A 144,179-nucleotide genomic window follows, 5' to 3' on the forward strand; every position below is an offset into this window, starting at 1 on the left:
GAGAGGGTAAAAGCATAGCATAGCCATGTACAGTACAGTTCAGCAAGTGGTGGGAAAGGGAAGTGAGGGTGAGGAGTAGTGGTTGAGGGTGACGAGGATGGAAAGGATGGGAGAGGGTAAATCATAGCATAGCCATGTATACTATAGTATAAAAAGGGGCGTTAACGGGAACTGAGGGTGAGAAGGAGGGAAGGAGGGAGGGTATAACATATAGCGGAGGCGAGGGGGGAGGCGGGCGAGTTGGAGTTTAGAGACATGCAGGTGGTGAAGTGGAGGGCAGAAGGTGGTGAACGGAGGAGGAGCAGCGGTGCAGGTAGTAGGGCGGAGTCAGGCGTGGGAAGCTGCTATACTCGGCGACAGCTTATCTTGACAGTGGAGCGAACGCTACGGAGGCGGGGCTTCCCCACATTCGTGTTGCTCCGCAAGTAGTACGACAGCTTGCGGCTGATTTCGGTTTTGCTCGCTCGCATCGTTAACGCGTCTAGAAAATTATTTACACAAAAAATGTGAATGGGAGAAACATTTCGATTGTTCAGCGTACACTTTATTGTCATATTACGAGCATATTTTTCTTGGAGAACTAAACAGCGCCTTTGCGGCCGCACACTGACCCACTTCGTCGTAGACGCCATGTTTACTTTGGAAAGCTGGCGTGCTGGAAAGGTGGTGCTGTCTAAGAAATGGAAGGAAAAGGAAGGCATTCTTTCAAAGTGAACAATAACTGTATTTTGCCTACGACTTCCCCTAACTGTTTTTCATAATAAATAAAGCAGCATTTATTTCAGCAAGGCAAATGAGAAAATTATCAGTAAACTTAAGTACTATTTTTTGGCGCGTTAGCAAGCATGCGCTTCGGTTCTGTAGCTTCCACAGTGCTGTCAAGAAAAGTTGTCGCCGAGTATAGTATAGTAGATGCGTGGAGGACGAAGGGGTGTGAAAGGAAAATGAGGGGAGAAGTGATGAGAGAGCGAGGAGGATGGAAAGGAGGAAGGAAGAGGGTAAAACATAGCGTAGCCATGCATAGTATAGTATAGCAATGGAGTGGGAAAGGGAAGTGAGTGTGAGGAGGAGAGAAAGCAGGTGGAGAGGGTAAAGCATAGCATAGCCACGTATGGTATATATTGCAAGGGGTGGTAAAGGGAAGGGAGGGTGAGGAGGAGAGAAAGTGGAGGAAGGGTATAGCACAGTATAGCGGAGGCGAATGGAGGAGGGCGGCGAGTTGGATGTTGGAGACATGCCGATAGTCAAGCGGAAAGGAGGCTTCTTCAGTGCTAAACCATGCCCCTGTTCGCATAGCTTTGCATCACTTTGCATTTCATCGCTGAGGCTTCCCCTCAGCTCCGCTGTACAATGACCTTTACGACGTTAAGTCAGTTAATGCCACGCATAAATTGGAGAGTTACGTGAAATCGGTTCTGTAAGAGTTAGCTGCTAGCCAGTGCTGGGCAGTATCGAAGATACATGTATCTTCGATACCATCTTAGATACTCTTTGGGTATCTTGTGTCTGTATCGCGATACTTCTCGCAAAACATGTATCTGTATCTGTATTTCCGATACTTTGAAGAATGTATCGTGTATCTTAAGATACAAGATACTGCGATCGCCCCAAAATCACTACAAGGGACTCAGACGTATCTACTCCCTCCCCCATAAGAAGCTCACAAAGGAGGAAGCTACCAGCTGGCGCTTAATCCAGACCGGAACGTATCCGAACTTACATTTTCTCAACAAAATGCACCCAACAGAATACCCTGCGCGCTGCCCATGGTGCTCTGAGAAACCCACATTAATACACATTACATGGACTTGCCGGGCCATCCCCGGCCTGCCCCCCATTGACCAAGCTAGTGTGGAGCGGAGGGAGGAGTTGCTGGCCAGCGATAACCTTGATAATCAGATCAGTTTGATCGACAGGGCACGCAGGGCGGCAACTGCCTGTGGCGTCCTGGACTGAGGGCAGCCAGCACTGCTAGATGGTACTTGCGGACCAAGCATCACAAACCCCTTTCTGTTAATAAATATTTTTCCTCCTCCCTCCACCGTGCGAAGCAATAAACGTTGGCTGAGCTTCGCTTCTCAAGCTGATACTGCTGCCACTAAGTCACCGGAATAAAACTATAGGCAGTGACATTATTTGATATTTCCGCAAGAGTTTTCCAGCGAGGATAGGCGATAAGCTCTGAGCGTCCCTGTATGTTGGCTGAGCCGAGTTACGAGATGGCACTCGTGACGTCTCGACAGACGAGCGCACGAGCATCTGCGCCCAGTCGAATTTTTGTTTAACCGTTTTTTTTTTTTAGTTTTGTCAGTGTCATGGCCACTTGGCACTTAGCCACTCTCCTGTACCGCGTACTACAATGCGTACAGCGCCTTTCGCACACATGCTGATGACGCTGTATAGTCATTATCGAAGTTCCATTTGTGTGGTGCTTCGTTACGAAGTCTGAAGAATGCAAGAATGGCGGGTTGCTTTGCATCTCATATGGCTTTCGCACATCGGCGATTTGAAAGATCTCGTGGATATAAGTTTGCATTACATGCGATGAGATTGACTAATATGCAAATAAGATTCAAACAGCTATAGTACCGACGGTACTGTATGTAACAGAACAAGCATTTACCTAACAGACGTTATCTTGGCGTACGTTTTTTTTTTACTTGATTCAAAAAGTTTTTAAAATCAAAATTTGATTTTTAGCAGACGTTCTTTCTTAGCTGTCCATTCCATACATTACCTATCTTTCTATTCTTTTTTTTTTCTGCCGGTCTGCTTACTGCTACATGCCTTTAACGTGCTGCCAAGGTAAGCTCTCTGCTTTATTTCCAGTTTTGACTGCCTGCGTCATTATTGCTACTGTTTACATATTTATATTCCACTTGAATTTACTGCTATGTAATGGTGATGTTGAGAACAAATATATAACAATCTGGGCGCGCCTTGAGTATACAGTAACGATAATTCTGCTTACTGCTAAGTAAAAGAGCAAAATTGAGTTGGGATTACAATAACGTAAATTACTAGGCGCCATATTAAGTACGTTCGCAAAGGTATTCGAGAAACACTGTTATACCAAATGCTCCGTTTTTCTCATGAGCGTCCCAAAGAGTCGTTTTACGCCATTATTCATAGGCACTGAATTTAATTGTCGTAGCTATGAGGGGTTACCCGCCACGGTTGTCTAGTGGTTAAGGTGCTTGACTGCTGGCCCGAAGGTCCCGGTAGCCGGATTTCGATGAAGGGAAAATGGTAAAGACCCGTGTGCTTATATGTAGGTTTTAGAATCCCAGGTGGCCAAAATTTCCGGAGCCCTCCATACAGCGTCTTTCATAATCATATCGCGGTATTTCGACGTAAAACGCAACAATTATTATTAGCTCTTGGTGGTGCTTCGTGTATCGCGTTTCCGTACTTACTCGCTGTGTTTGATACGGAACCGCTTTTCTATTTTACTTAGATATATTTGTTTTCGTTGTTTAGGCTTCCCTGAATTTTTTTTACTGTTGCTAATCACCAGGTAATCGGATCTAGTATAAGTGGCAATAGTGTGAATAGCGGCGGTGTCCTGCGGCACTTTGCACAACTGTAAAATACGTCTGAAGCGTTTCTGGGCTGCACATGTTCTCGGCGTACACCTGTCCGCGGTGATCCGTTACTGCGAAAACCGTAATATGTTTACCGGCAAAGTAGAACTCCACATCGGTATTTGCGCCATCGTGCGAAGGCTTCTTATTGAAGTTCATGTGGTTAGTTGACAACCCGTTTACTGGTCAACAAGCGGAGCAGCAACTCCCATGAATTACAAAAGCTACAAGCAAGAAGCGCTGTCAGCGAAATATATAAAGAGCAGTCACGTTAAGCAGCTAACACAACGCCAACAAGTTGTTTCTGAATGAAGCAGATATACCTTGAGCAAAAAGTACAAAACTTTTGAGATACTAACAGAGTTTTCGTTCAAGTGAAATACAACTGCTCGCAGTTAATAAATTTGCAAGTGAACATTGATGTGCATAGGCGTTTAATGGTGCATTATATAGATATATAATAACAAATTTAAGAATGTATCGAAGTACCTTAAGATACAATTGGAATGTATCGTATCGGATACAATCAGTGTTGCAGTATCTTGTATCTGTATTTCAAATACTTCTTGCCTGAGTATCTTGTATCGTATCGCGATACAATTTCAAAGTATCTTTGCCCAGCCCTGCTGCTAGCCTTATGTCGTATAGCATTGCAACTTGTAGCTATATCGCATTCATTTCTTCGCCCTTGCCGCGAAACTGGCATTTTTTTCTGACAAGTAACCTGTTATCACTTAATTATAGTTGGTGAATACGCCTGGCCACTCTTTTATATGAGTGGGGAGAGTCAAGGCGCATGGGTTCGCATGATTTTTTTAACTATCGCACGGCGTTTCCTTTATAATTTAGTTGGCAACACACTGGGCGCTTACAACAGCCAGCGACTGCAGTCATGTAGGTCAACGACATTATGCAGACCATTGAAATGACCTCCATGCTCTCCCGCTGGCTTAACTGACGTTCGACGACTATCCACGTGTCTTGCTGTTGTACCAACAACCATTCAGATCTCACGGTCCCCCGGGATCGTTTCGCACACTCGGGTCGCCACGTCTTAATCCAAGCGCCGCTCCCGCTTGACATATGTCTTGGCCTTGGCCTTGCAAGATGCTTCTTGCGCTTTTTAAGCTTCCTAATATTCCGGTGCCTAAAGGCTCCGACATCTGGAGAAAACACTCCTACTTCCATGTCAAGCGTTCGTGAGAGGCGAGAGTCGTCATTCAACCTTTTGGAGCACGAAGCTTTAAAGGGGTCATGAACCACTTTTCCAAGTAATGATCTAATGACCTCAGTATCGGAGTTTACTGCCTCCCGAATCGATTGCCGCAAAAATTTCTCGAATCCGCCAAGAATCAGCGGAGTTACGGGGGTTTGTCGCACGATCCCAGCGCTTTCTCTCTTTTCTCGTGCCGACGAGCGCACTGGAAGCTAGAAAGGGAGGGATGGCACGGGGGAAAGAAGTTACGTCAGCGCGCGTCATGAAACGCGATCGCTCTCCCGCTGTGATTCGCTTACGCGAGTGCGGCTACCGTGTACTAAGGAGTGCCGCGCCGGCAAGTGGCGGCACCCCGCGGCAAGAAGCGCATCTGATCCGAACGCCGCTCTCGATTTACGTCGGCTATCGGCCAATAAGCATGCTATGTCTCTTGCGACGTAAACCGGCAGATCCGCGACGTCAACGTGCAGACGCCCCGCCCACCGACGAGAGTGAGAACCGGCCTCTGTTTGAAAAGAGGGTGTCTGGGGAAACGGCAACTTCGCGCTCCGCTTGTGGCCTTTACGCGGCGCGCACGACTGTAATATTTGGCAGAGCAGTTCATAGCCGTGTCAGCTTTCCGCAGGATGTGTTTTTTCAACAAGCCCAAGGGGTGCTTCATGACCCCTTTAAGAAAATTTCCCCGCGCAGTTTCTCAGAAAGAACGCTTAGCGGTCGAAGAAAATTGCGTCCTGGTCCGGCTTTCGAACCCGGGACCAACGCCTTTCCGGAGCTCGTATTACTATAGCGCAGCTCAGTTTGAGCTTTAAGGAAAGAGACAATAGCAAGGAAGGAAATAACAGGCAACACGGTGATTTCCTTCCTTGCTATTGTCTGCTTCCTTCGGGCTCAAACTGAGCTACGCTATCACAATGCGAGATTATGATGCACCAACTAGCCCAATCAGTAGCACTTGTGAACTTACCGGAGCGATCGCTTTAACATCTGGGCCAGGGGCGTAGCCAGAAATTTTTTTCGGGGGGAGGGGGGGGGGTTCAACCGTACTTAAAGGGACCGACAACTGCCCAGAACATGAAATGAAATGACTCCACTGATTGAAAGATTGTCGTCGCATTGACTCAAACCAACACTTTCTTTCGTGAGAGATGGATTTATATTTTTACTTCTTAAAGGGGCCATAACACGATCGCCCAAAGATTTGTGGTTTTCAACGAAAACTAGAAGTAGAGGGCCTATTATGCCTATAAAGATTTCAAAAGTGGGCCGTAAACGAATATTTCAGTGCAAAACAAGCCCTAGAAGTCGCCGGCTGTAAATGCCGCCTACCGCCGGCGACCGCCATTTTACAATGACGCGTGTGACGTCATGTGCAGCACAAAACGGAGCCGTCGTCTTCTACCAAAGTTTCAGCCGCTGCAAATCGTTCAATTTCAGTGCCAAGCTGAAGGAAGCTAAGATGTTTCGATATCACGAGCAGCTGACCAAGGAACAATATCGTTCGCCGCAATGCAGACGCTTGCACAGCTAGCTGCTTGTTACGTCACGGTTCGCAAGTGCACCAATGTTGCCTGACTGTCTGGCCGCTCGCGTGTTTATAAAAATATTCGATTATAAATTATGTGCTCGACCAAATGCGCTAAAATTCGCCAGTTTATTTGTGAATGCACAACGATTAATCCACACAACACAGATTATGATCGAAAATTGGTTGCCATGGCCCCTTTAATTGAATGTCGCGAAAAATGACCTCTGGCGGCAAAAACATGAATGATCCGATGAAGCCGGTCACGTGACCGTTGATTGCTGTACACGGTCGACGATTTGTTTGTTAGTATTGAAATATTGTTCGTTTCTTTATATTAAAAAGCATTACTCCATAAAAATGTACATATAGGCCTGCGTTAGTAGTATGCATTAAAGTGGCGCTGCCTACGCGTGACGTAATGATTCCATGCTCGTCAGCGCGTCTTGGGCAACTTTTCAGTGTGCTAATGCAACCGTGCACGCAGTTGTCAGGACGTTAGGATTTGGAGCCACATAGTTTTGCTACCTACACTTCGTCTCAGAAATGACGCGGGCTGCTACTCGGCGCGGCCCCGCATATGCGTATAGTGACGTTTTCGATGACTTGGCTTGGCTCGTGCATCGAGAGAGTAACGACGCCGGGACAAGCCACCCATGACACAGGCGCAGGCAACCTTGGACGCATGCGCACAACGCGGTAAAACTACAGGGAAGTAGTATAATGCCACATCATCTCATTGTAACAGCTTGTTATTTTAAAAAGTAGTTGAAAAGCTCTAAATAAAGGTGGTTAAGCATAGCTACAGGAAGTCCTGCGAAAGCAGAACAACGATAGCTTTCACAAATCGCCAGAAGGGCTGGCGGCATCGCTATCAATTCTCAGCGTTGCTGGAGGAAAGCTCCGTCCGTGTTTAGAGCCTTTGAGATCGAAAAATACTGCTTGTAAAATAACTACGTGCTTTTGGGATTAACTACTGCAGCTACAAACACTGCGAAGGGTGAGCTTTCTGTTGCGCCGTAAAGAAATGGGTCGCGAAAAATCAGTTGTCGGTCCCTTTATTCTATGTTCGCGCGTGCGTCTGTATGTGTGCGTGTACGTATGCGCAAGCAAAATTGAAAATTTTCTGGGGGGGGGGGGGGGTTGAAAATCCCCCTTGGTTACCCCACTGATCTGGGCTAACAAGCTTGGAGAGAGAGAGAGAGAAAAAAAAAACTTTTATTTTCGAAACCCAAGTCCGGCTCTGAGCTCTAGGGTGAGGCTTTACTGACCTCCCCTAAGATGGTTAGTATATGGTGAAGGAGAGTTGCCCACAAGGAGGTGGTTTCGCCCAGATTCGCAACCCAGGCCTCCCATGTAAGTAGGCTAGCCGATTGCTAGAAAGGGCAGCTACATTGAAACATGCCCTCCAGGGTGCAGGGGCACCATTAATTGAAGGAATTAGCTGTGTGGTCAGCATTTTGGCACAAGGCGGGGGGGGGGCGGGGGGGGTGTTAATAATTCAGGGGGCGGCCGCCCTTCTCCCCCTCCCCTTCCACCGCCCACAATACGCAACATTGAGTAATGTAAACAAGTTATAATGCGTACCCCCATCACGTCAGGTTTCAACCCACAGATTACCTGAACCTAACCCTCAACAATGGGCGAGACAGTTCTTACGGGCTTCCTCTTTACAATATTACTTCCTCCTGCTCCTCTTACGAGACAACGCCCAATGGTATAATATACTATCACTGCGCGAGTGCATTGCACAAGCATGTTACACCAGCAACGTCTCCCAACACCTCTACACTGTCTGAAAAAACAAATTGTAACCAAAAGCATATATCTTGCCAGTTCCCCTTCCCAGTGGCCTACCCACTTTCCACTTTTTCTTGCTTTTTCGCCTCATGTTAGCGATAATATACGAGACCGGTAGCATAATATGCGCACAGTACACAGTGGAAAAGTCAAATGAAAAATGTATACGTAATATAATTTTGAGCCATTCCACTCTGCGAATGTGGCTGACCAGCGAAGCTGTTTAGCGCACGACGCAGAGGTGACACAGAATTTCGAACCGTAGCCGATGGTACAACCTGTAACTAGATTTGAAACATTTGTCCAGAAACATCCCTCCTGAATTTAGCGCATGCTCCTTTAAATTTTGCCATTTGAGCAGCATGGTATTTGCGTCTTTTTTCCGCATTCTTCGTTTCCCGACATGCGTCGTCTTGTCTGGCTTTCCGCATGCACTTGGCGTTTCGTGCACGATCTTAATTGGTGTTTGCCGCCCGTTTATTCCCTTCATCTTTAGTGGACCGGTGGTGAGTGGTGGGGTTTGCCCAATTATAATAATATCTGGGGTTTAACGTCCCAAAACCACGATATGATTATGAGAGACGCCGTAGTGGAGGGCTCCGGAAATTTCGACCACCTGGGGTTCTTTAACGTGCACCTAAATCTAAGTACACGGGCCTCAAACATTTTCGCCTCCATCGAAAATGCAGCCGCCGCGGCCGGGATTCGATCCCGCGACCTTCGGGTCAGCAGTCGAGCGCCGTAACCACTAGACCACCGTGGCGGGGCATGGGGGTTTGCCCAATTTGCGCGGCGCATACGTTTTTGTAGACGCACAGGAAAAATACATGGAACCCTTCTCATACACAGCTTCGCTGCAAAACTGCCGTATGGATGTCACATTTTACTAAGAGCCTGCGAATCTTAACTTCCATATAGCTCGAGAATATTTTACTTTGCATTGACACATAGCTAACTATGCTAGCTTGGTTTCCCGGGTTTGTAGATAGAAATGTAAGCATGAGCCGATTACATGTTTACAAAGCCATGCACTGGAAACAATTACATATATATTAGGGGTGTGCGAATATTCGAAATTTTCGAATATTCGTCGAATATTACATTCGAAATATTCGTATTCGATTCGAAAATCGTGTATTCGAGAAGTATTCGATAACTTCGAATATTCGAAAAATTCGAATATGCGATTCGATTATCATGCATAAAATAACTCGTCTTCCACATTTCTGACGCGTTCGTATAGCTAAAAACGCTGCCGAGAGGAGCGATAAACATCGTAAGTACACGGAAGCACCATATCTGGCTGCGACGAGCGCCCCAATACGTGTAATTTATTGCTGGTGCATCTCCGACGTGCACCGCTGTTGGCGATCATGTAACCGTACATTTTCAATATTATGCGGCCGTAACGTGCCGCACTACCACTCGTTCACTATGCGGGACAACTTCTGGAGAAAGACAGCGACCCACGTGACTGGTGGCGTACTGTAGGCACCTTCAGATACCCCAGTCTGCAAAGCTTTGCCCCATGTAACTCCCTATACCAGCCACTTCTGTTCCAAGAGAGCGTGCCTTTTCAGTGGCAGGGGGGGGGGGGGGTGTCTCTGTAGAAGGGAGCGCCTGCTGACTGATCATGTGGAGCAACTCATATTTCTTCATGATAACATCTAGTCAAGACTTTCATTGTGCCGTGATATTTGCTTGTGTTGTGATGTGCATTGTGCTAGCCTGGACATTGTGTTCTGGAGATGGCAGTGTATGTTATGTTGCCAGTCAGGCTGTTAATGTGTTTTGTTTTTTTTCATATAGCTACATGTTAATTAAAATATTGTTACTGTGGAGGCATTTTTCCTTTGATATTCGATTCGATATTCCAAGGTGGATATTCGTATTCGATTCGTATTCGAAAAATTTGATATTCGCACACCCCTAATATATATATATATATACTTGCCATCTGCATAACCCTTTTCTATATGTATACTGCAGGACTAAAGTCTCTCTCAACGATCTCCAATTTACCCTGCCTCGTGCGAGCCGATTCCATTTTAATCCTGCGGCCCTAATTTCATCAAGCCTCAAGTCAAGAACTATAGAACTTCCTCTGTGTTTTACTTCTAACGTTCCTGTACAGTTACACCTCGATATAACGAAGTATTTATCTTGTTATAACGTTACGTCCACAGAACACCATGTATCTTGAACTCAATATAATGAACGTTGTTTATTAACAATTTCGATTTAACTTAGTTTCACTGCTGCCGCAAAGGAAGACCGAGACAATAAATTGAAATTTCTGCTCGCGCTAGTGGTCAAATGGTTGAGTTATGCGCAGTTTTAGAGCGCAGTACTTAGGCGCCCGTTTCTGCGTTGAGCGGTGTCGCCATCGTCGGCGTAACCGATAGAGCGAACGAGGACGAAAGAGAGCGAACGCGCGGAGCGCAGCGAGCCGCTGTTTTAGCGTCTGCAATGCCTCGTTGCTGCTCGCGCTTCTTGTGACAGCGCAACGCACGCCTCTTGCGCACGGGCACGAGAAAGTGGGCTGACCTGCGAGGCTTGGGAGAGAGAGAGAGAAAAATACTTTTATTTGTGCAAGAATAGGAGGTCTTCCTCGTAGGGTGGAGCCCTTATTTCAGGGCCCCATTGGCTCGCGCCACTCACGTGCCCGCTGGATCAGCCGACGCTGCTCCTGTGGCTCTGTGCTGGTCAGCGCAGTCTCCCAGGAGGAAAGTGAGGGTGAAGGAATAGAGGAGTAGCCCGGTGGGTGTGGACATTCCCAGGTGCAGTGTTACACTGTGGGCTTCGCTCCACAGTAGGGGCAGTATGAGGGATATTGTGTAGGATGGAAGAAATCAAGTATGAAAAGGCAGGGGAATGAATTAGTCTGAAGTTGCCGCCACGCAACAGCTTCCTCTCGGTTGAATGATTTGTGTGGTGGTGGAAAGTACGCACGGTTTTGTCTGTAATGTTGTAGCGTTTCAGTGTAGTTTAATGGTTCTGTTGGTGCGTCGTCTGGGTTGGACAGCTCTTCCGATGGTGCCCGGTTTGTGAGTTCTCGAGCTACCGCATTAGCGCGTTCACTGCCATGGAGAGAGGCGTGTCAAGGTGTCCAGACGATACGTACCCTGTGTAACAATGTGGGATGTAATGATGTCAGGACACGGTATGTGTATGGTGTGACCATTCCTTTTGCTATGTTCCTGCAGGCGGTTTGTGAATCAGTGACCACGGTGATTGGTTCGTCCGATGCCGGTATTCCTGAAGCACGATGGCAAGGGCGATATTAGCCTTTTCCGCCGTGCCGCTGTCCACAGTGTTAAGCGTAGCTGAAACCCCTACAGAGTCGGTATTGTGCACTACGACCAGACACACGGCCCGTTTCTGTGGATACCGCGGGCCACGTCAGTGTATAGGACTGGTGCGTTAGATGTGCCGTCGCATACGACTCGCATTAGAGCTTGAACTCTTGCCCGTCTCCGGCCTTTATGTCGGTCAGGGTGCATATTGCGGGGAATTGGGGCGACTTAAATTTTGTTTCTAATATCAAGTGACAGATCTTTCGGTTCTTGTTGCAGTTTGTTTGGCATACTGTATCCCAACCGAGATAGAATGAGACAACCCTGTCTGGTCCGGTGGATGCGTTCAATTTGGCTGTTACGATGTCCTTCAACTAGTTCTCGTATGGTGTTGTGAACCCCAAGTCGTAGAAGGAGTTGCGTTGACAGTCCCAGAGCCGCCTTTAGTGCTGTGCGGAGAAGGGGGTCCATCCCGTTCGTCTCGGTTTGAGTAAGGTTATGGTAGGGGAAGTGGTACGGAGACGAAGACGTGCGTTGGTCGAAGGGACACTTTGTGTGTGGAACGCTCTAGCGGACTCTTAGATTTTGCATCTAGTTTTCCGGGCACAAATTCGCCCATAAACAAGTTTTAGAGCGCAGCTCTAGGCGCCCGTTCCTGCGTTGAGCGGCGTAGGCGTCATCGTAACCGGCAGAGCGAACGAAGAGCGAACGAGCGGAGGATGAAAGACGGCGGTACCGAGGAGAGCGCGAGGAGGAGGGAACGACAGCGAGACGACAGGTTCCGCGGCGCCACAGTAGTGCGCGCCGCCGTGCGGTCGCCGATGACGTCATCACTAAGGTATGCGGCGAGGGCGTCCACCGATGCCATATATGGAAATAAAGTGCTGCACGAACGGAGGCCTGCCTGCGGTTGCTGCTGTGGAACGCGCCTACGCGCTGCCTTCCGCGGTCTCCCGGTTAAGGCGCGTTTACACTAGAGTGACACGACACCGATTTCGGTCTGCCGACTGTCGCCGGGAGTGTCTTTTGTCGTGTCGTCGTCCTATGACGCCAACAGTCGGCCGATCGTCTGTGAAAGACGCCGTCCGCGTCTTATCGTGCTCCCAGCCTTTCATCGGCCGATTCTCTTGTCACACAGAAGGCGCGCACAGCAACATCGACTAAACTTGCGCGCTAAAGTTGAAAACGAGGGACCACCTACTGCTTATTTAGGCCGTCCTCCCTCCTCTACCATTGTCCCTCTCGGTGTAGCGGCGCGGCCCCCACCACCCCTTCCGGCGTCGGGGAACGGGGGTGCGGACAGATAAAGGGAAGCAAAGAAAAGACGTCGCAGGGGTGCGTGAGATGCCCATTGTCAAATGCCCGAGGATGTCGAGAGGGATCTCGCCCTTCGACGTTCGAAGTAACGACATGGGCAAATTTTCGCTCGGCCACAGATCTCCCGGCGACCTGCCGACGACCAGTCTCCCGATGCGTTTTGCTGGTGTTTTTGGTCTGTCATCATGTTACACTACTAGGACATGCTGTCTTTGGAGGCGTCGGGGTCGTCGTCGGCCTAGTGTGACCAGACGGTCCCGCGACATCGTCGGCCGACCGTCTGCGTCTGCCTCGTGTCTGCGTCGGTGTCGTGTCGCTCTAGTGTAAACGCGCGTTTAGCGAGGCAGTCGCGCCCCAACTTATAGCGAAATCAAAACACCTAAACAGCTGCGCTCAGAATTCGCGTTAGGCAGTATCGTAATCGTCGGTGAATTTTTTGCATTCCCAGGATTTGGGGACCTTAGTTACTGTATATGCTACCTTTAGGTAGCAGAGTTGCGCATAGGTCCGGCTAGCAACCACAGCTATGCGGTGAAATTGCACTCCGTTTTTGCAGGCGACATGCCTACCGTGTCACCGATAAACATGTCTGTCGTGTCGAAGGCCGGCGATAAACATTGGCTGTCGATGACTAGTGTTAATTCAGTTCACTGCAGCGGTGGCGTCGAGAAATACAAAAATTGGCCCGAGCGTCAGCTTCTTCGCAATGCTTGGTTGCTAGCGGCGTTTGGAAGACAGATGCGCAACTCTGCTACCTAAAGGTAGCATATACAGCAATTCTAGGGGACCTTTGTGCGTGGGGCCATCTCTTGGCGGTAGCAACGGCGTCCTGCCATAACTGAATGGGAAATGGACGAGAAAAAAAAATCATATCTCTTGAAAAAGGCAAGCTATCAAAAACGACTCGGGGTTCTATACAGTCGAGACCTACTGGAACGTTTTGGTAAAATTGCAGTATTGCACTACAAAGCGTGTGGCTTCCCAGGACAATTGAACACCACCCATTAGAAACACATGGGGCGCCATTGTAAAATTTTGAACACTCCGGGAAGTCACGCGGTTTGTGGTGCGACACTGTAATTTTAACAGAACGTTCAAATAAGTCTCTACTGTATTTTTTTTTTCGCCTATTTCCCATTCAGTTACGGCAGGCCACAGCAATCATTGACGAGAGATGGCGGTACGTGCATATGTCCTAATGTCCTCAACTCTAATGTCCTCAATTCCTGGTCATGTTAACTCATTTTTCAAATCATGCGCCGCGCGACAAAGAACAGCCGCCGAAACGGAGCAGCGTCATTTCCGGCAGCGGTTGGGGTGTAGGAGGGATGCTCTCCTCCTCTCTTCCGGAGCTGAGGGTGACGGAGTGCAGGCATGTGAGCACCCTAGCCCGCCTTAGCTGCCCTAGCCCCTAGTGGTTTTGGTGCCCCCTAAACCCCAAGCAGCGCAATTCAGTATTTCGCACCGCCAGTGCATTGCGCCAGGGCCCGATTGCATACTAAAGGAGCCGTCCGCGCTGGTTTTAAGAACGTCTACGTTTCAAGGTCGGCCAGTTCAGCGTGTGCTTAGTCCATTTCATATTTGAGGCGTCGCGTAAAATAACAGAAAAGGCACGTGAGCTAGCTCCACGTATACTTCGTCCACTTCGTCGCTGTGGCGTTCACGTGAGTGAAAAAAACGCCAGGCCTGCGCTGAAACCGGAGCAAGGTCACAGCGAAAGCTGGAAGAGCGGCGTTTCTAGAGCCCGTTGCAAGCTCTCTTGGGGCTACAATACAAGTACACTAGAAAGGTACCCGCTACGCCATAAATCACAATTTTTGTGAAGTTGGGACGCACCTACTAAGCCATTATTCGTCATTCTGCGGAGAAGCGAGGCACCAGCTACACGTCTGTAAGGCATTATGTGCACTTTGTTGACGCGACGACTGATGACGATGAACAATTATGGCTAAGCCCTTTGTAATGGGTTGGAATCTTTAAACGGCCCACCAGTTATGTAATTTGCATTGGGTGACGCCCGGTCGCTATTTCCCTCTCCCGTCATGCTGTATAACATACGTTGACGTGAGAGAGAGACGGGGGGGGGGGGGGGCGAAGAACTTTACTGGGAACCCGAGGAAATGGATCATGCGCTTATGGGCTTCCTTGGCAACCAATACAAGTGCACTTGCGAGGAACCCACTACGCTATAAATCATTGTAATTTTACTGAGACCCCGAGGAAATGGATCATGCGCTTATGGGCTTCCTTGGCAACCAATACAAGTGCACTTGCGAGGAACCCACTACGCTATAAATCATTGTAATTTTTGAGAAGTAGGGCAGCAGGCACTGTGCCATTTTTCGTCATTCTACGGAGAGCGTTGGTACCTGCTGAACGCATGTAGGCATTGTGCGCACTTTGTTGATGCTGTGCCTGATGACGATGAAGAATTATGGCAGAGCCCTTTGTAATGGGTTGGAAGCATTCAACAACCTACTCGTTGCGTAATTTGCATTTTGTGACGCCTGGTTACAGAATTCGCGTTGTGCGACGCTTGGTGCTTATTTTACTCTTCTACCACGCTATATTGCAATGTGGTTCCTTCCTTCCCGACATGAAGCCTGTACAGGACCTTTTTGCAAAGCAGTTTCAAGCACCGGCATGGCTCAGAGGTTGAATACTGGGCTCCCACGCAGAGGACCCAGGTTCGAACCTCGTTCCATCCTGGCATTTTCTTATTTCGTTTTATTTATTTCGAGCGATACTGGTTACGGACACCGGCGGCGGCGGACAACTACGGCGCCAAAAACGGCCGGTGAAATGATCTCCATAACAGCTTTCGCTGTAAAATAAAAAGTCACAGGGCCCCTTATCACCCTCATGCCTTCGCCTGAGATGAGTCGAAGGCGAAAGCCATGCAATGTGACATCATCATCGTATCACCATCTTCGATGATGACGATGATTTTTGGTTTTGGTGCCATTCGTGCTGACGACGACGACTACGTCGACGGTCACTTTTCCCGCTTGATGAGGTATATAAGGATTTCGTTTTCAAAAGGCTCCTGAGCCACTTTCCCAATAATCATCGAAAGACCTCAGTATCGAAGTTCTTTGCCTCACGAATCGATTGCCGCAGGAATTTCTCTAATTCGTCAAAAACGAGTGGAGTTACAGGGATTTGTCGCACACTTCAAGCGCTTTCTCTCTTCTCTCGTCCCGACAAGCGCGTTAGAAGCTACACAGGGATAGATGGCACGGGGGAAAGAAGTTACTTAATAGGGCTTTTGGGGGGCCTAGCTAGTGCATACTGAAAAAAATTACTTAGCGCAAGAAAATTCGGCAGATCCCACGCGTTGTGGGGATCGATTTCATATGCGAAGCAGTCAGCGAGTATACTTCTACGCTGTATTTTATGGCTTTGAGCCAAGCGTTACGATGTGGATCGACATGTTTTTGTAGTAGCTCTGTACACATCGTGGGCTTACCAGGCACGTCGACAACACTGGCGTTTAAAGGGTAACTTATGGTGCGACGTAATGTCAGCCCTCACGTTAGAGTACATGTATACGTCAGTATTATGGAAACTAAGTGCACTTTATGGTGCAATCATGTGAATATCATACGTAACTTTCGTTAATGTATTCCCCCGGGGTCGAGCAATGCTTCAATATAGCTGGCTGAATCATAGGAAAAAGAAAAGTCACAGTTTCGCCGCAAGGGCGAAGCAATGAATGCGATAGCAAGAAATTGGAATGTCACACGAAGAACGAGAAGCAGCTCGATACTTGCAGCGCGCCGCTGAAGCACAAAGAAGGACGCCCGAAAAGAACGCACAGGCGTGCACAGGGCAAGCGTTAACTAACAAGTGTCGCAGTTGTTACGTCTTTGTGCTTGAGCAACGCGCTGCAAGTGTTGACAATGGAGAATCAGGTGTTCTTAGATATTTCTTTTTCTTTTAAACTGCGGCGCGTGGAGTGACCCCCTGCGTTTCCTGCCACACGGGGCGTCTGGTATGCAAGGTGTTCCAGGTGTTCCTTTTTTTTTTTCTTCCACATCACGAGTGGGTACAGAAAAGGGCCACTTTGTCGTGCGCGTTTCAAGGGCAGCTTTCAAATTGAAAGAAATTTAGGAGCGTTGCGTGATAGAAAACACGCTCAAGCTCCTCCGAGATTTGCTTACCGCCAGCAGTAAATGGTGTATATAAACCGCTCGCCGTTATTTCGCCGGCGCACGCATGGGGCATGGTTGAGTTGTCTAATGCAGCGGGCTGGGGAGCGAGGGGTCGATGGTCCCCGGTCGGGTGCTTCGGAATTTTTTCTTCTGCTTTATTTTTTGCTTTAGACGCGACGGTGGGGGGGGGGGGGAATGTCGCTAGAGCAGCAACTTTGAACTTTGATTCTAAGAGCGTGGTCGCGATCGCTGGGGCGCGGGCTATCGGCAGCTATGCGCGGGCGGCTCGTATACCCTTCTACGTGCTGCGCTCTCAACGCGAACAGACTGTGCGGAAAGAGCATCGCCCTGGAGCTGCCGTATTCTATTACACCAGCGTTTTGTAGTTACGCGAGACCGGATCCTTGCTATCGCATTCATTGCTTCACCCTTGCGGTGAAACTGACTTTCTTTAAAAAAAGCAAGCAAAAAATTCGAATTGGAACCCTAGCACTCACAAGCTCGAAAAGGCAGGGCCTTTTTAAGGGTTATTTACCGCAGAGTGATTACAAACCCGAATGTGCTGGTGGAAGGAATTACGTAAAAGCTCTTCTGGATGAAGATCCATAAATAAAGTATATATCTGAGGAAAATTGTCAATGCGTTCCCACCGTCCACGTGCTCTTCCACAGACGCGAAGCACGGAAAATTCGATATTGTTCCATATATCTACTGCTAGTGATCCCCGATTTCATTCCGCGATGTCCAGGAACAGAATATGTGACAGACATTTTAGCGGCACGCGTGTAGTTATTACTGAACATTGCTTTCATTACGTGCCGTGCGACGCTTGAAACGAGCTGCAGCGTTTCTGGAACAGATGACGTCCGCCGATGAATCGCCCTTTCAAGCAGCCGATTGGCCAGACGTCACGAGCCTCTGCGGAGAGCGCATTTTGCTGTCAAGCCGACTTGCAGAACAGAAGCTGCGTCGGCACCATGCATGGCGTAATGGCTTACTCGGCACGCATGCGCGAGCGCTGTTTATTTGGCGGAATAATTCTTGGTCCGTGGCCCCAAAATCAAGCTGCACATGTTTTGACGCGCCTGCAGTGCGACTGCCGGTGATAGACGACCCCAAACCCGAGACTCTGGCGCCGTTTGGCGTAATTTTCGTCGATATTAACAGGATGGCGTAGTGAATACAATTTGGCGCAGGAGTGGAAACACTGAATACAACAAATTGCCGACTCAACAGCTCCTCGATATATCGAGGTTGCACGAGATTAGATAGCAAGCCAATACAGCTCGCACTAATACAATAATGACCCAATGGCTAATTCATTTTTAAATACCCAACTGTAGACACCAGGGCTGAATAAAATATGCATGGACAGAGGCTTACAGAATTTACTGGAGCCATAGTTTCGAATGATATAACAATAGACTGAACAGATCAGGAGAAGATCTTTTGTGAAATAAATGTATGCTTAAGTCACTAAAAATGTTTTGAACTTATCTTTCAGTTCCTGCAAAAAGTAATTTATGTCTCCCCGCCCATACCTTTCTTAGTTTGCTCAGTGAAATTGAACAATATGCATTTTGTATTTCACACAATCCTCTCCAAAACTAGTTTGGAATTATTTGATGATGAATGTCGTATTTATGCTTACTCTTCACTGGACCAGTGAAGAGTAAGCATAAATACGACATTCATCATCAAAAAATTCCAGACAAGTTCCAGGACCTCTGACTAGCCACTAAGGCCATGGGTCCAAATACTACCCTACATTAGATGTGTTGTATGCTACCAAATAAATAAAATTAAATCAAAATAATCTAAAGCAACCCATTATTAGCAGTCATATAACACTTTGTCCCTTCTTAAGGATAATTAAGTATTTAAATTTATTACTGTGACTAAATAAAGAACAGTTCACAGTTTACTGGACAAAAGACAAAATAATTCATTAGTACAAGTGCAGCTCTACTGCAGAAAGCGCCACTAGTCTACACATCGTGCAACTATTTTGTGCTTACCATTTCCTTGCTGTGCACCCACAGGCACTGCTATAGCTTTATTTGCACTTGAAATACGTGGCGCAAGGTTGCAGGTGGATTTGCGGTTATGCCTACTTCCAGTTTCCAGGACAAAGCCACGTCTGCTATTATAAAGAATTTTCTACTTGCAACTGTCAAAGCGTCAAAGGTAAAAAGTTGTGTTATTGAATTGTGCAAGAGTTTTAATTTAGCCAATCTTGCTAAATCAGTTTCCGAATGCAAAAATACTTCCTTGGAAGTCTTTTTCAATGTAAAAACGCACAAAATTGACATGCCGTTTAGGTCAATTGTGACGGAAAATGGTACTTGGCAGTTGCCAGTTGGCGTTCTTTCTGTCCCTTCTTGTTTCCTCTCAGATGCAACCTTGCGCCACGTATTTCAAGTAATGATGCACCATCTAGCCCAACATAACGTACTGTTTATTTGCACGATTGGATGGATCACCAGCTCAGTGCCACTGAATAGTGCAGGACAGAAAATTCTGGATTTAGAAAATTCGTAAACAGAATTTCTGAAAAAAAAAAAATTTATCAACAGTACAATATGCTTGGTGCAGTGTACATCCATCAAAGTTAAAATCATGCTAATTGGCTGTTAACTAAGATTTTAATTACACTTACTAATTACTTTATGGCACATCTTGCCATTGATGAATCGCAGCTGGCAAGTTTGACCATCTCTTTTTTTCTTTGGTTCACCAAAGAGAGAGAGCCATTAAGTGACCTATATGCATTCTTGTAGCGATTCATGAGGAAATTTTTCCCACTCCTCAGAAAGCTGGTTCTCCTCGCCTTGGGGTCATTAGGCTCTGCCCTTTCTTGGTAACAAGACAACACGAACACCAAGATGCCCCCCGTCACTGCATGGCGAACCTGTTCTTGCTCATGAATAAAATTGCAGTCTACTCCCGGTCCTGAAGCTCTCAACACTTGTATTTTTTGCTCCCGCGTGACAGTGGCATAGATTCTGATATATGCACTATCAGACTAGCAGTATAAATGCACCGTTGTTCCAGTTAATTGCACTTTCGCACATTGTAGCACAAAAGCAACTGGAACGGCCATGCAGTTTGTCACGTGCCTTAGGAATGAATATCTCAAAATCTCATTGAAATAAAAAATGACCAACCTATTTTTATTTGTTACTTCGTAATATATATGTGTTCGTGATATAGAAGATTGGCAGCTTCTCGCCAACAACAATGTCAAGGTACACATTTCTCAGATGACAAGAGTGCTGCACGCCATGCCTTTGTTTTATAAACAGCAGCTTCTAGTAGAAGTACAAAAATTGCCAAATGAGCTAGATCCACAATGATAACAGGCTGCAAATATTTATCCACTTTAGAAAGTATGACTGGTAAGCTTCAGAAATTCCATGCACACAAAATGGTGTCCAAGAGGGTCATTTATTGCACAAATTAGCTACTTCATTCTGCCTCTTGAACATAGCAATTGTGATACATGTAGTAGCAAGTTAAAGCTACAGCATGAACCTGCCTTTAAAACTAAAGGGAGAAGCTGCAGCCACTACACAGACCTAATCTCAGATGAAATTCCAGTGACTGTTAGGAAAAGAAATCACTGCCATACGTATTGTCTCATGAGTGTACAGAGTTTCTCTTGTTTTCAATGCTGCTGTAGTGTATTACAGACTCTGTACGGTACCTTGGCAATCCTCGACCCATCATTTTTACAAATACTCAAAATGAGAACATAAGACTTTTAATAGAAACTTTACATCATTTTTGTGGAAATTCCAGAAATGAAACCCATTTCCACAATTTTCCAGAACCTTGGTCTGGAAATTCCAATATTACATATAGTGCAGTTTCATATGTGCCACAACCAATACCGGCCCAGTGCATAACACTGTCAGTAACTAGACAGCACAAAGTTCACCAGCACCCGATGATGAGAATCAGCACAGTAATAACATGTGGCATCAGAGCTTTTGCACACAGTGCCTACAACATATGCCAACAAAACAAAAAGAAACATAAAAGCCTCTTTGTTGCTTTTATTCTTCACATTGCAACCTTGAAAACAGTGTGCTTATAGGGCAACATATAAATGGTGAAAATGATTTGTAGCAAAAAATTTAGAACAACTTTGCTTGAATGCATAGTTACTATGACATGATGAGAAAAATATCAGATTCAAGATGAACTAATATTTGCAAGGATAACTAGCTAGTAAGACTGCCTGATATACTATCATGCAAATGAAAAGCATTGAGCACTGAAGTCCATTCCTATACAAATGCATGTCCTGCTCAAAGTGTGACAGGTCGTTCAAGAAGAAGCACCTAGAGGTCTGCAACGTTCTAAAAAAAAAGTTAACAATGCATTCTGCTGCACCACTAGGTATATATTTTCTCTTTCTGTATTGGCAACACAGTATGTGCCCTCAACATGACATGTTTACCAACTAAATTACTCACAGCAGACTACTGTTTTCCGGGATAACCTCGACATCTTCATCACTCTTCCTCATCAGTAAAAGCTTTTGTGCAGTAAAAACTTTTAATATGAAAACAAGCTGCAACAAGTGCACACCGGAATTGCAAGCACTGAAAGATCTCTTCTCCCAAGCCCAAGATGACGAGGAATCCACAGAAGAATGGAAACAAAAATCAATTGTCTAGTTCTCACATCGCGAAACATTCTAACATAAAGAGTGGCTAAGGTCACCTATAAACATTGTAGATATTTTCAAGTACCATAAATGCTTGCTCCTTTATTATTGTTTCAAAAAAAGTTCCTTTGACACATGACACTCATTTCAGATAAACCAATAAACCTTACAAGACCAGGCATGAACCAGAATGGCTCCAGGTGTCCTGAATTGAATCAGCAAGCCACAAGAAGTAAATGAGTTCCATTTCAGTTTGGGCTTACCAAAGAATTCAACAGTTGCTCCAGTACGACTAAATATGTTAGGAAACGTCCAATAGTACTGTTTGTATGTCGCACATTATGAAAAATAAATTCTACACTGCATCTCAAGAGGTCGACAAAGTGCAGACACCCAACTCAGAGAAACACACCACACTTATGACTACCCCGGCATAGTCACACACTCTTGTTACCGATTCACTCTCGCAAGCAGACCAAAAAGTAGGTCATAAACCACTTGCATCATTCACAAGCAGGACTCTCTGTAAAAACAGCTTCATAAAAGCAACTACAAATATAAAAGCAGCCTATGAAAAAAAAGCTAGAAAAAAATTATAGTAAAAACTCACAGGCATGATTGTTGTGTTGCACTTTTCATTTCGAGGGTTCACAGAAGCGGTACTGGAATTTAGACGCAGCATTCTTTAATAAAAGTGAAAGAAGGCGCTCTTTTGGTTTCTAGTAAAAAGGTAGGAGAAAACGGGAAAACAACAAAGGTGTGGCGGAGGGGCAAGGCATCATAGGCGCAGAAGACTCGAGCAGGAACAATGGTGTGGGGCTATTGCACGAATACCCCTAGCTGTTGGGCGACTTGGAGCAGTGCCTTGAGCCCTGGTAAAAAGCTACTAGTCTCGGAGAAGTTGGACGAAGACACCAGGTAGCTATGAATGCTCAGTGCAGTTGCGTAGTCGTTCTGTTGGATGGCCTGCACAATCTGGTGGAGGCCGTGTGTCGTCGCCGGTGCAAGCTGCATATACAAGACCGGAGGTGTCTTCTTCCAATAGACACATCATCGCAAACACTGGTGTTTTTGTTTCATCACTGTCCACCACCTTGCAGCTAAAGAAACTGTCTTTTAAAAATTACTGCACCCTTTAGCAAGCATCTACAGTGCCCATATTTGTACACCATGCAATGCCACAGCTGGGGCGTCAGCTTATGAAGCAAATCCATATTTAACCCTTTCAGATGCCAAATATGAAGCACTATCCGTAAATACGTCAAATCAATAATTATTTCAAGGCACTCGATATTCTATTGCAACAAAAATAATGTCATAATATGCTAATTTATGCCTGTTATAGTAGTAATGTATTCTAATCAAAGTGTAATTAAATATATTTATTCTTAAGTCATTCATGCTCTGTTTTTACATAAATAAAATCAAATCTAAGGCTAGAAATATAGTGCAAATTCGTTTTCGGTTGCCCATTTTGAACAAAGAAAAATTATACTTTTCATGTGTTTGGCGAAAAGCGGAACGTCAAACGACTCGTCCAACACTGCAGTGCATTTAGCAAAGTGACCATATGCAATAGTACAATGCAAAATGAAGTGAAATGAAGACAAATTTATTAGGCAGGAGCAGGGGCGGATCCAGGTGCAAACTTTGGGGGGGGCAGTTCCTTCATCTGACCGGGGGGAGGGGGGGGAGTGGTAGGGTAGGGATGAGGAGACAGACAGGCATTGCAGGCAGGGGGGGAGGGCTGACACAGGCTTTGGGGGGGGGGGCGATCGCCCCTACCGGCCCCCCTCTGGATCCGCCACTGGGCAGGAGGTTCAACTCATCCAAAGCTCAATGTATCTTGCTCTTTCGTAGCCCCTAGTCGACACAACTAGCAAAAACAAGTGGTGTACACAATTGTGTACACAGCGTCTCAAAGGGTTAAAGGGACACTTAGGCTACACTGACAGAATAATACTTGAGGATGTTTCAAATGTAAAAGAATGCTTTATTAATTCAGATATTGAAGTAAATACTACTGTCTGCTACCTTGTCTTTGTTTAAGTGTTGCGATGGTTGAAGAAGATAAATGTACAATACAATTTGCAACTCCAGCGGGACATTCTAGTATTAACCTGATGATGTAGCACCTCCTCAGTGTAATGCTGTCACTGCTGTCAAAACCCACAATAATGAAATTGTGCAGCAACGAAACTCTCACGCCAATGAAATATTTTTCGGACCCTGGCTAATGCCTATAGGATTCAGTGCATCTTGCATCTCTCAACAATGCAATGTTACTAAACGAGAATCCCGCAACAACGAGAACTGACGGGACATTTCCTCACACATTATCGGCTCACGCAAAGTCAGCACACTCCAAACTGCGCTCAAACCTATTTCAGTGGTGGTCCAGCCAGTTTAGTATTTGGAGCAATTGTTAAAGCAGGAAAAAGGCTGTTTTGGAGCAGAAGGAACTGTGTTTTGGCGCATGTTGGGAGCGGAAAAATTTCGTGTGGAAGCAGGTTTAGAACAAACAAAATGGAATTTACAGTGATGCTACCGAGGACTTCTGATTTGGAGCAATTTTTGGAGCAGCAAAATTTCCATTTTGGAGCACTTTGGAGCAGCAAAATTTTCATCTTGGAGCACTTTGGAGCAGATAATTTTGCATCTGGGAGCACTTTGGAGCAGCGAATTTTACATCCTAGAGTGCAATACAGAAGCATATTGCATTAACATTCAAGCACCTGAGTATTATTATGGGGCTCTTATGAAGGCTAGAAATATTTCGATTCATTGCAAATCTCATGGAAAAAATCAACTCAGGAGCATAGGCGTGCGCACAAGGGGGGCAGGGGGGGCGGCCGCCCCCGCCCCCCAATCACCTTAGAGGGGGGGGGGCGCAAAATCTGCCCCGTACATTGACCCTTGCGATAGCAATTATATGGACACTCTCGGCAGATTTTTGTCGTCGCCGTTGCCGTAATTTTCCGCATAAAGTCCAAGTTAATAACATCACCACGCGCATTCTAGCCGCGGGTAAAAGCTCGCGAGCGCTGGCGACGAACGCGGCTGAAGCGGAGATTAAACTAGCCGGCCGTCTGTCTCCGCCGCACGGACAGCGCATGAGATAACATCTTCCCGCGTGCGGGCCTGCCGTCGATTGCTCATCAAACAGAGAGGAAACGCCCTTCCCGTCTTTCGTAAGAAGTATGAAGGGACGCCAGGGGAGCGGAAGGGGGGGGGGGGGGCGAGCGCATCGTTCGAAGGGCGCAGTCGCTTGCGCGCGCGCTATCTCGAGGCATCAGGAGACGGCTCGTAAACTTGCTGTGTTCTCAACGCTTACTTCGCGTTTAGAGAACTCAGAGCAAGAAAACGCTTCGGTTCCTGGAGGGGCCATATTCGCTTAAACCAGCGTTTTGTCGAGCTCGCGAGATCGGATCCAAAAGAGTTAGCTGAGAGTCTTACTTCGTTACACAAGACAATTTTTTGGTATCGCATTCATTGCTTCGCTCTTAAGCGAAACTGAGTTTTTTTAACCATTAGCTATTGACCCCCGAAAGCGAGGGGCGGACGTGTAACATGGCGTAGCCGCTTCACTGTGGGCCGTCAGCGACGGGCCCGCTACTGACAGCTGCGCATTTGCGGCTGCTCCGACCAGGAGATATGATTTTACTAATGAGATGACATTTTTAAAAAAGCAAGCAAAAAATTCGAATTGGAACCCTAGCACGTGAGCTCGAAAGGGCAGGGCCTTTTAGGGGGTATTTACCGCAGAGTGATTAGAAACTCGGACGCGTGCTGGCGGAAGGGAAAAAGCTGTTCTGGATGAAGATCCATGGATAAAGTATATCTGAGGAAAAGTGTCAACGCGTTTCCACCGTTCGCGTGCTCTTCCATAAACGCGAAGCAAGGAAAATTCGATATTGCCCCATATATCTACTGCGAGCGATCCCAGATTTCATTCCGCGATGTCCGGAAACAGAAGTGACAGACATTTTAGCGGCACTCGTGTAGTTATTACTGAACATATTGCTTTCCTTACGTGCCATGCGACGCTTGAAACGAGCTATCAGCAGCGTTTCTGGAACAGACGACGTCCGCCGATGAATCGCCGTCGCACTTTCTCGCTACCGATAGGCCTAGACGTCACGAGCCTCTGCGGAGAGCGCGTTTTTGCTGTCGAGCCGACTTGCAGAACAGAAGCTGCGTCGGCACCGTGCATGGCATCGTGGCTTACTCGGAACGCACGCGCGAGCGCTATTTATTCAGCGGAATAATTCTTGGTCCACGATTGCGACTTTATTGGCAGCCCCAAGATCGAGCTGCACATGTTCTGACGCGCCGGCGGTGCGATTGCCGGTGAGAGACGACCCCAAACTCGAGACTTTGGCGCAGTTTGGCGCAAATTTCGTCGATATTATCAGGATGGCGCAGTAAATACAATTTGGCGCACTTTGGCGCAGTTGGCGCAGGAGTGGAATCACTGAATTTAGGATCACGTTGGAGCAGCAGAGTCAAACTTTTTGGTGCATATTCTTAGTGTGCAAACAGTACATGCTGCCGTAATGCAAGAAAGGAGACAAGACCAACAATCAGAGAGCTGCCATTAATCAAACCCTTCACACTAAAGAATGTCATATGCTGGCTTCACTGCAATGTACAAGACATGTATTGCTTCGAAGCATTAGATGCAAGGTGAGCATAACCCATATAGTTTCTGCGAGGACAGGCAGGGTGTCGGAACAAAATGTTTTTCGTTTTGGTTTTAGTTTCGTTCCACCGCAAAAAGTTCCGTTTCGTTTCTGTTCCAGCATGGAAAAAAAATGTTCCGTAACGGTTCGTAACAGTTTGTTTTTTTTGTATGCAAAAACTTGAAGTTAAGGTAATCATAAAAAAACATTTGATTTGTGATGTAGTTACTTGCCCACCTCTTAAGAAAGTGGGACAGGGGTAAAACATGTTCTTTCCACGATCTTCAGAGGAGTGAAAAGTAACTGTACCACGAATTCCTACCAACTAGCACAAACCAGTATACCCTTCAAAGTCATAGCATTTATTTTCTCAAAAAACAATTACGATTTTTTTTAGCGGGCTCAATGCTTCGCGTCAAGGGAATGAGTACGATCTCAAAAGCAGCATGTCATTGAGTGTACTCTCTGATGTGCGAGACCGCTGTTCTGATAAAAAAAATCACCAGGCCTGTGCTGAACACACAGCACAGTCACAGCGAAAGCTGGAAGAGCGGCCTTTCTAGAGCCCGTTGTAGACTCTCTTGGGGCAATTAATACAAGTACACATGCAAGGTACCTACTATGCCATAAATCATCGTAATTTTTCTGAAGTAGCGAAGCACCCACTATGCCATTTTTCATCATTCTCCGTAGAATCGTGGTACCCGCTACACATCTGTAAAGCATTATGTGCACTTTGTGCTGTGGCTGATGACGATGAAGAATTATGGCTGAGCCCTTTGTAAAGTGTTGGAAGCATTCAACGACCGACTCGTTGCCCAATTCGCATTGTGTGACGCCAGGTTATTATTTTACTCTTCTGCCACGCTATATTACATATGTTAACATGATTGTTTGCCCAACATGACGCCTGTATAGAGTATTTTTGCGAAGGAATTACAAGCACCATCGTGGCACTGTGGTGGAATACTCGACTGCCACGCAAAGGGCGCGGGTTAAAATCCCATCTAATCCTAGAATATTGTTTCTCATTTCATTTTTTCTTATTTCACGCGATTTTTCTTATTGCCCGCGTGACAGGTGCGCAAAAGTCCACTTGCGTTAATATAACCATCTCTGGTTGCCACTGTTTTAGTTTTTCGCACAATTTCAACATATCTTTGTTTTGGAATTCCTACCTGAGATATGCATAATACTATACCCTGAGATATGCATAATTGCTCACGTTGCATGACCTCAGTTGTTCCAGATTGCCAAATTTTCTCAAGAACCAAAAAATTATTTAAAAAATTTTGGTTCCACTCCAGAACGAAATAATAAAGTTTCGGTTACGTTTTCATTCCGGTCGAAAATATACTAGTTTTTTTTCGTTTTTCGTTTTCGTTCCATTCCAACACACAGGTGACAGATGTAAAAATGTCATTGCAAAGAGAAAAATCAAGTTAACCATAAAACCAGCAGCCTAACCATCAAAAGAAAAGAGAGAGAGAGAAAGAAAAAAGCTGTTGCGAATGAGAACAAGTAAATATTAGGTGCGCGAATAATCGCACAACGCATAGTTGTCGCACTGGAGCAACTGTACATGCAAGCACTGAATGCCGACCATGCATAGTAACCCGCAGACACTATCAGAATGCTTCAGTGTAATACATACATGGGCATTTAGGCTTAGCATTACAATCGGCATACCGAAGAATTATGTGCAGTGCAACTCACATGCATAATTTTTTTTTTGCGAAACATCAAACAAGCTTTTGTATGTCTGATGGCGTACAATGGCGTGAAGACGTCATTTACAGTGTGCGGCGCCAAATGAAGTAGCCACATGGCCAGCATGGCTACATTACAATATGCATAGTGAGTAGCAAAAAAGAAAGAAAGAAGGCTTGCTACGTATTATCGCCTGTTCCTCAAAAAACAAATGAGCTTCTACACAAAATGCCAAACTGTCAACAACAATGGTCAAAGGCACACGCAGCTGAATGTAATAAGAAAAAGTGCCTTGGTGAAAAGAGCGAGATGGGAGGGCATCTGCGGCAATATGGAAAAGGTGTTGGTATCTTTGGTGCCAAACCAAGAATATTGTGACGTAGCAGTTGACACGCCTTTAATACGCCCTGAAGACCGTGGCGAACCGATCACATCCAAGGCACAGAACAATCTCAAGATGAGTCCCCACAAGCAATGATGACGAAAGACCTCATGTGATGATGATCAAGTACAGATGAAGTGCCTGATAAATTACCACAATATTTTGGATCAGAAACACTACACTGTGGTGTAAGCATGCAGAATATTTAGTGAACTTCGACGCAGTTGGTGCAAGCTCCCCTTGAATGCGCAGCAAGGTGCGAATGGCACAGTTGGACCACCACTGCTATTTGCTTCACACTTAAATTGCATAAAAGTGCTACCACACTGCGATGCAGTCTTTCTTTGGAATAGTGGCATGGTGCCGGAAGTAGTTGCACGCGCCGAACAGTCATCCACCATGTTACTTGTTTAGACTGCTTCTTTTTATGCAAGGCCTCATCACCGTTCGCAGTACACATACACACTGCACACACAATATTGTAAGTACTAAGGTACACGAGAACTTAGCCAATAAACTGTGGTGCAAACAATTTGAACACTTGCTCCTTTCTTCAGCGCTGTTTTGTCTTGGCTCTCATTGCGAGCAGTCACACTACTACACTTTACTTCGGCTGCTGCACTTCTATATGCTTGCTCATTGAATGCAGGACTACTATAGAAACCTGTGAAGTTATTTCGACTGTCAAACACGATGACCTCAACATAATTTTATAATATATTTAAATATAATGAAGTTTTTCGTTGCAAGTATGACTTCGTTATATCAAGGCTTGACTGTGTAAGTGAACTTTAATGTCAATAACACAGCTACACCTTCCCACTCCTACTGCCAGAGTAAGATGGTAAAACTTATGTGAATACAAGTAAATAAATATAAAAAGCCTGCAAAAAAAACAATAAAGGGAATTGAAAAGCTGCACTAGCCTTTCAAAAAAAAGAAGGAATAAGAAACAAGAGCAACAGTACTGCACTGCAGCTAAATGTGCTTGCTTTCCAAAAAAACTTTACAATCACCCCAAAATGATGCAAAAGACATTTGTCTCCCACCCCCCCCCCCTTCAATCTCATTCGTTTCTATTCCAAGTACAGTGAGGAGAAAAAAAAAGAGAAACAAGTCAGCGGCACAACTAACTCTGGGCACTAGAATACAGAAGCATTCTTCAGGAAGCAGGCAGTGCACTGTCCAACTTACCGCATTTTCTCGTAACCTGTCATAAAGGTTTTCAAGCTTGCGTGCAACGTCATCCAGCTTCCGCTTGATTTGCTGGCAGAAAAAAAAAAAAAAAAGACATTTCAGTGTTTCAATGTTCTTACTTCGCTCTATTAAATTCTTTTTACAAAGTGCCATTAGACATGATAAACGTGTTGGACAACTATAGCCTCAATCAGCATCAAGGGTTAAGCCCTCTAATAGCACAGCTGTAAAGAAAACTAAAATATGGCAAGATAATAATTGTTTCACTAATTAAGATGGTGACACTGTCAAAAGACACTCTGCTCTTTATACTATTCATAGCTGGAATGATCTGTTTGACAAATGTTCAGGAAACGTGTTCCCAAAATACTTGTAGTGGCAGCAGAAATTTTGGCTGCCATTATAATTTGGTTCTACAAGCTGGTGGTGATGCTGCTATGTGGGTAGGTGTATGTACAGTAGACTCTCAGAAAATGGAAATCTCTTAAACAGAATTGCTACTTGAATGGAACAACTGCCTCTAATATGAACTGTTTTGCACTTGAATTCTGCACCCCTGTTCATCTCTATGTAAATAGAACTCCTGTTAAAGGGACCGACAACTACCCAGAATATGAAATGAGTTGACTCCACTGATGTAAAGATTGTCCGTCGCACTGACTCAAACAAACCCTGTTTTTTTCGTGAGAGATGGATTTATATTTTTATTTCTTAATTGAAAGTCACGAAAAATGACCTGTGGCGCCTCTGGCGGCAAAAACATGAATCATCCGATGAAGACGGCCACGTGACCGTTGATTGCTGTACGCGGTCGATGATTTTTTTGTTAGTATTGAAATATTGTTCGTTTCTTTATATTAAAAGCTATTATTCCATAATAATGTACATATAGGCCTGCGTTAGTAGTATGCATTAAAGTGGCGCTGCCTTCGCGTGACGTAATGATCCGATGCTCGTCAGCGCCTCTTGAGCAACTTTTCAGCGTGCTCATGCAACCGTGCACGCAGTTTGCAGGTCGCTAAGATTTTGGAGCGACATAGTTTTGCTACCTACACTTCATCTCAGAAATGATGCGCGCTGCTACTCGGTGCGGCCGTGCATATGCACAGTTACGTTTTCGTTTACTTGGCTTGGCTCGTGTATTGAGAGAGTAACGATGCCGGGACAAGGCATCCATGACACAGGCGCAGGCAACCTTGGGCGCAGGCGCACACAACCCTGTACAAATACTGGGGAGGTGTAAAAAGCCACACATCTCATTGTAACAGCTTGCTATTTTCAAAAATGGTTGGAAAGCTCAAAATAAAGGTGGTTAAGCATAGTTACAGTAACTCCCGCGAAAGCAGAACAACGACAGCTTTAACAAGAGCTAGCGGCATCGCTATCAATTCTCGGCGTTGCTGGAGCAAGCCTCCATGCGTGTTTGGAGCCTTTCAGATCGAAAAATACTGCTTATAAAATAACTACGTGCTTTTTGGATAAACCACTGCAGCTACAAACGCTAAAAGGGTGAGCTTCCTGTCGCGCCGTAAAAAACTGTGTCGAGAAAAATCAGTTGTCCGTCCCTCTAAGGAACATATTTTCCTGGTCTCTTCAGATTCCATATAAAGAGAGTCTACTACAACTGACAGGTTCAGAATTGGGCTACAAAAAACCAGTCAGCAACAGTATTTACATTTTTGTAAAATATACACAATGCTCTAGACTAAGTTCAACTGCAAGGAAAAAAAGAAAACACTTAATATGATTAATCTCAGCTTTACAACCACAGTAAACAAGCTCTGAGAACATATTTATGATAATGCCATAAAAGCTGGCAGGTATGCAGATGCACAGGACTCTTCCAAGAAAATTTTTGATAGGGTTGTGTTAATATTCGAACTTTCGAATATTTTTCTAATAGTGTTTGCTATTCGATACGCACCGGAATTTTACTATTCGAAATCTTCGAACTTTCGAAAAATAAATAGAACAATTTGATCAGCTGAAAATTAAATCGCAACGCTCTTAAATGATGCGCGTAAGCCCAATTCTCTTCGCGCACTTCGATCTAACGGAAAGGATAACGACCGTCACTGCACCCTGATGCTATTTTAGACAAAATAGCTCGATCAGTGCACACAGACTGGAAATAATGCAGCATAAATGTGCGAAGCGCAGCATGTGCACGCAATGTTACAACATCTTTTAATGTTACAACATCTTTTAAAACTCTGACATGCCCCTATGTTGACGATCAGAAGACAAGAAGACAAGCACAATGAACTTTCACAGAAAGTGAAACTGATTCTGCTGGCAGTTCCTTTCCCTCAGTGATCCAGTTTTTCTGGCTTTATGGTCACTTCTGGATACGCCTCAATCACGTGCCTGTTTGAAGGGCTGTTACCTTGACAAGCTCTCTCTATACAGAGCTGCTTGAGAATGCCTCCGAGCTTGTCATCAAGCTCCGGATATTTTCTCACTTTCAGCCTGTAGAAACATTTCCTGGCCGACATGCAGCTGAAGATTTCCTTCCTTTGTTTGCACCACTCACGCATGCAGGTTCAGGCACTCAAAATAGACGCGACGTAGCTGTCCTCAACGTTCGAAATAACTTTCCCATGATATGAGCTGTCATTATGAAAGGGGTGCGCAATCACTGCCACTTTGCTGGGAAAAAATTTGACGAAAACAGACCGCAATCGAGCCCGAAATGAGCTTGTGCTAGTTTTAAAGTGCGTTCTGGCGATGTCAGTACATCTGCCATTGGCGGTTGGATATTGCTAATGCCATGAATGAAGTCTTGTTTTCGTACTCAATTGACTCGTTTTGCAAGACGTGTTTTCTGAATAATGTCTTGGCGCCACGCAATCAACCTCCAATATAAAATTCATCAGTATAACCCGAAAAACGGCGAAATATCAAATTATCTAGGTCCATGGCAATAATGCACGTTACGTTACCGGCGTTGCTACGCAACAGCTAGCAGCACAGTTTCGCTTTCACGCAGCGGACAGCATGGTGCCGCGAAGCCTACGAGTTACCATGCAAAAGAAATTTTCTTTTTGGTCATACTTTGCACCACATTCTAACGTGAAAGTGTTACTTGGCCAGGTTTGCGAAAGCATGCACTTGTCTGGCGTCCGCAGAAGCCGTGTGAGGAAAACACGTGACATCTCCCACCGGAATAGACGCCGGCGTTAACAACTGCTACAGAAACTACTCGCAGCTGCGGAGTAAGAGAGGAATATCTGCACAGCAGATGAACTCCCAACTCGAAGGCAGCGCGCCCCTATCAGTTGGGCCTCCAAAGAAGTTGAAGGAGGAAGAGAGGCTGAGGAATAGTATTTTCCTCTCACATGTAAAGTGTTGTCAATGCCACTTTGGTTGTACCAAATCATGTAAATAAATACAATTCGGTCTCTGCACTGCCTCATTCTTTATAAGACAACTAGGGAACACCACTTAGCAGAACCCCTCCAAACGCTTTCATGTACCTATGTTATAAGAATATGCTTGGGTTTCCTCTGCAACTTTTATTCTGTAATTACGTTTCGAAGTACGTATTAGAAAAATATTCGAGAAATATTAGAAAAGTAGTCAATTCGATTGGCACTTAAACTTTATTAATCGAATTCGCTTCACACCCGAAATTTTGCTATTCGCACAGCTCTAGTTTTTGACATACTCACTCAGCATGAAAACTATGACTTAGAATAGTTCGGAGAGCAGCGTGAAATCAAGCAGAATAGAGGCACAATTGTGACAGATGGACAGATACAGAATCCTGTTTGTTTATACCCTTCTTGTAGGGCCAACTGCAGACTTCTTTGTTTTCCATAAATCGAAAACACTATAAGGAATGGCTGTGGCCTTATCACACCACACTTGATGGTCTTTGAATAGAAGACGAGAGGCCCATTAGGCACTCTGCACTTATGTCCACTCCCAAAATTTTGCCTCTAAACACACCCAAAACAGTTTCATCATACCTATATATATAGTTTTAATTTTTTTTTTTTTGAAAACCCATACTTCATTAAAATCAAGGCAATAAGCATAGCAATGCTGCCAGTCATGCTGGCAACACTACAATTTCATTTAGGTGTGTTTGCTGTACCCTGGCTGCTGGTTTAATGTAGCGCAATGAGTAGAAGTTGCCATCTTTCGTGAGATTTTTTTGGAACCATGATACTGCATCAAACATCTGGTCCTGCAATCACATGAGCACACTCCACGGTCTTGTGTCCCCGCAAAAATTAATAGCACATGACCAACATCATAATAATAATTGTTGGGGTTAACGTCCCAAAATCATGACATGATTATGAGGGACACCGTAGTGGAGGGCTCTGGAAATTTCGACCACCTGTGGTTCCTTAACGTGCACCGACATCGCACTGTAAAAGGGCGTCTAGCATTTCACCTTCACCAAAATTATTGATGAAGTTCCAGGTTGGGAAAAGGCCCACTGAAGCATTTATCTCACTGTGTCCATGTGGAAGCGCTAAGTTTTATGAAAAATAATGACTTAAAATGAATCGGCAAGACATTACTTTGCTGACTTGATGAAGAGACAAGAAAATGTAATTAACATATTTATGCACGGCCTTCTGCTAGAGAGGCATTCCAAGAGAATGAAATTTAGCTACTGTTACATGAATAGTTGTGGTCATCTTTTTTTTTATTTGAGGACAACATTATCATTACCTGTCGTCTTCACTTGTTAACAAAATAAATAAATGAAGAAAGCATGGCATCTTGTTGTACTTATTGTCTCCTGGCTTTGTTTTTTGTTTTATCTACATGTGTTGCACTTGTGAGTGGTTTATTTCCTACCAATGCTCCACGACAATTTTATGTTTTGGTGTATGTGTATACATGTTATACATAGACACTGATTGAGAACAGAAGTACGCAATATTTCCTCGGGGCATCGGGTGCTATAGCGGCACACATAGGGATAAGGTCTTTTCATTGCTCACAGCAAGGCTTTAATGTTGACACTGAAGATAATGCTACTTTGCTGTGTGAAATAGTAATGTAGTCAGAGCACCAGTTCTACCATGCACATCCTCTTGCTAAAACGAAAGTACAAATCCAGGGAAATGCAAAAATCTCAGATCTTGATGCTACTCACTACACTAAATGATTGCTGGGAGATACTTGATAAATACGAGAAGAGTGCTCCCTATGAAAGCTTTTACTCAAGTGTCTTGAAGAAATTCACAAATTCTTACGCACAGAAAGCAGGGGTGTGTGAATAATAATTTCTGAGAGTGAGTGAATACAAAGCAATTACATGTACAATGCCAAATGTGAATCGAACACTGAATACCATACAAGCTCCCATTATTTTTTATCAAATGCAATCCTTCCTTCTTCAAATTAGCAATTAACTGGCCTTAGAAATCCCAACATGACAAGACAATAGGTTTCCAAAATTTTATAGTGGCATCATAGCAACCCTTTACCCTTGGCAAAGTGACCAACCTATACCACTAATAAGTGTGGTCAGCCCTGTGTCAAATCTAACTTAATATTCTTAAGGAGACCTGTAAGTACTATCAACACCCAGCACTTACAGGATTAACGGCAGCTTGAGCGCAGTTCAACCGTAACTCCTCAAAAACGTCTTGTAAGACCTGGTTCTCCTTGGGAATGGGGCTTTTCTCCTTTGGTGGTGGTGGTGGGACAGCTGGAGATGGTGGTGCTGCTGCCTGTTTCATAGCCAAAAAATGTATGTAGTAAGCTACTTCGTAAGTAATAAAGTAATAAGAGCACACAAGCATGCACGCACTATATTCAGCAGAGTCGTCTTCACTTAATTGTAGACTGAGAGCTGAGATGCCAAGCTTATAATTGCTGCCTCTATTATACTCCGTTTCATACATAGCATGCAACAATGTGGAGGAAGGCATGACTTCCTGTTGTAGCTGCATTCTCACTAAGAACAGGGTTCGTACAGGTTTCAAAGGAGAAAATTCAAAAATATTCAAGGAATTTCAAGGGCCTGTCACACGGTTTTCAAGACTAAAAAACGGCATCCAACTCATGATTTCTTTTTACTATAACAATGTTTCATATTCTGACTAAATTTATTGCACTTATACAGTTGAAGCTCAATTTAACAAACGTTCAAATTACTTTGTTAAATTGGGAAGTTCGTAAAATCGAGAAAGGGGTTTTTCAGCCCTTTGAAACATAAGATTGCAACATACAGACACCCAAAATCTACCATGGCACCGTTTTTGCCCCGCGTGCTCATGTGAAAAGTCTGTATAGGTGTGCTGAACACTGAGCCTTACATATGTGGTCCAGGCAATGCAGGCCAGGTAGACAGTCACGTGAAATATGGCATGCAGCCGAAATGCAAAGACGGGGAGAACGAATGCAGTGATTATGCGAGCAGGGTGAGCAAGAAAGTTGCGACGAGACGATCAGTGTCATCTGTTGCATAAATCATGAAATAACGAAAGCACACACTAGTGTTCCTGTGGGAGCACTGACAGGAACAATAAATCGCCGCCAGCTGTAGTACCACATGGTACGTAACAGCACAACTGTTGAGTCCACTGTTTCGTGCACGTGGGTAGCATGTAGCCTTGTCAAAATAAAATCAAGCCCGTGACTATGAGTGACAGATGTTTTAACGCAATATCATTAGTGCTCGCGCTTGAAGAAAAATGCCATCTGTGTAAAAAATAGAAAAAAAAAAAGTAATGCTTCTTTTTACTTATTTCAGAAAAAAATTCGTTAAATTGGTTTTGGCTCAAAGTTACTTGCATTAGTTCGGGTTCACAACAACGTTGAACCTTGTAAGTACCTGCACGGGAATGCAAATTTCTTCCTTAGAATGGGAACTATGTAAAATCGGGTTTTGTTACATCAAGTTTGAACTAATTTATTATACTATAGAAATGTCTAGCCTTGATGCCATCTAAAGTAGTTCCCAACACAACAAATGCTCAGGACAGGTGCTGAGACTTCCCTAGTGTTAGCAAGGCTTGACATTGTTACAGTGCACTATAGGTTGGCAAAAAATGTGGAGCTCACTCAGACTCACTGATGAAATATATTTTGCCTTTAGGACTCACTTGGACTCACACTCACCAAAATTTCCCTTATTCGGACTCACTCGGACTCACACTCACTGAAATCTTTCTCACCCGGACTCATTTGGACTCAAACTCACCAAAATATTGCGCACTCCAGCTCACTCAGACTCAGGCTCACGGCTCAATCTGAGTCTAAGTGAGTCTGAGCGAGTCGACTCGTGAGTCGATTAGCATACAATCAACTTTTTCGACAATAGTGTCAACGCGCTTTAACATCGATACCTCATACAACTGGTGTTCTAATTGGTGCGTTTCAATCTCATACCTTCAAATACGAGTTGTCAATGGCTACAATGCAGTAAGGGCATTTTTATCAAATGAGATCGACTCACACAGGATATTTTATCAAGAACTTCCCATGAAATATTTTGCCAGAGGGAGGTCAAACTCCCCTACCCTCACTCCCCTCCATTACTCACGCCTCTGATCAATAAAGATTGAGATGACGTATGAACGCTTGTGCTTTGAAGTATGTGTGAGTAGACGCGAGTATACACGTGAGTCATCATGAAGCTGACAGTAATGCTGAAATTGAGTGGATAGGACCATAGGCCGGCAAAAACATGTGGAGCTCACTCAGAGTCACCCATGAAATATATTTTGCCCTTAGGGCTCACTCGGACTCAGACTCTCCAAAATTTTCCTCATTCAGACTCACTCGGACTCAGACTCACTGAAATTTTTGTCAACCGGACTCACTCGGACTCAGACTAATGAAAATATTACTCAGCCTGACTCACTCAGACTCAGAATCACAGCTCGATCCGAGTCTGAGTGAGCCTGAGTAAGTCGACTTATGAAAGAGTTTGCTGACCTATGAAACCACGTGCACCGCTCACTTGACAGGGAAAAAAGCAGCATAAATGCAGGAGACAAGAGTGAAGTCGTAAAGAAATAGAGAGAGAAAGCGAGCTAAGATGACATGGCGGGTGAGGAGTGAAATGAACGATAGGACAAGGCATGAACAAGCAGAATACATGCAAACTCGCACGGTGCATTGTTTCTGAAATGGAAAGTTTGCCGCATCCGACACTAATCTAGAACAGAAAGCAGGTCACACTGTGGGCTTTAGACTGCACTGGTCCCGAAATTCAAGGGTTTTGAAGGACAGAATATAATTCCAGGACCTTCAAGGGTCTTGAAAATCTATTTTCAAATTCAAGGGTTTTCAAGGTTTTCAAGAACCTGTATGAACCCAGTAAGAAATAGTGTGGCCATTTCACGAACGAGTTCGTGAAACTCTTCATGTATTTAGGTAGAGTAACAAATAAAAATGCTCTATACCTTGAAAATTATGGTGTGTAGCTATTAATGCATTGTTTAAAATCACATCATCTTAAGATGGTTTTCTTATTGGTTTTTTCATTTGCAGCCTGCCATGCTGCCTTTTATACAGGCTTGTGCTGGGCTCACCCAAAGATTTTAAACGAAAAGCGAACCACAAAACATGAGGAGTCGTACATTTTGACAACCAATCTACTACTTCTGTAGCTTCCACAGTGTTTGCAGTTGAAACAGAGTATAATCAATTGACACTTTAACTGACAAATTCTACACATGCAACACACGCATGCAAGATGCCATCTATACCACCTAGACAACATGCGTTACTTGGAGCACAAAAATTAGAGTAAAGAGTACATATGGAAGAACTCAAAATTTTACAGGACAAATAGTTCTACAAAAGAAGCGGGGATTTCATATAAGTCTATTTGAAAAAGCACTGCATTATGATAAGCGTAGTCTTACTCTCTCCTATCTATGGTTGTGGTTACACTTGCCCCTTCATTCGAACCACATGCAAATGTCCTTCCTTCAGACATTTGTCTCCAACAAATGTTACACAGTGGCTACCGTTCTGCTAGAAATTTTGCCCTCTGTAGGAGTAACGGTAGTTTTTTTTTTTTTTTTTTTTGCGATAGCAATTATATGGACAGTCTCGACGAGTTTTTGCCGTCGCCGTTGCCGTCATGTCCTTCCGGTATGAAGTCCAAATCGATAAAATCCCCCCCGCGCATCGTATGTTCTACCGCGGCTGAAAGCGCACGAGCGGGGGCGGCAAACGCGGCCGAAGCAGAGATCAAACGAGCCGTCTCGTTTCCGTCGCTCGAAGGGTGCATGCGATAACATCACCCCACCGCTCGGAAGGCGTGCCGCCAAAGCAGACGGGAAACGCCCCACCCATCTTTAACGAGCATGAAAAATGACGCGAGAAGATGCGAGGGGGGGGGGGGAGTGTCGTGCGAGGAGCATGAACTTTGAATATAAGTGCGCGGTCGTGATTGCTGGCGCGCGCACTATCTCGAAAGCCATCACAGCGGGCGGCTCGTATATCCTTCTACGTGCTGCGCTCTCAACACGAAGTGACTATGCGGAGAGCATCGCTCCCTGGAGTGGCCGTATTCTCTTACACCAGCATTTTGTAGTTACGCGAGATCGGATACAAAACAGTTAGCTGCCAGCCTCACTTCGTGTAACACAATTTGTTGCTATCGCATTCATTGCTTTGCCTTTGCGGTGAAACTGTGACTTTTTCTTGTTTTTTTGTTTTTTAACAAAAAAAAGTCTCTTGCTTGCACAGCTTCAAAGTGGCACAAAAGCTCAAAATAATAATTATCCATATGATGCATTTTTATGACTCTTAAATGGTAATGCGCACAAATAATAAAAGAATTATTTGTCGTGTTATGCAATTATAGGTAGAAAAAGGTGTCTTTTCTAACTGAGCTGCTAGGAGAAGATATAACAGCTTTACAACAACGCTGCACCAATTGAGACATACAGTTCAGTGAATTATCTAACGCTATACAAAATTCTAAGGAATGCTATGAGCAATGAAGTTCAACTTTTACACAATTTTTGAAGACCTAACAATATTGTCCCCTATGAGCGTACTTAATTAAGAATAAAAGCATGACCTGAGAAACTATAAAACGTTATGTTCACATCCTCAGGCATGCTTCAAGCAAGCCTTCTGAATGTACTAGCTGCACAAAACTAAACAATGGAAAATGGCGGTGAAACAATCTCCCCCAGACAGATGCTCAAATATTTCAATGCAATGCTTGATGTATTATCAGATTTGGAGGGTGGCCCATGATTACACAAGATTTAATACAGAATGCTTTCGGGGAGTGTGCACTGCCATCGCAGCCAAGATCTGCTTTTTCCACCACTTCATTTTGTGCTTATAGTACAGATCAATCTAAGTCAATACAAATACCGTTTGCTTCCAAAAGTGGAGCAAGTTCAGAATGCACACGTTAGTAGATGAGAGGCAAGCAGATCAGGCACAGGCTTGTTAGTATGGTATGTCCAAACCAGAGTGTATTTGCAAGCCGCTACACACTGTAGTTATGGCAGCTGCGAAAAGGGGTTTGAAAAATGACAAGTGACCAGCCCAGAGCTTGAATGATCTCTACATGACACCACAGAAAAGAACAACAAATATACAAATGAAATAAAAAAACTCCCTTTAATTTACTACGAGGAGAGCCTGGATATTATTTTGTTTTAGCAGAAAGAAGTTGAGTTTCACAGAATTTTTTTTTTTACAAGTGAGCATAGGTTTCTGAAAAGATGCATTTATCAAAGTATTCATCTTAAGGAATGCCTAGAGCAATTTGCATTAGTTATACCTGCCGCTTGGAGGTTCAAATGCTTACATTCCTTTGAATTTGCAAAGGCACATAAAATTTACTTCTTCAATTGCTAAAAACAAATATACAAAGCAAGCACTACATACTGGTACTCAAAAACTTCAAAGCGCTGGACTTGTCATGCATTTTCCCAATCCCCTCACAGCAGCCACTAATATAAAACTCCTCAGTTGCTGACAATGAGGTTTACTTACAGCAGCAAGTGGATTGAGGATTGAAAGGTGAGGAGGAACATCCTTCACCGTCAGAGAAACCAAACAGACAAAAAGAAAAACATAAGCAGACAAGCAAACAGGTAACAGAAACCACCACCAGACGCACAAAAGCACAATGATTTTACACCGTTGCCAGAACAAATAGAAAAGACCAAAAAACCAAAAAATAAATAAACCCTCTCACAGCTAGCAATCTTTGTGGCATAAATGGCTCAGAAGTTAAAGATAAACATGAATGGACACTGAGGAGAAAAAAGATAGTGCAATACAAGCGCAAACAGTCAAAACACGAAAGTTCAACACAGCACAAAAACTGCACAACCTACTACAGTTGAACCTTGACATAATGACCGTGCATCCAGTGAAAAGCTTTACTGAACTAGAAATTTTTTAAAGCTGAGGTTTTTACGTTTCAGCAGTAAAAAATATTTCAAAGATTTCTATAATGACCATGGTGCACAGCATTTTGCTAGTAAGCATTTCTCACCCAACAGAAGACACTAAACTAATAATTAGGCAAGCACTGACATGTGTATTGTATGGAAAGCGATGGTCCCGTGCATATCACACCCGCTGCTTGTACTCGCTGTTACATGGTGCCAAACATACATATGCATCATCATCATCGTCCCCTACAATACTAGGCCGCCATTTCGTTTCATTGCAATAGTGAAGACATACACAAAGTTAAGTTTACCATAATGTCATCTGCGATAACACTTACATGGCACAACTACATAGGGATAATGCATACTCCTCTCATCCTTGCTGAGCCATCTGTAACCTCCATTATACTATATAGTTGGAGTCTCCTGACAGGCCACTTCCAAGTTTGGATGCATATCAGCAGGACCATTAAAGACATGCTCAGTGCGGTTTTGCACCAGTGCAACAGCTGGCGAAGCAGCTTGTTCCCTCCTCTATTCAATGGTCAGTGTTTTTTCACCGCTTGCTAGTAATACTGGCAAGTGAAAGGAATGTGCTTGACTACGTTCTTATCCCCATTTTGCTTGGCACACAGGTTCAAGGTATGCGTGCACATGATGTACAGGGACTTTGTTAAATAAAGTACGAACCACACGTACGCTCGAAGGCTGTGTATGAGCAGATGGTGCAAGTGCATCAAAACACACTGGGTACGCAAGTGTTCGCTGAGATCTTGTGTCGGCCTTGAAACCGCACGCGTCTAGCTGCGCTTGGAGCGCTGCAGATATGCAAGTATGCCATGGCTGTACTCGGTTACCAGCCTAGCCGGCGTATAGAAGCCAATTCAGATTGCTTTTTTTTATTTCCTTTTCGCGCATATTTTACCTCCCTACATACAAGACAAGTATGCTCACAGACATATGAATTCATTTACAAGCGCTATTTATAGACATTTAGCCATATTAAAGCACCGCATGAGATCGATCAGCTCTATTTTGCACAATCCGCTGTGCACATCGTAGCAATGTTCACGACACACTCTAGTATGCACCCATGTTCATCTGACTGTGCTGCGCAGTGCGAAATGGCTTTGTCCAGCACCATCTCGACCAACAGAGTGGCATATGGAAGCAGCACTCTACGAGCTCGCATCGCTACGGATACGACATATGCAGTGGTGCATGACGCAACGTGCGCATAGCAACGATGTGCACTGCACTCGAGTACGCGCTCATGTTTGCTTGGGCATGCGGGCTGTGCTATGTGGTGCGGTATGGCTTTGTCCAAAACCAGCTTGACTGACAGAGAGTGGTCAAGTCTACAGTGAGCATTTTGACGTTCATAAACCACTCAGTACAAAGCAACACCTGCCAATTTCTGCCTGCAGGGAGTCTGCGAGCCGATGCGAGCCGGTGTGCATAGTACTATGTGGTTGGAAACCACCATCCTTAGCAAGTTGCGACCGAGCTACGTGCGCTGATGCGCTCCTTCCCACTTGCACTCAGGTAGCGTTTGTGTGGTTCGGCCTTAAAAACTGCAAAACTCAGAAAAATTTATGGAAAAAGATACAAGGTGTTCAATGGAACTAAGAACAGAAAATTTTAAACTTTCTTTATGCAATATATTAAGCTAAATTGAGGCTCATTATAGAATCAAGGTTCAACGGTATATACAAAAAAGCACTGCACTGCAAGTAGGCCGAAAAAAAAGGTTGAGCTGCTTTCAAGAGCTTTTTTATTTACTGTGTGAGTTTTTCATATTACAAATAGTACTTAACCTCCAGGTAATGTATCAAAGGATCACAAGATAACATGGGATGAACGTTTGGTAGGCAAAAGAGAAAAAGCATTCAGTTATATTATTATTATTTTTACAACAATTACCTAGCTCCACGACAGTCATGATTGCACTCTGGAGGCTCACTCGGTCCTCACATGCCCACTGCATCTAGTGCTCCAATCATGCACTGAATGTTTTTTGCTGCATTAGTTTAATAAAACCCTGCTCTATTCCACACTTAAAACGCATTCACACTTGATAAGCAAAAAGTGGGCGGAAACCATCAGAGTGGGTGTAAAACCGTGTCCGCATACATCGCAGAGACGTTCACATTTGTTCTGCCCCTCCTACATGCCACCGCCACTGCCGCCTTCGCCACTTCTACCTACTCAGTTAACAAAGAAAAAAAAAATGCATGCCACTTTGCCTGTTTCCGGAGCTTTTTATTTCATACCGAATTCAAGTTATGCATGCAGAAAACGAAGATGAAATAGTTTTTGATCTTTTAAAGCTGTTGTTTCAGAAGATACACGAGCAGAATTGCTACATAAGCAGACACGCCGGCAGTGGTGGTGGTGGTAGAATCACCCGGCTGTGCAAAAACGAGATAAGTTGGTGCAAGCTGACTGGCTGCCGCTGCACATTCTGCTGATTCCTGTCTTCTCGGCAATCTTAATCCAAACCAGGCTCCTGAGCAACGCGTCCTTATAGAGATTGCGAGTTTTGTCATGCAGCACAGGTAGTTTGCGATTGCGCCAGTGAGAATCACCGCGGACTCCTTGGCCGTCATTTTGAATTTGCAGCTGGAAGTTTTTATGCTAGTGCAGCCAAAGTACAGCTTCCTGTGAAGCAGAAAGGTGTTCCACTATTGTGTAGAAAAAAAAATCGGTCTCAGGCTGATTCCAGCGGACCGAGGTCACCGCATGGTATTCCGGCCACTTAGGCGGTGAAGCAAATGGATTTCTAGTGAGTTTTGCCACTTTGCCCCCTTCGAGGCCAAGTGTGAATGTGCCTTTATTGCTTCAAGGCTGATGTTGGCAGCCAGCAGCTACAGGCTCCTTATCAACATGCCAATGCCTGAATGAAGGGCCAGCAATGTGACCTTGACACATATCCTTAAAGATTGGAGACTGCAGTTGGCACCATCCTGTACGTTGTACACACTGTTCTGCAAACCTTCAGGTGTGCTTTGCAAACAGTAGCCATATGGTCAGCATGCGTTTTACAATGCAGAGTAGTGCAGGGAAGAAAAACTGCCCACCCATCTTAAATATCATCACGAGAGCGATGGCCTTTGAGAACACAGATAATACGCCAATATGGAGGTGGTGATACTTGGTTAGAAGCATCGTCACACCACCTTCCACCTCCCCCTTCTGTATGCTAAAAGTGTACCGGTGAAAGGAGGGGCGTGGTTTCGCAACACTCTGGAAAAGCTGTTGGGGTTCCTCAAGGAAAGCTTGAGAACCCCTGATATATGCCTCAGGCCACGGTATACACGATAAATGTGAATATCCGCTAAAGCATAACACAAACAATTTATTGAACAATCATGTATCCCAAAAACTACTAGTCAGGAACTATGAAATAGAGAATATCAACCCAGATTTAATGGGAATTCAGCTTTTGTGTCCCACAGGCTTAGTGGCCAACTGGACGTCCAATTCCCTAAAAAGAGCCATTCACTTTAAGAGACACTGCAGCTATCACACGTCTCTGTAAGAATCCCCATCCTCCTTGTATATTTTGTTGCAAACTCAACCAACAACCAGTTTTAAATCAGTCTCTTGATTTTAAATCAGTACCTTCAAGAGACTGCAATAGCAGAGATAAATGCAAGCATTGTAAGTATCCAAAGTGCTTACAGACCTGTTGCGGCAGTGCTTGTGTCCCTGAAGGCAATGGCTGGGAGGCAAACTGAGGCATTGGTGGAGGCACATATCCACCCTGAAAGCTAGGCGGAGCAGCTTCAGGCACAGCTGGTGCTGGGGCACCAACAAGGGGTGTTGTGATGGGGGCTGCCAGGTCAAATGTTGGCACAGATGCACCTTGCGACAGCTGTTAAAGAAAAGGTGACAGAACGACAGGCTGCCAGATTAACATCCACTACAACGCTGGCACTAAAATGTACAAGAATAGAACAAATGCCCTTGTAAAATGCCTGCCATAGACAAAAAGCCAATTAACAACTATACGTACTAAGCACTTACACATATGAAAAGGTAAAGTACTCATTGATTGAAACGAGAGATTTAGGGCTAAGTATTGCACATACTTTCGTTTCTATCATATTCAGTTTGTGTCATATCGCTGCAATTTCAACTCGTAAACTTACGTCAGAACCAACATTACTAGGCTTGTGCGAATAGTAAATTCTAGGTTCGAAGCGAATAGTGATTTAGTCGAATAATTTCGAACTGAATTCGAATAGTATATACAGTAGAACCCCGCTGATACGATTTTGAAGGGACCGTAGGAAATAAACGTAAGAGGCGGGAAACGCAAGAGCTGAAAAACAGGAAAAACGACAAAATATTTAGTGGTACAGAATTTTATTCCAATGCTCACGCGTGAAGAAACCGTCCAACGTTGTCTGGTGCTTTTACTCATGTCCGAGCAGCACAAAAAGTTTTTCGAGCCCCTGCAGTCTCGCATCCTTTTCATAAATCTAGTGCCACCACAGCCGACACCTGACAAGCGATCACTTATGGCGATACCTTCGCGAGATTGTTGCCGGTTGCGTCGGCGTCTCTGAGCGATACTGTAGGACCATTGGCACAGTTTCGGACCACCGTGGCTTGTAGTAAACGGTCAAACGCCTTGCGAAAGTAGAAGTAACCCCGAAAGCGGTCATCGAAGAAAAGGACCCCTGCTTCACCAACTCCTGAATTTAGTCACTGGTGCACACATTGGCGCACTCAGCCACGGTCTAGTCGACGGATAGAAACGCGGAGCTGGGGACGGCGTCATCCACAGAAATGTAATCAATGTATGATTTATTTTTTTTTTAGCACCAACAGCTGTAGGCGTGAAAGAACTAAGCACACGCAATCACGACCAGCGCGGCGAGTCCGACCGCGAACCGTACGCATGACCACGTGAACTCCAACCAGCTCGAACTCCTCCGACAAATAACGATGATGATGAGTCTACACCAACGCGATTGGCAGAAGTAATTGAAGGCCTTGCTTTCGCAAGCAATTACGTCATAGATGCCATTTTTGCAATACAAATCTCAAAGGCTATGCTTTTGTCACAAGTAAATGCCAATCTCGAAGGCCTTGCTTTCGCGAGCAATTACGTCATAGACAGCATTTTTGCAATATGGATCTTGAAGGCTATGCTTGTGTTTGCGTCAGCCAAAAGTACCTGTCGCTTGTGCCTCTCATGCGGCTAATGTTACGGTCAAACCAGGTCAAGCTACGTGAAAAGTCACCATGGCCGCTCTCTTCGGTACTCACTCCGTCGGCTCGGACCGCACTTCGCGACGTATCATATGGGAACGGTGCCACAGTTACGACACAACAGCGGGGTTCCCAATACATTGTGCCCTATGGGAGCTGTGCCGGGACCGGCGGAAAACAACGTAACAGCCGGGAGAACGCATCAGAAAGGAACAACGGGGTTCTGCTGTATCACATATTATAAGGAAAAATGAGCATATTTGTAATGACCCAACTAACCTGCACAATATTTTTTTAACTGAAACAAGGCATGTGCAAATGTCATTAGTTTTGGTTCAAAGGAAGTGGAAGCAACTTTAAATAGTAGCAGGATTTTACGTTCAGTAGAATGCAAGTGATTACCTGTAAAGTATGTTACATTTTAAAATTTGCTATACTTAGAGCATATAAGCGAGTATAACGAGCTTTCAAACTTAAAAAATTATGAATGGATGTGAGGGTAATTTGTTCATTTAATCTTGAAGTGGGGCTTCGGGGCTGTGAAGATTTCCCCTAGATAGATGTACTCATGGTATAGCACCCCTTCACTGCAGTGAAACCATCTTTACAGGGGGTTACATGCGGTTAATATATGTCTATTCGTTCATTTCGAATACTTCAAAATTAAGAATAATCTAAATTTGTTTTGAAGCAAATTCGAATACTATTGTAATATTCGTTCGAATATTCGAACTGCTCGAATATTTGCACCAGCCTAAACATTACCTTTAGTGCCCAGATTCGTAGCGACATGACTAAGTTATGTCGAGCAGTCGCTCATAACAATTGTTATATAAAAAAAAAACTAATACGAGAGGAATGTGTGGCATGGTGCCTCGCCTACTGTAACACGCACGCGCCGCGTAGTGTAAACGACGGACAGCCCAGTGCGCGCTCCCGGTGCGCGGATCGGATTACACCCGGAGAGCAGGCGTGTCCGGGCACCTCTGAAATAAACGCTTTTTGTTACCAGCAAGCAGTGTGGAGAGTCGCATTCTTTCGTGCTCCTCGAGCACACGACATGGTGTCAGAAGTGGGATTCTTCTGCTGTCTTTTCTAGCCTCTGCTCTCGTTGTCCTCAACGGTCTCCAACGACCACGATGACGGACTCGGCTACGGAAGCTACGAACGCCGCGACAGGCTTCTCTTTAAAGCCTCCTCAGTCATTTACGTTTGATCAAGCCTCCGAATGGCCTGGATGGATCCTCGAGTTCGACGACTACCGCTTTGCATCGGGTCTCGTCCATCAAGGGCGTGAAATGCAGGTGCCAACTCTGCTCTACATAATGGGTTGCCAAGAGAGACAAATTTTCAACACGTTCTCGCTCTCCACGGAAGACAGAAAAACTTTGACCTTGTCAAGGCGAAATTTGACTCGCACTTCGTCCAAGCGAGAAACGTCGTGTACAAGTCAGCGTGCTTCAATCGGCGGGAACAAGAGCCCCCCGAGACTGTCGACCAATACGTCACCGCCCTATACAACATGGCAGACGGTGCGACTGCGGTGACTTGCAGGATCGCCTCATCCGCGACCGCTTCGTACTGGAACTCCGCGACAAGAAGCTCTGCGAAGCCCTATAGATGGACGCGAACCTCACACTGGCCATGGCGCTCGCTAAGGCATGCCAAAAGGAGTCTGTGCACAAGCAGCAGCAGCTCCTTCAGGCCTCCGGGGAACCGTCCTCTTTCAAGTCAGAGTACACCGGTCTCGACGCCATCTCCCACAATCGCCGTGGCAAAGGCAAGAACCTACCGCGACCGCATAATGACGCCACGAAATCAAACATTCAATCGTGCGGCGACTGCGGTGGAGCGCCTCATTCTCGTTCTCTGTGCCCAGCAAAGACTGGGAAGTGCTCAAAGTGCAACACAAGGGGACATTTCGCTCGGGTGTGCAGAAAAGTTCCGTCAAGAGACATCTCAACGCTCGAGCAAGGAACCTCAGCGATGTTTCTTGGGGCCGTAAACCAACCAGCCGAAGCTCAGCACGACTCAAGGCTTGTCGAAGTCGACCTGAACGGCTATCCACTGATCGCAAAGATCGACACCGGTGCTCAAGTTTCTGTTGTCCCGGCTACGTTTGCTGGAATTCCTGAACATCTTCAGCCAGCAAGCGAAACCCTCTCAGCACCGAGCGGCAGGGCACTTCAGGTCGTCGGAAAATTTGACGCAACAATCACGTGGAGGTCGCGAAGGTCGAACCAAGTCGTCTACGTTGTGCAGCAGCTGGAACATCCACTCCTTGGATTACCTGCCATCGAAAGCTTGGGACTCGTCAAGTTTCTGTGTGCCACGAAACGCGTAGAGGGTGCACTCATGGGTCTGCAAACTTCCGCCTTCGATGCAGTGAAGAAAGCTCAAAAGGAAGAAGAGGTCTGCCAGCGTCTTCTGTGCTTTTGCCTCATCGGATGGCCGGAAAAACGCAGCGTCCCAGCCCCCCTCTCTCCGTTTTGGCAGTACCGAACAAGTCTGTCGGAAAACGATGGCTACCTGCTGTACAGAACGCGCCTGGTGATTCCTCATTCTCTCAGAAGCCAAATTCTCACTCGCCTACATGAGGGGCACCAAGGCATCGGACGCTGCAGAGCAAGGGCAAAGCAGTCTGTGTGGTGGCCAGGAATGTCATCGGAACTCCAGCGAATGGTTTCTAACTGTGAAACTTGCGCTATAAACCGATCGCAAAGAGCCGAGCCGCTTCTGCCGACAGTTACACCAGAGCTTCCATGGCAGACGGTGGGGATCGACTTATTCCAACTTCGGGGAAAGAACTACCTGATATGTGTGGACTATCGCTCACGGTACCCCGAGATTGCACTCCTTGCTTCCACCTCCACAGACGCAGTCATTAACCACCTAAAAAGCATTTTCGCTCGTCATGGCATCCCTGCGACAGTGGTATCCGACAACGGCCCGCAGTTCTCGAGCTCGGCATTCGCAGAATTCGCTAAAGCATACGGCTTCAACCACACCATGAGCAGCCCTCTTCATTCGCAGGCCAACGGGGAAGCGGAACGCACCATTCAAACAGTGAAACATCTGCTCGAGAAAGCAGACGATCCGTACCTCACCCTACTGGCCTACAGAGACACGCCGGGGCCGACAGGCTTCAGCCCGGCTAAATTGCTCATGGGACGCCAGTTACGCTCTCGAGTTCCTGCATTTCCTGCCCTCCTCGTTCCCGGAAACGTCGACAACAAACAAGTGACGAAAAGGGACCTCGAAGCAAAACAACGCCAGAGGCGAAACTTCAACCGTCGTCATGTGGCTAAGGACCTACCAGCTCTCTCTCCAAACACCCATGTCTGGGTGCGAGACCTCAAATGCGAGGGGGAGATAACACAACAAGCAGACACTCCCCGCTCCTACTGGGTCCAAACAGAGCGCGGACACGTGCGTCGCAACAGAAAGATGCTTGTCCACTTGCCGGCCTCACAGAAGAAAGCGCAACCGCTTCCCTCCTCATTAGTCTTCGACATGACAACGAAGATTTCGAGCCGTCGACAGTCGCGGGACCGCTAGCTGCCCTCTACAATGGAGCTTCGTCTCAGCGAGGTGACCCGCTGCGAACCGACAGCAATAATTTACTGCCCAAGCCAGTCAACGATGCTGCAGCAGAGACATCGAGGGTTCCAGCAACCACCACCCGTTCCGGCCGCAGAGTATTTGTGCCTGAACGTTACGGTGTAGTCACTTAAGAGAGGGAGATGTGGCATGGCGCCTCGCCTACTGTAACACGCACGCGCTGCGTAGTGTAAACGACGGACAGCCCGGCGCGCCCTCCCTGTGTGCGGATCGGATTACACCCCAAGAGCAGGCGCGTCCGGGCGCCTCTGAAATAAACGCTTTTTGTTACCAGCAAGCTGTGTGGAGAGCCTCATTCTTTCGTGCTCCTCGAGCAAACGACAGACTGTACCTGCTCTTAAAAGTGAAATGACTGGCAATTTGTTGGAAGTCCAAGAAAAAAACCTTGAGAAATATATATAGTCACACCTGCCTAAAGAAGTGCAATTATCAAACAGAAAACTGCACGTAAATCTAAAAACGATACTAAAAGACACTTACTGGTTATCACCAGAAAGGGCCATTAAAAGTTGAAAAGCACTCAATAAGCTGTGATCTTGCTATGTTTCAGTTTCAAATAACCATGGCCACCTGACCATCTGAAGCATTATTTATGCAGTCACATCAATGCAATGGAGATTTTATTGCTGAAAGATAACAAATTTGCATCTGTCATTGCACCCTGTGAAGTGTGAATAAGAGCTGGAAAACTTTCTACCTCTGAGTACTGTGCCCCTGATAGCTTGGGCAAGCCTCTACTAATGCCTCTTGCTACAGTTAATCGTAAAATGAAAACCTGGTACCCTGCTTATAAGAGACACCTCCTATAAGGGACAAGAACTGTTCCCCAGTGGGTGTCTCTTAGGGGTTCAGCTGTATGTATAACCAAACATTTTGTTTTCAGTTTTGTGCTCACTCATTGGTACTCATAGCCCCATTTACATTCATGACATATAATACCATGGACTGGTTGCACATTTTTCTCAATAGCTGCCCAACTAAAAGCTTCTGGGACTTTTATTTGTGGTAGTAGGTGATAGCCAAAATGAGTTCTCCCCTAACCGTAGTTGTTGCCACACCACGGCTACACGTCTTCAATCTTCACAAATGAGGTTTCTTTATCCACAGTGATACATCTTCACACACAATTTCCCAAAGAATGCTGGGTTATGTCCTACCTTGGCAGATGGTTTCACAGGAGGAGGGTCATTCCAGCCTGGTGGGGGTGGATTACCCAGCAAATTGGAAGATGGCAATGGAGCTGTGCTAGGTGCTGCAGCTGATGGAGACAGCTGAGAAGACTGGATGGATGCATTGGAAGATACTGCACAAAGAAAAAAAGGGAAAAGAAAAGCCCACAAAATTTTTTGTCTTAACAAGCGAAGGGCCTACAGCCAAAAATGAATTCTTCCCACGGCACGGGGGAAAGAAGTCGCATCATGACATTGAGTGCGTGTGATGAAACATGATCCCGTTGCGATTAGTGTGCGCGAGTGTGGCCAAAACCAGTACACAAGGACAGAAAATACTACAGCAGGCATTACCCAACTAAAGCCTTGAGAGAACTACATCAACCTTCAAGTGTGTACCCCCTTGGCCATTCAACAGATGTCCACATTAATTGTTGGGGTTTAACGTCCCAAAACCATGATTTGATTATGAGGAATGCCGTAGTGGAGGGCTCCGAAAATTTCGACCACCTGGGGTTCTTTAACGTGCACCTAAATCTAAGTGCACAGGCCTCAAGCATTTTAGCCTCCATCGAAAATGTGGCCGCCGCGGCCGATGCTCTGAGGAGTAGGGGTGTGCAAATATTCGAAATTTCGAATATTTTCCGAATAGTGTTTGCTATTCGATCCGCACTGAAATTTTACTATTCGAACTTCCCAAAGACGAATAGAGTCAATGTCTGATTGAAAGTGACCCCTTCAGATTTTCAATATGTTTCACCTCATTACACTCTTGTATTGTGGCAAAGCTGCTATTCAAGCTCCATTACGGTCGAACTTAGCCAAGATACAGTCGTGTGGTTGAAAGTGGTCCTTACATTTTCAATATGTTTCACCTCATCACACCCGCGTATTGCGACAAAGCTGCCTTTTGAGATCCGTTACAGTCACAAATGTATTAACTCAAGAAGACGCTGGTTTCAACATGGAGATGAAAGATGTGACAGAGGTGGGTGCTCAATTAATGCTGTTTTGGACCTAAAATTTGGGCAGTAAGTCCGAAAAATGGGACGCCAAAGCTTTTTAGCATCTAAAATTTCAGATGTTCTTATATATAGATGTTTACGAGACAGATTTGAAACTCCAGGCTTGAAAAGAGCACACCCTTGTCCACCACATCAGTTGGGCTTCCACAGAAGTTGAAAGAGGAGGAGAGGACGAGGAAATGGCATCTTTGCCTATCACGTGTAAAGTGTTGTCGGCAACACTTTGGTTGCAATAAATCATGTACATAAATACAATTCGGCCTTTACATTGCCTCATTCTTGATAAGGCAACTATGAAACACCACCCAGCCAGCGCTTCATCGACCTAGTGAAAAGAAACACTTTCATGTTGCTATCTCATAAGAATATGCTTAGGAATCCTCTCCAACTTTTTTTTCTGCAATTTCGCTTCGAAATGTTAAAAAATATTCCGATGCTGTGAGGGCACCGCTGGCGCCATTTAACTCAGATCTTTAACTCAGATCTTTTGAGACAGCAGAGCATAAAATAAAGCAAGTCTCAATATAAAAATGAACACGCATGCAAAACACTTTACCGCAGATGCATTCAACAGAATGGTGGTGATAGCAGCGCAGCGCGGGGATACAGGAACCGGAATGTAGGATGTCCGCGATGTCGATACGATTTCCCACAGTTGACTCGTGCCTCCAAGATCAGCATTTCCAATCACAAATCTCCGAGGCATAAAGCAGCCATCGAAATAAAGCCTCATAGATCACCAATTACCTTACGTTTTGATCTCTGAGGCCATACTTTGTATGGTACAGGTGCCGGAGGAGATAATGGCTGGCGATTCGGCATGCGCAACAGTCTCGGACAGGGTCCGGATTATCAAATGTAGATCTCACAGCTGTCCAAAATATCGGTCGTCTTTACACATTACTTCTATGGGATCATCGGTGGTGCCGCGCGACTGTCCGAATTACCGAGCATGTACGAATTATCGGTGTCCGATTTATCGGTCAGCGACTGTACTTCTATGTTCGACTGCATGACAAAGAATGTGTCGGGGAGTTTTTCATTGTTTTTGATGAGCTTACCTGCTGATGCACCATAAACATTTGTGTACTGCGGCATCGTGGAGTTCGCTAATGTATAGGTAGAATTTTGATCTCCAAATCTGAAAAGCAGAAGTGTAAAAGCAAAGGAAATATTAAGCACCAGTCAGTATAGCACCAAAATATTGAAACGAAAACTGCAGCCCCTAACCAATTTGTTTCACGCACACAAATGTAGGCTCTTTTTCTAAGCACTAACATTAAGCCAAGTGTTCGGGAGCATACAATCAGACTGTGGCATGGCCTTGGCAGTGTGCTGCGGAGAAGACTCCTGTGCTAGCTGTAACTAATAACCCTGTCACACAGCAAATCTAACCTCATTTACAACGAATGACACTAGTTGAACATATTGTCATTTTATCTGCCTGCTGTCCCACGACGAAAACTAATACTTTAAAATGATGACAATGACCTTAGCCCTCCTGAGCGGTGACTTTTGGAGAAAAATCTACCAAAACTTGCAGGTGACATGTGTGTATCCTTGAAAATAATTTTTTATCACCAAAAAGCTTCTCCAAGAATATAGTCGCAGCTGTTTTACACAATTTGCCACAGCTGCACGACACAAACGAAGTTAAGCTCCATCAAGCCAAGAGCCAAATGAAAACCAACATGACCGACGACATGACGGAGCGTGGAAGCACAACTGACACTCCAGCTGCGGAAATGAGATGGCAGCAGTTACTTCACGTAGTGCCCACCTTGATCCCCCCCAAAAATTTGACAATTACGATACTGCCTAAAGCGAATTCTGAGCACAGCTTCGTGTTGGGGCAAGGCCAACTGTGTTTGAAGTTTTGGCTTTCCGCAAGGTATCGACTACGCCCTAAATCATAATTTTTGTTAAGTAAGGAAGCACCTACTACGCCATTATTCGTCTTTCTGCGGATAAGCGAGGTAACCACTACACATCTGTAAGGTATTATTATGTGAACTTTGTTGATGCTGCATGTGGTTGATGACGAAGAATTATAGCTGAGCACTTTGCAGTGGGTCGGAAGCATTAAAGGGGTCATGAAGCACCCCTTGGGCTTGTTGAAAAAACACATCCTGCGGAAAGCTGACACGGCTATGAACTGCTCAGCCAAATATTGCAGTAGTGTGCGCCGCGTAAAGGCTACAAGCGGAACGCGAAGTTGCTGTTCAAACAGAGGCCGGTTCTCACTCTCGTCGGTGGGCGGGGCGTCTGCACGTTGACGTCGCGGATCTGCCAGTTTACGTCGCAAGAGACATAGCATCCTCATTGGCCGATAGCCGATGTAAATCGAGAGCCGCGTTCGGATCAGATGCGCTTCTTGACCGGCGCCGCCACTTGCCGGTGCCACACTCCTCAGTACACGGTAGCCGCACTCGCGCACGCGAATCACAGCGGGAGAGCGATCACGTTTCATGACGCGCGCTGACGTAACTACTTTCCCCTGTGCCATCCCTCCCTCTGTAGTTTCCAATGCGCTCGTCGGCACGAGAAAAGAGAGAAAGCGCTGAAAGCGTGTGCCAAAGCCCCGTAACTCTGCTCATTCTTGACGGATTCGTGAAATTTTTGCGGCAATCGATTCGGCAGGCAGTAAACTCCGATACTGGGGTCATTAGATCATTACTTGGAAAAGTGGTTCATGACCCCTTTAAACCACACACTCGTTGCGCAATTAGCATTGTGTGACGACTGGTTGTTATCACACTCTTCTGCCACGCTATATTACATATAGGTTAACATGATTCCTTTCCAGACATGACGCCTGTGTGGGGTCTTTTTGCAAATGAGTTTCAAGCACCAGCATAGCTCTATGGTAGAATACTCTACTGCCACGCAGAGGGCCCGGGTTCAAATCCCATTCGATTCTGGCTATTCTTTTCTCATTTTATTTTTTTCATCTCTACCAGTTATGCCACCGACGGCGACCGCAACGACAATGCCGCACAACGTAGGAACGGGCGCCTAAGAGCTGCGCTCTAGCACGGCAATTGGATTTCAATACCTGCAATCCAGGCAACAACAACAGAGCAAAAATCAAACATGGCTGACACACAGCCCGTCCAGCCGCTGTAGTTGAGAGTAGCTTTCTTTTACGAACATTCGCGCGTACTATTACGTCATCATATGCGCAGTTAGTTAAAGGGGTCATGAAGCACCCCTTGGGCTTGTTGAAAAAACACATCCCGTGGAAAGCTGACACGGCTATGAACTGCTCTGCCAAATATTACAGTCGTGCGCGCCGCGTAAGGGCCACAAGCGGAGCGCGAAGTTGCCGTTTCCTCAGGCACCCTCTTTTCAAACAGAGGCCGGTTCTCACTCTCGTCGGTGGGCGGGGCGTCTGCACGTTGACGTCGCGGATCTGCCAGTTTACGTCGCAAGAGACATAGCATGCTTACTGGCCGATAGCCGACGTAAATCGAGAGCGGTGTTTGGATCAGATGCGCTTCTTGCCACGGGGTGCCGCCACTTGCCGGCGCCGCACTCCTCAGTACATGGTAGCCGCACTCGCGCACGCGAATCACAGCGGGAGAGCGATCGCGTTTCATGACGCGCGCTGACGTAACTTCTTTCCCCCGTGCCATCCCTCTTTATGTAGCTTCCAGTGCGCTCGAGAAAGCTTCCAGTGCGCTCGGCACGAGAAAAGAGAGAAAACACTGAGAGCGTGCGCCAAACCCCCGTAACTCCGCTCATTCTTGACGGATTCGAGAAATTTTTGCGGCAATCGATTCGGGAGGCAGTAAACTCGGATACTGAGGTCCTTAAATCATTACTTGGAAAAGTGGTTCATGACCCCTTTAATCTAGTAAAAAATAAGTTATTTACAAATCACAAAAGTTTAGGGATGGGCGAATATTCGGGCATTTGGAATATTCGAACGAATATTACAGTATTTGAATTCGCTTCGATACGAATTTAGATGATTCAAAATTTCTAAGTATACGAAACGAATGAATATATGTATGCATTTGACCGCACATAACCCCCTGTAAAGGTTTCATTGCAGCGTCTGGTTGCTGTGATGTGAAACGACCTATCCAGGGGAAATCTGCACTGCCATGAAGCCACACTTTAAGACTAAATGTACATATTTTTTTTGTTTAAAAGCATGTTATATGGGCTTATATGCGCTAAGTATAGTAATTTTTAAATTGTAACGTATTGCACCACTTATAACTTGCACCCTACTGCTATTCAAACCTTGATACTATTCAAGGCTGCTTCCACTTCATTTCAAACCAAAAAAGTGCCATTCACTCATACCTAGTTCCAATCCTTAAATATATTGTGCAAGGGTCATGACAAAAATGCTCATTTTTCTTAATAATATGCGGCAAATACTATTCGAACTATTCGATTCGAAATTATTCGACCAAATCACTATTCGCTTCGGATTGGCTTCGAACCTCAAATTCACCCTATTCACCCATCCCTACAAAAGTTACATATGCATATGTCAATAGCAATCTCCTTAGGTCCCTGGCATCAAGACAACGCATTCGGTCCGGAATCGAATGCGAATGTCTCGTGAACTCATTCAATGGAAAATGCCATTTTCACCGAATGGCATTAGTTTCCCCGTGTGACAGCAAACAAATTACATTACAAACGAATGACATTCGCTGTAAATGACTTCAGATTTGCCGTGTGACAGGGGTATAAAAACAGAAAGCGACCAGCAAGCAAAAGCATCAGGCAAACTGTACACAAACCTCTTTTTACAAACTTCTGCGCAGAGTAAGATATTTGTTACTGCAGTTGGGTTCTAATAAGTGCAACACATTTATTATTACTATGGCAACCCGCACATTGTGGACAATACCGTCAAAATAGGAGTATACATGGCTATATGATGTTTTACTTAAATAATTATTTAGGAGATAAAATCCACATGTTTCAGTATGAACATGCGCATGTTTCATTGATATGAACACACTAATTGCACACTTTCAGCTGTTTTCCCATTATGCTCGCTTTTACTACTTAGCTTTACAGTAGACTCTTGATAATTCAAACTTTTGGTTAATTCAAACAAATCTTAAATTTTTGGTTGGCTCACTATGTTTTCAATGTATTTTAAAGCTGCTTAATTCAAACTGCCTCACTGCACAAATTCGGTTAATTCAAACTTTTTGCTTGTCCATGTCTGGAAATATCTGCTGCCTTTGTTGCTTCTAGCTGAACATTCACGTTTTTTTGTTACTAACAGGCACAAATAAAGCTGATTGCCTGCCTACAAAATGGCCAAACTAGCCAAACCTTGCACACCAATAATTTCGTGCTGACCGAAAAAAATAAAACTGTACGGTCTGGCCTTGATTTATCGCATGCCAAATGTTTCTTAAAGTAACTTTCTCTGCAGTATGCCATGCGAGAAAGTGTCCTAAGAATTAGAAGGGGCTAGCAACTGCCGTGGGACGCAACACGTTTCGTCCCTTAACTACATACCCGTGCGTGCCTTGTATAATAACAAGTACCAGTATTATCGCTGATGTCTAAAAATTTTACTGGCAATCATGCAGAGCAGTCTATGATGTTGCTGCGGCACTGAGAAACAATAAACATCGCAGTGTTAGTTGGTGTGTTGCCCTGAGTCATACTTACGAGAACTTCTGATAATTCAAACTTCTGATAATTCAAATAAAATCCTGAGGTCCCTGCAAGTTTGAATTATCGAGAGTCTACTGTATTTGGTGTTATTTGGAGGCTTGTGTAAATAAGTATATTTAATTTTTCGAATACCCAATAAGAAATCAAGCTACGTATTTAGTATTTCCTTTGTTATGAATTTCAGCAAGAAGGTTCAGTAAACTAAGGCAATAAAAGGCTTATTTAAATAATAGTATTTGAATCGTTTAATGCTATTCTAACAACTGGGCATCAAGTCAACTGAGACGATTGTAAATAAGAAAGATAGGGAATATGATAGTATTTGTTGCAACGGCACGAGAGTGATGAAATAATGAAACCACACATGTCACCGGCTGTACACAGTACAGAGTAGTGCTCAATGAGGGTGCCAAGTGCAATAGTAGAGCATCTTGCATTGCCTGTGAGATTTAGAAAGTAATATAAACGGCTCTGCCTAGATCAAATTATAGTCTACAGGCTGCCCAAGGAAAGAAATGTTTTCTTGCTGCCTTTGTTACCAGCAGATGGTAAGGCTAACCAAATTGCTAAAATGCAGCTTTTGTTGTCACCCTCATTATCAATAAAGGTGCATTTCATTGTGTACTTATTTGGTGAAATAAACCAAATGGAATAAAATCAAAGCATCAATGCACACTTTGTCAATGGGCTCACCCCTGGTCCTGAGGGTAGTACGCAGGCATTGACTGTGAGTATGGCTGCGGCATATAGTTCTGTGCCTGCGAAGAAGGGTAGGGCATCTGCGATTGTGGTTGATAGTAGCTCTGTCCATAGCCTTGCTGCTGTTCATTGTATACACATGGGTCATGCACACTTGGGTACCGAGACCGTGGACCTGCAAAACATTATGCAAATATGGTGAACAAAGTGTACAGGCATAAAGGTTACACAAATTTTTAGATTACACCATAGCTGTAAACGCGGAATGACACAAGAAATCCACTGAAGGTTTGGCGTACCCACGCTGCCTTCCCATAGTGTGGGTGCCCTCTAAACAACTACTAGTAAATTTTCACATTTTCACACTCAAAAGCGAAGTACCAGACTGAAGCATTGATGACTTCGGGTGAATGAAATGTCTCCCCAGAAAGCAAGCCTCCACGTGAATTTCTGAGCAACAAGCAAAATTATCTGGCTGGTTAAACATGGCGAAACCTCTGCCACTTTTCACCATTACTCGAAAGTCATGCACATGTGTTTGAGCCTTTATTTTTAAGCTGGCACTGCAAAACATTCGAATAAGGTAAGAAACTGCAGACCATGTCGTCATGAACATGAAAGCCAAATATTATTGTGCTGCATCATGCAGGAAGCCTATGAACTCGCACAATAGATTGCTTGCTCTCTCCGGTGGTTTTAACACTAAAGTGTTTTGTACCGGGGTCCACCAAGACTTCAGTGACGTATTTCCGTCACGGAAATGACGTCGAAAAAATTTGCACGATCAGATGGCAAAGAAAAAAAGTTCCGTCAACGGGCATCGAACCCACGACCGCTCGGTCTGCAACAACAGATGCCGGGCACGCTATCCACTGTGCCACGGTCACAGACCCTAGAGGCTTTACAAACGCGCCTTTTATATCTACCACTCTCCCGGTCGGCGGGGTGGTGTTGCCCTCTGGGAGCGGTAAAGTAATTCGTCATTACTGTGGCCTCTGCGATTAGCACCTGCAACGTATTACACGTCCGTCCCATTCAACGCGTTTTCAATAGAAGTTCAATTTTGTCAATGCCTTAACATACCGCCAGGTGGCGATCTTAGCCCAAGCGTCGTAAAAGCGTCGGCCTCGCTCATAGCATCACGCTAATCCAAACCAAAAATAGCTCTGCGACGCGCGCCTGCCTCGCCTGGCTGTAACACCGCGTTCCCCGCTCATGCGCTTGCCCCGAAAAAAAATTGCGGCCGGGCTACCGGAGCGGCACGACGCACTTTGCGTTTCCCTCTAATCCGGCCGTGATGTTCAATCACATTTTAACATGCCGCGGCATGGCGACCAAGTTCTGTGTCCACTATGTGACGCTCTTCTGGCTATCACACCTCGTTCTCCGATGACGCTTTCACTTTTAACTACTACAGCTACCACAAGGGTTTGTTTAATCATGTAACGTGGACGTTAGTCGTCGGGATGGAGATGTACCACCAATCATCAAAGTGGGTGCATCCACGTTAAATGATGCTATAGCTGCCACACATCACTATTACATTGTACAAACTCTTTTATATCAATGTACAGTAAACATTCAGCTACTTCTGTAAGGGCACGCTTTACTTTCGTGTCATTCTGATTCCTATGACGGAGGGATCAACCATCTTTTTGAGGCACTCTCTCCTTTTCTGCCAAATATGTATTGCATCAGCAATGCCATTACAGTCAGCATGACAGCCCACAGACACTAGCATTTTGGTGATGCTGCATGAAAATCTACTGCTTGCAAGTGAGAGCTCCTGCATGCATGCCGACCCTCTCAGATCACGGAAGCAGTAAAGCAATGGTTGTCCCTTCAGACCTAGGGTATCATGCCTACATTTTTGCTCTCAGACAAATTTCTGATGCCAACCTCGAAGCCTTGCCATAACTCAAAGGGTTGCCATAAGTTGCCAAAAGTTTTGCTCAGTATCTCCTTAAAACTGCACGCAATAGAAAATAAAATAATGGACGTAACATTAGGAGACCGGAAGACAACAGAATGGATCAGAGAACTAACCGGGGTAGTCGACATGCTAGTTGGCATTAAAAAAAAATGAACATGGGCGAGCCACCTTATACGCAGGACTTGCAACTGGTGAACAATGAGAACAATGAAATGCGTACCGAGGAATGGGAAATGCAGCCGAGGACGGCAGAGAGTTAGCTAGGCGAGTAATGAAATTAAGAAGTTCACAGAAGCAAAATGGAATCAGCTAGCACAGGATAGGATGAATTGGAGATCGTTGGAAGAGGCCTTCATCCTGCAGTAGACATACCTAGAATAGACTGAAAGGTGACCATGATCGTGAATGAAGGTATGATTGCAAAATTAACAATGGAGTTCTCAAACAATAATTTATCAGCCTTGGATGATTTATCACTTCACTCTATTATCCCTTTATGCATGCACTATCACTACATGAGCTTTGCATTCAACAAATTGCATCAACGACACTTGTTCAGCACTTGGTGGCCCACCTTTGCTGTGCGACATGGATGCCACAGAGTCCACTGGTGGTGGTGGCGTGGGTGCAACTGGAGGTTGGAAGGCCGGCTCTGCATGCTGAGACGCCGATGCCCCATAGCCAGCATATGCTCCGGAATCTCGGCGGCCAAACTGGTTGACCTAACATTTAAAGAAATGGACAACAAGATGTTACAAGTTTTGTCAAAGATTCCCATAATGTTCACAAAAAATGTCCTTGTCCACCACGTCAGTTGGCCTTCAACTTCTGGGGAGGCAGTGTTGCAGCAGCCTGCAACACTGCCTGCACAGATATTGCAACACGTAGCTGCAGTAAGTCCAATGCCGACGTTTTTGGCTTAGCGTCGACATTGTCTTCTGACGATGTCCACGTTGTGGTTTACAGTACCTCGTCGAGGAAATATGAGAGGACGTGTAAGGTGTTGTTGTTGACACCACTTCGGTTTCACTATGTGAATAGACCCAATTTGGCCTCCGCATTATCTACACTCGAACCTCATTATAAAAAAGTCGCATCCGCCACAAAAATAAGTTTTTTATATCCAAAAATTCATTGTAAATGCATATAGGTTACACTGTATCTATGACAAGACTATTCTTCATTTACTTCGTTCTAACCAATAATTCGTTATATCCGTGTTCGTTATATCGAAGTTTGAGTGTATTTATAATGCAACTCAGGTACACCAGTTTGCAGCACCGTCCCATAACACCCAGGTTACAGAAAGGAAACACTTTCATGTTCCCACCTCATAAGAATATGCTCAGGAATCCTCAGCAACTTTTTTCTGTAGTTTCACTTGGAAGTATTCCAAAAGTATTCGAGAAATATTCAAGAAGTATTCAAGAAATATTAGAAAAATATTCAATTTGATTCACACCCAAAATTTTGCCATTTGCACAGGTTCTATGTCTATGATTCTTACATATTTGGACATGAAGGTGCAAACATGGGGCCCCACAAGAAAGTGTTAAATCACAGGCATGGCTCAACATTAACCTGATCCATACATTTTTTTTTTTTTTGCTAACAGACAGAATATGACTGCACAGAAGTAGCCACTAATGTGTGCGGGATTTGCATGCACACACTGCATTGCGATGCCTTCGTGCTGCTCAGTTTGAGCCAAGAAGGATGCTTTCTATTGCAATAGCATGACTTTTGCACTTCAGATATACTAAGCCATAGCATTCCCTCTCATCTTAATCAAGGGATTAATAAAGTAAGACCAGTGAAAACATTGTTCAGTTTGAGTAAAATTTTCACCCTCTTTTTACCCCAGAGACATAAGTCAAGTGTATTGGCTGTGGGTGTGTAGATAGAGCCCATCATACAAAAAGCTACAGTACACGTCAAACTTTAAAAGCCTTAACTTGAAGTGGATGCGCACCACACTTAAATCTATAGGTATCTTACACAAGGTATGGATTTTAAAATACATGTGCCACTATTTTGGTATTAAAGAAATACCTTTGCAAATTGTATATTTAGTACTGCAATTTAGATAACTTTGGTAATAGGGTGTGTTCAGATAAGGACAGACCAAGGGGGGTCCCGACTATTTTTTGTTTTGCACGAAATTTTTATATGAGCTGGGCAAATGTCTCTATAGAAAGGAATGAACCTTCGTTTGCGGAAATTGTCACGGATTTCTAGGAAAAAATTCGCGTTTCACAACAGGTGGAAAAAGGCAATTCTGCAACTTTCAGATTTCAAAACTTTGGAGGCCTATCACTAAAACTTAAACGCATTGTGGACAATCAGTGTTAATTTTTCGTAAATCTTCAGCAATAGTACGATCGGCTACGGAAATTTAAATTTGTGTGACTGGACAGTACATTTTTGAAAAATTGCCAAACTTGATTTTTGAGCGGCTGCCTCTGGCTGACCCCAAATTCAAGGGTCTTTTTTTGCAGTTTTCGCTAAAGCGCTGAAAATATTTCTCACAAGTCTACGAAAGGTTTTTTGCTAATTAAGCAAAAAGTTATGCGACTACACTGCATATTTATTTCGCTATAAATCCCAAAAATGCCATAATTCCAAAACTAGCAAAAATTGCAACATTTTAGGGTTGTTTTAAAAAAAATAATCATTACCAATTTTTATGAAAATGATGAACTATACCCGACCATGACTGCTAAATATTGTGCTGCAAAATATGTTGCATTATTTTGTTTTACGTGAGAAAATTGAGCTTATTTTAATACCCATGTATGGTCTTAACTCACTGTGTGGCGTTCTAATGATAAAATAAATTAATAGACATATTTAGTTCGTAGCTCGCTTTTTGGTTTAATATGACGATGGACCCAGCTTGTGTCTTTTTGACCGTTTGAGTCACAGAAAAGCTGAGCTTGAATTTTCAGAGCTCCTCCGTCTGTATCCATACTACGGCACATCGAGGGCAGCAGGCACGCGAGAGCGCGTACAGCAGACCAGAGCGTAATTGAATGCACCCGCAAGAGAGGGGAAACAAAAGTACGTATAACAGCCAAGCACGCCGAGAACCTGTGACGGAGAACACACGACCATCGTGAAATACGAGACGCACCGCGGTGCGCCTGCAACGGTCGTGGCCCCAGACAGAAGAGAGCGTTCCCCTCACCCCTGAAAGAAGCTTTTTGGGTGTGGCCGTATGTCAGTCTGGATAGTGAACTCGAAGAAAGAAGTCGTGTTGTTTTCTACGTGTGTCAATGATACAGCTTTTTATCACATTGTAGTTACTCTCGTGTCGTCCTCTATTATTATATTAAGTTATCTCGTAAGCAGATAAGATAGAGATTGCGGAGTAAGTAAGAAGCCCACTGCAAGCAGCTCTCTTCACGTAAACCCTGGTGTCAAGACATCAGCTGCGATCCGGCTACTGAACTTTCGTTATTGCACTAAGAACTTCCTTGGACGCTAGCTTCACCCCAAAGTGAGTGTACCTTATACTCACTGTAACCTACTGTGTCACCGAGAGACCGCACTGTGGCACAGTTCTGATGGCGAAGTTTCCTGAACGAAATTGCTGCGCCGACTACTTAAAGAGACACAAGCGGAAGATCAGGTTTCAAAGGAATTTCCGCAGTGTCAAAGACTTGGGAATTGACAATCTAAAGAAAGTGTTGGAACCTGACACAGCGCTCAGAGTGCATGAATCGCACTTTGTGTGCCAGAATTGCTTTAGGAACTTTAAGGAAGACATTGAGCATATGGAAGAGGAATCCAGTCAGTCCAATCAGGGTTTCCAGACTACACAGGAAGTTATGGAGAGCATTAAGGCAGTCGTTGGTGCCCCATCAGCAGTGTCGCCACTAAAGCCTCCTCCGAGTGTAAAGAAAGGGAAGAGACTCTCGTACGCAAAGCGCAAGGCAGATGAAATTACTAGAGCTGCTGTAAGAAACATTCGATGCGGAATTCGCACAGCATACCGCATTAAAGACATTCCATCACAATTCAGTTGCTGCGCCTGTGCCAGCTGGAAGAACAACCTACACACAGCGTACATCAAGTGCACATCTTTTCGAGAGCGCTGCCGTCTGCTATCCTTGATACATCTGAGCCTAACAATAAAAGAGGTGCAACGCTTCATTCCAGAGGCAACGAAGCACGCGATTCTAAAGGCCAGGAAGATAGCTGCAGAACAAGGTGTGTGGAAATTTGCACACTATTGTGCAAATTTCAAACTATGCCTTATTGAGATCAAAAATGCGTCGGGGTCTTTGATGTCGACTGATGATGTGCAGGCGCTCTGTGTGTGCACGCAGCCTAGCACCAAATGCTTAGGCGAGTGCGAACAATGTCCTGTGAAGAATGGTCTCAGCCTGGGAATTCTTGGCATAGCACCGGACGAAGAAATTGTATTTGCTACTTAATTGGGAATCAGGTGAACTAATAAAGAAGACCATGATGCCTCCAGCATTCCTAAAGGAATTTCAAAATGTGACCATGAAATCGATCCCTCATTACTACCTCAGGCGCACGCAAGCAAATGCCATACACGAGGAAAAACAGTGTTGTGAAAAGGGTTCCATTGTTTTCCACTTTGACTTTGCCGAAAATTGGTCCATCGTACTCCCAGACAAAGTGCAATCTTACCATTGGCAAAGTACGCAAGTTAGCATCTTGCGTTGTATCGACAAGAAAGTCGACATGGAACTACGCAATAATTAGCGATGTCGTTTGCCACGACTCTGCACATGCTTGCTCGGCCTTGAGAAAAATCACGGATCACATTGAAGATTATGCTCCAATTTACACGAAACTAACACTTGTGAGTGATGGAGCAGCTGCCCATTTTAAGAACCGCTTCCAACTGCACGAATTGCAATGCAGTCAGCTTCAGACAACCAAGTGGCTTTTTTCGGCAACGGGGCACGGCAAAAATGCCTCCGACGGCGTCGGTGACCTTATGAAACACCAAGCCACACTACATAACATGCGTTCACCCGCCACCGAGGTCATTCAGTGCGCAAGTGATTTCGTTACTATGGTAGCCAGTAAACTTAAAAAGATTTTCTTACTGCATATGAAGAAGAGTGAAGTGGAAGCCTTCAGAGAACTGAAGAAGGAGGAATGGAAACTTGCCCGACGGGTTCAAGGTATTCAGGCAACCCACATGTGCAAACACATGAAATCGGACCAAGGGAATTTCCTGTACATAGCGCGGTGCGCAGACACAGAGTGGAAGGAGTTGTGAATCTGCAGTGTGCAAAATTTGATTGCCCGAATGGATATTACTCATTCTAGGTGACGTGAATAAACTATTTAAAGCGCAACATGAACGTGTGCTTCTTGTAGATTCATAACACCCTCATTCCCACCATCTCAACCCGTTTCTGCGAATGATAAGTTCATCGAAATATTAGGACCGCAACGGTCTTAATATTCCCATACAATGGTAATGCTCGAGCCACCTGTACATTATTGTAACCAACTCTAGTCCATAAATTTCGTTGCTTGATGGAAGAAAATCAGGGTAAGTACGCAGTTGAAGATGGTAACACGAAGACTTTTATTATTAATAAAGTATCGGAAGATATTTTTGCAGGATTTTCATCGAAATATGGCCCTCAAGTAGTCTTAGGGCAAGTTATAATCATTATCCTTAAAGAAAAAAAACGCGAACCTCACATTTCGGGCCCCCTTTCTCTACCACCCAGTAGCGAGCAATTGGGTCTGGGCACACTAACGCAACTATAACATTTTCCCGTACTGTTAGGGAAATACTAGTTAAATCTCTTTTGCGTTAGATACGTGGTATGATGTGAACTAAAATGGTTGACGTGCAGAAAGATTTGCACTCTACACCACGAGCTTTCATTTGTACGCGCTCTCGGGTGCCAGCTGCCTCAATGTACTGGTAGGGACACAGACAGAGGAGCTCTGAAAATTCAAGCTCAGCTTTTCTGTGACTCACAACGGTCAAAAAGGCACAAGCTGGGTCCATCGTCATTATTAAAACCAAAAAAGCGAGCTACGAACTAAACATGTCTATTAAATTTATTGTATCATTAGAACGCCACACATTGATGTTAAGACCATACATGGGTAATAAAATAAGCTCAATTTTCTCACTTAAAGCAAAATAATGCAACATATTTCTGCAGCACAATATTTAGCAATAATGGCCAGGTATAGTTCATCATTTTCATAAAAATCGGTGATGATTATTTTTTTTAAAACGACCCTAAAATGTTGCAATTTTCGCTAGTTTTGGAATTATGGCATTTTTGGGATTTTATAACGAAATGAATATGCAATGTAGTCGCATAACTTTTTGCTTACTTAGCGAAAAACCTTTCGTAGACTTGTGAGAAATATTTTCAGCTTCAGCGCTTTAGCGAAAACTGCGAAAAAAGACCCTTGAATTTGGGGTCAGCCAGAGGCAGCCGCTCAAAAATCAAAGTTTGGCAATTTTTCAAAAATGTACTGTCAGTCACACAAATTTAAATTTCCGTAGGCCGATAGTACTATTGCTGAAAATTTACGAAAAATTAACACCGATGTCCACAATGCGTTAAGTTTTTAGTGATAGGCCTCCAAAGTTGTGAAATCTGAAAGTTGCAGAACTGCCTTTTTCCACCTGTATTGAAACGCGAATTTTTTCCTAGAAATCCGTGATAATTTCCGCAAAACGAAGGTTCATTCCTTTCTATAGAGACATTTTCCCAGCTCATATAAAAATTTCGTGCAAAACAAAAAATAGTCGGGACCCCCCTTGGTCTGTCCTTATCTGAACACACCCAATAGTACTGCTACATACTCTTGAGACACTTTCCAAGATGCTGCAACCACAGCTGGTTACAGTTAGAGAAGTGCAGCGCCCAGCAGTTGAGTAAGTACTTGTCTGATTATATGTTCTGGCATTTTGGAAACATTGTGACATCCTTTCTATGACATCTGTTGTGAAATTGTGTGCAGGCTTGTCGCCATTTATCTTTACGATGAATGAGTGTAAAAGCGTTGTTGGAGGCAGTGAGCTCGGCAAACAATTTGCTCTGCTTTAAATGACAAGAAAAAATGAGGTCCCCCCACACAAGGAGACCACTCTTCTTTCCAGAACTCAGAAGCAAACATCAGTGAGGGTGCAGTCGCACAGGAACAACCACTGTGTTCATCAAGATGTAACATTAATGACATCCATATTGCCTATTGCTCACTGCCTATTGCAGCCTTTTCTCAAGCATATAATAGTTATAAATGTATCCATGCTGTGGTTCCTTGGTTCTTGTTACATGGTTTTGATTTTAGCTTTTGGTGAGGTTGTGGGGTGATCTGCACACCATAAAAGGCAATAGTAATGCAATAATTCCAGGTCAAGTTCCACCTGAAGTTGCTTATCTGCTGCATCTCACGTAGAATTTCGCTATTTAACAATACTGTATATACATGCAGAGGTGCATCAACAGTTTCAGTGGAACTCAAGTGTAGGGTGTTTTGTGGCGCCAACCTTTTTTTTTACTTTATTCAGGTACAGCTGTCCTTCTATAAATAGTATGACCGCATCAAATAATCACACACATCAACCCATGGCATGCAAAAGTGCAAATTAACACAGACTGAGTTCTCGTCTGAATGTGCCTGCTGCTCTATTTTTAATAATATCTGGGGTTTTACGTCCCAAAGGCACGATATGATTATGAGAGACGCCGTAGTGGAGGGCTCCGGAAATTTCGGCCATCTGGTGTTCTTTAACATGAACCTAAATCTAAGTACATGGGCCTCTACCATTTCGCCTCCGTCGAAATGCAACCGCCGCGGCCGGGATCGAACCTGTGACCTTCGGGTTGCTGCTTTATTTTTGTCTTAATTATGATCTCAACAATAATGTATCAATGCTGCAGAATAAACTTGCATAACATGTTCCAGAAAGCAGACAAAAGTTGAACTCATTTTAGTATCCCTTCAATAACAATTTAACATTTCAGTACCCCTTAAAGACCACATTTGGTCCCAGCTGAAGTACTGTTCCTACAACCTGTGTCAACAGCAATATAACAAATCCTACACGCGGTCTAGTTTAACTAAAGATTCCCTGTATGCACATTCTGCATTCAGAGTACAGACAGAGGTTTTAAACTCACAGCTGCTGCAGCTGGAGGAACCTGCTGGCCACCTTGGTAGAAGGACTGGGACTGTGATGACACTGTTGAAGCCATGCGTGTATGTGACACCCCTGTGTTGCCAGTGAAGCGACTTCCAAGTGATGTTGAAAGGCCCGCTCTGGAGCCTCCCACTGTCAAGCGCCCACCATGCTGTACATTGCCACCTGCTGATGGTGCTGAGAACTGACCCTGGACTTCAACTCTTGGAAATGGGAAGTGTGGTGACGGCATGCCTAGGTGCTGGCAGATACGATCCCGTAGAATCGCTAGTGAAGGCTGCATGTTTACCAAAAGAAACCACAAACATACATTTGCAGCAGTGCATCTATTCATGTAGACAAGAAGACAGGTAGTCTACAGTGCTGCATTTACAATCACACAGACCAGACCTTAAGGGGGGACATGGGTTGTGGAGACCAAAAATCATCAAAGAAAAAAGTGTTTTTTTTTTATTATATTATTGACATCTACAGCTATTATTTCGCATGTAAAGCCTAAGAGAAGTCTTATAAGACCAGTATTTCATCTGCAGTTTAGATCTGTGCAACGAGTATGTTTTTGGGTCATTTATTTAGCTTGTCGGAGTGATATCTCATGATCTAGAACAGCTAGAGCTGTAATTACTTTTTTAACATAAAGTCCAAGCTGTGTATCACAAAGTGCTGAGAGCAGAATTCTAATTTTCTGCTCATAGATTTTTTAAAATTGATTTTGTTTTTTCTTTACGGTAGTCATGGTATAGGGAACCCAAGCTCAAGTTTGCGGCGCGACGACAGCGCCGCGCCAGCCGCGCCGCGGCTCTGTCGGAAAGCTCTGGAACGTGGCGCGGCCGACTCAGCCCCTTTCACGGTAGCGGTAGCGCACGTGTGCACGCGTTCTTCTCTCGGTGCGGGTAACTGGGAGGCCGTCAGCTGGGTACGTTGAACCGAGAAGCTTGCTGTGCGAAGCTGCGCACTTCCACGATGGCAGAAGCGACCCCGCGGAAGCGCAAGCGTGGTCCGAAGTATTGCGGTTTAGTGGCCAGCCACAACAGTGCAGACAAGGCACACGGTTCACGTGTTAAACTGTATCGGTTCCCGGGCGTGTCGCACGAGAAATAAAGGCGGCAAGCGTGGATAGCTGACAGCGCTGTCTCGCCTTCTATTTTGGCTGTCTGAGTTCATCACTTTCGTTCGTTCCGACTACCTGAATCGGTAAGTAACGGGGCGCATGCACGCAGCGACTACATTAATGATTACTCGCTGTCCTCTCGCATTGTTAAAGTCCAGTTACGGTTGTAGGTGAAGCAACTCTGTGTTTTGATTCCCCGTGCTCGTGAGACCTACCTGTCGTTGTTGAACGTTCACATTCGCGTTATACCGTTAGCGTTGCGCGGTTGGTTGAATTCAACAGAACTCCGCACATTGTCAGAAGTTCGGCGCCTGCATTTCACGCATCGGGAAGGCTGCTTTATCACGCCGGAACAGACGTCTGTGCATTTGCAGCAAGCTTTGACATCGTTCTGCAGGTTTGCTTTGTTTTTGTCACTTTATTAGGGTGATATATATTTAAGCCGCTAAATATAACTGGCACTTAATACATGCTTTGCAATTGCAACCTTGAAGTAACCACCTTCTGACTTTGTGCGATTTTCTAGCCGCGTTCGCGCAACAGGTTTTATACGCCTGTCAAGTCGATATCATAAAAAGAGACTGCAAGCATGACGCGAGAGCCGAAAAAACGAGGCGAGCAGTTCATCTTGCTTCACAGTGGTTGAAGCTCAGCTAGCTACCTCGCGTCTTAATCGGCGGGTGATTCTCCAGCGGCCCGGAGGACTTGACTCAAACCTTCTCAGGAAGCAGTGCCATGGCCGTATAATCTTTTTTTCGCACACCGCAAACGTTTGTTCACGAAAGTACACGGCTGCTACTGTAAGCATGCCATATTAAAACAACAATCATATGATTCGTAGTCCACGCCGCAGAACATCGATAGCGTGTACGGCTTCATTTCGGAGTGCATGCGGACCATTATTCATCTTTAACATGACAGAATGAGACTTACCTCGAGGTATACGTCCTACACGTTGTAATCGCGACTTGGGAAATGCATTTCGCTTTGAATCGGGCGTGGTTGTCGTCGATCGTCTGCACTTCACCGTTAACGTGATAGCCTTTCTCATTTTATCAAGTTCGCTTTTCGGAAGCGCCAGGCAAGCTTGAAGATCCTTTTGAAGCCGCACTGCACGCGGTACACTGTGAGACGCCGCAAGTGCACCACGAGAGCTCTGCACGTGCACGGAAGCGAGCGGCAACGCGGTGGAGAGAAGGGAAAACGCTCGCTGATCACGCCCCAGTTTCTCTTTTTCTGCCAGAGATGGCGCTGCCTGTCAAGAGCAGCAGCGCCGCTAAGCGTTGCTTGGGAAGCCTATAAACATTGAATTTAGATCATCTGCAGAATGACTCGTTATGATCCGATCTGAAAACTGTTTGCAGCGCTGCACTTATTGCATATAGTAGTATCTAGCTATCTGATAATATTCACTTTCTGCTGAATGGCTTTTTTCCTGTTGTCTCCGGAAACAATAGAGAGGCAGTCTTGTGTATCTTGTAAACCAGTTTGCTGAAAAACCAGACAAGTCTACTTAATTTCATCAGGTTTGGACATAAGATACAGAAAATATCTCCACACACCATGTCCCCCCTTAAGCGCTAGCATAAATAATAGGGGCGTGCAAATAGTAGCTTTTAGACTGACACGAACTGAATACTTCTTGTATAATAAACAGTCTTCATAATTAACATAAATACTAGGTGCTTACATACTACTATTCTTTACATCAGCAAGTTTCTGTCGTTACACTGCACATTATGAAGCACTGCTTATTAAAGTCCCCCAGAAATAAAAGCCCATAGGAACAAATAAGCCATTTGTTTACAAACGCAACACTATTCAAAATCTGTGAAGAATTGCAGTTCCGCAGCAAAGTCTGGCTTCCCAAATAATACAGCCCGCTGCGCTATGTAACTTCATATTTTAAGCCTACTATGGTCGCATGAATAAAATGCATTGGTCTTTTGGTCTAATTTTCTGTTTTATTGCAAACAGGTCCCAATTTGAAATATGAAAGAAATCAATAGACAAATATTAGTAATAAAAAATAAATACTGATTATTCGATTCAAAGACTCACTTGAATAGGACAATATTTGATCCATTATATCAAAATTTTGAATACTTGTACACCCCTAGTGAATAATCAATATTGGTAAGGCTGCACTTTCAAAGACAGAGACGACGTAAGGCTGGGTGCCTTACGTTGTCTGAAAGAAAGATACAAAATGACAGACTAAGTGTATTTTGTAAGGTTGTGCGAATATTCGGACATTTTTCTAATAGTGTTTGCTATTCGATTCGTACCGGAATTTCACTATTCAAAGTATTCGAACTTTCGAAAATAAACGTAAAGGTCTGATTGGCTAAAAATCAACCCACAGTGCTTCTAAATAATATTTTTAATACTATGGCATGCCGTTAGTTTACGATCAGGAGAAAAAAGGGCAAGCACACTGCACCCTCATAGCAAGTGAAATTTATTCAGCTTGCAGTTCCTTCCCTTCAGTGATCCAGTTTTCCTGGCTTTAAGGTCACTTCTAGATACGCCTCGATCGCATGCCATTTCAAGGGCCACTATCTTGACAACCTCTGTCTACAAGGAGCTGCTTTAGAATGCCTGTGAGCTTGTCATAAAGATCCAGATATTGTCTCATTTTCGGCTCATAGAAACTTTTCCTGGTCGACAGGCAGCTGAAGATTTCCTTCCTTTGTTTCCACCACTCACGGACGCAGGTTTCGAGCATGGAGCATGCAGAATAGACGCGATGTAGCTGTCAGTAGCATGCAAAATAACTTTCCTTTGATATAAGCTTTCACAATGAAAGGGGTGTGTCACCATTCCCACTCTGCTGGGAACAAATTTGACGCACACAGACTGTAGACGAGCACGAAATGAGACTGTGCAGACTGGCTTTAAAATGCGTTCCATCATCATTTTGCGATGGCAATGTCACTACATCTGCCACTGGGTGTTGGTAATGCCATGAACGTGGTTTCGGTTTCGTACTCGATCGACTTGTTTTGCAAAATGTGCTTTCTGAATAATGTCTTGGCGTCGTAAATTAGCCTGTGACATAAAATTAAATAGTATCGCTTGAAAAACGGCGAAACATTAAGTTATCCATGCTCATGGCAATAGTGTATGTTACGTCACCCACACCACTATGCAACAGCTAGCAGCACAGTTTTGTTTACATGCGGCGGACAGTGCACTGCCACAAGGTCTACGGGTTACTGTGCAAAGGGAATTATTTTCCTTCTGGCCATGTTTTGCACCACATTCTGATGCGGAAGCGTTACTTGGCCAGGTTTGCGAAAGCACGCACTTGTCTGGTGTCCGCAAAAGCCGTGTGAGGAAAACACATGACATCTCCCACCGGAACCGACGCCGGTGTTAACTGCTGCAGAAACCACTCGAAGCCGCGGAGTAGGAGAAGGATATCTGCACAGCAGATGAACTTCCAACTCGAAGGAAGCACGCCCTTGTCCGCCACATCAGTTGGGCCTCCACAGAAGTTGAAGGAGGAGGAGAGGTTGAGGAAATAGTCTTTTCCTCTCACGTGTAAAGTGTTGTCAAGACCACTTTGGTTGTACCAAATCATGTGAATAAACACAAGTCGGCCTCTGCATTGCCTCATTCTTCATAAGAAAACTAGGAAACCCCACTTAGCAGCACCCCTCCAGCGCTTCACCAACCTAGCCAAAAGAAACGGGTTCATGTTCCTATCTCATAAGAATATGCTTAGGGGTCCTCTGCAACTTTTTTTCTGTAATTTCGCTTCAAAGTATATTCGAAAAATATTCAAAAAATGTCTGATTCACACTCAAACTTTAATATTCGAATTCGCTTGGCACACAAAATTTTGCCATACGCACAGCTCTAGGGGACACTGCTCTTAAAAATTTTTCTTTATTTCTTGCTCGATTTTGATGAAACTTGGCGACTTTATGTGTGCTGATTTCAAATGTGCAATAACTTTTTTAGTATACTGTGTAGTTTTTAAAATACAAAATATTTCATTTGCCTTTTGGGGAGCGAGATTATTTCCAAACTGACTGCGTTACAATGTAAATCAGCATATGACGATAATCTGTGATCAGAACTGTGTGCAGTGCAACAAAAATGGATGTTCTAAACCCATTTGAACAAAAGTTATGATATGTTGAACATTCGCGAGCGAGTCAATTTCAAGCTAGAATTTCACTCGTGAATGTTCAACATACCATAACTTTTGTTCTAATGGGTTTAGAACATCCATTTTTGTTGCACTGCACACAGTTCCGATTGCAGATTATCATCATATGCTGATTTACTTTGTAACTAACTAAGTTTAGAAAAAAACTTGCTCCCCAAGTGGCACATGAAAAATTTTGTATTTTAAAAACTACACATGATACTATAAAAATAATTACATACTTGAAATTAGCACACTAATATACAGAAGCTCAGGAAGTTTCATCAAAATTGATCAAGAAATAAAAAACTTTTTTTCAAGTGCCATGTCCCCCCTTAAGTGTTTCTTTTTCAGTCCGTACCAGTTTAGCATTACCTCTAATAGCATGAACAAATACCAACTTGCCCAGTTTACCATCTTTCTTAATGTCATCTTGGGGCTCTGTGATAAGGCAGTCAAAGCGAGTCCCTGCCTCCCCTTTGCCACATTTTGTTTCACAATTTATTGATATAAAGAACATTTTGGACTGGATTTAAGATTTATAAAGCCATCACAGCCATCACATACCAAATCTGCAATCGACATGAGACCCACTGGACAGCACACGATACTCATCACTGTGAGAATTGTGGACCCACAATGGCCACACTGAGCACCTTAAATTTATGCTCCAAGCACAGTTTTTAACATGTGAGTGAAAATTAGCCAAAAAGTTCCATGAGCTGAGCTCCATTTCTGAATTCAGCGACACCTGCCTGGTTGACTATTGTTGCTAATAGACAATGAAATTTCAGGCGCGTCAGTATCGTAGTGGCACAATTTCGATACAAGCGGAAATGCTATTGTACTGCATCAATTCCAATGAGAAGTCTGTTAATGTGCACGAGAAGCAATGCTGCGGGGCATTTACGCTTAGTGAGAATTACGGTGCACAATGTGCTGAGGAAACAAATATTTGTGCCTTGTTAGTGCCTTAGTTCTCGTCAAGAGCGGTGGCTTTCCAGATTAAAGAGAGCATGCTGAATCATAATGAAGACCCTGTGAAGCAATACTACTTTGGTTAGGCAAATCCGTACAAGTATTTTTTTTTAAGGCTCGCCACAGGCTAGATGGCCTGCACCTAGACATCACAGTGAAGAAGAGCAAACCACCATGTTGAAAGGAATTGTACACTATCCTTGTTGCTAATATGTATAGTCACACAAACATGTAAGCAAGGACATAATATGCAAGTAACAACTTCACAAAAAAGCAAATGCCATAATGGCACACTTTTACTGCAAGAATTCATCATCCGCCTGCACATGCTGCTACGGCACAGCCTCTACTAACATGCAGTGACGCGTGTTCAATGCAGCTCTCATCTTCAAACTCATGGAGCACATGATAGCTTTGCGTATCAGGAAACTCTTCGTATCTTCATTAGTAGTACACTCAAACCTCATTAAAACAAAGTCGCATCTGACATGAAAATAAGTTTGTTATATCCGAAAATTCGCTATAGTACACGTATATTTGTAACAGTGTATATATGACAAGACTATTCTTCATTTACTTCATTATAACCGATAATTCGTTATATCTGTGTTCGTTATATCGAGGTTTGAGTGTATGTATTTAGGACTTTACTTGGACTAATTATGTCGCCAAGAATTTCAGTTAACAAGGCACCATTGTATAAATAGCACACGCTGAATTGGACTATCCTAAATTCACACACTTAAAAGCAGGCGAAGCCTTCCATCGAAGTATAAAATCATTAGCCTAAGCTCGGCCAGTCTAGTGACTCACCTCCGAGGTGTCAAGCAGGTAGTTGATAGAACTGTTCAGACTTCCCTGAGCAGCAAGCAGTGCAGCGTAGCGACTCAGCAGGCTTGAGAGCACTCCAGATTCAATAGGCTGGGGCTGAGAACCCAGTTGGCTGACAGCTGCTCTCAGAACCATCACTTGTTCCACCAGTTCCTGTCCAAAACCAGATTAAAGTTTCATCAATGGAAGTAGTTTACTGGAGAGAGAGAGGGAGAGATTATAGTAAATGAAGCAATGGCTTAAGGCTTATACAGTGTAATCTCGGTAAATGGAAATCCACTAAATATAACAACAGCCTCTAATTTGGTTAGTTTTGCATTAGTGTGCAGCACCTTAAACATATTTCTCAGCAAATCAAACTCCTGTTAACGGAATGTATTCTCCCAGTCCCGTCAGGTTCTGCAAGATTCTACTGAATAAGTAAATGGGCAAAAACAAAAATAAGGAGAATGAGCTAAGTACAGCCCATTGTGAAATCTATACGTGGAAGCCTCTTTACCGAGTTATGCATCTTTGACATTAGACCATGACGAGGCTCAGCCATCAAGAGTATATCAACTGGCACTTGCTTTCGAATGCTTGTTGAAGGTGTGCTAAAAGAGCTGAAAACATGGACTAACTCTTTAGATTGTAGTCCATGTCAAGAGCAACTGGCTTACTCTGGGCAGCAGTCTTGATCAACAATGAGCTGTATGCAACAGTGTCCCTGTTAACTTGGGCCAACCTAATGTCAAAAAGGTACGAGATATAGATATGCGACTAACCGCATTTTGTCAGTGGTTGCCTCACGTACACTGCTAAGTTTTTGTTGTTGTCAGTGACTAGTTAATTAGCAAAAATTAATTATCTAAATAATCACTTGCATAATTGTGGAAATTTTGACGTCAAATATCCTGCATCACATTCGAAAACATGATGCTAAAAAATTTTCAACCATGTCACTCCCAATTACTTTTTTGCATTTGAAATTTATGGCACAAAAGGTAAAGAAGGATGTGAAGAATGCGTGAGCAACGGCAACATGCTATAAAATGTTTTAAAGAACTAGTGCGGCTCCCCACAGTGACAAAGCGATGGTGTGCTTTATGGCTGCTGTAGTAGCCAACCAAAATGCCAATGCCTTGTCACTTTTCCATGCCTTTCAGGCCAGCTGTCAAGCAGTGCTCCCATCCACACACCTATGCAAAGAGTAGATCAGCCCGATACTTGAACATCAATACAATAAACATAGCTATAATGAATAATCAGATACAGCTGAACCCACTTATGCAGCTGCTGTGGTGTGCTCTATGTAAAATAAACTGCTTACTGCAATGTTCTCATGCCATATTATCAGCTGAAACAATTAAACCTGGTTGGTGAGTACATATCTGCACAAAAAGGAAAAGGAGGGCCTGGAAAGCCAAAAAAGGAAAAAAACTATGTGAGGCACCACACCCATCTGCATGCATGCACCTTGCACACACTGGGCTGCTCATGCAATATATAGTTTTCCAGCCTTCTCTGCAGTGCGAACTTCCCGTGCCAATCTCCAGTCCCCCTTCCACCCCTCCAAAGATGGAATGCACTGGCAACAGGTGAAAGGCTGATGTTCTGCCCCACTCCCCCAGTCCACTGAGTAGCAATGAGCAGCAGGGTATAGGTGAACTTGTGTGAAGGGTAGAGGGGAAGAGGGGTGTTGCATATTGGCACATATTTTCTGCTCATTTAGCTAGTGTGACTGAGTGTATAGGTGGCCCCTGTGCAACCTATCTTGCAGATGATATGTGGCAAAGGCTAGGTGAGCAAAGGCAGCCGATGGCTTCCAGCTTTCGAATAGAGTTGCTGTAAAGGCTCCCTTTAAAGGAGTACTGACACGAATATTAAATATTTTCGCCTTGTTGCTCTAAATAAAAACACTGGTGTCGAAAACCCTAAAAATAGTATCATAGTGCCTGGGAAAGCATTGAATATATTTTGAATACTGCTACCTTAAAAAACACTTTCAGTTTTGGTATTTAGGGGCGGTATGTATTGCAGTGATGTGTAAACACAGTCTGACATCACAGAGAGACAGCAACTAGCGATGTACTTAAGCAATTCTGTCATCTGTTGTCAGCAGCAAGCGGCAAACGTAAACGAGTGAATTGTCGTCCAGTGACTCTCACAGCAATTTCTGCTTTTAGGCTCTATGTAGGACACAGAGTTTGCAAACCCAGTGAAATGTGACTCGCCGTGGTAATGTCCATTGCGGTGGAGCTGGTGTGCAGATGCTGGGCGACGAAAACTTTAAAGTCAAAGTAAAATATTTTATAAGTGTTGTCAGTGCCAGTGAGTGGAGAGCATTAACAGTGCATACCAAGGAAACGAAAAATGCCCCTCTTGCAATGCTTCAAAATAGTGTCAGTACTCCTTTAAGAAGCAAGATTTGCACTTCTTTTTTCTATTTGCTGTTTGCACCAGCCAATGGAAAAGCAACCGTGCAGTGCAGAGTAGCCGGCACTAAGGAACGGGCAAACATAGCTGGCGATGGCAGCACCACCCTGTCACCGCAGTTTAGCAGTTTATTCGATAATCAACATCCAGGCCACTGCTTCCTAAACCAGTCTGACTTGTTATTCTTTCCTTATATAGTTATAATCTGGTAATAAACACTTGACATTTTTTTAGATTGACTGATTTAAGGCTGCTTGTTGGCACCCATGAAAGGATATTTGTCATCACTATGAAAAAATTGAACAACTATCGCAGTTCATATGTCCAAGTTTTTTAATGAAGTGGTCCTTGATTGTCGCCGGTAAGACAGGTAAAAATACCCCAAGTAGCACAGGTCAATCACAATCCCACGGCAAACGTAACGTGTAGCTCCTCCCCCCCCATCATTTCTTTTTCCCCTACAACCCGACTATAACAGTTATCCTATGAAACAATAAAATTTTCGTGACACTTGAACATTGTTATATGCAGGGGTGCAACAGCCGAAATAGGATTTGGAGCAATTTTTGGAGCAGCAAAATGTTGCTTTTGGAGCACAAAAATCCAAATTTGGAGCAGGTTGCAATAAAAAAACCTTAATTTTTTAGTACGAAATCCCAAATTTGGAGCAGTATAACAAAGAAGGCTTACTTTTAGAAAAGAAAATGAAAATACGTACAAACCATTCAACATCAGCTAACTCGTGCACAGTGCACGTGAACACTGCTATTATTTTTTATTTATTTAACAATACTGTAGGCCTTTGTACAGGTCCATACAGGAAGTGGTTAGAATATGTACACTTGAGCATGGGAATAGTAAAACTGTATGAACGAGAAAGTTGGATAACAAAAAAAAGCAGTGTGTTGAGCCACCCCATAGTGCGAACAATGATTAAGTCCACATGAGCCTATGCAGGGCCTGTCAAATAATTCGACAGGCACTGCAAATGCTAATGTGAACCTGCGAACCTTGCAACCTCAAAATTCGGGAGATTCGTAAAGCAGGAGCAAGGGGAGGTGGAGAAAAAAGAAAACTGGTGTACGTTTTTGTCTATTTGTTGCTCAAGGCCGCAGAAACGCCATACACAGCAGCTCCAAAATAATTGAATGATAAGAAACTTTATTAAAAGTCCAGCAGTTTCCTTCGGGCGAGGCGGGGGGTTCGAGCCATCACCTGACGCCATCATCATCGACGGAGGGTGGGACGAGACAGGGGTTAATCCCCTCTTGCCAATAATTTTTAGACGTCAGCGATCATACTAGTACTCGTAATTACACGGCGCATGCACGAATGAGTAATTAAGCAACAAATTGTGCCGTGTCCCTGACAGCAAGTATTAATAGCCCCTTCTAAATCTCAGTTCGCTTTTCCGCAGGACACCAGTGTACTGCGGCAAAAGTGGCTTAAGAGTGTTCTGGACGCAATAAAATAAGCATCAGGAAATTTGAGAACCACTGCCCTTTTATACTGCGATAGTAATTATATGGTCAAACTCGACGGGTTTTTGCCGTCATGTCCCGTATAAAGTCCAAATCGATGACATCCCCCCCGCGCATAGTATGTTCTACCGCGGGTAAAAGCGCGCGAGTGCGGGCGACGAACGCGGCTGAAGCAGAGATCTAACGAGCCAGCCCATCTCCGTCGCTCGGAGGGCGCATGCGACAACACCACTCCGCTCAAGAGGCCTGCCATCGAACAGAGAGGAAACGGCCCGCCCGTCTTGCACGAGCATGGAAAGACGACAGGGAGGGGGGGGGTGTCACTGGAGCAGCAACTGTGATTCTAAGGGCGCAATCGCTGGTGTGCGCGCTAGCTTGGTAGCCATCAGCGGGCGGCTCGTATACACTTCTACGTGCTGCACTCTCAATGCAAAGACACTGTGCAGAAAGAGCATCTTTCCCTGGAGCGGCCGTATTCTCTTACAACAATGTTTTGTATAGTTGCGCGAGATCGGATACAAAAGGGTTTGCTGCCAGCCTCACTTCGTATAACATTACAATTTGTTGCTGTCGCATTCATTGCTTCGTCCTTGCAGTGAAACTGTGACTTTTTTTTCTTTTCTTTTGTTGGGGGGTTAGTGTTAGGGTCTATTCGTGTGTATTGGATAATGATGCCCACACTGCAGATGACCAACGCGGCCTCCATTTCTCGCTAAAGTTTGCACAACTGAGAAAATTTTGAAGCTGGTCGGGCATTTTGGCACAGCGTGGTGCAATTTCAACAAATTTCACGGTTTTGGCTCAGCTTAGCGCAAAAATAAGGAATTGTATCAAATTGGCGCAATTGGCACAGCTGTTGCACCCCTGTACATGTGACGGTATAAACTCTATAACAAAGTAAATATTAGGGGTGTGCGAATATTCGAAATTTCGAATATTTTTCGAATAGTGTTTGCTATTCGATTCGATTCGCACTGAAATTTTACTATTCGAACTATTCGAACTTCCCAAAGACAAATGCAGTCAACGTCCGGTTGAAAGTGACCCCTTCAGATTTTCAATATGCTTCACCTCATTACACTCTCGTATTGCGGCAAAGCTGCCTTTCAAGCTCCGTTACGTTCGAACTTGGCCAAGAGACAAAGTCCGGTTGGAAATGATCTCTAGATTTTCAATATGCTTCACCTCATCACACCCCCGTATTGCGGCAAAGCTGCCTTTCAAGCTCCGTTACGGTCGAACTTAGGCAGGAGACAGTCAACGTCCGTTTGGAAGTGGTCCCTAGATTTTCAATATGCTTCACCTCATCACACCCCCGTATTGCGGCAAAGCTGCCTTTCAAGCTCCACTACGGTCGCAAATGTATTAACTCAAGAAAACGCTGGTTCCAATATGGAGATGAAAGATGTAGCAGAGTTGGGGGCTCAATTAAAGCTGTTTTGAACCTGAAACTTGGGCAGGAAGTCCGAAAAATCGGACGTCGAAGCTTTTTAGCATCCAAAATTTCAGATGTTCTTATATATTGACGTCTACGAGGCAGATTTGGAACTCCGGACTTGAAGGGAGCACACCCTTGTCCGCCACATCAGTTGGCCTTCCACAGCAGTTGAAAGAGGAGGAGAGGCTGAGGAAATGGCATCTCTGCCTATCACGTGTAAAGTGTTGTCGGCAACACTTTGGTTGCACCAAATCATGTACATAAATACAATTCGGCCTTACATTGCCTCACTCTTGATAAGAAAGACAACTATGAAATATGACCCCACCATCAACCTAGCGAAAAGAAACAGTTTCATGTTGCGATCTCACAAGAACATACTTAGGGATTCTCTGCAACTTTTCACTTCGAATTATTCGAAAAATGTTTGAGAAATATTCGAAAATTATTCGAAATTATTCGATTCGATTCGCACTCAATTTTTATTATTCGAATTCGCTTCGCACCCAAAATTTTGCTATTCGCACAGCTCTAGTAAATATGTTTCTCGCAGGTTTCAGCATTACCAAAAAAACAGTATATGTATACGTATGATCATGAGAGTAGTATTTTAGTGATTGATGCAACTTCCCAAAAGGTGAAGTTCAACTGAATATGCACACAGTAGGGCTCAGTGAGAAGATTACGTGCTCATAGGACAGCTGGCTGGTACAAGGCGTAGTAAAGACCAAAAGTCTTTGTCTACACCCCCAACCACTGATTCACACACAACGGTTTACATCATTGCCACCACCAATGTGCAAGCTGCTCCTGCAACCTAAATGCATCTTCGACAAGTGAACAGAAACACAAAGGACTATGAGCTACCAAAAAACTACCAATAAAAACACATGGAATTCAGGCAAGATATTGGTTTCGGCATGCAAAGATTTCTTATGTTACAACACCACCCTCCACTCTAGATGCACATTAATCAAATTTTCAGTGTAGATGCTGGTGTCTTCACAATAAACCAAGGGAAGATAACCCAGAAAAATTTTGAGAAAAAAAAATTGTCAGTAGAGATAAACGATGTGTACAGGGTTGCAGAGGATGCACTGAACCGTGTCAGTATGTTTAATTTAAATGTATTTGTGCAACATTAATGAAGGTTAGATGCAAAAGTGATGCAAATGTAATTTATTGCATGTATAATTAATTAATACAATTAATTCATACTAATTTTCAATAGTGTGATTTGCTCCTTTTTTCAGTTATGTGCCCTAGTCTGTTCAATAACAACAATAATAATAATAACATAACGGGACCTCCCCCCATTTTATTCACAAGAACGCATACGCACCCCACGCATGTGTTCAAATTAAACGTGAAAGGACTTGCCAAATGAATCATAACACATCTTGGAATAAGTGACAAAACTACCGAATTTACAACATTGCTTACCTGAAGTGACTGTGGACTATCAGCCTTGCTTTGGAGCCGCACCCAGCAGCGCGCCAGCTTCTCCAAGTTGCCCGCACAAATATAGCACAGCATTGCATATGGCACCAGTGATGTGTTCTCATTCTCCAGTCGACTCCCAAGGCCCTCTAAGACCAATGGCCAAAACAGAAAAGTACTATAGTTTGCGTAGTGTGCTCATGTGCAATTCAGTTTCAAGAGATTGAAGAAGGGTAGGCATTTGGGCTGGTTGGTTCATGATTACGGGTGAAAAACAGTGCTAAAAAAGACGGGACAAGAAAGGACACGAGACCACGGTGCTGACTAACAACCAAATGTGCTTTATTCCTTCAGTCAGCATAAATATACTTCACCACTAACGTAATGAAAAACTAACGTAATGACCGCTTGCGCGAGCATTCGAACAAGGTTCAGAAACAAGCTACAGATAGTCAGTTCTCTCTTCACTGTAACAGTTGCGGTTGCCATCCATCTTTTAACGATACCACTTTCTTGTCAAAATACCATGACGAGCGCGCGCGCCTTATTTCAGAAGCTTATCACATCTACAATAGCGGCGAGGCATGTGTAAGCCTCCCCTCGATTTCCCTCCTTCCGAAGGAGATAGAATTCATGTCTCGTTGATCGCCTTACTGCCTCTGCGCAGGCTGAGTTTTCTGTATTTTCATTACGTTAGTGGTGAAGTATATTTATGCTGACTGAAGGAATAAAGCACATTTGGTTGTTAGTCAGCGCCGTGGTCTCGTGTCCTTTCTTGTCCCGTCTTTTTTAGCGCTGTTTTTCACCCGCAATAGATTGAACCAGCTTTTGGCATAAACACATCCCAACCATAAAAAGAAAGTGACAAGTACCGACATCTCACTCTGAATCAGAGATCTGGGCTGTAACCAGGTTTGCCAACACGAGACTGTGCCGTGAAAAAATAATGTTCTTACATAAAACGTGAACATGTTTGTGCTCAATAACACCCTCATAGTAATTTTGGCCGGTATGGGAGCAACGATGCATGCAGAAAACCCAGCGAGCCTTGGTGCATAATGTGTACCCCATTTCACATGTGAAGAAACAGTTGCTGTCTGCAAACAACAACGCGGGTAGAAAGAAAGCGTGACTGCACAGAGCTACTATGCAGTGAAGAACTAACAGTTAAGCTGACAAGATTCTTGTCAAGATATTCTCAATTGTGAACACATCAAAAACGAGACCAGCCCTTCAAAAAAAAGGAGTGTGGCCTATACAGAATTTCCCCTTCGCCCCCTAAAGTTTGCAGATTCAAATTTAGGGGCACAGCCCTTATGCAAGAATTAATGGTAAAAGTGTGTTTGACCTGTACTTATTCTTAATTGTTTTGTGCTGCACTTGTTTTCTAAGATTCCTTCTGAAAATGTAGAAGCCCAGGGAGACAACTCACCACAAAGCACTGCAAAGTCTTCAGGCTTGGCATAGGTAAGTACAGCTGCTAGGGCCTCCTTCCAGCAGTTGATTTCACAGTTTTCTACCACATGCACCCAGTTGGAGTGAACAACAGCTGAAATGAGCTGTGAAACAAATAAAGAAACCATCATTCACGCCAGCAAACATCCCTTGAGGAAATACTAGAACACATAGCTCATTCACTTGCAAAAATAATCTTAGTCACCTAAGGACTGTAATGCCTTCAAGAAATATGTATATTGCGCAAAAAGGTTAATCTTACCTCAAATATGTCAGTAATAGAGCTCCAAATTGGGTGTCTAAGTGTGTTGTAATTCAAGGTTAGAGCAAACACTGTGTGCTCTAAGATATCTGCACCTAAGAGAAAGTTCAACTACTATATACGCAGAGAGTAGGGCTCAGTGAGAAGATTACACACTCACAAGACAGGTCGCTGATGCCAAGGGATAGCAAAGACCTCTGTGCTGCCAACGACTGACTCACACACAACAGTTTACATCATTACCACCACAACATTTAATTTCCTAGAATTTTCCAAGTAGCCAATCCAAGCAACAATGAGAGTGTGATTGCATCTGATCACAGTCTATACCAATGACAAAGGGAGTAAAGAAGAGAAAATCAAATTTGTAGCTAGAAAATATAGACACTGAACAGCTGTTGACCGATTTCTTTGCATCACAATGTGATTATATGAGGCACACCATAGTGGAGTACTTTGGATTAATTTGAGCACCTGGGGCTGTCTAATGGACACCCAAAGCACAGTACACAGGTGTTTTTGTGCTTTGCTGCTATCAAGGTGCACCCACTGTGGCCTCCCTGTCCACCCTATCTACATCCAAAGCAGTGTTCCTTGGTTTTACCAACGCTTCTTGCCATAACGCCTGATATCAAAACAATCCCTTCAGCAAGTCAGCAATCCTGGCACTATACTAATATTCAATTTGATCAAACAACATACCATTACACTTAAGGGGCAACGAGTAAGCCTTTTTCAATCCTTAAAGATTACTTGAGATACCCTAAGTTCAGACGCATGAAATACGTGCATGTGAGGACATAGAAGATAAACCAGATTACCAAGGCTGAAAAAGCAGGTGGTAACAGCCCAGAGTTCCACAATAACACAACCTCCACAAAGATGCTTGATACATCTAGCTGCTTTTGTTCAAAATTGTTGCAGTCAAGAGATTAAAAAAGAAGGGCATAGCTATTAGCAACACTTTGCAGCTGCGCACACAGCCAGATGATAGCTGCTGGATAAAGAATGCTTTGGCATGCAAGTCATAATAGTATACAATTCAAATATGCTACAAACTAAAATTTTACAGCAAGTTTCTACCTACATTCACTTTTTGTTGCTCAAAAGCTAAATGCGCCATATAGACTGCAGCAACTCTTCTACACAACACTTGCTGGGCTACTAGGATGCCCACTCAACGGCAAGACAACTTGTAAATCAGCCGTTCCAGCACACACTCTAGAAGGGGTAGCTATATCTAAGCACGGAAAAGTGTGGACGTGGCTTTGGAGATGCATAAGTTGTTGCCAGCCATACCAGCATTTTATGACTCAACCCAGCCTAGCTGCATCTGCATCACAGCATAGCCCGTAAGTGTTAGCTCCCCTATGCCTTGTCAAGTTCTGTGGGCATCTCCCCCCCCCCTACTCTGGATATTCCAGCAACACAAAATCAGCTGGCAATACGTCGGTTTGACAATAAACTAGAGCTGTGCGAATAGCAAAATTTTGGGTGCGAAGCGAATTCGAATAATAAAAATTGAGTGCGAATCGAATCGAATAATTTCGAATAATTTTCGAATATTTCTCAAACATTTTTCGAATAATTCGAAGTGAAAAGTTGCAGAGAATCCCTAAGTATGTTCTTGTGAGATCGCAACATGAAACTGTTTCTTTTCGCTAGGTTGATGGTGGGGTCATATTTCATAGTTGTCTTTCTTATCAAGAGTGAGGCAATGTAAGGCCGAATTGTATTTATGTACATGATTTGGTGCAACCAAAGTGTTGCCGACAACACTTTACACGTGATAGGCAGAGATGCCATTTCCTCAGCCTCTCCTCCTCTTTCAACTGCTGTGGAAGGCCAACTGATGTGGCGGACAAGGGTGTGCTCCCTTCAAGTCCGGAGTTCCAAATCTGCCTCGTAGACGTCGATATATAAGAACATCTGAAATTTTGGATGCTAAAAGCTTCGACGTCCGATTTTTCGGACTTCCTGCCCAAGTTTCAGGTTCAAAACAGCTTTAATTGAGCCCCCAACTCTGCTACATCTTTCATCTCCATATTGGAACCAGCGTTTTCTTGAGTTAATACATTTGCGACCGTAGTGGAGCTTGAAAGGCAGCTTTGCCGCAATACGGGGGTGTGATGAGGTGAAGCATATTGAAAATCTAGGGACCACTTCCAAACGGACGTTGACTGTCTCCTGCCTAAGTTCGACCGTAACGGAGCTTGAAAGGCAGCTTTGCCGCAATACGGGGGTGTGATAAGGTGAAGCATATTGAAAATCTAGAGATCATTTCCAACCGGACTTTGTCTCTTGGCCAAGTTCGAACGTAACGGAGCTTGAAAGGCAGCTTTGCCGCAATACGAGAGTGTAATGAGGTGAAGCATATTGAAAATCTGAAGGGGTCACTTTCAACCGGACGTTGACTGCATTTGTCTTTGGGAAGTTCGAATAGTTCGAATAGTAAAATTTCAGTGCGAATCGAATCGAATAGCAAACACTATTCGAAAAATATTCGAAATTTCGAATATTCGCACACCCCTACAATAAACAAAACAAGACTGTGCCTCATGAGAAAGAGTAGACAGGGGAAGCTAAGCACATGCGCGCACCTAACCACTGAAAGAAGACTGCGTCTATGCTCAAGGTCAACACTCTACATGAAACAAACGAACAGCACTTTGCAGCAGCACAAGTTGCGCGTCTAGAAGGCAGTGCTTGGCCGCACATGCACACAGGAAACAGGGATGAGATCATTCAGTGACATGAAGCAAGTTTCAAAGGGCTGTTCAGTAACATCTGTTGATTACGCAGTATTACAGAAAAGCCGCATTTTTTCCCTCCACCTAGACACAAATAAGACACGTAGGTGATCACAATGTTCCATGATAGTGTTAGTGTACACCAAACTATGTAGTATACACACACCTTTTACAGGACATTTGTCACTGCATTCTTGACATGCTAATGACTACAGCTGATGTTTTAATTCCTTCTTTTTTTTTCTGTTTTCAAGAAGTCCCTCCTTGCCTTACATTTGTAGTTGCATTATAATTCATGCAAATATGGCCTTTATTGGTTCACCTGAGCAAGGGCACTTAATCATTACTACTGAAAGAAACAATGCGTACCTTTGCTGAATCTGAAGTAGCCTGCTTGAAGTAGCGACACTGCGTTCTCTGTAGAAGGGCTACGCCACCAGCCTGCGCCAAAATGAGGGCGTCAGCCCAGCGGCCCTCTTGCAAGCACAAGTTCACTGCCGCCTCCACGTTGCCTGTCAGTAACGCCTTGTTCAGCAGGCTGTCTGCATCCCCTAAAAACACACGAGAACACACAACAATGTTTGGCATGGTTGGCTCGCCAAAGCCTATTTTGCAAACTGTACTCTTGCAACTAGGGTTGTAGTGACAAATAGGTACATGCAGTGAGTGTAAAAGGTATGTTCCACACGCTCATGTTTCATATGGTTGCTGCAGAAGTGGCTGCCACTTTTCTCAGTAACAAGCACACACTTCTGGCCCCACATCAATGTACCATGCTGCTTTACTACTCACACTGGTAAGATGCAGCTAAACTGAGAAACAGCCATCAAGTCCACTCTACTGCAGCTACCACAGAATGCATTTTGCTGTGGATGGAATTGCAAACAATTAGCAGTGTATACAAGAGTGGCTTGAAGCAGCACAAGCAATTCAAGATCAAGTGTTCTGTTTATCAATGGCACTTGCAAGTGGTTAAACGTTAATATAATGAAATTTTCTATACTATAATGAAGCGAACATTTTATAACTGCATGTCCACAGCATTTGTTTTAACCACTATAAAACAAAGCACATTTATCCACAATTTAAATACAACAATGTTCTGCCGCTGCTACGAAGGAAGACCAAGGTAATAAAATGAAATTACTGCAGTTACCAGTGGCAAAGTGGTTGAATGGCATGTGGCTATTTATGAATGCACTTTTTAAATTGTGAAACTTGCGAATGAAAATGGGTGCCAAAGCAGAGAAGTGCGTCGCTTCTTGCAGTGACAAAGTTAACATGGCTTCTAAGATGCACCGCTAAATATCAAGAGGCTGTAAGCTGGCCAATGTGGTGGAGATCACAAACACCAGGGGGCAGATACAATGCCACATCATATTGTGAACTCCATGAAGCGCAGTAGTCCTTTTCAACACAGTAGCTTTCGCACAGCAAGAAGGGTAACATATCAGATATACACTCAAACCTCGATATAACGAACATGGATATAACGAATTATCGGTTATAACGAAGTAAATGACGAATAGTCTTGTAATAGATACAGTGTTAAAAATAAACGTTTATAACGAATTTTCGGATATAAAAAAGTTATTTTCGTGGCAGATGTGGCTTTGTTATAATGAGGTTTGACTGTAGACTTAGCATGACACCTAGGCCAGGTTTGCAACTAGTCCTCACCTGAGCTTGTAGAAATAGTGAAAGGTGTGAACTCTTTTTCCTTTTGCTTTGCAGCAATGCAGTCAAAAGCACTAGTGCTGTCTTCCACAAGGTCACCATTCTAGAAAATAAACGTATGGACGACCTTAGAGGGGCTGCTTCAAAACAACAGACCAACACACACACAACATGCATAAATCATCTGAATATCTATAGCACATTCAAACTCAACATTCTACAGTGCTCTGGCAGTGTTATTAAGATTGCACAAGACAGACATCTGTATTGCAAAAGAAATTACAGCTCTAAAGTGGTATTATGGCAGATGTTCTCTCCCTAGCTCTATACCACAATGCAACACCTTGGTTCCATGAGCACCCACGAGCGGCGCTGCATGGACCAGTGGCCATGCGCTTCGAGTGTCCTATTTCAATCTGTGAGTACTATACACTAGCAGTCTAGCCTCATGGCGGCCTTTACACAATAACTTGCCAATCCTTTTCTTGATGACGTTTTTACCATAGTTACACCAAACAACATTTCTCTTGCCAGATGACTGACATATGTAACAATACATAGCTTTAAAAAAGTGACAATGCCATGGCGGAAAGACTCATGCTGAATGAGACTGGCTTAGAGGTATTGATAGTGAAATAAGGGTATCCATGCATTATAATCAATTTTAAACAAGAACAGTACTTGACAAAAAGATTTGGTTTCAGGTATATTACATCAGTTTTAAAATATAGGGGGGGAAAAGTCATAGATGGAACATAAAGCTGCTCAGATAGACATTGTTCTTTCACACACAATCTCAACAATGCTAAATAAGCAACAGATGAAAGGTACCCCAATTAAACCTTGCATTACAGAAACAACGATACAAAAAACACACACACACAACCAGATGCATGCAGAAAGTGGACATGGTTTCATGCAACATTACTAATAAAAATGGCTACTTGTATCCCTCACCTCAGAGAAGAAACAAAATATAATCCCACAACATTACCAGCTGCCTTTGTAAAATGCTGTGTTGGAGAATTATATGGAGTAAGAATAACATCACATTTAATACTAAAATCCGGAGCCAGTTGAAAAATGAGACATCCTTATGAAGTCACTGCAAGTCAATGTAAAAAAACAAACTGTTCGCGTTTGTCCATTAACCTCTCCATCTTTGTAGCAATGACGTGGGAACCGCTCAGAGTAGATGAATGCACATGAAGTAGCCAACAGACTGCCACCACTTCCTGTGAAATGCCCAGCGCGACACAAAGGACAGGAAATAAAGACCGCCCGAGTGTTCGTGTCAATTTTTATTATTTGTCCTTTGTGTCGCACTGCACATTTCGCAAGATGTCCATTACCAACTCGCCCAGCTTGTAGTTCTCCCACTACTTGTTGGCATATTTGCTCCATACAGCTATGTTCAGTATACGGTACGGCTATGGTATATAATTTGACTGGAAGCAAGTATCTAGAAATGTGAACAATTAAGTTAAACATGAATCAATGTGCCCAAAATTCACACACCCTAGTTATCATTAAGTTCGCAGTTTTTATACTGCACAACAATTCGCACAGTTTAGTTTACAAACCTATACAGTGCTCTTATTATGAACTACAAAAGGGTGTAAAATTAACCAAAAATGACAAGTTCTGCCTACTGCAAAGTTATGGCCAACCAGTCTTTTTTTTTTTTTAAAGCACAGTGCTAAAGGTTACGCATCGGTATATAGTAAACATGCTAAGCTACCTTCAAGGACTATGCACTTGCGCATGTTATTGAGTTCACACCATACACCAGTATAAATATCTATTAAAATGGGCATCAGACATTAAAAGGGCACATATAATACATTAAAAAACAGAACCATTGTTTGTCTAAGCTATTGTCTCATTTCAACCCCGTCCCCCTCAAATACTATAAACAAAGCATGCGAGAGTATAAAAAGAAGCAAAGCCAGGGGGCATAGCAACTTACACTGAAGTCTGAGGAGGGAGAACTACACCGCTCTGAGTCATCCTCATCACTCTAGCCACAACATAAGACCATGCAAAGGGAAGAGGAAAGACAGACATAGGAGAGAAAACATAGAGAAGAAAAATAGGACAAAGCAAGGTGACACCAGCAAGATTTTCAAGCCTGCAAGCTGGATAAGCAAAAATGAAAAAAAGAAGAAAATGTGAGCATAAAACAGGCGTGCAGCAAGCATGCAGAAAAACAGATTTTTCACTGCACAGTGTTAAAACTGCAGTGATCAAATAGCCTTGCAAGCTATGCTGGGCAGCACACATTACGCTCCAGCCACTTATAAGTGGCAGGCACTTCGAAGAAAGGTTATTTTCTTAGATTTCTTCCTGAGACATGTGGCAAATGCATGGCGAAAGTAACTACTAATATATGCATACAGTAGCTGACAAGTTTTTCAGGATAATTACATTATTTATACTTTGGCTGAGCCACAGCACTGCCACATGCTTCACACAGAGGGCTAATGTATAATAATTAGGGTGCACAAATATAAATATTAATTAATACCAGGCAGCTGCTTTTACTACTAGCTCCTTCACTTTAACATGTTGGATCATTTGCAGTTATGTTAGCAACAGTGAAATACTGTATACTATTAAAACCAATACATATTTGTATGACGCTAGTTAACCTAAAAAATTGAGTTGTACTACATGCTTTGTCTTTGGTCTTGTCAAACTACGCATTATGAAAGAGCATCAAATGCTCCGAGGAGTTTGGTCCTGCTCTTGATGCCCCTCAGAGCATTTGTTAAGTGGTAAGTTCACGAACGTACAAGGTTCTGCAAAAATGACAGAGCAGGGCACCAGCAGCGCTAATACCCAACCAAAATGTAGTCGTGACGCATGATTCATTACAACTATTGCTTGAATAAGAACACTGCAGTTTAGTCATGCAGTACCTAAGCATACTTTATGCACAAAATGTTGCAGCGACAAGAGTGCGCCAATTACAAAATCATGCTCATACTTGCAGTCTAGATAAAACAAAATGCGAAATAATTGCACGTGCTCACACACAACCAGCTATAGCTCCGGTTTGTTGTGAACATTCATATCATATAAAATATGATAAATTTTTCAAATACAGTAATAACCTTCAAATTTAACTTGAATGTTATAAATGCAGCATTTCATTAGTACTCAAAAGTGTTTAATGTATTCACACACCCCTAATAATAATAGCAACAGAGTTCACTTGTCAGGGATCCCTTACAATGATGTCTTACTTAAAATGCAAGCAGGAATTGTGCAATGCGACAGTGGCAAAGATTTATCGCAGTGGCAGAGTGCAGCAGCACCACTGCGGTGAACACAGAAGGCACTGCTACGCAATAAGCTAAGGCTAGCTGCAGACCAAGGCATGGGTAGGAGAGCACATATTACCGTTGCATTGAGTGACAAGCTGCCAATGTCATTGGAGAGGTCCTGGTCATCAGTGTCCTCTGATTCGTGGCCAGCTAGAGACAACTAGCCAAGGTTAAAGAGAAAATAAAATCAACAACACACCCTTCCAACTTAAAAAGCTTCACGAGTAAGAAAATTATGTGATCATTTGACAGCATTGGCCCCACCATAGTGAGGTTATGATACCATCTCTCTACAGTTTAATTTAACATGGTGTAACAAAACGATGTCCTGCTGCAGTTAAACATGAAACAACAGGTAGTTGGCAATTTTTTATGGATTTTCCTGCCAGGTTTTTATGGCACTATTTGTTGCAGTGAGAACTTAGAAACTTAGACATTAAACCTCCCAAAATGCCCAACTTACCCTTTATGATATGTAATGAATTCGATACTAACTCAAGGCTCTGACTTAAGCGGCACTGTAACTTAATGCAACGACCACGGTAGCAACTTTGTAGAGCTAGAGCAAGTTTCCAGTTGTGAATAGCTCAGCAAACCAATAACTAGTAGAGTAAAAGTTCATTAAATCGGATTTTACGGAACCGGTAAAACTGTCCAAATTAACCGAATGCCGAATTACCAATTATCCCATGGAATCTGAGCAAGCCATGTGCACCTAGAGTCTTCACTATTTGTGCCAATTGTATGTTACATCTTTGTTCATTAATTATGTCCAACGAAAGTTTATGACCTCAAAAGTTGACGAACTCAACTTCAAAAACATCCCTTTTTTGCTTGCCTTGATTCATTACCCTGCTGAGGCAGGACTTCAGATTTCATAAAATCTGACGCAACATTCGTAAAATCGTAGAACAAGTTCAAATTTGCAAGATTCAAGAAAATTCGGGAGAGTTGACAGCAATTTGTTGAGATATATTGGGTGTTTCAGGTAACTAGAATGAAGCATATAAAAAAAGTGGTTAACCAGGATTGAATGAAATCAATGACATATGGCTTGCAGTCAGACGCTCATTAGGAGATTTTTTATATTGTGCTCAATTAGTTGATTAATTAAGGTCGCTTATGCAAGATTTTTAACATTCACTCTAGGGCCAAGTGTGTTTCATTACGTTGTAGAGTGCATTCACACACGACTGATCTAATTTTTTGTGGCAACGTACATGCTGAGTGGCGATTTTTTCTTGCTTTCAAAGAAAGCCCACGAAATATGAAATAAAACTATGTGACTGTGCTCCTGCACTACCGTACTGCAGCACTCTCAAGCATGCTTTAAAGGGACACTAAAGGCAAATAAAAATTTATGTTAGAGTAAAAAGTCAATGTTTGAGAACGTCTAAAAAGTCAATATTATTGATAGCAGTGCAAGGGTAATTGAGAAATTAAGGTAAATGTAGGACACTATAAATGCCACCAGTGGGACATTTTGGAACGAGCCCAATGACGTCAAGAGTTCAGAGTACAAATTATCCCTACTGTTCAAGCTACTTATGATAAAAAAGAGAACATTGCAAGCACTGTAAGGCATAATCAAATGCTGCTTGTGTGTTTCCATTTGATTTATGGAAAAAAGAACTTGATGTTACAGTGAAGAACGGTGTGGGTAGTGCAAAAGTTCTGTTTTCATAGAGGTGTGCTCCGCTCGCACTGTTGCGTCTCAGTGGTAGTTTCGTTATCGCATACTGCTGCGTGTGCCTTGCACACTCGTGAAAGTCGCTCTAGCGGAAAGTTCGACAAAATGCCGTGTCCATGTAATGTTGTGTAACGTGCCCTTCAGAGCAGAAACCGCAGCGTCGGCTGCCAGGCAGTAAAGACGAGCAACGTTGGGCAAGGCAAATGCTATGTCAGGAGGCCTTTTCAGGCGCGCGATTTGAAGTGCGCTAACGCTGTGCAGACCACTAAAACGCGATTTTCATTCAAAATAAGCATTTCCTTGGCACAAAACGAGCACTATGAGGTTCCTGGAACGCTATTTCAACAATCAATGTCAACTTAACGTTTGCCTTTAATGTCCCTTTAAGCGAAAGAACTGTGCACACGGCCCGTTATCAGGGATGGCATTTCCTTGCTGTGTGCCACAGTCAAAAATGCTGATGCACTATGAAGCAAATGCCTATGGCCACAGCCAAACATTTTGCCACAGTGGATGCTTTAAACAAATTCAAAATTTTGAGCTCCTAAGGGACAAAAGACTGCAGTGAAAAATTGTTCATAAGGGGACAGACAAAAGGCAAGAATAGAAAATGTCTGCATCAGATGCTCTCATTTTTGTATATTTTCACATTCATCGTGATAAAATGTCACCATAAATGCTTTCACCATGTTAGTGACCAAGCTACGAGTATACCACTATATGTGGTACCATACACCTTTCTAGTCACACAGCATGTACAGTAGACTCTCGTTAAACGGAACCTGAAGGAACCAGGAAAATGTGTTCTATTTAACAGGGATTCCGTTTACTGAGAGATGAACAGGGGTGCAGAATTCCTGTCCGATATCAATCATATAAAAGTCAGTTGTTCCATTTAGGCAGCAGTTCCGTTTAACAGATTTCCGTTTACTGAGAGTCTGCTGTATATCTTTGCATGTGCGTCAAATGCTCTCATTAAAGGGCCCCTCACCAGGCCACATAGAAAATTTTAGTTAGACGCTGGAAACTGTTGTGTGCCGAATGAAGAGCAGTATGCCGCAAGAATTTTTCAAATCGGTTCATTACGAGCTGAGAAAAGCAATAATTCGTAGCGGCGCGAAACCATCATGCGAGGAGGCGAGTTTCAAACCCTTGCCACTCGCCCCGTGTAGCCTTCGCAAGCCAAATTCCTTCCCTGCCCTCTTCACTTGACACATACGCATGAACACGTTATGCGCATGCATGGTCACGTGCGCATGACGTGCCCGAGCCAGCCCGAGCACGCGAGCGGCGTTGCACGGCCGCTACCTTTTTTTTTTTATGTAGCGGACATGGGCGTTTTGTCGGCGTTCTCTGTGGTGTACTGCCTGTTTCTGCAGGACGGGCATGGAAGTTGAGACATTTTTACGGGCACGAGAGTGGCGGTATCATGAGCCAGTGCCACAATGTTTCCTTGGACGCGGTAGAATAAACGAGCATAATGAGTGCTCGAACGCGCTAGAACATCACTTTCGTATCCAGGGCTGGCGTCTGCTCGATGCGCTAACCGCGGGGACACGAACGCATGGGAAAGGGAGGCACATTAGCCCCGCATGTCGCTGGAATTCATGAAAAAAAAATGAAAAAGACGCACACATTCCCTTTGTGTGTCTCATTATTTCTCTCAAGTTTTATTAATCTATTCAAGGAACAAATTACACAAACTACACATGTCGTGTCAAATAATTATCGCAGCGTCACGTGCTACTGTTGGCGACGTCAGAGCACAGTCGTCTACGTCGAGGAGCGACGTCACAACACTACCATCTACGTAGGGCCATTTTCTCATGCACGTCATCCCCTCATTCTCTAAAGTACGCGCCCGCGAGAGGAAGGGCAAGGAGCGTTCACCTTGAAATTTGACCCGTTTCCGCGGCGCGTAGCGTTGCAAATTTTGGCAGACGTGATCGTGAACGCTCAGTCTATGCATTGCGCTCGTTAGCTCAAAACTGTCAAACCTGGTGAGGGGCCCTTTAAAGTCCAGGTTACAAGAACAAAAATGTGTCAACCCTAGAAGTTTAGTTTAACACATGTCGACAGTACCCAAAAAGTAAAGGTGTGGTGTACACTGAACTGAGCTGCAAATATTCAAATATTGCTTGAACTTCAAATTGCCAATTCACACATAACTTTAATAGTGTAAGCATGACTTAGAAAACAAAGAGAAATATACCTGGCTTGTCACATCATCAGGGTCATAGCCAAGCAGTGAAAGCATTTTAGCCCTTGGAGATGCCTCAAAATTAGCCTGCAAACAAAAGGTTAAAAGGAGGTCATAGGTAAAGTGAGATTCACAGAAAAGTTTCATGCATTGCAACAGTGTTTAATATAATGAGATATACACATTTTTAGTGCACTGTTGATGTACACACCTTGCACATCAAAGTCTGTGTAAATCACGAATTCTGCTACAGCATGACGATATGTCACAAACAGTCCACAGCTAGCACTTGAAATGTAGTAACATCAATACATATTCTATTCAAACTGTTTGGTGATTTATCCAATTCGAAAGACACTTCTACTATTCGAAATATTCAAACGCCCCAAAATTTCAAGATGTATTCGAAACGCACTTCTCCAGCGTAGAAGAGCTCTAAGAAATTGTCGTATCAGCCAAAGTGCCGAAAAATTACACAAAAATTACGGGAGAACTTCTATTTTCAAGCCACAATACCTCTGTCACAATGCAACGGAGTGCTGCATCATTATCACCACCTTGTCAGAAAGCATATTACTCAGTTTTCAAGTACGCTGCTTTGGCAAGCCCCACCCCATAGAAACAAATCCACAAAAAGCAAATGCCTGAAGGTTGTTGCAATGTCTCTGAGTGGCTGCCACATGGCTCCAGCAGGCCCACTAAACTTTTCAACTGTTGATTTACCTTCACCTGTTGATTGAAGTGCCCCTGTGGAAGCATGTAATCATGTTTGTTTTGAGAACAATGTTGCTTTCTAGTCTGCTTTTCTGCCCAAAGCAGCAAATGTTGCCCCACCTGGCAACATTTGCTGCTCACCCCCACCCCTCTCTACGCAAGGGGAAGAAAATATCTTTTTTTTTTCTTTTCTTTCTTTTAGGCAAATAACACTTCCCCAGAATAAAGAAGGCATGGGGGCTATGGGAACCTTTGCTTGGTGCAAGCCCCTCCCTGCTGCTCCTTGCTATATGGTCTGACAAAACTGTAGCCTTCAACACTATGCAGGCACTACCACCTTGTGCTCTCAAAGCGGCGCGATTTTTTGTGCCCACTTTAGAAGTGACGGCAACATATGGCACAAGTGAAAGCATTCTTTCGCTTATGCTTTTGTGCGGCCAATCGTGGACAGGAGTGGGGGGAGGGGGGAGGTGCGGCATCGCCATAAAGGGGCCCAGCAACACTTTTTGAACATGGTCAGAAAACGCTGCTGATCAGTTGTTGGGGGAGCCTGTGAATATACGAGCCAAATATTATAGCAGGAAATTTACTGTATTTGCACAATTGCAGGTCGACTCATTTTATTGACATTTGAAATCCGGAGTTGGGGAGCCGACTATAACATTTGAAACTGAAACAAGTGCCGCCACTTATGGCAGGACGAACGAGAAATCGGGGACGCTGTGGCATGGTTACAACATTACATTTACTTTCCGGCTTTACCTCTAGCAAATAAATATTCTGCACGCTTGTTTTGATGGAATTTTTCTTTTTTAATCTTAAGAAGCTGCTGTTTGCTATCAGGAGTGCTGCTGGTGACTGGAAGAGCAGCTCTTCTTTCAGCGATCAACACTCCCATAAAAGCTGTGCCCGCCATTTTTGAGGTGTCAATAGACCATTTTCAAGCAATCCCAGAACCCCCCGCGGGGCGCGCGAAGCACTATGGGAAAAGTGTGTACGGCGAGCCCGCCGGCTGTTCCGTCGCTCGCTCTTCGTTGGTGCCGTGGGAGCACCAAACAAAAAAACGCGTCACCGCTGGTTGACTATTATTAATCCTAAATACTACACATGTCCGACGCACCTGCATGTATCTCTACGCATGAAATGCGAAAGGAATGATGCAGTCAGTGTAGGTATTACCGAGCGGATACGTGCAGTCAAAACGTGCTATCGTGAGCAATGTGAGCTGGAACACCAAACTCTTATTTATTCAAAGATTACTTGTTCACAAGCCGCTATGGCAATTAATGGCATAGCGGCTCGTGATCGGGTTTAACCAAACTGTAGAGAGGTGTTATAGTGTTCAGGTATACAGATGATTATTTGATTTTATTTGAGAAGTCACGCGCTGTACAAAGAAGTGAACACATTCTAAACGTGTTTAAAGAAAAAGGGATGGTTCTAGAATTCACTTGCGAGATGCCTTGCTCTGATAATATGCAATTTCTTGATACATGCTTCTAAGTTTCACTATGGAGCATATTTGCGGGCAGTAGAGCCCGCATTCAGCGAAATAGGCCTTTAATTTCGCGTCGGCGCATTCGAATATTGTTAAACGAGGAAATGTGATGTCATGATTACGCACGGCATTGGAAAAAACCTTGCGCACATAAGATGAGCAGTAGTTTCCAGCTGCAAAGTGATCAAAGAAGCGGGACATCCTGCGTATCGTATCGGTTTGAAAAAATCTGTTCGCACGGCAAAGAAAGATTAACACGGACGTCCTCCATCCGTAAATAATGAAGAAACTATAAATATTGCAGTTATTCCACATATGTATAATTAAGTCGCATGGCCTGAAGAACGTAGGGAAGCGATGTGGGGGTGAAGGCTGTGTATGCCGCCCTAAATAAGCTTAGTCGCATTAAGGTCACAGGGATCTGCGGTGGGCAAAGAAAAATGCGGTCAGAGGCATGCCAATTGTTGTGCAAATTGTGTAGGAGTTAGCCGCAAATTTCTCTTTCTTGTGTCCACATGTAGATCGGCCAGACTGGTAATGTATTAATACGCGCCTCAGCGAGCATCGAAATTCAGTGAATGGAGCCGTATCATCTCGTATCGCTATGTCCGTCATGAAAATGTAATCCCATCTTCGAAAGCACAGTAATTTTGTACCACAACCTAATCAGACAACGCGAGAAATTTCGGAGGCATATCATGCCACAAATAACGCCACACATTGTGTCAGTCAACCTTCTCAGTCGTTACATGACAAGGAATTCGACCTTATTAATCGACTGTAAACACGCGCCTTGGTTGTTTGACTTTTTTGTGCCTCTTCATGACACGTGCGACACACTCCCATTATTGTATATATGCTTTTTTTTAAGCGTGCAACAAACTTTCAGTTGTGTGTGAGCGCTGGTTTGTGCATTTCCTTCCTTGTACTGCTCCTTTCTTTTTTTCGCTCTAAGTATTATCCCAACCTGTAGTTATAGCACCAACAAAGGTTAGTAAGCACTTATCGTTCGTTACATATATGGTGCGTGCGACGCATTAAATGTATCTCATTTCCCCAAATGCCGACTGCACTTTCGAGTGTACTCTTTAAATATCAGAACCCCACACTGTACTCGTCGACAGTGTCGATGGACGTTGATTCCAAATGCATCCGCGAATCATAGACCGCTCCTGGTCGATTCCACGAAAGATCAAAAAACGGTGCATACTTGATGTTTCTGATTTTCCTGATAATTTTGTATGTTGTGCACATATGACTCCACAGCACGAAATCGCAGTTCATTTTCAAATAAAAAATTTTTTCAACACAGGAAAATTTTGCAAGCGTCGCCGGTTGACGACGACCATTTTACGAAGAGTGCGTTTTCGTAAATTCGCAACCATGCTGGCAGCTACTGAAGCTATATATTACAGATATCTTTCTTTTTAGCGGAAGTAAAAGTAAAGAGGAAATAGCTCTTACCATTTCATGGAATTCTGAGCAAATTATGTATTTTTAAAAATTCACGAAAAACGCTGCGTTTTTGAAAATCAGTCATATTTGGGACTCTATGGCTACTTCTGTGAACATCTTAGCTTGTTCATATTTGCAGTATGAATAGGCCTTTATGTGAATAATGAACATCTGCATTTGTATTTCTCTAATAATTTTCAAAGTAGTAAATTTTCATGCTCGAAACACCCAAAAGACAAAAGTGCTCCTCGATTCAAAAATCTATAATAAAAAAACCCCAATCTCAATTTTGTTCAAAGTCCCACAAAATGTTCTCAAAGGACTGCAGAATGATATTATGAAAAAATATTTTGCATCATTTTTATTACAACAAAAGCAGAAAATGTCAAACAGTGTTTCCAGAGAGTGGTGGCTACTGCGTAAAGGACATCTCTAGTAACAAGAAAATACTGTAACACGTCTTTTTTCTTCTCTGAGCCTCGCTAAACAACAGTATTGATCTATTGTCGGAAAGTGGGAACTGTTTTGTAAAGAAAAAGATCGTTCTAATGAAATGCATTTGCGTGGTTTGTGACTTCACGCCAGTGTTAGACATCCCTCAGTCCACAGTAGGCACTTTCAGTTGTAGCCTCCTTTTCTTTCATCAATTTCAGTTGAGTATAATTCATATCTTGCATGCTAAAGAACGCATTCCCTCCATGCGTCCCTTATGATGTTGTGCTGTGCCAGAATTGATAGAATGGTATAAAAAGCAAGGTCTCTTCATCAATGGAAATGAATTTCTGGAGAGCGGTCGCCAAGAGGTTTGGTTTTTGTTGGCCCAAATGTGTACGTTGTCGAACCTTATGTGATCAATGCAGAGTTTAAAAAGAATCGATAATGTGAAGATTGGTGGCAGCCGTTCTGACCACGGACAAAACACGTCTTGTTTGCATTGGATCTGCTTTGCTTTGCATGTCCTTGTATCTCTTGAAGCAGTGCTGGCAGATCTGGTCTGCCTCTTGAATTGAGCGCGCATCCTACTTCATGACCCTTCGCAAAAGAGACTCGATCCGATATCTTCTACACAACGAAAATTCCGCTGCAGCGGAATTTTCTTTTTGTGCACCATGAGGTAGTCCGTACAAAAGAACTCGGTCATGGCTATAACGCCTACCCATAGCCACCTTCAGAGCGTAGGACAGTGATTGCACCAAACCAGGGGCGTAGCCAAGGGGGGGGGGGGGGGTTGGGGGGGTTCAAACCCCCCCCGAAATTTTTCAATTTTGCTTGTGTATATATACACGCACACATACAAACGCACGAACGAGCATACATAAAGTATGGTTGAACCCCCCCCCCGAAAAAGATTTCTGGCTACGCCCCTGCACCAAACTGAAGCACAATTTGGATGCCTAACTTCTATCTTGGGTGGTGTTTGGCTGACTGGCACAGCCGTGCTCGTTGCTGTAGTCTGCTCAGGCGGGAGTCTATCGTGCCGCCCTTTGCACCTGTCCGCGTAACGCATGCTACTCCGTTTACACGAAGGCGTGTAGCGCGGGCCACTCGATCCGCCACACGATCCGCACGGTGCGGATCCAGAGACCGGGCGGGAGAGCGACGAGCGGTGAAAAATGTATCGTGTAACTAACGCAATCGACACCCCAGCATTTTCTCGTGCAGAGCGACAAAGCCTGGCAAACCATGTGTGGCTGCTGTGTTTAGGTTGCACTGCGGTACTCACCGTTCACCACTGTCGCCATTTGTGATTTCTCACATTCTTACAATGCAGGATCGACTCAGCTACACAAATCTCGCGTTCAGCTTTGTTGCTTTTATATAAGCGCATTTACTAAAAAAAAAAAAAAAATTATCCGAAGGAATGAAAATGTCCGTGCTGCCCGTCGACGAGGAAATAAGTGGTGTCGCAAATACATTTAATTGGAACGATCTTTTTTCTTTACAAAACAGTTCCTACTTTCGGACAATAGATCATTACTGTTGTTTAGCGTAGCTCAGAGAAGAAAAAAGACGTGTTACTGTATTTGCGTGTTACTAGAGATGTCCTTTACACAGTAGCCACCACGCTCTGGAAACACAATGTTTGAAATTTTCTGCTTTTGTTCTAATAAAAATGATGCAACATGTTTTTTCATGATATCATTTTGCAGTCCTTTGAGAACATTTTGGGGGACTTTGAACAAAATTGAGATTGGGGTTTTTTTATTATAGATTTTTGAATAGAGAAGCACTTTTGTCTTTTTGGTGTTTCGAGCATGAAAATTTATTACTTTGAAAATTATTAGAGAAATACAAATGCAGAGGCTCATTATTCACATAAAGGCCTATTGATACTGCAAATATGAACAAGCTAAGATGTTCACAGAAGAAGCCATAGCGTCCCAAATTTGATTGAATTTCAAAAACGCGTTTTTCGTGAATTTTTAAAAATACATAATTTGCTCAGAATTCCATGAAATGATAAGAGCTATTTCCTCTTTACTTCTACTTCTGCTAAAAAGAAAGATATTTGTAATATAGAGCTTCAGTAGCTGCCAGCATGGTTCCGAATTTACGAAAACGCACTCTTCGTAAAAATGGTTGTCGTCAACCGGCGACGCTTGCAGAATTTTCGTGTGTTGAAAAAATTTTTTATTTGAAAACGAACTGCGATTTCGTGCTGTGCAGTCATATGTGCACCACATACAAAATTATCAAGAAAATCGTAAACATCAAGTATCCACCGTTTTTCGATCTTTCGTGGAATCGGCCAATAGGCAACTGAGATGTATTTTTTTTTCATTTATGCCGTAAGGCGCACTGGCGCCAAAAAATAAATAAATAAAAGGTGACGCTTCTGAGTCGCTCAACTAGTCCAACAGTGGGACAGGTGCAAATCGTCGAGAGGCCGTCGCAGCTAAAGACTGAAGTTCGTGATTGAATTGCGCAGTAGCATGTTGCACCTTGCCAAATTCATTGTGTCTAAGAAGTCCCGGCACGACGCAAGCAGAAAGCAACAGCGCGAGGCCCGCGCGCTCGTCGCGGCGTCTGCGGCGGCGTACACACATTTCCCATGAGTGCTTGCGCGCCCGTTGGTGGCGCTCGTGTGCTTGAAAATGGTCTATTGTTGATAGAAGAACCGCTATTCCAATTAGCCTTGGCACTTCAGGCAGCAGTAGTCGATGGAAGAGCATCTATTTTTTTACTTTTTTTTTTTTTGACGGCTGTGTTTGGCAAGTGGGCTGGTACCCTCCCTCCACCCTTCACATGGGGGAAAAAAACTGCGCCTCTCTATGCCTATGACATGAAGAGTGCATTTGCCCATTATCCTGTCATTTGTTTCCTTTTCCACAACTAAAAATAAACTGTTGTTTAATTTTTCATATCCTAGAGAAAAAAACAACACTGAAAGGGTTTAAACTTTAAAGTTCAAATGCAATAAAGTTATGGACCATGTAAAAAGCCTTCTTTCAAATAGTGTACATACAGAGTAGCCTCCGTGTGAAATTTTAGGTTTGAAATACAAGTGTATTCCAAGTACTTAAAAAGCTGACAAAAAATATACCAAAAGTGAAATGTATACCAAATGACACCAAAAGTGAAAAAAAAAGAAAATTGCCATAACCACTTGCCAAAGGTGACATGTGGACATATAAATGCAATGCTCTTCAGCACAAGCTCGAGTCGGTGGTGCCCATGGTTGGTCATGATGAACTAAATGTCTCAAGAGGCGATATGCTAAGAGTCGCATCATATCCAATAACAACCAGGTGCGTGCATCATCTGCTTAGGTGTTGTTTAAGGTTTGCAAGCAAAAAGTAATACACCAACCTGCCCTGCAGCTTTAAAAAGAATGCTTCGCTAGACTACTCTCTATAACCAACTTAGCCAAAGTACAATTTCATCGCAATTTCCAGATAAACATCTCCCAGAAGCATCTGGCTGGCACCTGTGCCACAAGGACAGAGCACAGTGATAGTTTGCACAGCCGTGGTGCTGGCAAAGTAAATGCAAAGTAGGAAACTCTTGCCACTGGCCAAAAGTACCTTATGTGGCACACACCTGAAGGAAAGACCAGGCGAGCCTCAGGTTTGGGTCTTCCTGGCAGTCTTGAACCTTGCGCTGACAGAAGTCAGCAAAAGTGCCAGTGCTCAAAGCAGCCTCCAGTTCAGACGACCTTGTCATCAGGGCCTCTTCTGTTACTACTTGACTGATATGAATCAGTTGAGCCACAGGCACACCACCCGATGACTGCTGCTGTGGCTGTTGCTTGGTAAATGAAATCAGCTTTCCTCCAAACTGTAAAAGCAAGCAGAATATGGCCAGCCATCAGAAGCAAAGAAACACAGAGAAAATGCAGAGCTTTGAGTGCTGCTAGAAAAAAAAAAAAAGAAGCACTGCCATGCTTTTACAGTAAAACCCCGTTAACTCGAAAATGTAAAAATGGGAATATTTTTTAGATAAACGGAATTTCAAGATTAGTGGTATCCCAGAAAATAGCCCACTGGCCATGCAGCACATACCACATGAATCTGGAACCAGTAATATTCTTGGCTGATCGCATTTATGTAATATCAGCGCTGAATAGAGCATCTGAAGGCAACAACATTCTTGACACTGAGTCAGGCAACTCACTGATCCAGATACAATGCAAAAGCCATCCAATGTTCATAACTAGAGGTGTGCGAATATTCGAAATTTCAAATACAAATAGAATATTTTCCTTAATCAGTTTATGTATGATTTGAAAAATGCATATTCTGATGTTCTCGAATATGGCGACGGAAATATATGCGGTGAAAGCGACAGATATTTGGACAAACTTCAAACCAAACAGGCATGCTAACTTCTATTGCACTTGTTTCTAAAAAAAAAATTACAGCTTTAAGACCCATGTCTCACTTTAAGAATGGAAGCAACTCTCCCTACAAACTAGCCTCATCATTTGTAAATTGACAGACAGCCAAAACATGGACAAGCTAATAAATTTTAAAAAGCTTTAGTGTTTAGATAAAATGTACAGCAGAAATTCCAGTTTTAGAAGAAAAGGTTCAGTCACCAGTATGACCTCTCATATTGTCTCTTCTCCCCAGTGCAAGACAAGCAAAATATATAAGCATTTTACTTGCAAATAAAGCTCTCTGTTTCAAAAAGAATACATACTACCACGTTTTAATGATGAACAATTAAACACCTCCAGAAATATAACTTGAGAACTTTACTCCTTTTTAGGGCCAGCTTGCAACAAGAAAAACAAACACTCAAATCACAATGAATCTGAACCCACTGGTCTATTTCATGCACTATTTATGCATGTACAGTAAAAGCTTGTTAATTCGAACCCCGTTAAATAGGAATATCTGATAATTCAGACGTGTTCCCCAATCCCGGCAAGCATAAGCATTCTATAACAACATCAAACTCTCGTTAATTCGGCCATATTTCACTGCAACCTGGTTAATTCGGATGATACTCTGAGCGCACCTAGCACAAAGCGCTGCAAATCTGAGATGCAAAGGAGTGAAAACGGCATTCGCAAACAACCGAAACGGCCGCGGGCCTTCATTGATGGCGAACAAAGCTCCAGCAGCTGTGGCAAACTTGTTTCGTTTTCGTTTTTACTCGGCACGCGCAAACCTGCATGAGCTCTATCTATGATCACGTTGATAGCGACTGAAGTCAAAGCTGTGAGAAGCAGTAGTATGGTTTTCACTATGTGCCTTCAGAACTGCATAGTCGTCATCCATGATTGTGCATGAGCGAGCCAGGTTTATTCAGCAGCATACGTGGCACTTAGCAGTTTCGTTTTGACTCTGGACGCAGGTCGCATGCGTGCCTTCATAACTGCATTGATGTCATGATCATGCCTTTAGCAACCACGGTTTCGTCCACAGCGAATGCAGCACTCAGTAGCTTAGTTTTGACTACACATGCATAAAATGACATAAAACTCAAACATGGTGGGAACTGTTGAAGGTGAAGAGCTTCAGCTGCAGTCACATTTTGAACAAAGTCACAAATGATGAAAATTACAGGTTTTACGCAGCGCTTATGCAAAATAAGTACTGGATTTACGTATTCACCAAGAAAACGAAAGTGCATTGATGTAATAGCCACTTGTTTATTGTTTTGTTGATGCTTCCGATAATTCGGCATTCGGTTAATTCGGACATTTTTTAAGGTCCCATGAAATCCGAATGAACCAGCTTTTACGGTGCACATTTTGATTAGATGGGTCTCTTTTGCTATGGAAGAGATGACAACAATCATGAAATTTCAAATATGCCATGCACGTCTTATGCTGAGTGATAATGTGGTAACAGTGACGTTCTGGCAAGAAATGGCCTCTAGCAATAACAAAAAAAAGTAGAACAATGTACACATGGCAATACAACTACATTGATCCTTTGGGGTCCGAAACCCTTTACCCACCTTCCGTCCGTTCTGGTATGAAATTAAAAAAAAGCAAAGCTCAGGTAAAAGAAGTTTGCTTACTCTTCTAGGGATGGCACATTAATGCAATGAGGAAACGAACACGAGAATCAAACACGAAAGAGGTTGTCCTGCTGCACCGGACAACGGACTGCTGCAGCCATGTTGCGTTGGCGGGAGGGGCCCGAAAACGGACCGCAAAGAGTTAATAAAGAGCAACCGGAAAAAACACTGTGTAAACTAAAAATTTACTCACATTAAAGGAGCACTGACACCAAAATTTTTCATCTTCTTTTTTCTGTTGCAATAAGTAGTTAACGACCCACTTATCACGGCTGGAAAGCTCGTTTGCTCGAGCGCGGGATCGTTAATTATTTGGAGACTGTCTTATAGTACCCAGACACAGTTTCAGTTTCAGAGAGCACCGAGGGAGGCGGGACCCAGAGTGGTGTTTATGTAAACATAGCTGGCTACGTGAGCGCACAAAACCGCGCGCACGTGTTGACAACTCTTTTCAACGAAAGCTTCCTGGGTGCTGCTACAATGCCCTCTGAGGCGCTGTAAATATGCGTGACCCCCCCAAGATGCATTGCCGAGGCGAGGCGAGGACATGAGCCTTTGTACTCCCGCGCAAGCCCCCTCTCCTTTTCGTTGAAAAGGTCTGCTAGAAGAGAGTGGGACAGAGCGCCCGCAACAATCGTGGCAGCCAACACAAGCTCGTGAGGCAGGTGGCAGTTGGTTGTTTACGAGAACACCAAAGGCGCGTTTCGCGTGCAGTGGCGCGACGCGCACTTTAAACGTAATTTTAAATATGTTCTAGGCTATATTATCCATTGATATTTCGTAGATGATGCGTGTGTGTCCACACAAATCTATCCCACAGGTTATCTCGCCTTCGAATTTTTTTGTGTCAGTACTCCTTTAAACTGCTACAATATGCAAACATTAAAAAAATATTAAAAGTGACGGTTTAATGGTCCTGAGCCCTTGTCACTCAAGGAAAACACGCACCCCAAAGGAAGCACCAACAGGCTTGCGGAGCCACTTCGGTGGCTTGAGGAGAGAGATGGTGACACCCCGTTGCTGTTGTTGCTGCTGCTGGTACTGTTGTGGCAGTTGAGCCAGTGTATCAGCACCAGGAAAGGACTCCGCAAGCTTGGGGCTTGCCTGGGCCTGCTGCTGCCCTCCGAGGAGCGAGTAGATGCCCACATGGCCGTCAAAAGAAGCACTCGAGATGACTGCTGGGTTACGTGGGCACCAGGCCACATCGAAGTGCCATTGGTTGCCAGTTGGGATTTCACACACAACCTGCAACACCAGAAGTACACTTTACAGCGGTATCAGAAGAGGATGATAAATGAAAAAGATGAACTCCTCCCAAGAAAAGGTTCTGACATACCCACCATTCCACCTGAAGATTCAGCGTATTACAGTGGAACCTTAAAGGGGCTGAGACATCAAATTTGTGGATTGTGCGTTCTTTGTTCCAAACGTTTCTTACTGCTCCAGGAAGCATAACACACACTCAAACGTTCATATATTTTCGGTAATTAGTTTCAAATCGCGTTATATGATCGGCTTTCGGCTTCGGTTTCTGGGCACCGAGCTGAACAGTGACATCAGTGTCTAGGATGCTTGGTCACGTGGACCCACAAAGCCGTAACGCACACAGTGCTGCATTGTCTGTACTCGCATACACGCAGTGAGCAACCGTCCGGATGCTTTCAACACTCGCTAAAATTCTCTAATAGAGAATTTTAGTATGCACAATATTCCAGTATACACAGAGGTATTTGCGAAATACTGGGTTACCAGACAATGGTATCGACACCTTGCGACGCTTCGGACAACCACAATTATTGAATGTTTTTGTTTTCAACGAGTGTCCTTGACGAAAAAATTTTTGAAAAGGCAGCACATTCGAAATTACGCCACTGCCAAGAATTTACACCAGCAGAGAAGTAGAACAAACTAGGTCTTGGCAAAAGCAATTCTGTGTTTGCCTGGTTCATCTTAGCACCACCAGATGGCTCCACTTATCCAGCCCCTCATGTTTACAGCTACAGTAACCCAGGCGCTGACGTAAGGAAGCGTGCACACAAATTAAAATTCTCTCATGTCTTCCAGGTTTGTGTGACGATGCAGAGCACTTTGCAAAATGCCAGAAAGCTTGGCTAGTTCGGCAACACACTCCGAAAAACTAGCGAATGTGGGCTCTCTCTAGGCTTGACAAGTGCAGCGGTGCTGCAGGTCACCGCTCATTGCACATCACTCTTATGTGGTAGGACGTCATTAAAGCTTTCGTTACGCTTCCTGCACAGTGACGTCGGTTAGCGATGGGTCTTGATCGTGAGAACGAATATTTAGGCACACTTTAGTAGCAAATTAAAATATATTTTAAACGTCTGCTGTGTCCAACACTTTGTGCGGACTGTCTATGCATACAGAGGAAGCCTACAGCAGGCATTTTATAGCCTCAAAATTAGGTGCCTCAAAATTAGGGCAGGAATGTGGCGTAACTATGTCCTAAACAATAGTACATACTACATACTAAGCACTAAGTACAAGTTTGCATCTCTTGACGTGTTGCACAACTGCTAACAAAAAAAATTAATCTGATACCTCAATAAACGTTGCCTAAAATGTACACTGAATACAAGGCTTTTCTTTTTCCTTTTTCTAAAGCCATGAAAAAATTCCAGCTTTCTCAGATGAGCATGCGATAGCACAAAGGTGATAACAAACTGCATCTTAAAACTTTGGCAGGGTATACAGCAGTAGTCGGCTTGCCTGATTTTGCCCAATCTAGGTGTGTACATTTACAGTGGAGCCTCATTTCAAATTCCAAAGGGACCAGAATTTCTCAGAATGAAACAGAGTTCAAGCTATAATGGAAGCCCCTTTGAATATAGCACCAATGATCGAAGACACATTCCTGGATGGGTACATGGCTACTGCCTGTGCCATCTTAGCTATGATAGCGGGGGAGGGGGGAGTAAGCACGCACAAGTTTTTTTTTGGAAGTGGGAGCTGGGGGTTGTTGGTTGAAGGAAAGTATTTCAAATGACATATAGAGCAGGCAACCTCTGTTGATTAAGTGGCGAAGGCCACATCCTCTCCTGACAGCTGGCAGAGACTCCGTGGCCGTAGGCGAGTACACTCTAGTGAAAAGGGCAGAGGGGAAAGAGAAAGAGCACACACGCGGTGGAAAAGTTTGAGGAGGAAACAGGGGTCAGGAAAGCATGAGACTACCCTGCTGCACTTGTGTACCTTGCATGGAGTGCATATGGCCCAGCGAGCCAAGGTGGTTGGTATGTATATATATATACGTGTGAGCAGTCTTCCCCCAAATCAAGTGCAGGCAGTCCCGTTATCATAAAGTTATAAAGGCTGATGCGAGAGGCAACGTGATGCGACTTATTCTAAAAAGCATTTCATAGGCACGAGAAACTTCAGTGTTTGAATTCGCGGTAGTTTTTCCAATTCAAACACACAAAACTTTGCCAGAGCTAGCTGTGCAGTTCAAGTTATGCTTCAAGTCAACTGAAGAGATTTCAAATTAATACCACATTGCCGTATTGGGAAAGAGGAGAACATATTCATTATTAATTATTTCTGGGGTTTTACGTGCCAAAGCCACGATACGATCATGATGCATGCCTTAGTGGAGAGCTCCGGAATTTACAGCCCTCTGGGGTTCTTTAGCATGCACTTAAATCTAAGTACACGGGCCTCTAGCACTTCACCACCATCGAAATGTGACCGCCGTGGCCGGGATCGAACCCATGATTTTCTGATAAGAGGATAATGTGTATTCAGCTCAACACGCCATGCTAATGGCCCTTTGCTTTATTATATAAACAATGACAATTACACTCGCTAGATTCAGGATCTAAACTAAGTACATTTTTTTATTTCATTTGTTATGCATAAGTGGCACATCGGAAATGATTCACCAGACATGGAACAGCATGAAGGTTGCCCACTCAACCGAAGATTTAAGCGAATGTCTCTCACCTCTTTCATGTTCAACAAACAACATTTCTTTAAAACAGCTCACCTCTCCACCCTGTACATTAGAATTTGGGTTCCAGCAGAGTATCCTGTTGTCCTTTCCACATGACAACAGGAGGTCTGGGTCTTGTGGGCACCAAGCAATAGCCAGAACACCCCTGCAAGTGTGGGCAGTCAAGTTTGACACAGTGAACTAGACCACTCAAGGCCTCTTGCATAAAAAGGTACCACAGAACAAACAAGTGAATAAAACTCTCTCATTATGCCTCATCAATCGGTCATGGTACAGACTTCCCAGAACTTCAGAATCAGGCCATTGTATATCGCACGTCTGTATATACTATACTGCACTCCAGTGCCAAAAGGGTCAGGTTTAACAACAGCTAAGAGGAGTTCAAGCATCAGCACACTCTGTTTCTATGCTTCATTCAACAAGAAATGGCCCTATAATGCACACACATGCAAAGCATTACCTTTATTTTTTTATATATGCATCATTTTTGCAAGGAAGGAGTGCTCAAAAGCTTGCTGTTATAGTGAGCCTTTAGCTCCTTAATCTTCTTAACCAATAAGCAATTTAACTAGAGCGATACAGATGCTCACCAAATCTATGACATCATGGCGAGGTGTTGTCACAACTTCAAGAACAGTGTCGCTGCCCTTTAAAGGATTATTTTATGGTTTTTCCAATCGTCATGAAAATAGTAGTTTTGCTTTTGCAGACGTCCAATTGGCTAATGCAGATTTACTACCTAGTATATGTTGGTGGTGTTCTTCAAGGAATACATTATGTTTTCGACTTAAATGTACTGGATCAGAATGGCCTAAATAATTTAGTATGATAGTACAGTACTTGTTTCTACAAACCAGTTTTGGCGGGAGTACAAGAAGAGAGATACGCCACAACATCATAATACACTTCCTCACTCAGTTTCTGCAATGCGAATAATTATCACCCTAATGCAGTCACAGAGGCAACGCTGATCCACTCACTTCTGATGGTGCTCGAGGGTCTTTAGTGGAGAGGTGGCAAATCGCAAATCCCAAAGTTGCACCACAGGTGCATGGTCATCCTCAGAGGCCAGGCACAGCTGAGTGGCCACTTCAGGGTGCCATGCCACAGCCTTACAATGCACCTGCATGCAACACTACTTTGTATAGGCAGCCCCACACCAAGTTGCACACACTCAAAGGTGTGCAACTTTACAGCATGCTCACATACTTTATGCTGTTGCAGTAAATGAGTTCAGTGTCAGAGGATTCAGTTTGCATATATAGTACAGTCCGCACCCCTTAAAATGAATCTATGTACAACATACTTTTACAGCCTACGTAACGTATTGCGGTGATGCATACGAAGAGCCGAAAGGGTCCACTGTCATGGAACATAATAGTATGTGTTCCTTAACTACATCGCACGCAAGCACCGACTATCTTCTGTCGCGGTGTGCTACTACATCAAGCAACTTTTGAAAGACAGAAAAGTCTGTGTCTTCATTTTTCCCAGCAGACAAATAATTCCAAATAAGGAAATTTGTAATCGTGCTTCTTGAGCATAACTGCCATTACACCCACGACTGTCTTACTGGCAAGTAGTAATAACAAAGTCAATGTCTCACGAAGTTGTTTTCTGTGCACAGCTGATTAAACAGGTTGCTTTACATGGCAAAGTGTGCAACATCTAAATTACACTGAATGAAAGAAACGTACCTCCAACATCACAATCAATCCCTGTGCATTATGTATCTGCCTAGATGTTAGGTAACTATATTGTACTGAATATTTATGACTAATTAATCTTTCAAAGGTCTGGCAGTTCCTTGTAATTTTCTCGCCAGTTAGTTATAGTACAATTTCAAAGTGTTATGAGATATTACGTCAGTCTCTGCACTTTATGAAATATGCTATCAACGTGCATTTTTCGCTCACAACTAGAAGCATGACACAAGAAAGTGCAGAACACTGTAAGAACTAACCCTGGCAGTAGTGTCCGACACCTTGATAATGGGCTCATTCTTGCGCAAGTCCCAGACAATGCATCGTGCCGGAAAGGTAGAAGCCAAGATGTGCTGCACTTGCCGATTCCATGCCAGGCAACTGATGTCTTCATGTGGCTGTCCAATAAAACATTATTAAGAGACTGGGCATCCTTCAGTCATTGTGAGCTGTACAAGTTGGTTACTGGAATGGTGGAACACATTAATAGGGTTCATTAGATAGAGAAACGAATATGAGTGGAGGTGCTGGAGATGATCTGAATGACTCTGTTAAACTTGGTTTTGCCAGATGCTGTACAGTCAAGGCCTCACATAACAAAGTCAAACTTGCAGTGCAAAAATTCATTAGAGCAGTGGTTCTCAAATGGGGGTCCGCGAAGCCATTTTTGGGGGTCCGTGAAAACCCCTCGTCGAAAAAAAAAATAACACGTTTTTTTGGAGCCAGACTATGACAACGGCCCCTTCTAAATTTTTGTATGCTTCACCGCATGACAATTTTGCATTGCAGCGGAGCTGACTTATGTTTCACCTTTTCTATGTGATGGCTGTAATCAATAGAGCGAATTTGGGCTGTAAAGCTTTTGTTGCAGCTTTCTACGACATATCACGCGAGCACGCTTTATCCAGGCTTGCATATTTGAAGAGCAAACATAGCTACAAACAGGTTGAATGTGGCTGCAGAACGCACAACTTATTGACAAGCTGTCACGATCGAATCGGCGTGGCACATTAGTTTGACCATTCTTTGCCAGGGAGAAACAAAAGGCACCTATTTCACAATGCATGTTGTGTTAATTTCTTACCCCCCCCCCCCCCCTCCTTTTATTTTTTTACTAACTGCAAGGGGTCCCTCATCCCTTCCGCCGGATCACAAGGGGTCCCCAAAACATTCACGGCTGAGAACCACTGCATTAGAGGTTCCTGTTTCAACAGTTGTATTAACTTCACAAAATTCTGGAATGGGCCTGCATCTATTAGTAAGTACACTCTGCTGCTGAAGAAGAGAAGAGCTGGAGTAGCACGATTGCTCGCCGCGAGAGCAGGGATGAAACTCAAAGCGAAGAAAAAGCTCCAGATTACAGCTTCCTCGCAAGCCCAAGCGAGAGTGCATGGAGGCAATACCAGGAGCATTTTGAAATTATGACAGCTAACACGGTGGCAGAGCAGACAACATGTCAGGCTTTACCCTAATATATGTGTGCGTACTTGTACAGAGCAAAAGCCAGCGCCACTTCATTGTAACGCAATAGTACCTGCTGTCATGTGACGCCAACTGTCCTGAGCAATTTGTGTGCAGTGAATCGCCTACTAAGCTCGCACTGTGGGAGTGCCTCTGCAGTGAGGCCTCCTCATCCCTGCAAACTTTCTGACCGTGCTAAGGTGCGGTGTATATTTTGTTAGGCCCATGCGGTGGTGGCGATGCTGCTTTACTTTCTAACCACGGTATGATTTGAGGCGCGGCGTAGTGGGGGACTCCGGATTAATTTTGACCACCTGGGGTTATTTAACGTGCACCTAAATCTAATCACACGGGTGTCCTTTGCATTTCGCCCCCATCGAAATGTGGCCGCCGTGGCTGGGAACCAAACCTGCGCCCTCGAGTTTAGTAACACGACGCCCTACATGCTAAGCTACCACAGCGGGTGCAGCTAAAAAGATAGTTGAAGATGCATATTATGATAGGATTCTTAGCGATAAGTTCTACTCGGGTGCTTGTGGGTAGCCAACATCTCGTCTCCATGCATTTCCAATGCTTATCTGCATAGGCATGGTGCGCAAGTCCCAATCAGTGATTACAGCCGGCCTTTGTAAGCGAAAAATGCGCAAGATCTCTTGGAGCACAGCGTGGTGCCTGCTACACTGTGGGGCAGGCTACGCGATGAGTTAAGGGGCACAGTCAGCTTTTAAACGAGAGAAAGTGATAGCATAGTGATGTGTTCCCTTCCATTATCTCGACGGTGTTTTTTGCTGCCCATTGTTTACCACTCTTTCCATTGTTTACCACTCTTTCATTTGTTATATCAGCAGTGGGCATGCAATGTGCGAGAATTTTGAACTGAAACTGCATCACCTAGCAACTTAACTAAATTGCAAAAAAAGACAAGAACAGAAATAAAACATGTTTTTCAACAGAGCTAACCTTGGGAAACTAAAGTAGTTAGTTACATCATGGATATTTAACTGGGCGTCATTATAAATAGAGGCTTGACTGTACACACACAAAGTCAAGATTACGAGAGTGCTGTCCCAAACAAAGAAGTTAAATTATGACTATGCTTTCATCAAAATTTGTAGAATATGCGCTCTAGCCTACTGGCACTTGCAGTGTACATATAAAACCAGTATCAAGACAACATAGATATTTTACTATAATGTGAAGAAATGACGAGGACACTTGCATACACAACACTGTATTGCAAGTTTGAAAAGCCAGCAGCACTCTAGACGGGAAAGCGAAGTAGACGCAAGACAAGCACTAAATAAATCGGGAGTGATGTGCTTAGGTTACAGAATTAGAAGTAGAGTTATAAAAAAGTAACATTAAAAATGACAGCGCAGCAGTGAAGGGCCATTTACCCACCTGAGATTTGGCCCCGGGAGTCATAGGTGCATTGGGACTATTAAGGTCCCAGATGAAGATTTCTGAATCCGTTGACCCTGAAGCCAGAAGATTTGCCTAGAAAAAGCATGTTTTCAATGCACCTATTCACAAAAGTATTCTGCAAAGTGACCAAAATTTCCTTCTCGTCTTACTGAACTAAATATGCCTGACCAGTTTGAAACATGTACACTTGACGTGCATTTTAAACTGATCACATTAGAAGTAGATAACCATTCATGTAAATAATCATTTGTGCACTCTAGAGGTTAACTAAGGCTTCAAGCCAAATACGTAACGCTGACAGCTACTTCAACAAGCAAACAGAGAGAGAGAGTCAAGATTCTGGACCTTATCTTGTTTACAAATAATGTTTACCTTGCATGCATTTTCTTTAGAACTGCATTCTTGCTACTTTGCCCCTCTACTCCACCACAATGCAACACGGGTTTACACCCCCCCCCCCCCAAGTTAAAATCCTGCAGACGTCCATGTTCCTGGCGCAAAAGAACAAGTATCAAATGTTAAACAAGAAATGCATGCAGGATACAGACGTAAAAACTTTCTAATTGTGTACTCCTTTAATTGTGTACTGTAGGTCACTTTTTAGCAGCATGAAAGTCAATTCAAAGCAGAAAACACAGTCTCTACATATATCTCTCGCTGTTTTCTTGAATAGCTTTTGCTAGAACAGTGTTCAACATCTACAAGTATCACAGGCATTTTCAAACTGGGTTTTGCAAACCAAGTTTCACAGGTAGTATTTTAGGTTTGTGTTAATGGCTGAATCTCAATAAACACTGTTTCCCCCTTCCCTTTATTATCTAAGTTTCTTTTTTCTGGGATCACTTTCAATTTCACTCGAGGTTTTATTACACTAATATTTATTAAAAGTTCATTAATATATGAGAAATAATTTCACTGTAACCTGCCAATAAGGAATCCTAGCTAGTAAACGCACTACCCTTTCGCAAAGTACAGGGTCACTGCAGACATGGTCAGCAGCAGCAATGCTGATATTCCGCGACACTTCTGTCTAAACATTAAACATGTTTTTGTGTTACGTCCTTGCTCATGTTAAATAAAAAAAAAAGGATGTACGCTAATTTTACAGGTGCAGACCCTTTACACCAGCAGCTACATAGGATGTTATTAGCTATTCCAATCACAGTTCTGTGTGTTCACAGGTTAAGGTTTATGCCACTAGGTGGCACCACCAACCCGGCCACTCTGGCAACCCAATAATCTGAAATGGGCAATATGCTTATGGTCAAGTTCAAACTCCTAGACATCTGCAAAGGTGAACACATATGCAGCCAAATAAGTGCAATGTTCTAGCAGAAAGTCCACTAAAATAGCAATGCTGCTCTGCACTGGTGTAGAAGAAAACAGGCATCCTAATGCATTCTTTCAGAGTCCACAGCTGTATATTCTGCTGACAGATATTTCACCACACCAAGGACAATGAGCTAGGAATGACTCTCAACAAAAGTATGACAAGCTTATAATAACTGAGCACAACTCAACTTATATATATGCTTGCAGCCAGGAGCCAATAACGTTGCACTCGTTATTAACAGAAAACATCACCGCCATACACAACACAGTTTGCACTATGAAATGGGAAAACAGATATAGGACTTGCTTTTTCAAAGTGGCAATAAGTTTAATCACAAATGCATTCAAACTGAAGCATTGAAACATTCAATAACATCAAGCAACCCACCTGAAACGTGTTGAAATCAAGTGCATATACAGGGCCCGTATGCTTGTTCTTTTGGCAGATGAGTGCATCCTCCCCCTTGATGAGCTTTGCTGGGTCATAAACCAGGAGGTTGCCAGCGTCAGCACCGCCAACAAGCACACCACTGGCCAGTTCGCCATCTGATATCCCATGGCAACCCCAGGCTATCTTATGAAACCTGAGTACATAATACACAACACTCAGAGGCAGAAGCAACCATAAAGCTGCACTGTATTTTTTAAAGAAATTTTTTAAACAACCAACTAGTAACACCAATTCAATTAAAGCTCTTTCTTATAGACAGAGCACCTCGGCAATTTCGTAATTACAAAGATTAAACAAGAGATTAAGTACTGGACAAGCACATCCTTATGCTGTCCTTTACCTTTCTTGTTTTACCTTTGTGCAACAATGCTACTTTGGTACACCCATGAGCAAAAGTATATCAGACCACATGCTTCCTGAAAAAACTGAACTTATTCGCAATTCAGGCACACACAGAGACTGCAAATCATGAGTGCAGTAGAACATTCCTACTACCAAGTTTGGAGTGTAATGCTCAATATCAAGTTACTTTCATAGGTGGGGAAGAGAAATTGGCTTTATCGCAGAATCCCTGGTTTGCATACTTTTGTCCACAAGATTACACTGTTGACTAAACTGAACCTCTTTCCATAGAACATGCCTTCTACATTAATGTGCATTTTTCATTAGTTCCATAGGAATGTAAGACATTTCTTAATGAATTCATGGCACCTTATAGCATAATGCAGGCAAGAAAAGTGAGCACAGGATGCATGCATATGGAATTATGTGGGTCTCCATGCCACACACCATTCACCACCACATTATTCTCCACGTTACTCATTTAGAAGAATGTGTGCAGTAAAACTGTAGTGCTATCAACAGTTTTACTACATTTACAAACACAAAGAGTGAAAGAATTAAGAATTCCTGAAAACCACAAACATTCAGCCAATACAGTAAATGTGTTAAACCCACATGAATTTGACACAGCACACAGGAGTACTTCAAAAGACAGAACATAGGAATGATTGCTTACCCTACATTATATGTTAACCTATCTCGAGGGCAAAAGTGCAAGTCAAGTCCTGCATTACATTTCTCATATTATGTGGGAAAGGAGGGGGCTTTATGGATGTAGAAAAACAGCTATGCACCTATTGAGCAGGGAGCTCTTGTTTCGCCTTCTTGCAGAGGAAGTACCTGGTTCCTTTTTTTTTTCTCCATTCTTTCAGCTTCAAATCTATGGTTCTCAAATTAAAGAGCACCAAAAAGCCTCCTCATATCCTATCACTGTGCTTGATCAGCATAGCTCTGTGATCAAGCTGGCCTAGTTGTGTGCCTTGAACTGAAACTGGAGTCTTCACATGCTTTGTACAGCATTTGTAGAGGCAACCAAAGCACAAATTTTCCGTCACTTGAATGAAGTGTTAAGGGCACATGATGCAAGTTTCAGCTATCACTTTTGTCAAGCATTTACTTTTTGAAGCTCTATGATGTGCCAAAAATTGCCTAATATGGCTAGAAGATAAAAGTTCAGCGTTCACCTCATGTGGTGCATGGCATTATTCACGGAATACTTTCTATGAAAATGTTTCCAATGGAAAGCTGTCAACCAATTTGCTCAGGTGTGGTTAAAGGATTATAAATTACTACATATCCATGGAGACCGTCGTTTTCAAGCAAAACATTGCCAATGATTTCCGTATAGAAACGTGATTCGGCACAGTATATCTGCAGAAAAGCTGCAGCCATAAAATCCTGGAGGGACAACAAAAAAGTGTCCTCTTTTAACTGTTGGATCACTATTAATATCTCTTGATCTTTGAAAATAGACATGGGTTCACTTCAGAACAAATCCAAACACTTCCTGTTCATAGCAAGCCCATAGAACATACAATGGCCTCGTTTCCTATTGACATTACGTTAACATGTACTATCCCATGCTAGCAAAGGCTGCTCCACCAGTCACACATTTCAAGTCCCAAGACTCACGTTCAAATAAAATATTTAAAAATTCTTGCAATTTTCAATTAAGGTGCTCATAAGAGACAACTAGCTTTAGCCCGGACAGAAAAATTACGCTAGCCTGTAATGTGTCACCTCGTGCCAATTACTTTGCAAAGGTGATGTCACAGAGAAGCTAGAAAACTGCAAAGAGAGTGTGCCGTGCGTTTATTCTAAGTGGTCGTGAACTCTGCTTACAGCATGGCTGACACTGGCAGATTGAATTCAGCTGCTGCTGGAACGTCCAGATCAAGTTTGTCCCTGACACTACTAAAACTGTGGCCATATCGCGACGAATATACAAGACGCTGCTGGCAGGCAGTGCTAGCACACACGCTTGTACAGCAGCAGAATAAGCAGACACGTTGCACAAAGCCCTGCTATGTAACACTTCAGTTCCAACTCGGGTACTTCTACCTGGAAGAGTACAAAACGTCCCAAAACACGACACATGTTTATACCAAACACTGTATTCAATATAAATACATGTATAGGTAAACAAGGGCAGATCAAGAAGCAACAGGCTGTTTTATTGCTCTTTGATCGACCTTTAATTTTTTCCGTTTCACTTCCAGGACAACGAGATACGCACGATATCACCTTAGATAAAAAAGAAAAGAAAATTCACCACAAGCCAACTGCGAGACACACATGTCAGTAAAGATTTATCGGTTTTCGCTGAAACTAACAAGTCCCATTCGGACAAACCCGCCACATGCTGAACTGCGGAATGGTAAACATTATGCCCACCTGTGATCTGAATCTAGCGTTCCGACAAGTCCCATATCCAATCCTGGTTCCGTAAGGTTCAGTGCATATATCTCCAGTGCAGCCGACGTGCTGTAATGCGCCGAGCAAATGAGTGAGCTGGCCGCAATCACAAGACAAACGCGGAAACTGGTAGAAGACTGCGATAAAGCATGTCACACACATCTAAGAAAGAAAAGTTCATGAAGGGCCATAAGAGAAAATCCCAGCGGCAAGAGTACCTGAACGTAGAATCCAGCTGCTGGGCGGCTGTGCCGGCTGCAATGTAAATCGGGTGGTGCACCGCCGGCGACCAGGCGACGTTGGCCGTTCTATCTATTTCTTTCACCTTCATGTTTGCCTGAGAAACCGGAGACAGAAGCAAAACTAAGCGGCGAGTTACGGAAGATTCAAAAGCTGCTGCCACGAACAGCAGAACTGCTCAAGTTTAATTGACACCCATTGAACGACGCTCGGACAGACAGACGTTCCAACGCGATGGCAAAAGACTTACGAACTGGTATTTCTTTAAAATGGACCTTGATGACTGACACTCGCGACTTTTCTTAATTAGTTATAATGCAGCGCTCGGGAAAATGCACAAAACACAAACGAAGGCGAAGCGATGGATGGCGATTTCTCTTTCTTCGACTACCATCAAAAACAGCTGAGCTTAAGGAAACTACTCGCTTTTCACAAATTACTGCTGACAGGCTTCTGCGTGAATCATCTGGTAGACTCAACAGGTTTTATGATTAAGCTCAACGTCCAGAATAACGTCGAAAAAAAATTAGGAAGAGTACCGGCAATCAAATCCAACGTGGCAATAAGATGCGTGTCGCTGTTCCTGCGCCCCCTGGGGGAAGTTTTTCTTTTGACAGCCACAGTAGCCACAACCACAGCCAGAGCTTTAGCCACAGCCACTCATAACCATCGCAAAAAAAAGAATGTTAGTATCTACAGTATTCTGTACAGTATCTTAGTGATCTTACTTCTAACTCTCAATGTCTGACTCCGATCGTTTTAAAGGCTCTCTTACAGCAGAAACTTTTCTAACCACGAAATTTCTCTGTAAATGAGAGGGAAAGACTGCAATCGCAGTCTTAGGCACTTATGACTGATTTCACAGGCAACACCACGACAATATGTTAAACTGTCTTTCGAAACAATTCGTTTTAATAGTTCTTCTTATTGTTATCAGGACTATTCCGAAACCGATACACATCAATTTCACCGGAAAGCATATGTTCGCGGAGCACATGGGCGCTCTAATGCCCGTGATAGTGGAGAGTTATTTTTGATATTATTTTTGTTATGATTTTTAGGTTGTGTATAGCCATGTACATAATAGTTTGATGTTCCCCTTACGCTATGCCCTGTTGGGCCTGTAAGGTATTTTGAATAAATAAATAAATAAATAAATAAATAAAATGGATGAGTGCGTGGCAAAGCAGCGCCTGCCAAAGAAAAGCACTTCAATCAGCTGCTCTTGTGGCTCCTAATGTCACACCGCCATAAAGCTAGTCAAAGGCTGAAATGCAGTTTTAGATAGAGCCTTTAGATGACTCATCAGACGCGAAAATTGACCGTCGGCTGCGTCGACACGAGCAATGCAAAAAATCGCCACCACCGTGATGACGTCACATATCGCCTAAATTTGTGACATCACCACATGATATCGTCGCTTGGTCAAAGGTGGGCTGATCACGGAGGCAGTGCAAAAGCCAGGTGAGGTGCACAAAAGCTCGCAATGCCTCCGATCCTGGAGGCTGTGCAAAAATCATGTTGCAGGAAAAGAAGAGGAAGCTGGCTTTGACCATTCGTCTTAGGCCAATGCGTAAGAGACCCTGTGAGTTATTATTATTAGTGCAGGCATTTGGGGCACATAGCGATGCTCCGTCCACTACAGTTAAAACTCGATCGAACGAAACCCGATTTTACGAAGTTCCCGATCTAACGAACAAATTTCCATTCCCCGGCAAATACCCATGGGGTTCAGTGTTGTCATCCCCCCGAATTAACATCTTAATTATGTGGTCACCACACCCGATTTAACGAAGATTTTCTTCAAATGACCGAGTGATTTCTTTCTAATTTTTGAGAGAGACGGGTTTTTCTTCGAGCGTACGCTCTAACGTTCGCTATCGGGTTAAAACATCTAGGCGCCCTAGTTACGGCCCCAGCTTTACTTTGGCCAGGCTGCCAGCCATGCGTGCATGTATAGAACGGACTGACTAGACAGTCGGTAGCGCTCTTATGTAGCGGATGGTGCTAGAGGCGGCGGTGGCTGATTTCGTTATTTCGTCGTTTATGCGACAGAAAGTATCCTCGTAACTTTCTCGTGCGGTCTGCCCGCACAGTCACTATTCGTTCTCCGCGCCATCGTATATCGGTAGCCTGTCATAGCTTCACGTGACCGTCTACCTGGCCTGCAGGGCCCGGACGTGGTGTACCCGATGTCTGGGCCGTCCTAAGCGCTGGCATTGCGGTTTTTTTTTTCGGACGCGGTGCCATGGGTTGCCGGCAAGGACAATGGCGTGGTAGCTTCTGGATATTGCTGCGTTACAATTTTAGGTTTCGAAGGGCTGAAAAAAAAATCCCTTTCTCGATTTTACTAAATTCCTAACTTAACAAAATAATTTGAGCGTGGTCATCACTTCATTAAATCGAGTTTCAACTTTACTTCAAACTTTCGCGAGTGTGTGCAGTTATTGGGCAATGAGACGGGGGGTCGCGATCATTTTTTATTTATTATATGGCATAGCGACAGTGGCGTAGCCAGGAATTTTTTTCGGGGACCCGGGGGGTTCAACCATTCTTTAAGTATGTTCGTGCATGCATTTGTATGTGTGCGGTATATGCACAAAAGCAAAATAGAATAATTTCGGGGGAGGGGGTCGAACCTCCCCCCCCCCCCTGCTACGCCAGTGCATAGCGATATCCCTCCACATATCGGAACCTAACTTAGTTTTGCAGCGCACGCCTTTGTTTCAGCACGAGATTAATAAGTGACACTAGCTGGAAAATTCGACTTACGCTGGTGCAAGATATTTTTATTTTGAGAAGCAAAATTTTTCTCTGCGCGTTCATGATTCTTGTGCTTGCGTTAAAGAACACTTTTATTGAAAATAAAATAAATTCGGTTGTCTGAGCAAGCCCCTTTTTGAAGCAAAAAATGGCTAACTTGGCTTTTGAAGAAAAGGCCAGAAATATGAGCATTTTTCAGCATTTTTTTTCTGTGGCTCCTTATATTACTACCTGCTTGTTTTGACATTTCTTTATTGGCTTACTTTGTAACATATGCTAAACGCGCAGCAGGCTGTTTTGAGTCTCTCTTATGTAGCAGCATATTTAGTTTTGACGGCAACCTTTTAAAGATCGCGAAATGTATTGACCATTTTTTTGCACGCGCGTAATGAAGAAAAACACTCACCTCTCATTCAATTTCTCCAGGACTATATAATGCATCAGCAAATACACGTTGTATCATGTCGTTCTGAATGCAGATAGTGGCAATGAACAGTGATGTACAGTACGCGCTGCAGTGTACAGCTCCCCGTTGTCTGTCTTTTGTAGTGTTGCACATCACAAGCATCGAGTTTATTATTATATTATGGCTTCCACTTGCGCCACAAGTTAACAAGCACATTCTAGTACTACAAGGGAATACAGGTGCCTTGGGAAATTCAAAGGCGTGATAAGCTCTCTAACGTGGTTGACTATATATACATGCATATATGTTGCGCTCTGCCACAAAACACCATGGTGCGGGTTCAGATTTCTGCCACGGTACCCAATTTTCAATGCAAACAAATGCAAAGACACCCCAATACTTACACTATACATAAACAAAGTCGTGCCGGTAATGCAGTGTAACTGTAAGGGCTCCGTGTTTTCGGATAAATCCGAAATAATCCGATAAACACTCTCCAGGCGCGTAGGCAGAATTTTTTTCGGGGGGGGGGGGGGGGCACCTCCATTATCAAAAGTGGGGCAGGACAGGCAGATGTGGTCGAGTGTCATCTTCTGCTGTGTATGCCATGGCAAAAAAAAAAAAAAAAATCGAGGGGGGGGGGGCACGGGCCCGGTGTGCCCCCCCCCCCTGGCTACTCCACTGACACTCACCGGTAAAAGTTTTGACAATTCGGATTTATCCGATAAACTCCGATTTCAAGTTAAAAGGGCATTTTCAAAGCTATGAATCATCAATCGAAAGAAGCGCGCCTCCATCAGCGGCAGCAACCTCGTAAAGTATGCTTGCGTCTATTACAAGCTGTAATACGAACAAACGTAGGTGTTTTGTATTAAAGTATTTGTGCTTGCTTGCATGTATATGTGTTTGTGCGTTCAAACCTTCTAGACATCTAAAATACACTTAGTGTGGTCGCATTTTCTCGTGTTCAGATAGCATTTCATCTAAGATTTCGGAGTACTGAGAATAATAATAATATATAGGTCCTCTATTTTTCATCAAGACGAGGGAGTCTGGGAGAAAAAGCTGAGAAGCAGCTTGACTAGCTCTTGCTCACCCCCAAAGTACACTGTGGCGAGTTTACAGCAGTGCACATCAACGGCCTTATTAATAGGGTAAATGAACAGGAAGTGAAAAAACATCAAAGCATCGAAAAACAGGGTGATCAGCAACGATGCAACGCATTTTTATTGGAAGTAAAATTTATAACTAAAATTGCAACAACTCGTAATGCAAAATTAAACACCGAATTTCGGAGAATTGGAGATACGTGAAATAAACTCCGAAAAACACCCTCCGAATTTCAAGAAAAATAGACTCCGAATACACGGAGCCTTATGTATAAGACACAGCGTCCCACTGCGGCCTTTCTCGATAGCCCCGTTCTTACATGCTGTGTTGAAATAACGAGAATGTTCTCAACCGTAAATCAGGCAGGCAGGCAGGCAAAGAACTTCATTATTATCCGGAGGCGGCGCTCGACCCCCCTTAGGGGGTGACACCGGTGGGCCACGACGGGACGGGGAGGTTAAACTCCACGGCCATGTCGCGGGCCCTCTGGATGGCCCTAAGCTGGTCTCCTTTGTCTTGGCTAGTGAGCAGATAGTTCCAGTCCGCCTCCGTAGAGGGAGACTCGCTGCTCTCGCGCAACGCAGGGCATTGCCACAGCATGTGTTGTAAGGTGCATTTGGGGTGGCCACAGCGCGCGCGGGCACCCCGGCTCTATACTAATTCAATCATTTTATTCATTTTATTCATTTTTAACATCATGTGTAACAGTTGTACCGTGTGATGCATGATGCAAATAAAAAGTACGAAAAAAAAAAAAACCGTCTGCCGGGAGATATACAGTGAAGGTCCCCAAAATTGCTCTTGCGTCTCGTGTGCAGGAGCGTCGTGTTTTGTGATGGCTGCCATTGACGCATTCATTAAGAAGCAACTTCCAGAGTGCAAAAGGAGACGAAATATATTCAAGAATCTTTAAAGCTATAGCCATGAAACCTTATCTCAAACGTGCCGAGTGAGCTCGCGCTGTTAGCGCAACATATTAGCGGGCCGGAAATTTCTTCGCATGATGTTTTCGAATGCCGGATGCGAAATTTGACGTCCGAAAATTCACAGTTATGCAAGTAATTATGCATGTAAGATGTAAGTAATTATGGAGGCAAGTACTTGTAATTAATTAACTAACCGATGACCAACAAATTTACCTGTATATGCGCGGAGCAACCGTTAAAACGCCCTTAGTCTCATCTTCATATCTCGTCCAACTTTTTTTTAAATGCGAAGCATTTCTTAGCGAACCTTTGGCCCTTTGAGCGTTTCTATCTATCTGGCGGCGTATACGTCTGGATGTTCTCATGATCGCCCCCTTAACTTTGTGTAGACCAAAATTGGCATGGGAGGGTAAGAGGATTTGACAAATATGACTGTCGGGTCATGACATGAATAACGTGAAAATCCGGTCGCATACGTCGTCAAACCCTTTCCTCCAGACGCGTGTGGCACATACCCGTTTACCGCGGGCCGCGGTGTACGGGTATGCGCCACAGGTGATTGACAGTTTATACCCAGGAAGTAGGAACGGCGATAACAGACATTGGTAACTTAAATGGGAGAGCGTTAAGAGAAACCGACATCGGTAGCGTTGACCCGACGAATGGAAAGAATGAAAATTAGGATCCCAGCAGGAATCGAACCCGAGCATTCTGCGTTGCAATCAGGTATTCTACCACAGAGCCACGCCAGGTCTACAAACTGGTTTGGAAAAACAGCCTATGCAGGCCTAATGTCGGTGCAACGTCAATTGTGGTTGTGGTGCTCGCTATCTAGTTTTTCAAAAAAGCAATAAACACTACATGATACTCCTACGGTACAGGAGTCATATCAGATTAACGTCGGTGGTTCCAGTGTTCGCTCCGCTTTAATTTATAGCAGTCTAATAAACACAACATTTGTATTCCTATGATTCAGCAAGCTATATTGAAGCACTGGTAGTACGTATGATATTCACATCATCGCACCGTAAAGTGCACTTAGTCCGCCAGAGCGACGCAGTGTCCTCTTCATTTCTTACGAGGCTGGGCAATGGCCTCATGCTGACCGAGGATGATGCCAGATTGATTGACAGCCGCTCTGTAGACTAGGCTACGTAGGCCACATACGCCCAGGTAGTCTACGAATACGACAAGCGCCATCCACTGATGTTCGTCTACGGAGCACTATAAAAGCCTACCAGCCTCGACGGCCTACACCGACAGACAATTTGTCGACGAAATGACCAAGGCATTCACAATTTCCAACAAGCTGTACTATACCTCATACTTCACTCCATATGGACCCCTCGTCACCGCGATCACGACCGCATCCGATAACAAGTCATGACCAGCTGCTGGGGCTCACTGATCACGGTGATGATGACCTCGTTCAAGAACTGTCAAGAACTTCTTCCGCACATGCACACGGGTTCATGAAACGTGCGTGCGTTCTCCATCATAAGGGATAAGTAGTATAAGCACTGCATATCAGCTTACTGCTTCTGGTGTTGGTAATACCCACGTTGCCGTTGGCAGCGTTACCCAACTGTAAGCAACTGGTTATATAACACATATGCGGCTCTTCAACATATATGTGTGCGTATAAAATTTAAACAAATCTTTAGCGTCATTTCGTAACGGTTCGCTCTCTGTCGCAGATCCAGCCGATCAGAAAATAGGACAGAGCCTTATTTCTGCAACCCTTATTGAAGCACTGGTAGTACGTATGATATTCACATCATCGCACCGTAAAGTGCACTTAGTGAACGGTTCGCTCAGTAAAAAAATTACGCCACAGTCACCTTCCCGCCGCATGGTTCGCATAACATCGACTCCCACGGTACGTGGGATCTGCCGAATTTTTTTCAGTTAGCTTGGTCAAGTTACCCCACCCAATTGCCTCCCTTTTGTAGCATCCAAGGAGTCATACCAAGATTCGCGCCAGTGAGGATGAAAGGACAGTGAGAGCCATGCAGAAATAAGGGTTGCAGAAATAAGGCTCTGTCCTATTTTCTGATCGGCTGGATCTGCGACAGAGATCCGGCCCATCAGAATCATATTCTATGAGATTGCAGGAGTAATCCTCCCCCGAGAAATCTCCTGCGGCAAGCCCCCTCACAACAGGTGTGCGTTGGGCTCCTCGCTAAAATCTACTCCTACCCTCAAACCCAAGCTGGGCTGGCGGAATGCGTGGCGAAGGTCGCGGCCAGCTGAACACCACCCTAGCCTCATCCACCCTCTCTCGGCTTCCCTTCCTCTCGTCTTCAAATAACGTTTATTTCTCCCTCCCTCCTCTCCTCATTTCCGTTCTCTTCTTTCACCCCCCTTCCCGCTCCCCCCAACGACCCGTTACGTACCCAAGCCGCTTTGGGGCCGCGGCACTAAAACTCCCTAATAAATATGGCCTTTCTTCTCCCTGAACCACCACGACGACACTTGAAGGATTCGTAAAAGTTTCGCAGCAGGAGATTCGTGTGGCAGCGCAGTCCAGTGTTGAAAAAAGATTATTATTGCTTAGAACGGTGTTTCAGGGCCCCTTAACGTCCTATTCATTTCGTGGACGCACCAGCAATTTCAAATATTGTCATTTATCTGCATTTAGCCTCTATATGGAAGAACTTAAGTTCGTTTCTCTGCCCTACGAGTATGTATGTTTTATTTAATCAGTTTGTCACGAATTCGGGTCACTATGCATTTTGTCCTTTCTAATTTAATGTTTCAAATTTGTGTTACCTTGGCCCGAAATTAGTAATGCTTGCTTTTTTTACAAATGTTGTTATAAACAAATCACTAATTTGGCGTTGCCGGCTGAACTCTGCTGGTGAAAACTGACGAAGGGTATTAGTGTGTGCTGAGGTGTGCGTTGCATTGGAACACGTGAAAACCGCGAGTTATATTTTGTTAGATTGATTTAATCTTTGCTGCATGTATTTTACGACTAAGGTCGCGCGTTTGGCTTGTTAATGAGTCATATTAAATGCCACTGGCATGCATAGTGCGTTGTTGATTTTCGAGTGTTAGCGCGCTGTGTGTGTGTGTGTGTGTGTGTGTGTGTGTGTGTGTGTGTGTGTGTGTGTGTGTGTGTGTGTGTGTGTGTGTGTGTGTGTGTGTGTGTTTGTGTGTGTGTGTGTGTGTGTGTGTGTGTGTGTGTGTGTGTGTGTGTGTGTGTTTCTGCGTTGCCCTTCGTCCCGTCTTGGATGCGCTACGCCAGGGGCGTAGCCAAGGGGGGTGGGGGGTTGGGGGTTCACCCCCCCCCCCCCGAAATTTTTCAGTTTTGCTTGCATATATATACATGCACACATACAAACACACGCACGAACATACATAATGTATGGTTGAACCCCCCCCCCCCCCCCCCGAAAAAAAATTCTGGCTACGCCCCTGCGCTACGCCAATGACATTAGTATTCTACGACTGGACGTTGCCTCGTGCTATCAATGTATAGGCAGGCGCCCGCACTCGCAATTTGCTTCAAGGCTCCCTCTTGTTCGCTACTAGGACGCTTTCCAAGGACAACGAATGCCTGTATGTACGATGCTATACGCCCTGGAGTTCCGTTTCGATGCCGTTCCCTTTTCCTTTACAACCATATGGTTCTTGTTACAAAAAAAATAGACTCGCCATATCCCGGCCTTGCAAAAGTGGATGTCCAGCGAAGCTTTGGGAAACCACCACTACAACCGTTGAGGGAGGTGTTCTTTATAAATGCGAAATCATTATATGACCGATGAAGCGAAAAATCCGGAGTTAAAATCGAATGACACCAAAACCCATGTGGCAAAGTGGTGACGTCACGTTTGATCTACGGTGACGTAACGTGATCACGTCAAAGGTCGCGTGACGATATCACCGCATCAAGCGAAACGGCACGTGATGACGTCATCGTCACGTGACGGTATAGCCTGATTACGTCATGATGACACCTGATGATGTAACAGCGGTGACGTCATGCGATGGCTCTTGGGGGAAAACGGCACACTGGGCTCTTCCCGCAAGAAGTATATATAAACGTTGCCTCCCGCTTCTTTGCGCTTTTCGGGATCGGCCCACTTTTTTCCGTGAGGAGAACGATGCCACGAGAAATCCTGACCAACTATAGAGGCTATAGCAGCTTCTCTGTGGAGTAAAAATCTCTCAAACAGTTGTTCATATCCTCATGAACACTCTCACTTTATAACCCTCACATATGATACCGAAGCCAAATACAATGAATCCAAGGAAAGCGTATAGGGCACATTATTTGCTGTTTATAACTGTATAGTGTAAGAGATATGGCATTCATGGAAATGAATTATGTGGACGAAAAGACGACTTGCCGTCGGTGGCGACCGAACCTACAACCTTCAAGGGTTGCCGGTTCGGCCCCCACCGACGGTAAGTCCCCATGAAGGTGCTGACATGCCAGCTTGTTGGCGGTCACGCGATGCTGTTAAAATACTCTGCAGCTGGGCATGTTCTAACTTATGAAAGTTGAACATAGAATATGACGCTTCCTTTGAGCCGAAATTCGTTTCTGTAGGCCAGGGGAATTAATATAGGTCGTCGACACGTATTGTTATAGCGTGCATGGCAAATTGAAGTCCGAGAGTCTTGTGACCGACTATGAGAGATTTCTTTTTTTTTTTAAGGCAATGCAGAATATTTCAATATCGGCCGTGATTCGCGATAGATGGCAGAGTCCTTGCGCTCGATTATAGCATACTCGAAGCGACGGACATGTCTTGCGCGAAAAGATCAAATACATAATAAGCTAATTTACTAAAATTTATATATTATATTTAAATTCAAATACTTTACGGTACATACTGCAGTTGACATAATGCAATCGGTGAGCAATGCAAGGCATGTTCACTTCGAATGAAGTCTGAGGGTGACACAGATTTCGTAATACGCGTTGCGGTAAAAATGCAATGTTGGTACGGATATATTTTTTTTACGAAACGCCATTTTGTACATTCAAGCGCATACATAACTCAAGAGAAACGTCCATGCATTTTATCGCTCACTTTGGGGATGAATATCCCGAAACCGATGTTACCCTGAAAGTTCGTTCGAGGTGGTTACGAATTCACGAGCTTTTAATTCGTAAATTGCAGTGAATATCTTACATGTATTAATTAAAATATAATCAATAATTCGTTCTAATTGGCTGATTTTCCGTATTCAGGTTTCTCGCTAAGGCAATGTCCACCGCTTAGAACAGAGGTCTGAAACTTATCTCGGCCAGCGCGCCGCAGTCACCAAAATTTACTCCCGCAAGGGCCAGAACAGTGAAGAAGGACCAGGGGTGGGTAGGTGGGGGGGGGGGGGGGGGGGGGTGAGTTTCTATAAAATGTGGTATAGTACGTTCCATTTGAAAGAAGAGGAGGAGGAGGAGAAAAACGGAAGGACATTTCCCATGTCTCATATATGGGCCATTTCTGAAAGGGGTTTGAAGTGAGAATTCCAGAAACATCGATACTGATCTCCAAAATGACTAAAATATGGACGCCGATTCTGAAATATGGAGTTGTTGTTTCGCGGTTATGTATCAACACATGCTGACAGCAGGGGGTGCCTCACAAAAAATATGCTTTAGACCAGCCATGCCTGTGTAGCTCATGGAACATACTTATTAAGAAAATTAAAAAAAAAAAAAATGTGGGACGAAGGCAGTCGTGTGCCGGCCGGGCCGCATGCGGCTCGCAGGCCGCGTGTTTGAGACCCCTGGCATCAAATAATTAATCTCAATGACTACAATTGTATCATATATGTCCCAGGCGAGTTTTAAGATTCTGTAATGCCTAAAAAAACGACATTTGGTATAAATATTTAAGTGAGCGAAATTTTGAACATTATGAAGAAATGACATCAAATTCATATTTCTATTGGAGAGAGAGAGAGAAAGGGAGAAAATTTTTATTTCTGCCTCTCTTTATTTTTATTTTTAGAGCATACACACCGGGCTACCCCGCAGCGATATTCGGACTATGGAAACGCAGAGGAGTGAATACCGAGGAAATATTCAGAAATACTCGCGCACTACAGGAAGCAACGACGCCACTATCCACCTGCTCACAAAAGGCTGACTAGAGAGCAAGCAGTGACTTGGAGAAGGCTCCAGGCAGGCACCTATCCGCACGGTATACCACTCCACGCAATGTACCCCGGCAACTTTAGTAGGAACTGCAGGTGCTGCCCGGAGAGTGCTAACACCCTTTGCCGCATGGTATGGGGATGCCGAAACAACCAAAGTATCCCGCCCATAGACGAACAGAGCATCCAAGAAAATACGGAAGACCAGTGGGAGGCATTGCTGACGTCACTAAACCCTGAGGACCAGCTCCGACTGGTGGACAGGCCTCTGGCATCAGCTGCAAGCCATGGCTACCTGGAATAAGGAAGTCACCCACCTGTGGGCGAAGAGAACGCGCGCCTGGTCAGACAATAAAGTTTAATTCTCTCTCTATTTGTGCAGTGATTTACTGTGCAGGGAAAACCGTAATTTGTGCACCGATTCTTATTGACGTGTCGCGACGGTCAGGTCCTCAGTGCTGGGCTTCCGTTTGGCCCAGGAGTCTCAAGCTCACCTCAGCTATAGCGGGCCGCAATCACGAATTTTTGTCCTGGGCTGTAAAAAATGTCAGCTAACGTTGCCCTTTGAAGGAAGGCCTTTCCCATATCTCACATATGGTTTTTTTTTTTTCTGAAGGTTATTTGACGTCTGGATTCGAGAAACACATCGATACCGATCTCCAGAATGACTCAAATCTGGACGCCGACTCTAAAATATAGAGTTTTTCTTCCTCGTTTATGCTTCAACACAGGGTGACCGTATGGAGTGCCCCACGAAACAAATGCTTGAGACCAGTCACGTCTGTGTAGCTTAGTCGAACAAAGCGTTATCAGTCGCAATAGGCGAGAAAATAATGCGAGTACTATTTGGGGAAAGTTGAAAGCTCATGAACGTGCATATTAAGAAAAAAAAAATGTGGGACGAAGACAGTCATATGCGGGCGGGCCGCTAGCGAAATTTCCGCGGGCCGTGTGTTTGAGACCCCTGCATGGTTTAGCCTCTGTATTGCTCTTGCCGCCCGGTCGCTCACGCGCCAATTCCCGGTGACGCTCCCGACGGGCAGCTTCTTCTTGCGGAGAGCGCACCACTTTACGTGACATCGCCGAACGTACGAGAAAGACCACCGGGCTTCTGGATCAGATACGTTAGCCTCTTGCCGGCAAAGGAATGCTGATTTCGCTCTTACTGCGTAGTACGCGGTCCGCGGGACGTTCAGGCTAGTTTCATAGACAGCGTCTTCATTTTTGAGGGGACCGTGTGAGCAGTGGGGCTTGCCCAATATCTGTGGCACATGGAGCTGCGACCCGCGTAACGACGATAGTCCTGGGAAAACATCGACCATAAACGGATTCACTGCTAAAAAGATATCCGCACACTCTGCCAGTGTTCTCGCCGGTAAATGACGTAAAACAGATCACAATGAAACGAAGCATCGGCACTTCTACTGAATTGTGATATATTTACCACTAAATCACTGTTTTGGTAACAAGGTAGCATTTGTGGTTATAGTCTCGACGGTTTGGTTCGACGGAAACTGTAAAATTGAGTAAGTGAAAATTATATTTTTGCAAGAAAAGTGTTTTTATTACACTTGATACAAAAAACGCGAGATTTAATTAGCGTGGACATCGGTCCATGGCGCGCATGGCTTCCTGTACATTCATTGAAATTTATATTTTGCTGACACATAACACTACAATCCAGCGAGGGGGGTCTCAGACCCTTTGCCAATACTGATGTGGGGTCTGAGACTCACCCGAGACCCCCCTGACTTCAAGCCCTGCGCGAGAATGAATTTATAGCTCTGTATGTGCAGTCATGGACAAATTAAACGCGAAGAAGTTACGAAGCAGAATATATATGCCGCAAGTGATAGCTCGAGATCGCAATCTCTCATGGCTAATTATGGGGACGCAAAGGATTGTTTAATTGGAGCCCACACGAATTGTGCAAGGCGAAATAGCGTGTTTTAGTCAGCCCTAACCAGGGCTTAGTCTCCCTTCACCGGAGGGGGGGCCCTCATAGGGTGGCGGCCTACACACACACACACACACACACACACACACACACACATACACACACACACACACACACACACACACACACACACACATATATATATATATATATATATATATATATATATATATATATATATATATATATGACGTCGATGTTCGAATTTGCTTCTTGCCGCGTCACTCTCTCCTTCAAGGACATTTCAGAGAGTGGGGGAGACAGATTACGGAAAAAAGAAAAAAAAGAGAGAAGAAAGCAAACTGCGTATGCCCTAAAGTGTTTGCCGGTTCGCGTCTTGCGCCACCCAAAATTGTCGTCGCGGAAGGCAGGACGAGGCATGTGAGGGAAGTGTTCCCTTAATGGGTCGGCTTTCCAGCTTTCATCTCCGCCCGCTCCGTGTGAATAGAGAGTTTTAGCTAGTTACGGAAATACGGTACGCAAATACGCTACCGTATGACGGTACCGCTCCTCCTTTCCAGGTCGTCGACCTTTTGCCGGTGAAGGCACCCCAACGCCACAAAAGCTTTTTCAAAAATTACTGCGGGGTTGTCACGGCTTACTGTTGCCTGTCAGCCCACGCATTGTTAACGAGACACCTGCCGTATGGGGTACGCATTGTCACTGGGACGGGGAGCGGCAAAAGCACAACCAGCGGGAAAGGAGGAACGCTACCGTACTGCCTTACCGTATTTGCGTACCGTATTTCCGTAACATGCTAAAACTCTCTAATAGCCTCCAAGTGGTAGGGGAGCGTAAGCACTTTACACTGTACAAGTAGTGAAAAAAATAATCAACAAAAAAAAAAAAGAAGAAGGAAAGAAGAAGAGCAAGAAAGTAAACGACACTGCATACGTATACGAGCCAGTCAAGAAACAGGCATGGTCCCAATTATGATTCCGTGTTGCCAAATTCATTTTGGCTTATCTCTCGGAGGCAGGAGAGTCTTCCAGGGTCCTCATTGATGCCGGCAGTTAATGTTCTAAATTTAAAAATAAAATATGCCTCACGTTGTTCGAGCGCGCGCGTTTTGGAAACTGGACTGTAAAAGAGTTACGCTGATATTTTCAAAGCTGTGGTTTGGCAAGCGTAGATGTCTGGATAAGGGTAGCTTCGGCAGTGAAGTGGCGTGGTACCGGTAGCCGAAATGGCGTGTCCGTTTGTCCGACGTATTCCTGCCCGCAGACGTTGCAATGTAACATGTATATCACATTGCTGGAGTCACAATTTAGGTTTTGGGTGATGTTTAATTTGAAATCTGAGAAGCTTGCCTTTGATTCACGCGTTGTGACCATGTGTGGGCATACCTTGCAACGAGCTTTTCCGCAGGGGCGGCACCCTGGTTCAATTATGGCGGGGTTTGTTTTTGCTCTGACAAGAATGTCCTTCAGGTTTTTATCCCTGCGGTACACCACGCGAAGTGGCTCCGCGAAGATGGAAGTCAGTCGTTTGCTTTGCCTAATTATGTTGAAGTGGCGGGAAAGTATGTTGTTAACTCGTGGCACTGATGAGGAGTATGTTAGTACAAGATTTGTATGGGAAGTTGTTTTGGATACTGTTTCTGGCTCCTTAATTATGTCATTCCGGTTCACGTTGCGAGCACGTAGTATGGCATCGTCAATAATGTCTTCGGGATAATTTTGTTGTGATAGGGAATTCTTTAGGCGTTCTGCGTGTTTGTCAAATTCCTGTATATCGTTGCATATTCTTCGATACCGGTAGGCCTGACAATATGGAATACCCGTCTTGCAATGTCTTGGATGGCTACTGTTGAAATGTAGGTACAGACGGGTCCACTGTTAAAGGGAACACTTGCGTGCAGGGCATGCTTGGATTTCGCTCTCTTGCAAAAACATAGTGGCTTAGATTTGCATAAGACTACTGGTGGTTTACAGTTCTGCCTCTTTTTGACAGACTTGTGCAGTGCATGAACAATGTTTCCCTTTCTACATGCTGTTAGAGGGCCAGCAAAATGAAAGGTGCTCATTGGAGTGTTCCCTTTAACAGAGGACCGTACTGTACATTTGCCGGTCTGTAGGCTTTCTGTAAAGGTTTGTTGAAAGGCGTTCATTTTTGACCGAAACAGTGACGTCCAAGAAGTTAATGCTAGTTTTGGAGATGCTATGCGTGAACTTAATCGATGGGTGGAGCTCGTTGAAATCCCATATGAACCGGTGAAGGCTCTCCTCATGGTGGTTCCATATAATAAATATGTCGTCCAAGAATCTTCTGTAATACAAAGGTTTCAAGGCGCGCCCCTCAATAAATGGGATTTCAAGAGATGCCAGTGCTCGCAAAGTACGGGGCCATTTTTGTGCCCATCGCAGTGCCACTGACCTGAAGGAAGTGCTTGCCATTAAACTCAATATGGTTATGGTTTAGTACAAGATCGAGAAGTTTAGACAGTACCTCGCCACTTACACCGGCCGACGAGTCAAATTTCACATACTCAGAAACCGTAGCCACAATTCCGTCGCGGTGGGGTATGTTAGTGTAAAGTGAGCAGACGTCCATGGTCACCAGGAAGCTATCAACTGGGATGCTGAGATTAGAAGTTTAGCGGATGAAATGGTTTGTGTCCTTTAGGTAAGAGGGAAAAATCGGTGGGATGTCTTTTATCAGGGAATTAATGAATTCTGATATATTTTCTGTTGATGTACTGTTACCGGATACTATCGGACGTCCCGGATTGCCTACTTTGTGTATTTTAGGGAGTAGATAGAAGCGACCGGGAACAGAATGGGCCGGCAACATCGCTTTTAGCATTTTACCGGTAATTTTCCCTTCCCGGCGGAGATTATTTAGCGTTGCTTTTATCTCACTCTCAAATTCGGGAGTCGGGTCTTTTGGAAGTTCTTTGTAGAAGTGTGTGTCTGATAGCTGTCGTTCCCCTTCTTTTAGGTAATCCGACGTGTTTAGAATTACTATGCAACCTCCTTTATCAGCAGGCTTGATGGTAATGTCGTCGTTTCTTCGGAGTTCATCGAGTGCTTTTTGTTCCGACTTTGATAGGTTGTTGCGAGATGGCCGATTTTTTGCGTAAGCTCTGATTATATCTTTTTGGACAGCTGATATATACATATCAAGGTGTTTGTACCTCTGCTCACCTGGACACCACGATTTGTCACCACCATTCGATCTATTCTCGCCTGGACTGTCTTTCCGATCATGGAAGTATTCACGGAGGCGGAGATTGCGCGCAAAGTTGTCGAGGTCCTGGTAGAGTTCAAACTCATTGAATCTACCGGACGATGGACAAAAGGTTAAGCCCCTCGACAAAAGTTGGAGCTGCGTGGGTGTAAGCATTGTAGTGGACAGGTTAAGGACATTGTTACCACGAGTTTCTGAGTGCTCTCGGCTATCTTGTGGCGCGTGAGTGTCGCCTCCATGTTCGAGAGTCGGGCCTCTTTGACCAAGCCTACGCTGTTGTTTTGAGTGCGATCGCGGTGGATTCCTGGACTAAGGGACCCTCCCACCTAGAGTGACCCCACGATTAAGAGCTCGGGGACACTGTTTTGGCAAATTAAAAGTTTATTTCATCATCATCATTTTTCTCTTCATTGTTAGGCTGATGTACGGCTGATCTCTGGCCTTCTTGTGGAGTCCCACACCTATTTTCTGCATGTGGTTGATCAGTGGAATTTCTACTGTCCCGGTGAAATTTGCGCTCTTTTACTTTTGAAATTTCCTCTCTCTTTTGTTGGGAAATAAATAAAACTGTTGGGAAATAAATATCTATATCACTGTTGACAACGCCTCCGTTGATTTATACGCACTACTCGAAAAGAACTGGCCCATTAAACTATTAATCTACACACTTTTATATATATATATATATATATATATATATATATATATATATATATATATATATATATATATATATATATATATATATATATATATATATGCGTGTGTGGTGTGTGTGTGTGTGTGGTGTGTGTGTGTGTGTAGTGAAAAACTTCGTACTACATTATAGGAAACAACACAAATATCTATTTTATCCTGACGGTTTCGGCTGCTGGTCCAGCCTCCTTCGGAGGATGTAATTGAAATGACATGGCCCAACCCGCAGCACAAAGACCGCTCACCCAGTCTGCGGGCCAAACGACAATATCAAAAAAAGAGAAAAAGAGAGAAAAAAGAGGAAAAAGAAAGAGAGAAATAACGAAGGAAGAACAGCGACAATTGCTTTGCTGGCGCGTTCGTCCGCGGCTGCAAAACGAGGGAGGGAAAGACAGCGGGATGAAAGACGGAGAGCCGCCGGAGGCGGGCGAGACGGGCGGGTTGTCCCTGTATTAGCTACGTAGGGGAGATAAAAAGGCGGCCTGAGCAAGCGACCAAGCAAAAGGGGAAAAGATAATTGCCGCTTCTACACATAACACACACGGAGTCCAAGTTCAGATGGTTCGGCGGTTAGCCTGCGGCGCCGGGCCGTACACACACGAGAAGAGATACGACCCGCTCTGAATTTGGACTCCGTGTGTGTGATGTGTAGAAGCGGCAATTCTCTTTTCTCTGTTTCACTAATTAACAAAAACTCGTTAAATAATTATTTTAATTATTGATTGTAGGGCAGGTGTTTATATTAGAAAGTTGTAGTGCGTGCCAATTTATGGCACATCAATTTTTATAAATCATGAAAGTTTCCCATAGTTCGAAATATTCATAATCGAATTTTAAGGGCGAAATCGAAACTGATCGCACTCGGCGCGCACAAAGTGCGGCGGAACCAAGGAAGATATCCTCCTTGGGCGGAACACCGGGACAACACGTGACAGGGAACTGACGAAATTCGAATGAAGGCGCGCAGAAGCAGAATCTGGCCAGAAAAATCGGCAAGCATGTTGAAATACACAAGTAGACAGCTTAATGTTTGTGCGCGATGGGTGGTGCTTATGTGTCTCTTTCTTAAACTATAAAGAGGCGCGAGTAACTATTTCGCGTGACTGCAAGAAGAAGCGCCAAAGTGGCAGCCCTTGAGTTTTATGCTTCCCAGACAAAAGAAAAGGTTGATATCGCGGTTTTCTTGTGCACAATTCGAAAGAAACAGATAACCACCAAACACTACGCGCGAAAGTAAGGCGATGCGCGGGCACAGGTGAGATGACTTGCACCTTTTCACGAAAACATACGGCCGCGGCGCGCCTTCATTCAAACTTCGTCGCTCCCTTGTGGCGGAGTACTTCCGGTCTGTCGTAGCAGAACGGTCGCACTTCGTGCGCTCTTTGCGCGATCAGTTTCGATTTCGTACTTGACATTCGATGAAGAATATCTGGAACTACGTGCAACTTTTGTGATTTGTAAAAAATAGGTATGCCATAAATTGGTACGCACTACAACTTTGTAATGTGAACACCAGCCCTGAAGTCAATAATTAAAAAAAGTTAATTAACGAGTTTTTGTTAATTAGTGGTAACGGTGTCATTTTAACTCCGGAAAAGTTTTTCCGCCTGGACGTGGAGTGCGTGTGCGAAAACGACAAGAGCCTTTAACTGTCATAGGATTTTTATAAAAAATCTGTATTGTAAAAAAAAAACAAAAAAAAACACCCTGTATCAGTTTCGACAGGGTGATTCATTTAAAACTGACCCATTTCACTGTGTTGTACTTTTGTTATAAGTTATCCGATTTTAATGCGGTTTGCGGCAAAAGATTCAGGAAGGACGAAAATTCAATGGCCTGCACTGTTTTTGGATGTGCAATGCAGAAAAAAAGAATAAATAAGAAATAACTGAAAACAGCGACATTCCGCGAAATTCCATACAGTGAGGGACTGCACAGTGTTCAAGTCAGAACAGTTTGACGTTTCGTGTGGTCATTTCGGCATCTGCTGTAGCATAAGTGATTACAAATCTGTATAACCTTTAGAAACCTTTACTAGTCACGTTTGGCATGCCGCATTGCAATCAGAGTTTTTAACGTTTTATGGGCGCAAGCCATCCTTCTCTGTATAGGATTTCGCGCTGTTTTTGTTATTTCTTAGTTACTGTTGTTTCCTTGCGCTGCAAATAAAAAAATAACGAGACAGTCCATTAAGTTTTCGTCCTTCCTGAATGTTTTGCCGCAAACCGTGTTAAAATCGGATACTTTGTAACAAAACTGCAGTCCAATCAAACAGGTCAGTTCTAAAAGAATCGCCCTGTATGTACACATGACGTGTTATTCTGTGTGAAAGTCAGTTGTGTCACAACTCGCACAGGACACATAAGTTGTATTTGGGACGATCGCAGTGTAGTGAGGCCAACTGCCTCTAGAAGTGAACAAGTGTTTATGATTGGTATGATGCAGATAAATATATTATTCCGAGTGTATTTCTGGCATTTATGCACTGTGCCGATCCAATCAAGCACCAAAAGAAATCGGCCCTTTGGATTCTGGATACGATTTTTTAAAAATAGCTCGGGATGTAAGGCGTTAAAGATATGTGAGCTCAAAGCAACTGAGTCCGGCGGCAACGCAGAACATTCACTAGTTGACACACTGCTTTGAGAACCTCAGGCACGATAACGCTATCTTATTTTCTTACCTACTTGCCTAAAAAAAAGTGGGCAAAATGCGTGCGTACTTCTCGTTACACCAGACTCGTAATGCACCAATGAACGAATGAATATTGAGTGGTGACCTATAGACACCAAGGTGAACCTTCCTTCACTGGTTCACGAGCTCGTATACCTTGACGCTCAGGTGCCTCGTGAAACAGTATGCTGCGCCAAAAAGCTTACTCGAACACGGTGGTGACCCGTCGTGTGCCGTGTCTCGGGGAAACGCATGCAGCAGTAGGACGATACATATTTTCCTGTTTTGCTCGCAACACGTCAACCGAACAATCGTGAATAAGTCATTATTCGGAAAACTGGAGAGTTATAATTACCCTGCAGAAAGCGCTAGTGGCAAAAAAAAAAAAAAAATCAACTCCAGCGCTTGTTAAATGGGTGCCGCAGGGCTACAGTTGACCTGCCGAAGGGGGGCTCCTCCGCCCCCCCCCCCCCCCACTTCACTTTAAGCCCTGGCCCTAACTCGTTATGACTGTGCATGCATAAAGTACTGTAGTATTCACGCATGCATACAATGGAGCCTCTCCATCAATACACGTCTTTGTGAAAAAGATTAAATACAGATGCATTTTTTTTTTCATTGAAAATGTTTAAGCTATTTTTTCACTCAACAACACGCATTACATCACGCCAGGCTACTGCTCCTAGTGAGACCTCCGTGACGGCGAGCCGGCTTCTACGGCTTCGAGGATACCTGATTCAGGAGGTTTATTGACAGGGCATCCTTGTGCATGTCATCCACGGGAACTGCAGCAAGAACATTTAAGATTAAGCTTCTGATAACAACACGCAACTTGATTATCATTAAAAACGCCTAACGTCTTCCGCCTTCAGTAACTTTCTGGAATCTGTACAAAGCCGCTCCTGCGCTCAGGCTGCAGAAGACATTAAAAAGGTATAAACAAAAATGACGTTAATTTCAGAGAAAGCAGAAATTTCGTCTCAATAACTTATACGATGATTAATTTTGTTTATCCGCATGTGCGATCTCTTTGTATACGCTCCAACTTTTTTTTACGTCTTTATACTGCGGGCAAAAAAGAAAGTCTACTTATAGCATTTTCTAGATTTTTTTTTCTTGGCAGTCTTGTGCTAAGGTAACAGGCAAAAAAATGTTTCTGCATGCAACAAGCACTGAATATCCGAAAAAAAATTATCCCGTGGTTGCAGAACATCACCTTTTTTTTTTTTTTTGTCACGCCACAGCTGCAAGTTCCGCATTTAAATGGCTCACCTATAGGAATGTGAAAGGTTGCGTATTTTATACAGATGCATTTAATAATTTGCTTCCAAATGCTTTATCACAATGCTTAGCAATCTTAATTTCGGCTTCGTTCCGGCTCGGTCGCCACTGACGTCTTACTTGCTTACATTATTTCATCGTTCGTATAACAGACGCGTGGTCTATACAACGAGATCATTTGTTACACCAGGTAAATGTGTGTACAGGAAAAGATTTACATGGAACAATGCACCTGTTATTCCTAGATACGATCCCAATTTCTACATTTAAAAAAATATATATTTCCAACGCTTCTCTGCAACGCTTGACCCTATATATATAACATTTCCCTTTATGCTTCATTCTATAGTATCCAAACTTCGAGCTATGTTTATATCTTTCAGACTGAGTTTATTTAATAGATCCCTATTATAGCCTTTAACTAGGAATATAGATGTTTGCACACACTTTTGTTGAGTTTTCTTTCCTAAATAGATTATGATGATGATCATAGGCGTGCGCACAGGGGGGAGGGCAGGTGGGGGGGGGGGGGGCTATCCACCTTAGAGGGAGGCGGGGGTGCGATGAGCCTTCGCCCCTCCCCCCCTGATGGGGAACCCTGCGTACGTCTATGATCATCGGTGATGATCGTGATGGCGGCGGTGGTGAGGATGACAACGACTAGAGGTGCATTGTCACTGCAATGACCGGAAACGTTATCTGCTGACGTTTTCATATCGGGAGCGTTGCAGAAGTGCTCGACACTTTCGCGCCTCCGCTAATTTATGAGCAACTTTAAACTCGAGTATCGATGACTAGGAGGGCAGTAAGAATGATAAAGTTCACCGTTTCATTAGGAAACGAGAAGCGATATAGTTGCGGCAGCCAAAAGCTGACATCGCGAAATCTTCCTCATCATAGATCTTGCATAAAGTGTCCAGTTCATTGTGCAGGACACTTCGCAAAAACAGATATATGCTAGTCAACTGTGATGACGAACATAACATCAAGGAAGACAGCCGGCCAACGGCAAACATTTCGCATACGAACGAAAAGGCTTAATAAATCAGACGCCAAGCCCCCCCCCCCCCCGCCCTCACAGTTCCTGGCTCAAATGGTTCCTTTCCCGTTGTTCTGTAAATAAATAAATAAACAAATAAAACTCCCAGGGTCCCTTATGCATTCGCCTAAGACGACTCGAACGCGAAAGCCATCTTCTTCTTTTTCTTCTCCGTCGATGCATTGATCATCCTTCCTTCCCATCCAAAGTCTTTCTGCACCAAACGTGGTTTCGCACTGCCTCCAGGATCGGAGGCACTGCAAGCTTTCCGCACCTCACCTGGTTTTGCATTGCCTCCGTGATCGGCCCAGGTTTTACCAAGCGATGATGTCATGTGATGACGTCCCGTTATGGGACGAAATGATGGCGTCACAAAACTTGGCGATCTGTGACTTCATCACGTGATGATTTTTTTGCATCACTCATTTTGACGCCGCCGACGCCGGTCAAATATCGTGTGTGATGAGGCATATAAGGCTTTCGCGTTAATAAATAAATAAATAAATAAATAAATAAATAAATAAATAAATAAATAAATAAATAAATAAATAAATGTCCCTTAACCGAACCGCCGGCATCGGACGAAGGTTAGTGATGCCGAGAAGACAATGTACTCATACTATAAGCACGAATACGGGCGAAATTCGAACGTTGTAGGTCTGTCTGGTGAAGTACAAGCAGTATATGTAGCACCGGAAGGATGAACATGTCTATTCATAGGAAGCTCCTGCTCTATAAATTCGCCCATAAGAGCAATTTGAAGCCACTCCGTGCTAGCGAATTCAGGCCATCGACCAATAACAAAAAGCTTCACGAATTCTCTCTCTCTTTATGTTTTCCTGTCTTTATAATAATATCTGGGGTTTAACGTCCCAAAACCACGATATGATTATGAGAGACGCCGTAGTGGAGGCCTGCGGAAATTTCGACCAGTGGTTCTTTAACGTGCACCTAAATCTGAGTTCACGGGCCTCAAACATTTTCGCCTCCATCGAAAATGCAGCCGCCGCGCCCGGGATTCGATCCCGCGACCTTCGGGCTGAGCGCCATAATTTCCTGTCTTTATTCCCTTTAATTCTCTATATTTTTCTCTTTATTTTCTGTCCCTTTCATTCTCTCTCTCTTTGTCACGTGTTCGTTTTCGTTTTGACACTGGCACCTGCTGTACTCGGTAGTGGGGCTTGCCCAATTCCTGTGGCGCATACCCACCTGAGGAGTTTTGCACGATGGAGCACAAGCTACCGATAGTTTAAACGGCTTCACTGTAAAGAGAATGAAGACAGCGCGTGCCCGTTCGTGATGATGATAGTTTTTTACGACGCAGCACAAGTTAACGACAGCCTAAACAGCTTCGCTGTTAAAAATTTCAGGCAATCCTGATGCTCGACAAATCGTTAGAGAAGGCGGCTGACCAATGGGAAACACCATTTGAAACAAATGTTTCGCGAAGAGGGGCGCGTTAATAAACAATGCTTTCGTGCGTGGGGGCGAATTCGGCAAAAATCGGTGTAAATCGAATTTGTTGCAAGGTGTCCTTTCTTTTCTCTATAGCGTTCTGCACCATTAGTCGGTATTCCCTAAAGATAACTACAGGCAGAAGATACATGAGCAAGGTTCTGAATACCTCGCAGTGGAAAGGAAGGACTCATTTAGCGAAATGAGACAGCTTCCGCTAATATTGGTCGTTTGTCCATAGTTTTTTCGACATAGCGCTTCGCGGCTTTCGCCAATATAGGCGGGGACGAACGGAACAGGTATAGCTTTCAACTTCTTGGTAAATTCACCTATTCGCGCTTCTTTCCTCAAGTCCAGATGAAGTAAGTAAGATCGCTCAGTTGCCTGAGATTTAATTTGCGCTGTTTTGCATTTCCTTAGCACTTGAGTGCGCCAAGTGCCGCTGAGACGTGGAATAGGTGAACGGCGAGCTTTGGCGGAACGACGATGCCCCGTTGCTCGCGGCAGGTGGGAAGGCTGGGCTTCTCCTCGGCACTACGGACGACTTTCAAAGCGCCTCCCATCGACTGGGACGACAAACAGCGCCGCCGCTCTTCTTTCCGCATATGCAGGGGCCTGTTGCCGCCGCCGTACGGTTACCTGACCGACCGTACCTGTTTTGGCGGAAAGGAGGCGGGGTGGCAAGGGGCCCCGCGCAGCGGCCGCTCCCTCTCGGAGTCCGCCTGGCTTGCTCACTTCGCTGGCGGTTTGCGTTTTGCCGTAGCGTCCCCACCCGCCACCGCTGACGAGGCAGTGCCGGTGTCACAAAGGCCTCCGGCACTGGAGGCGCTGACCGCGCGGTGCAACATCGCAGATGACGACGCCCGTCGAAACGCGGTGCCGGTGATTGCCGCTACAAGCAGGTGGTGGCGGTGCTGAGGCGGCCAAGTTTCACGCGCAGCCATGGAGACCGGCGCTTTCGTGACGGCGCTCACGTTGTGCCTCGCGTTGCTGTGGGAGTCCGGTGAGTCCTGCCTTTTCTGTCTCTTCTGCGCGACCCCTCCGAGTGGCAAAAAAGAGACTGCGAAGAACGCGTGCCTCTGGCGTGCCTCGATCGCAATTGAGCTACTCACGTGCAAGTGTGTCAATCGCCGCACCGAGGCGTGGCGCGCCGTTAGGAAATACGAAATTACGCACGAGGCGCATACGCGCGCGCTGACGGCGACGATGTGGTTGTCGTTCGCTCGCCTACTGGGCGGTCCTCCTATACCTATGCATGGACACGTTGCGCGCAATCGGCATCGGCGCGATTTAGGTGCGACTGTGTGTGCGACCTGCGACGTCAATATCGTGGAATCTCCCCTGTCACGCTCTCGGTGGACTTAAATGTTAGGCCTATGAATTCATAACCGCTTTCATCATTTAAAAACATAATTCAGCGGATCACGGCGAAGCGGCGGTCGGCGGACGGACGGACGCAGAATATTTAAGAAAGCGGCGCCGCACCA

At 44.1% G+C, this 144,179-nt stretch overlaps 1 protein-coding gene across 3 annotated transcripts; it reads right to left on the reverse strand.

Moving 5' to 3' along the window:
- Nucleotides 1–20,035: 20,035 nt before the first annotated feature.
- LOC119397998 (protein transport protein Sec31A) lies at nt 20,036–119,704 on the reverse strand. 3 transcript variants are annotated; one of them, XM_049416433.1, is made up of 27 exons: nt 119,623–119,704; nt 119,062–119,180; nt 118,823–118,912; nt 116,024–116,219; nt 114,280–114,375; nt 111,678–111,815; nt 110,695–110,837; nt 109,748–109,859; nt 106,699–106,995; nt 103,318–103,554; nt 95,622–95,696; nt 91,796–91,879; nt 88,394–88,493; nt 87,083–87,264; nt 83,679–83,805; nt 82,250–82,395; nt 75,455–75,625; nt 68,374–68,670; nt 60,798–60,945; nt 58,285–58,465; nt 52,992–53,071; nt 50,894–51,039; nt 44,581–44,769; nt 40,486–40,527; nt 35,100–35,234; nt 29,533–29,604; nt 20,036–22,572 (listed from the first exon to the last, which is right to left on the reverse strand). In XM_049416433.1, the coding sequence occupies exons 2-27, from the start codon at nt 119,172–119,174 to the stop codon at nt 22,384–22,386; spliced, it is 3,786 nt and encodes a 1,261-aa protein (XP_049272390.1). In that variant the 5' UTR covers nt 119,175–119,180; nt 119,623–119,704; the 3' UTR covers nt 20,036–22,383. The 3 variants fall into 3 exon arrangements, with proteins under 3 accessions (XP_049272390.1, XP_049272392.1, XP_049272393.1); XM_049416435.1 differs by lacking the exon at nt 119,623–119,704 and adding an exon at nt 119,334–119,352; XM_049416436.1 differs by lacking the exon at nt 40,486–40,527.
- Between the last annotated feature and the right edge of the window lie 24,475 nt (nt 119,705–144,179).

This window comes from Rhipicephalus sanguineus, chromosome 1, assembly GCF_013339695.2.
Source record: "Rhipicephalus sanguineus isolate Rsan-2018 chromosome 1, BIME_Rsan_1.4, whole genome shotgun sequence".
NCBI lineage: Eukaryota > Metazoa > Arthropoda > Arachnida > Ixodida > Ixodidae > Rhipicephalus > Rhipicephalus sanguineus.

What these genes read in the sequence shown, in the direction of transcription:
- LOC119397998 (XM_049416433.1), bottom strand. Translation starts at nt 119,174, where the DNA reads ATGAAGGTGAAAGAAATAGATAGAACGGCCAACGTCGCCTGGTCGCCG. An exon ending in CTCCCGGGGCCAAATCTCAG is followed by an intron (nt 111,816 to 114,279) that starts GTGGGTAAATGG and finishes TTTATTGGACAG; the next exon opens with CCACATGAAGACATCAGTTG. An exon ending in ACAGGTTACGAGAAAATGCG is followed by an intron (nt 22,573 to 29,532) that starts GTAAGTTGGACA and finishes TTGTATATGCAG; the next exon opens with CTTGCACCGGCGACGACACA.